The 139,481-nt window shown below is 38.9% G+C and overlaps 13 protein-coding genes and 1 long non-coding RNA gene across 25 annotated transcripts; 7 read left to right on the forward strand and 7 right to left on the reverse strand.

Annotated features, from left to right (window-relative positions):
- Window positions 1-468: 468 nt before the first annotated feature.
- Window positions 469-10,326, reverse strand: LOC105357480 (ATP-dependent RNA helicase DHX15). Its single transcript, XM_023960752.2, has 14 exons — window positions 10,125-10,326; window positions 7,386-7,710; window positions 7,077-7,270; window positions 6,837-6,996; window positions 6,398-6,616; window positions 6,145-6,312; window positions 5,972-6,058; window positions 5,743-5,892; window positions 4,862-4,970; window positions 4,589-4,780; window positions 3,484-3,606; window positions 1,235-1,425; window positions 970-1,139; window positions 469-887 (listed from the first exon to the last, which is right to left on the reverse strand). The coding sequence occupies exons 1-14, from the start codon at window positions 10,187-10,189 to the stop codon at window positions 770-772; spliced, it is 2,271 nt and encodes a 756-aa protein (XP_023816520.1). The 5' UTR covers window positions 10,190-10,326; the 3' UTR covers window positions 469-769.
- Window positions 10,327-13,341: 3,015 nt separating this feature from the next.
- On the forward strand, window positions 13,342-14,822 carry LOC144990234 (extracellular superoxide dismutase [Cu-Zn]-like). Its single transcript, XM_078943273.1, has 2 exons — window positions 13,342-13,499; window positions 13,931-14,822. The coding sequence occupies exons 1-2, from the start codon at window positions 13,486-13,488 to the stop codon at window positions 14,550-14,552; spliced, it is 636 nt and encodes a 211-aa protein (XP_078799399.1). The 5' UTR covers window positions 13,342-13,485; the 3' UTR covers window positions 14,553-14,822.
- LOC144990233 (coiled-coil domain-containing protein 149-like) lies at window positions 14,817-22,285 on the reverse strand. Of its 2 annotated transcripts, XM_078943271.1 has the most exons (13): window positions 22,089-22,276; window positions 19,922-20,083; window positions 19,777-19,815; window positions 19,417-19,524; window positions 19,166-19,282; window positions 18,062-18,234; window positions 17,824-17,896; window positions 17,666-17,750; window positions 17,430-17,577; window positions 17,265-17,341; window positions 17,130-17,165; window positions 16,955-17,020; window positions 14,817-16,839 (listed from the first exon to the last, which is right to left on the reverse strand). In XM_078943271.1, exons 1-13 carry the CDS (start codon window positions 22,137-22,139, stop codon window positions 16,391-16,393), a joined length of 1,584 nt encoding a protein of 527 aa, XP_078799397.1. In that variant the 5' UTR covers window positions 22,140-22,276; the 3' UTR covers window positions 14,817-16,390. The 2 variants fall into 2 exon arrangements, with proteins under 2 accessions (XP_078799397.1, XP_078799398.1); XM_078943272.1 differs by lacking the exon at window positions 17,130-17,165 and having other exon boundaries at window positions 22,089-22,285.
- A 1,908-nt stretch (window positions 22,286-24,193) lies between these two features.
- On the reverse strand, window positions 24,194-30,186 carry LOC144981227 (leucine-rich repeat LGI family member 2-like). Of its 2 annotated transcripts, XM_078943490.1 has the most exons (9): window positions 29,871-30,186; window positions 29,699-29,770; window positions 29,448-29,519; window positions 29,200-29,271; window positions 28,999-29,070; window positions 28,404-28,573; window positions 27,570-27,734; window positions 27,059-27,118; window positions 25,259-26,327 (listed from the first exon to the last, which is right to left on the reverse strand). In XM_078943490.1, the coding sequence occupies exons 1-9, from the start codon at window positions 30,044-30,046 to the stop codon at window positions 25,492-25,494; spliced, it is 1,695 nt and encodes a 564-aa protein (XP_078799616.1). In that variant the 5' UTR covers window positions 30,047-30,186; the 3' UTR covers window positions 25,259-25,491. The 2 variants fall into 2 exon arrangements, with proteins under 2 accessions (XP_078799617.1, XP_078799616.1); XM_078943491.1 differs by lacking the exon at window positions 27,059-27,118 and having other exon boundaries at window positions 24,194-26,327; window positions 29,871-30,185.
- A 9,074-nt stretch (window positions 30,187-39,260) lies between these two features.
- Window positions 39,261-47,555, forward strand: LOC105357479 (uncharacterized protein C4orf54). The gene is made up of 2 exons (XM_011492527.4): window positions 39,261-43,465; window positions 46,385-47,555. Exon 1 carries the CDS (start codon window positions 39,326-39,328, stop codon window positions 43,439-43,441), a length of 4,116 nt encoding a protein of 1,371 aa, XP_011490829.2. The 5' UTR covers window positions 39,261-39,325; the 3' UTR covers window positions 43,442-43,465; window positions 46,385-47,555.
- A 7,565-nt stretch (window positions 47,556-55,120) lies between these two features.
- LOC144990314 (microsomal triglyceride transfer protein-like) lies at window positions 55,121-67,865 on the reverse strand. The gene is made up of 18 exons (XM_078943492.1): window positions 67,529-67,865; window positions 66,750-66,937; window positions 66,090-66,233; window positions 64,471-64,578; window positions 64,217-64,333; window positions 63,986-64,125; window positions 63,619-63,769; window positions 62,893-63,050; window positions 62,576-62,744; window positions 61,785-61,892; window positions 61,461-61,673; window positions 61,173-61,384; window positions 60,947-61,044; window positions 59,498-59,619; window positions 59,180-59,407; window positions 57,824-57,948; window positions 56,167-56,337; window positions 55,121-56,075 (listed from the first exon to the last, which is right to left on the reverse strand). Exons 1-18 carry the CDS (start codon window positions 67,587-67,589, stop codon window positions 55,928-55,930), a joined length of 2,661 nt encoding a protein of 886 aa, XP_078799618.1. The 5' UTR covers window positions 67,590-67,865; the 3' UTR covers window positions 55,121-55,927.
- Window positions 67,866-69,709: 1,844 nt separating this feature from the next.
- LOC101171632 (tetraspanin-5) lies at window positions 69,710-79,454 on the reverse strand. Of its 7 annotated transcripts, XM_004084296.5 has the most exons (12): window positions 79,278-79,454; window positions 79,152-79,187; window positions 78,921-79,076; window positions 77,229-77,279; window positions 75,684-75,830; window positions 75,416-75,586; window positions 75,176-75,301; window positions 74,371-74,418; window positions 73,803-73,919; window positions 73,658-73,719; window positions 71,149-71,202; window positions 69,710-71,056 (listed from the first exon to the last, which is right to left on the reverse strand). In XM_004084296.5, the coding sequence occupies exons 1-11, from the start codon at window positions 79,437-79,439 to the stop codon at window positions 71,190-71,192; spliced, it is 1,089 nt and encodes a 362-aa protein (XP_004084344.3). In that variant the 5' UTR covers window positions 79,440-79,454; the 3' UTR covers window positions 69,710-71,056; window positions 71,149-71,189. The 7 variants fall into 7 exon arrangements, with proteins under 7 accessions (XP_004084344.3, XP_011490812.3, XP_078799620.1 ...); XM_011492510.4 differs by lacking the exon at window positions 79,152-79,187; XM_078943494.1 differs by having other exon boundaries at window positions 78,921-79,187.
- A 5,477-nt stretch (window positions 79,455-84,931) lies between these two features.
- LOC101169165 (snRNA-activating protein complex subunit 3) lies at window positions 84,932-89,827 on the forward strand. The gene is made up of 9 exons (XM_023962164.2): window positions 84,932-85,221; window positions 85,738-85,821; window positions 85,903-85,981; window positions 87,901-88,005; window positions 88,104-88,253; window positions 88,352-88,434; window positions 88,622-88,780; window positions 89,348-89,455; window positions 89,531-89,827. Exons 1-9 carry the CDS (start codon window positions 84,989-84,991, stop codon window positions 89,676-89,678), a joined length of 1,149 nt encoding a protein of 382 aa, XP_023817932.1. The 5' UTR covers window positions 84,932-84,988; the 3' UTR covers window positions 89,679-89,827.
- Window positions 89,828-89,934: 107 nt separating this feature from the next.
- psip1a (PC4 and SFRS1 interacting protein 1a) lies at window positions 89,935-99,165 on the reverse strand. 4 transcript variants are annotated; one of them, XM_023960925.2, is made up of 17 exons: window positions 99,052-99,165; window positions 98,586-98,682; window positions 98,412-98,488; window positions 96,454-96,592; window positions 95,960-96,061; window positions 94,931-95,020; window positions 94,098-94,157; window positions 93,959-94,019; window positions 93,661-93,754; window positions 93,347-93,527; window positions 93,167-93,249; window positions 92,597-92,646; window positions 92,411-92,481; window positions 92,122-92,223; window positions 91,852-92,053; window positions 91,114-91,219; window positions 89,935-90,455 (listed from the first exon to the last, which is right to left on the reverse strand). In XM_023960925.2, the coding sequence occupies exons 1-17, from the start codon at window positions 99,114-99,116 to the stop codon at window positions 90,425-90,427; spliced, it is 1,611 nt and encodes a 536-aa protein (XP_023816693.2). In that variant the 5' UTR covers window positions 99,117-99,165; the 3' UTR covers window positions 89,935-90,424. The 4 variants fall into 4 exon arrangements, with proteins under 4 accessions (XP_023816693.2, XP_078799623.1, XP_078799625.1 ...); XM_078943497.1 differs by having other exon boundaries at window positions 95,960-96,049; window positions 99,052-99,164; XM_078943499.1 differs by lacking the exon at window positions 99,052-99,165 and adding an exon at window positions 98,980-99,025 and having other exon boundaries at window positions 95,960-96,049.
- Window positions 99,166-111,440: 12,275 nt separating this feature from the next.
- On the forward strand, window positions 111,441-114,726 carry LOC105358242 (G2/M phase-specific E3 ubiquitin-protein ligase). Its single transcript, XM_020700823.3, has 6 exons — window positions 111,441-111,818; window positions 112,500-112,819; window positions 112,921-113,102; window positions 113,194-113,366; window positions 113,917-114,131; window positions 114,246-114,726. Exons 1-6 carry the CDS (start codon window positions 111,610-111,612, stop codon window positions 114,500-114,502), a joined length of 1,356 nt encoding a protein of 451 aa, XP_020556482.1. The 5' UTR covers window positions 111,441-111,609; the 3' UTR covers window positions 114,503-114,726.
- A 695-nt stretch (window positions 114,727-115,421) lies between these two features.
- Window positions 115,422-124,046, reverse strand: LOC144990232 (uncharacterized). The gene is made up of 2 exons (XR_013654233.1): window positions 123,174-124,046; window positions 115,422-116,558 (listed from the first exon to the last, which is right to left on the reverse strand). It is a non-coding gene; the product is annotated as an uncharacterized LOC144990232 (long non-coding RNA).
- Window positions 124,047-124,955: 909 nt separating this feature from the next.
- LOC144990316 (uncharacterized) lies at window positions 124,956-125,719 on the forward strand. The gene is made up of 2 exons (XM_078943501.1): window positions 124,956-125,191; window positions 125,287-125,719. Exons 1-2 carry the CDS (start codon window positions 125,102-125,104, stop codon window positions 125,578-125,580), a joined length of 384 nt encoding a protein of 127 aa, XP_078799627.1. The 5' UTR covers window positions 124,956-125,101; the 3' UTR covers window positions 125,581-125,719.
- Window positions 125,342-128,997, forward strand: LOC111947153 (uncharacterized). Its single transcript, XM_078943502.1, has 7 exons — window positions 125,342-125,581; window positions 126,656-126,715; window positions 126,883-126,982; window positions 127,078-127,342; window positions 128,417-128,476; window positions 128,644-128,743; window positions 128,839-128,997. Exons 2-4 carry the CDS (start codon window positions 126,681-126,683, stop codon window positions 127,339-127,341), a joined length of 399 nt encoding a protein of 132 aa, XP_078799628.1. The 5' UTR covers window positions 125,342-125,581; window positions 126,656-126,680; the 3' UTR covers window position 127,342; window positions 128,417-128,476; window positions 128,644-128,743; window positions 128,839-128,997.
- Window positions 128,998-130,536: 1,539 nt separating this feature from the next.
- On the forward strand, window positions 130,537-136,110 carry LOC144990315 (uncharacterized). The gene is made up of 11 exons (XM_078943500.1): window positions 130,537-130,549; window positions 130,645-130,909; window positions 131,984-132,043; window positions 132,211-132,314; window positions 132,406-132,670; window positions 133,742-133,801; window positions 133,969-134,068; window positions 134,164-134,413; window positions 135,518-135,577; window positions 135,744-135,843; window positions 135,939-136,110. The coding sequence occupies exons 3-8, from the start codon at window positions 132,009-132,011 to the stop codon at window positions 134,410-134,412; spliced, it is 813 nt and encodes a 270-aa protein (XP_078799626.1). The 5' UTR covers window positions 130,537-130,549; window positions 130,645-130,909; window positions 131,984-132,008; the 3' UTR covers window position 134,413; window positions 135,518-135,577; window positions 135,744-135,843; window positions 135,939-136,110.
- Window positions 136,111-139,481: the final 3,371 nt, after the last annotated feature.

The raw sequence follows: 139,481 nt of genomic DNA on the forward strand, positions 1-139,481 counted from the left end.
GCTCTTCATGTCATCAGAAGTGGGTTTTAGGTCTCCTTAAATAAAGGTCTAGTATATCTTTAAATTTTAAAAAAAATAGTCAAAAAGTGAACATTTGAGTTTCCCATATGACTTACTTTTTTCTAAAATGGAGTGTTTCTTTGAGAAAATATTGCACCACTGTCAGGAAATCTGAGGGCAGGACTGTAGCACATAGCAGGTTTGGTTGTCACAGTATTATCCAGGAGTCGGTTATGCAGCTAGCAACACTTTTTTGAGACTATCAAAAATTCAAAGTCCATTTTTGTCTGTAAAAAAACAAGAAGATGTAATTCATTTGTCCACATGAGCCTGTGGAGGTTGTTGGTAAAACATCACAAAGGATAATATTAAAAAACAAATCTCAATATGAATATGGATTGATAACAGTCAATACAGTTAAACTGACTGCTGACAACAGCAAATGTTCTCTTTAAGTGCCACACAAAATTTAGGTCAAAGCTCCTTTATTAAAGAAAAGCAAGCACAGGTCTTTGTTATGGCTCCAGATCTCCTAAAAATGAACACAGCCACATCTAAATTTGACATTTTTTTTGAAAATGATCATAGCCAAGATTAACAATAGTTGCTGATATCACTCCTACATAACCGACAACGATGAGGGGGGAAATAAGCAAAATAAGCAGTTATAAAAATCAAAAAGCCAACTTTAAACATCAAGATACAATGATACAGAAAAATCTAAAACTATAGAATGCAGCTGTTTTCCAGGACATGGATGTTCTATTGTTCAGTACTGAGAATATTCTTTGCTCTCCAATTTGGCAATAATTCGCTCCAGTTGCCTCTTAGCTTCACATTGTGGAAAGTTGCTCATATCGTAGTACTGGGGTGCAATCTTCACCAGCCTGCAAAAAAAGACACAAAGACGTACAGTTAGAATCCAAACCACTTTTTTTTTACTTTGAATTTAGAAGCCCGCACACTCACCACTCTGGTTTGATGTCTGTGCACGTTCGGATGTAGTTCTTGGTCGTGAGGACAAACTCATTGTAGAGCACCCACTCTGGCTTGTGGTCCAGGACAGTGGACGGGTGCAGCTGAACCACCTGGTTGTCTTTGACTGTGAGGTAATGTCCTGTGCGTTCCAAATGAGCCACCTGCAGAAGAAGCAGAAGAGCTCTAAACCTTTGCAGGCCAGGAGTAACACCAGCAGACGTACATGCCGGATGAAAGCAGCGTCAGCTCGTCTCACCTGCATGAAGAAGCCAGTGCAGAGAGCACGCCGGATGTTGATGTAGTAATCTCTGCTGGTGAACTCTGTGCTCCGCCTGGGCAGGTTAAAGCGGTCCATAATCCTCGACAGCTGCTGACGCACGTTGTCAGCAGACATCAGTGAGCGGTAGTTGACAAAGTTGTCATAGCACCACTGGTTAGACTCATGGTCTAGAAATAAAGAATAAAAAAAAAAAGATTCAGAAAAATGTGTTTTTCCATACATGCTGACTGGCTCAAAGTTGAATCCACAGTATTGATGAATAGAAAAGGATTTTTTATTCAGTACAGCCAAACCCCTTAGTGTTTTATTGTCTATGTCAGGTGTGTCCAAATTTTGTGCAGAGTTAGAATTTGAATAGTAAAGATATAAACATATCAAAGACTGAACTAACATTGCATAACAGACATTGGAAAATAGGATAAAGTAATCACATACATGCAAATCTACTATGGAAAAGCAATCACAACAAATCTTGATCAACAATCTTGATCCTTTCAGAGAACAACATCTGTGCAGGATGACGTAACTTTGGACATCCTGTTCCTTTCAAACCTCACAATGGTCTGCTTTCTGTAAACATGGAGGTATAGATGGTGGTACCATTAGCTAATAATGTTGCTGTTGTTCTCCATTTGTCTGAGGTAGAAACAGAGCTTCTATCACACGTGCAACATCCCTCAGGGGTCTCATGACTTCCGTCTCCAGTGTTTTGGCACAGGTGTAGTGCCAAAAAATATCAGCTTTTTGGAATAAAATCGACATATACTACCTTAAATCTTAATATTGGACAACTGCCATCAAGTAAAGGAATCTGGATTATCAATTTCTACCTGTCACTTGAAATAATTGGAAAGCAAATTAGATAAAAATCAAATAATTTCAGTAGGACTGGGCACAGCGCTGCTGCCATCTGCTGGCCAAATGTGAAATAGCTTTCTTAGACTTGTGTCTCATCTTTCCATAGTAATGGTGCATCTTGTTCAATAACGTTTTATTGAAAGGGCTGCAGGTCAGAATAAATTTGATGACAGGCCAGACAGCAGACATACCTGGTTTACACAATATTTTTTTTTTTTTTAAACTTGTCCTGTCCAACAGCTAGGCAAACAGATGAGAGCTGAGGGCCTCTTGTGTTTGACATATTTTATTTTAACAAGAGGGGTTATTAATCTTCAGACAAACCAAAGGTATGTCTGAATAAACCCCTTTTGTAATTGAGGCCAAACTTTATTAATTTCAATCATGTTTGAAAATCTTTGGTGTTGGACCGGACGGAAAAGGAAAGAAGGGAAGAAGAGGGAGGGATGTTAGAGAGAGAGGGGGGTAGGAGGGTGATAATAGGAGGGGAAGGGGGATAAGACCATGAAGCAGCATAGAGGAGACAGGTTTACTGGTTGTTTATCATTACGGTACGGTTCAAATGTAGTACAAAAAGGGCGGGGCCTGTTCACACACACTCAAATGTTATAAACACACCTGCTAGCTGCAAAAATGTCCACATGTCAACATGCACACAAAACAGATAGTGTTCACGAACGCATACCTATGCCTTTAAACCAACTAGTGTGAAATATTTCAGTCATTCAATCATGCAAACTATTAGTGCAAAGGTGAGCTAACACCTGTGCTCAAGTGAGTGTTTATGTTCTTCTAAACTGGATGGTGGAATGTGAAAAGAAGGAGGAGGAGCGCCCAGCCACCCCCACACCCAGACCCCTGCCGCAGCAGCAGCGGCAGCCGGAATTCCCCCAACGCCATACGGGAAAAGGCAGGGAACAACCGCCCCCCGGGCGACCAAGACCGCCACCCAGGCCAGGGCCAGCAGGACCGTCGCGAGGCCCCCAGAGCCAGAGAGCAGGGAGGCGCGGAGGGAAAGAGAGCGCCGCCCCAGCCCAGCCAGGAAAGCAGCCCCCCCGCCGCGCCAGAAGAGCCCAACGCAGGGCCCCACCGGAGAGGGACGCCCACAGCCCCAGACGAGCACCCCACCACCACCCAGGAGTTCCGGGCATCCCCCCGCCCCGACCCCAGGTACGAGCCAGGACCCCCCAAGGGAGACCCGCTCCGCACTCCAGGCAGCCACCCACCCGGCCCACGGTTGGTCCAGGTAGGAGCAAGGCAGGGTTTACACAATATTAAGTTGTTAGATGATTTTACGAACTTAGCGTAAGGTAAACAGATAAAAACAAAAGAAGACAACTGCATGCCGAAGCTATTCTGACACTTACTTTGTTTGAAGGCATGGTAGACATTGAGCATCGTCAAGTGGTCTCCATCAATGTGAGCAAACCTCATCTTGGATTCGTCAGCTGCCTTCTTAGCCTCCGTAGGACGGACAAAGCACTGTGGGACTAAACAAGGTTGGTATGGGCCCCAACAAAGCCGCCCATACGGATGAGTCAAACGTTCACAGAAAAATGGAGCAAAGCCTATGATGCTAGGGCACTGGACACAGCGTTGGGACAGGGCAGGACCACACTATCAAAAGGGTAGAGGGGGAGCTGCGGTCTTTTCTCATGGTCATTTCCAACAGTAATGGATTTTAGTGCGGAGAGAGGGGAGTCATTAAGCACATCTGTAAAACAAGAGTTTTCACACAACTACAGTGTTAGGAACACCAGCAACGACTGAACTTTGCAAAACTTCAGGATCTGACTTTGGAATTCCATAAAGACTACAATTATGACAGAAAATGTTAATCTCAAGGTACACAAGACAATTGTAAACAACTAACAATATAGAAACTTATAGTTATTGTAAGTAAAGATTAATACTGGAACTGTGACATAAACCCAAGTGGTGCCTGCCCTATCCACATGTATAAATGATTAAAAAAATATAAACTTAGTCCACCCTTAATTAAAATAACAAAATCGAGAATAAATATCTCAACATTTCTGCACCTAGAAACAAAATTCTGTAAATGTTTAAAGTGAAAGGTAACAAGCTGGCCAAAATGACAGCGTTTGTGTTTATTCTCAAAAACTAAGGAAAGATTTTTATAAAAGATTTGTTTCAAAATAAAAGGCTTGAAAAAGTCAACTCTGCAATTAATTATTTTAACCTGTTTAAAGCATTACAGTTGTTAAACATTAGTCATAATGTAAAATTTATTTTTTAAGTAATCAAGAAGGAACCCAAAAGTCATTTTAAATAGTGCTGCACTCATTTCCTCCTCCTGTTAAATGTACAGTTTTTGGCTGATTTAGTAGCCAAGATCATTTTTCATCAGAAAAGAAACCGTGTTGCAGACGTCTTTACTGACACGTTATCAACCAGATCAGACTTGGCCTACAGCAGGCAAGAAGACGTCAGCCCAGTCCTGGGCATTACCTGACAGCATGGCGGTGATGGAAAGAATTTCGTTGGAGCAGTTAAACTCGCAGCTCGCAATGACCATCTTTGCTAGCTGAGGATCCAGTGGAAACTCCGCCATCATGGAGCCCAGCTCGGTGAGGTCTCCGTCATCGTTGAGAGCGGCCAGATAGTTCAGCAGTTCAAGAGCTCTCATGAGGGTCTCTGGAGCTGCAGGTGGAGGGAGACAGGTGGAGCATTTAGGTAGAGAAATGGAAGTTGGATCGGTCCAAACTCAGAAAAATGACTCACCTGGTGGATCCATGAAGTCAAAGTGAACAAGGTCATCAATGCCCAGCTTTTTCAGCTGCAGCACCACGGAACCCAAATTGGACCGAAGAATCTCGGGGTATGTGTTATCCTGGGGAAAAGGGAATTTATTTAATGACAATTTTATTATCAAAATACAGGTTGTTGCTCAGTTTGTAAATAAGGTTGTTGTCAAGGCAAAGTGTTAAAGCGTGTTTGCAAAATATGCTTCTAGAGATGGTTTGACCCTTTAACACTCGAGATGCTGAATCAGTTGATGTATGTTGAATATTGTAAAGTTTTACATATCAGTGCAAAACTGCTTTTCCCCGCTTCTGCTGGACTTGTGTTTATTGCATAAACATTTTGGAAGGCAAAAGTATGTAAACACTCTGGTATAAGAGGATTAAAATGATATGTTTTTCCTTAAGGTTTCACATTTGTCCAGTTTGTATCCTTAGATCTGTAAAAACTGCTTTTTATAAACTAACTGAATTGGTTAAATGTACTAAAGTATGAATCAAAATGAACTCTAAAGCCAAACAAAATTGAAAAAGGTTTGGATCTAAAAACATTTTTCAATTCACAGGAATTTTCTTTTAACCACTGCAAGGTGATTCATTTCTCTACATTTATTTATTACAAATGGTTTGTCCTTCAGTTTGCTGAGCATCTATGGGTTTGCGAAAGATGCATTTGTACTTGTTAGAAGGATTTCTTAAATAGTCCAACAGTTTTCATTCATGTGAAGCCAGAACCAGAGACTGCTTCCAATACAAAGTATATTATTTCATGCTTTATTATAGAACTATGAAAGACAGTGGGACAGTTTTTTTTAATTCAAAGAGAAAATAGTTTTGGTTTCTGCAGAAAAAGTCACTTGCCTGCATCTCAGTTTTGTAGGCTTTCTCCGTGTAGAGACGGAAGCATTTCCCTGGTCGTGTTCTGCCGGCGCGACCCGCCCTCTGCTGGGCAGAAGCTTTACTGATGGCTGTGACCAGCAAAGACTCCACTCTGATCCGAGGATTGTACACCTTAACACAAATGTCAAATCAGAACAATTTTTATTTTAACTGAAGCCAACATAGGGGAATTTTTTCCTTACTTGTTTACCTTCTGTTTGGCAAATCCAGGATCGATTACAAAAACCACTCCATCAATTGTTAAAGAAGTCTCAGCGATGTTTGTTGACACTACGACCTACAGAGAAAACAGCAGACTTTTGGCTCAACCCAAGTCGGATCACATGAAATGTCAACATTAGGAAGAATTGACCTAAAACGCACCTTTCTGCCAATGGCACCGTTGGGTTTCCTTGGAGGAGGCGGCTCAAAGATCCTTTGCTGCTGCTGAGGAGGCAGCGTGGAATACAGCGGAATGATTTTGATGTCCCCGACTTCAGGACCCAGGTCATCAACCTCACGTTTGATCCTCTTGCAAGCCTCGTCTATTTCCTAGAACAAAACATGAGGTTTCAATTTGTAGTTTTAAGGTAATGCCGTTTGTAACAGACTTTTAAAAAAAAGGAAATTCAGATACCTCTTGACCTGTGAGAAACAAAAGGCAGTCGCCTTCCTCTTCCTCGCACATGTGAATCTGAATGACTGTGCGGATCGCCGCCTCAAGGTAGTCCCGCTCTGGCTCAGGGGTATAAAAGATCTCTACAGGATGTGTGCGTCCAGGAATTGTTAGCAGAGGACAGTTGTCAAAGTATACTTGGAACTTCCCAGCATCCAGAGTGGCGCTCATGACAATCACCTGTGCAGATAAAAAAATTCCATCCATGTGCAAATGCACACTTTTTAGAAACGCGATCACTTTTGGCAAAGTTTGGGAAAAGCAACTTGTGCTTCCTTAGCGATTTGTAGTAATTACACACATTAGCATGCAATTTTGTGTTTGACATTTTCGAAAAAGGAAGTGAAGACTGAACAGAACAGAAATTATTTGATACAAGAAAAGCTTGAAAGAAGAATACCTTCAGGTCAGATCTTTGACGGACCACTTCTTTCAACACTCCCATCAGGATATCTGTAGCTAGAGTTCGCTCGTGGGCCTCGTCCAGAATGATCACACCGTATCGCTCCAGCAGAGGGTCGTTCATAGCTTCTCTCAGTAACATACCGTCTGTCATGTACCTAAAACAGCCGCAGGCATTCGTTAACTTCTTTTGTTTGTTGAAAATACTGCAGTGTTTGATTCAATAAGCAATACTTACTTTAGGATTGTTTTAGCAGAGCTGCAATCCTCAAATCTGATGGAATAGCCGACTTCTTGTCCAAGCATGACATCCATTTCATCTGCCACCCTTTGAGCGACGCTCATGGCAGCCACTCGCCTTGGCTGAGTACAGGCTACAGCTCGCTTGGGACCAGGCAAACCTCTAACCATGTCCACACACCACTGTGGGATCTAGAGTTTGACATGAATGTTGATGTTAGAATTTCATAAACAAAAAATATATATATATTAACAAAGCAAGTTCTGCAAATCCAGTTTGAAAACTGAAAATTTTCGTAAATATTACCTGTGTGGTTTTCCCAGAGCCTGTCTCTCCTACAAGGACAAAGCTTTGCTGACGTGTGATGATGTTGGTGAAGCTCTCCTTATACTCCCACACAGGAAGCTGTAACCTCTTCTTTAAGATCTCATAGAAACGCGGTGTGTGTGGCAGGTTGGTGAAAGGGTTGATCTGCTGATGCATTGGCATCTGCTTAAGAGTGGGTAAGCTGGCCACAGGTGCTGTGCTGTTGGAGACTGCAGCAGAAGGCTTGGAGTCTCTATCCCTGTCTCTGTCCCGGTCCCTATCCCTGGAGCGGTCCTCACGATCCCTGTCCCGATCTCGATCCCTCCTGTGGATTTATATAAATAATTTAAAAGTTATATTAATATTTATTTTTATGACCAAGCTGCCCCTTGAATTTGAATCAAAGCAAAAATAAACAGTAAAAAGAATAACAGCATCCCCTTACAAAATACAGTTAAAAAAGGGTTAAGTGAATCTTAAGTGGGACACCTTTTGTTTACTGAGAGCAATTAAAAAAACAGAAACATTTCTATGCTTAAATATCTTTGATCCGATTAGAATCGAACTGTGTACATGGGTCCAAAAAAACTTATCCAATTATAACAAACCTACGCCACACTTTCGATCAGAAAAAATCATTTGGACAAAAGCAGAACTCTCTAAAACACCGGAAACGACCGTAGAAGAAGAAATATTGAGTTCTGTTGTACACAAAGAAACCTGCAGCATAGAGCGAGACGATCTTCTAAACGTGCTTTTATTATTGTTATGATTATATTAAATGTTTGTTCGCTCAACTTTTTTTTTTCTTGGCTGAAGCTGGAAGAAGGGTTAGGGTTAAGTTAATACGAGCAAAAAACAACATTTAGCAGAGGACACAGTTAAAAAAAATCCACGCGGGAAATCTGCATCTCGACTGAACATAAATATGTGGGAACAACATCAGCCTTATTTTGTTTGGATACGATTGGAAACATAAAGTCATGATTGTTTACACAGTTTCTCACGACTGGGCAGCATTTCTCCGTTCAAAAGCAGCCTCCGTTAGCTAACACGCATCTTAAAGCTGCTCCTCTGCTAGGAGACAGTCCTCCCAGGAACCAGGGTTCTCCTGAGTCCAGCAGCTCAATCACGCGGAGCGGCCGGATGGATGGACTGCGGTCCGAAACCTCCTTCAGAGCGAACACTAGGGCTGCACGATATGAGGAAAACTCGCGATATGCGATATTGGTAATTAATATTGCGATAACGATATAAATTGCGGTATATAAACAAATAGCAAAAAAAACAAAAACATTTTTTCCATTTCACTGCAACAGTTTAAAAATTATACTCCAAATGACCCTTGTCGACGTAGGAGGCAAACATCAAACATAAAAGGGCTCATCTGATTGATCAACAACGTAAACAGGTCCTTCTGATTGGTTAAATGCATAAAGGGATTTATTTCATTTATTCAATATTTCAAGCTGCCATGAGTTTGTTTTAGCACATTTAAGGTAATCATTTATTGCGATTTTTGCCGTCTTTTGCGGTATGCATATTGCACAGCTTGATTTCGCGATAACGATAAATTTGCGGTATATTGTGCAGGCCTAGCGCACACCATAACAAAGCACCCTCCCCTGCCTGCAAACACGAAGCTACGAGTCCAGCACCACCATCGGACCATAAATCGGCATAGTCAACCTATCTCGATCGCAACCAAAGTAATGATCTGAATGAGTATGATCGGGCAGAGTATTACAAACTGCGCGTTTACATGATGCATTTTTACTGCTTTTTGTCTAAATGTAGAATTTCTCCCAAAGGGGTTAAGATGAACTTCACAATGAGTCCTTTCAAGATGATGCTGTAATTATGATGCCCGGTTTCTTGGTTGCTATATATATATATATATATATATATATATATATATATATATATATATATATATATATATATATATATATATATATGAAGACTCTCATTCATCCAGGTTGGTTCCATTGTAGTAGTTTTAGGGGATGTCATCTGGACTTGGTTTTAAAGTTGGAAGACGTTTCACCTCTTGCACCACCCCTGACTACTACAACACATACATATATATACACACACACACACAACTTCTTTAGTAATAGTAGTAATTAAAATGTGGCAATAGTTTTTAATAGGTAGATAGTATAGTAGTTGCAAACCGATTGTCAAATAATAATATCTGCACATTCTAATGCAGAATGCAACAACAAAAATACTCGTGTAATAATATTGTGCAAATTAAGCGACAGCTGTATAGTTATACTTTGAATTCAAGCTTAAATAAATTGCACTAAGTCAACCAACATAAAGAAGCCTGGTCACTGGTGCACAAAAACTATCAGCAGAGGTTTTCTATTCGACATACACCGCTCAAACCAGTACGAGACGACAACTAGCTACTGGCTAATTTTAACATTAGCCACACACGTGTATGATGAATGAAACAGACAGCGTCGATGCTTCGTTTACTAGTGAAGGCCATCACTAGCTAGCTGCCCGGCTACGCTGTTGTTAGCATAACTAACCATTATAACTACGCAAGATAATGACATTCCAATTCTATTGAGGAATTTTGGTTCCTCTACTGTTATGTTGGTAACTACTGGGGCGGAATTGTCTCAACATTGTCCCAGTAGGCTGTTAGCAAACTAAACTAGCGCCAGCTAAAGTTTAGCTCGTTGCTAGCATATAGCGGATACGCCACCATACAGCTTCACATACCCGTCAGACCTCTTCTTATTGGAAGAGTAATCATCGCCCAAGTCCAAGCGATGTCTTTTAGACATCTTCTAAGATGAACACACTCTATCAGTTGTCAATTGACAAAAACAAAAAGCTAAACGCGTAACCAAGTCGTTTTCCTGATTTCGTCTTCTGTAAAATTTTGCTAGCCACAGCTCATTACTGCCACCTTCAGGTCTTCTTCTGGCGGTCGTGATAGAAAGAAACGGCTCACTACCGCCACCTGCTGGAGGGTTGATAGGAATTTTCTTTCCTTCTCTTCCCCCTCTGTCCTCCATAGATTCACTTTTCCAACCTTCCTCATGTTTTTTACCTTCTAATTATTCTCTCTTAAAATAAATAAATTCATGTTTCTTGGTATCAACTTGGTGTCGAACGTTCTTATTATCGACTTTTTCCATAAATTCTGCCATGATGATTACTTGAATTGTTTCCCATTGCTCAAAATCATCCACCCCTATCTAATTTGTCAGCCATTTGTATGCCTCTTTAAAGATTTTACCTTAAATATGATAATCTATAATGCATGCTTAGACCACCTGCAGGTAATTTACCTATTCTTTGTTCTATTGACTGAAAAATTAACTTTTTTATAGTTGGAATTTGCTGGCCAATGTGGAACCTTTCTTTTTTTCTCCCCACATTTTTCACTTTATGTTCTACAACCAGTCCTAAACTCTTTTTCTCATTTTTTCTCTTTGCCCTATTGCAGATTCAAATTTGTTATTTGTATTAAATTCAACTTTGGTCCCACCCTCCACCTCTCAGTAAGACCTGCGAGGAGTTTGCAGTCCACTTTACCACTAAGATAGATGACATCAGATCATCTATCTTATGGGGTGGGATCAACGACTCCCTGTTGGTCTTTCCACCGCACGTCCTCCTATCAGTGAGGAAACGCTTGATCGTTTTGTCTTGATTGATGCTGCAGAGCTCCGACAAGTGATAAGTGATGTCCCAAATGAAAACCAAAACTTGTTCTCTTGATCCCATCCCCACCTGACTTTTTAAATCAGTCTTCACATCCAAAGTTAATAAAAAATTCTATGCTGCTCTCTTCAGACCAGAGTCTTCCCTGCATCCCAAAAGACTGCTATGGTAAGACCCATTCTGAAGAAGAGTGGTTTAGATGACTTCAATCTAAACAGTTACCAGCCGCTATCCAATCTGTCACTTTTAAGTAAAATGTTAGAACAACTTGATTTTACTTAACTGAACGATTTATTTAAGAAAATGACATGATAGAAACGTTTCAGTATGGTTTTAGACCTTAACACTCAACAGAGATAGCCCTTATCAGGGTCTTAAATGATCTCAGGTCCAATGCTGACATAACAAAGTATCTATTTTAGTCTTTACTGGACCTGAGTGCAGCCTTTGACACAGCTGAGCGCTCTATCCTTTTAAACAGACTTCACGACATGATTGGAATTACAGGGAGAGCTTTTAATTGGTTTAAATCCTACCTCACATATAGAGATTTTATTGTTGATTCAAATAATTTTTCTTCTAGAAGGTACAAACTGACATGTGGGGTCCCTCAAGGTTCCATCCTGGGTCACTCACTTTTTAATCTATTCATGTGTTTTTGCTTTGTGACATCATCAGGAGACAAGGCTTTACTTTCATAGCTATGCTGATGAAACTCAATTGCATGTAGCTGTGTCTCCTGATGACACTGGACCCATGAACAACCTTTTAAACTGTATTTCAAAAATTAAAATGTGGATGGGAGAGAACTTTTTGCAGCTCAACCAGGACAAAACAGAAGTCTTGGTTGTTGGTTCTGAAGCTATCTGTCAACCAACTGTATGACTGTTTGTGATACAGTAAGGAACCTCTGTGTGATTCAAGGCGCAGATCTTAGCTTTGACCAACACCTGAATCAGGTAACTAAAACTGCCTTCCATCATCTGAGGAATTACTAATTCATGCTTTTATGTAAAGAAAACCCTTTTTAATTACGTGCAGCTAGTCCAGAACTCTGCTACACTTCACTCCTTTTACCTAAAACCAGGAAGAGGGTGCACATTGCACACATTTTAAAATCTTTGCACTGGCTCCCTGTCAGCTCAAAGATTAACTTTAAATTTCTTTTAAGTGTTCATGGTTTTTCTTTTCTTCTCTTTTTCATTTTTACTGTATCTATTTAGCTGATTTTGATTGTTGATTGGTTGTCTAACTTGTCCAAATGTGAAATAAAGTTTTAGGAGGATAATGGAAAACAACTGTGTTTGCTTGTTTATTTATTTATTTGTTCGTTCATTCATTCATTCTTTCCTTAAAATTAGTTTTTGTTTATTTGTTCATTCTTTCCTTCATCTAGTAATTGATTAATGAATTTAATAGTTTATGTATTGAGCTGTGTTCGGTCATTACAAAAACAGGCCACTCCCTGGTCAGTGGCCACGCCAGTAAATGTGAAGATTAAAAAAAAATTATGTTATTTTTTTTGTCAAATACTGATTGCGCTTACAATTGGTATTACAGAGAGGCAAACTAGCAGGTTTTTTTTTCTAGACATATGTGAACATGTGGCAAAAACACATTTATAGCCGATTTCAACTAGGTTTTATTTTGAAATTGCATATCTGATCTGTCTGAAACTTTTTATGTGACATCACCAGGTGGGACACTATCAGTGAGAAGTCAAATGACTCTCTGAAAACTAGCAGTTTTCTTTACACAAACGTCAATATTAATGTAAGTTCTCCTCAATTCATGATTGTAATTGCGTCTTATTTTGAAATTACACATCAGACATATCCTCATATATCTAGATAGATAGATAGATAGATAGATAGATAGATAGATAGATAGATAGATAGATAGATAGATAGATAGATAGATAGATAGATAGATAGATAGATAGATAGATAGATAGATAGATAGATAGATAGATAGATAGATAGATAGATAGATAGATAGATAGATAGATAGATAGATAGATAGATAGATAGATAGATAGATAGATAGATAGATAGATAGATAGATAGATAGATAGATAGATAGATAGATGCGTGTTTGTATGCACATTTGAATGTAATGACAGTTCATACACTATGCTTTTACTTTAAAAAAAGTCCTTGCTGTTACCGTAATGTACAGAAGAAAGCGGCACACTGTTTTTAAGAGAGGGCTCACTTGACAGCCGTCCGACGAGAGAGGGCTGGCTTTACACCAGTGCCCTGTCGGTGACGCCCACTCACACGCACGAAGTGGAACCTGAGGGACATTTAGCAAACTTTTACTGCTCGATCATTCCGAGGACACGGACTTTACGACCTGTAAACAGCAAATTAATATTTTTTTTCTCTCCTTCGACCAATTTACAGGGACCATGAGTTTGCACAGGTAAGAAAATGTTGCATATTATTTTACCAGATAGATGAGCGCCTGCACATCCATTTGAACTGTTTTGTTTCAATTACTAGATCCTTGTTTTACTTTTTCTTATCACTTTCTTAGAACTTTTTTAAAATAATGCCAGGTTTTATATATAATTTTACAAAAACAATTTTTCAAAATTTATCAAATGGCCTCGATTTTTTTTTGTTAGTTTCTGGGATTTATGCTCATAGCTTTGGATCTATGTGTTTAATTTTTATTGAAGTACTTGGTCAAATCTGTTTTACTTTCGCAGGTGTCGCATTATTAAAAAGGCTGCAGGAATGTTTAAAACATATATTCTGCATTGAAATTTAAGGAATAAATGCATATTTTTTAACTCATGCCTGGTAGACTGTTTTTAAATCAAATGTTTTTGCTATTTCGATTCGTTTCAGGTCAGTAAGAGTCTTGGAAATGGCTTTCCTGGTCTGGCTGGCATGCAGTCAACAATGCTTCTCAACGCACACCGATCATTTGCTCCCACCAGAGTTCTCACAGTACAATGGCACTCTGTATGCCGCCTGCAAAGTGAGCCCCAGCACTTCCCTTCCAGATGACCTGCCTAAAGTGTACGGCCAAGCATTGTTTAAGCAAGATCACGGACAGGGAAAACTCCAAGTCCTTCTGCAGCTCGCTGGCTTTCCTGAAGATGAGTCGCCACAGTCCAGAGCCATTCACATCCACCAGTATGGGGATCTGAGCCAAGGATGCATTTCCACTGGTGGACATTACAACCCATATGGGGTGGATCACCCTAATCATCCGGGAGACTTTGGTAACTTTGTGGCCCACGAGGGGAGAATCAGTGAGCAGATAGAATCTGAAGCAACGCTGTTTGGTGGGCTGTCTGTGCTTGGAAGAGCTGTGGTGGTTCACGAAACGATCGACGATTTAGGCCAAGGTGGAGATGTAGGGAGTCTGCTGCATGGGAATGCAGGAAGAAGGCTTGCCTGCTGTGTTATTGGAATGTCTTCTTCCGATTTATGGGAAGAGCAGCAGAAACTGCAAAGCAGCTGAGGAGAAACTAGTCTAGACAGGAGAGGTATTGGTCTGCTCTAAAATGACCTTTGGGTTCATTCCCTGATGTGATCAACCTGAGAACTGACCTTGGTCTAGAGAGGATCAATGTGTGCTAAAGGTCGAGAGTGGTGTCTCATTGGAAAAGCTGTGATGTGCTTTTGCATGTTTTCTGTATAACTGGACTGCCAATAAAGCAGCAACACCAATCTAGACCTCATTGTTCAATTTGTATTAGTCGCTTGTGAAAATAAAGAAACAAAGTCTAAATAGTCTTTTATTTCTCAGAAATAAAAATGTCGCAACACTCTTTAAATAGTTGACAGCAATAGTACCTTTTTATATTTACACCAAATAAATGTACCTCAGTTTATCACAATAGAATCAGTTGCAGACAAAGTACATTTTAAAGCTGAGCAAATATAGTTTCCAGAAAAGAGTAATAATATAAATATCTGAACTTGACTGAATACTGAAAAGTAGCATTTCTTCCACATCTCACTATTTGGGCTGAGACACTAGCCGCGGTCACATGGGCAGAATATCTTGATCGGATCAATGGTCGGGTTAAAATTCACCCGTGCACATGGGCACAGAAAACCTTTTTCCGATTAGAACAAACGTTCCCATGGCTCATACTCTCGTTCGGAATGAATCATTTGGGCATGCGCAGTAGTGTAAAAATCACCCGGATGCGGATATAGGTCCCGTTGTAAACAAACCGCTGCCACAGACATTTATGCAGCAGCTCGGTAACATACGAGACGATCTTCCAAACGTGCTTTTATTAATGTCATGAATATTATGAATTGCCTGTTTGCTCATCGTTATATTTAATCTGTGTGGTCAGTGCTTTTTTGTGGAAGAATTAAGCTGGACGAAAGCTTAGGACAGACTAACACGGGCTAACATCATTAGCCTGATGGATGGACACAAAATCCAGGACCGTGCGAGAAACGCAGCAATCTGCAGCTTTCTAAGGACTGAGCGACATTTATTTCTGCTCTGAAAGTTCACACAGACCGCCCCAAAGCCACTCTGTGAGCTAGCGGCCTGAGCTCTCTTCGAACACAGCTCCTCCTGAGTCCTGCAGCCGCTAACCCAGAGCGGCGGGACGGCTCGCAGTCTGAATTCTCCCACACATAACAAAACAACAAAACGCACACGTAAAAAAGCCCCCCCCCCGACACAAAATTATTAATCCAGCTGCTCTGCTCACTCGGGTGCCAGTGGACCGAGTGAGCGCTCCTCCTCCTAATCTCCCCCGTGAGGGGTGTAAGAGAGGGGAGAGCCAGCGGGGCGAGAGCGGAGCGGCGCTTTTCACGGGGCGTCCGCAGAGCTGGTCGGTCCCGTATGCGCTCCAAAGCTTTCTCTCAGCGAAACACCGTCTATGCGTGACGTAAACCAGAGCAGCAGTGACACACGATCGGAATGACCGTTTACATGCTCCACGATCGGATAAACGATCGGTATAACCCACCTATCTCGATCGGAAAGAAATTCTGATCCGAATGAGTCTGACCGGGGCAGAGTATTCCGAACGGCGCGTTTACATGACGCATTTTCTTTCCGATCAGGCGTTCATTCCGATTACTTTTGCCCATGTAAACGCGGCTACTGTAGGCTCAGCATACAAATGGTTATGAAATGAAGAGTTGAATTATCACACAATGTGTTGTACAACAAATTAAGTTTTAGCTGACACTGCATGATAGAGCAGAAATAACTTTTAAACTATTTTCAAAAGTATTTGTAGTGTTGTGTTTCACAATATAAGACAGAAAACCAGCTCCTGGAAGACTTTTGTGCCACCTGATCAACTAGAATGAACATCTGTTCTAACTGATGTCCTCCTGCTCTTCAGAAACAACAGAAATGTTTTCGTTTGTTATTAAAGACTCCACAGTTTCCTCTGCTCCTGTGGGATCTGCATGCCCCACTCCCACTGGTTCCGAGTCCTCTGACAGTGGTCTGGTATCTGGTGGTAGATGGGACTCGCTCCCGCTCGAATCACTTTGACGTTCTGTTTTTGTTGCTGAAACCATCAAATCAGTTTTTTCTCGCGATGGGTCATTTTCATGACGGTCTTCACCTTGTGGCACGTCACACGGGGGAGCAGTTGCTTCTTCTTCAGGTGACGACTGCGAAGCTCTCTGGCGTGATACTTCGGTCCTGGTCACGGGTTGTGTGCTAGCCTGAAAAGCTGACTCAGCTTCAGTTTCACAGACATCCTCCAGAGCTTCAGAGCTGTGCTGCGAGGCGGGCTCATCGTTACAAACTTCATCACCTGCAAAGATAGTAAAGACGGCTGGTAATCTCCATAGGGATCATTAAAGTCTGCATCCATCTGGTGTTCAAATACATCAGAAATTCACAGCTTGCAAACTTGTAGAGGTTTTTACCTTTATGTCCAGGAGAAACACATGATTCAACTCTCCCAGAGTTCACGGAGGAGCCATCTCTTCCTCCTATAATCACAAAACATGATTTAAACAAAATAGAGCTACAGAAGAGTGAAAACAAACAGGAAAACCTTAGTTTCATTAGATAAATGACACCATTTTGGGAGAAACATACTTTCACATACTCCTAAAGACACATTATAAGACAGGCCTCCGGGTAGCATTGAGAAAAGCCAGAAAAGCACACAAACCCCAGATTAGTATAATGTAAATGCTGAACATTTTAAAAGCTTAAAAGACTGATTTCCACCTGGAAGTCTCCAAAGCCCAGAAATTTCTATTGTTTTCAGTTTCATCTCCAACTCTGCAACTCGGTTTCCAAGAACCCTGATGACAAAAAAGAAGCAGATGCCAGGGAATTATTGAAATGAACTTGAACCAGGATGAGTAAGTAAAGTCAGCGAAGGATGGTTACTTGTTTATCTGGCGCTGGTGCTGGATCACCATGTTCTTCTCGTGTATCGTTTCCAGGAGAGCTGTGGCCAGAGACTTTAGGTCGGAGATGGACTGAGGAGTCACCGGCAAGCTGCAGCCGTTTTCCTCAGACAGTAACAGTTCCTTCACTGCATTCACATCATAACTGTTAGAAATCACTGCCATCTAAAACTATCAATCACATAATGATTAAAAAAAAGTCAGTCTCCTCCTGACCCTGTTTAGCTGAAAGCACTCCAGTTAAAGCACTGCTGTTTGGCCTGCCATTGATTTTTGAAATCTTCCTGCTCTCCAATGCGCTCTGGAAACAAGTATCAGTATTTTAACATAGTGTTTTATTCAAAAAGTAGAAAAACAAACAAAAGTTTAAGTACCTTGTACTTCGTTAGGTTTGCTTTGAGCAGGTTGACCTCTTCTTGAAACTGATTAATCCTCTCGTGCAAATATCTGGAACAGATTTTAATCACGTTTTTAACAAACAATCGACTTTAAAATCAGATATTTAAAGACAGTGAAAATAATAAGAATAATAAATTCATAGATTCGAAACTGTTCAAACAGCATTTCATCGTATTTGAACTCATGTTCAAATGTTCTAATCAAAAAGCAAACCTGTTCTCCATGCAGAGTGCATCTATGTCCAGGATCCGCACATCGCTGTTTCCCATTATGTGGTTCATTTCCATGTTGAGCCGGTGAGCTTTCTGCTGAAACACGTCCCGCTCGGCTCGAACGTCCTGCAGCTCATCTGTGAGCGACTTCACGCTGTGCTCCAGAACCTCATTCTGCAGAAAACAAGCAGCACCTTTTACACTGCCAGCACATGATATATTGAAGTCTTCCCGCTCAAAGATTCAGGACAGAAACTCAAGGACTCTTTTACCACAGGCACATTTTGTTCTAAAGGCCATTAGAAAGTTTGAGAGATCTCTACCTAAACAGTTTTTTTACTTCAACTTCTACATCAAATCTGAGGATTTAACAATCATCGGGTGTTTCTGTAATCATAAAAGTTTTGTTTTCGTGATAAAAACCAACCATTTGCTTCGTCTGACCTTTGAGCGATATCGATTTTTCATGACCTCAGTGTGTGTTTACAGAGTTTAGAGTAACTTTATGCAGGGTTAAAAAAACATGTTGGGCCTAAAGGAGACCTACTATGTCGCACGTGTTTTCAGTTACATATTTTGCTGTAATGTGATTAATAATAGACAACACTTATAATCTAAGAGTCACACTAACGGGGTTCTGGTGATGTAACTGCAGCAGTCATGCAGGTAAATCATCCATGCCAGCAGTGAATGTGGTAGTTTTGGTAGAAAGGAACATTTGTGTGTTCAGATTAACTACAGGGATAAATCCATGTGCAGGTAAAGAACATTTTGGAGGATAATTGTTCTCCAGCTCAAAACAGTTCTGCATTCACTTAGGCTGAATATGTATCAATTCAACCATTTTAATCTGATTTCTAATAGCAGTTTTTGAGTATTTACTCTAATTTCCGTTTATGTTGTGGTAACTTCACTTCTAACTACTCTTCTCCTTTTTTACTATAACGTTGACTTCTAACCTGCTTGAATCAAACCAAACTCAGTTTAGATGGGTGGCATTGCCAGGTCTGCTCATCTCATCTCACCAAAAATTGAAAGGAAAACATTTCCCACCACATTTGGAGAATGTCAACCTAATCGCTGAGATGAAGATGCCGCTCCTCACCTCCTCTCTGGCTCGTTCCAGCTGTTTAACCAGACCTTCTCTTTCGTGTGCAGGAAAGTGGCGAGTGCCGATCTCCTCGTCCCCCAGCCTCTGTTTGGTGATGGTCATTCTCAGAAGCTGCAGGGCCAGACAGTAACACAATCAGAAGCCTCCACTGCTTTGTTCTGTCTTCCGTTGGTTCCCTCACAGGGGTGTGATGACATTAACAAAGCAGATTTCCAGTGATTGTGCTGGACAGTTTGACATTTTACCTTATTGTCCCCCAGAGCTTCTGCCAGTCGCTGCTTGAGCTCCTTCACCTCCTCAGAAAGCTGCCCACTCTTTTCTCTGGAGTCTCTCAACAGCTGAGCTAGGTTTACCTGGGCAGAAAATGACAAATTGGCTTTAAAAATCATCTGTGGCTTCATTAATTCCCTTCTTCTTGACCTAAAATTACAAACTGAACAGAAAATAATCTCAGCTTTACTGTGTTTTGTTGCAAACAAAAAACACAAACAAACAGGTCCTCCACCTCCAACTGTCATCTGCATCGTCTCATCTTCTAGAAATGCTTTAGTTGTTCCTCCTAAAGACAGGCAAGGTCAACAAGGTCAAACAGTCTGAGGACTTACTTGATTCCTTTTCTCGGGGGGAAGAGACAGATCTCCATCCTGTTGGTCAAACAAAAAGACATTTTTAAGACTTCATTACACAATCAGTGATCGTTGGGATGTTTTTTTGCTCTTCTTTTGGCTCTTTAGTAAAACCTGAGCTCACAATGAGTTCTCTGTACTTCTTCTTGAGTGCCTGGTGCCGTTCCCGCAGCTGGTTGGCCATCAGCTTGTACTGATCCCTCTCCTGCTGACAGGTGTCCAGCTCTTTGGACAGAATCAACAGAGCTTCCTTCTTACTCTCCAGCTTTTGCTTGCAAACTATGAACTGGACACAAGATGTGCAAATGATGGATTAGTATTGCTGTGTTTGCAAACTGACAATCTGACAACCAAGCACTGTTAAATACTGACCTAAATATTCAGGGGAATTCATCTTGTTTGTCTAAGAACTACTAGACTTCTGTGTAGTTGATTCTTTCCTCATTTTGGAAACTGCTCGTTTTTTCTGCCTTATACATTTTACATTTTGAATTAGATCTAAATGTGTATACATATCTCAACGACTCTGTTTTGCTTTTGGGCTGCAATTTGCTTCTATGTAAAAAATTGATTTTCTTTCCAACTAATTTGCAAAAGGGTTAAATAAAAAAATTAACCCTTTTGCAAATTAGTTGGGGGGGGGGAAAAAAATCAATTTTTAACTTTTTGGATGAGACATTTATAATTCCCTCTGCCAATAATTCTAAAAAAAAGTCAAATGTTTCATTAATGTAAGAAATTTAATTAAAACTCCAGATAAGAGAAGAAGAAATATATTTATTTATTTATACACACAGTAGAGCAAAAAGTATTTGGCAGCAATTGTGTTTTAGCCTTAAAAAACCCACAGAGGTCTGTAATGATTGTCATAGAAACATTTTAATTGTAAGAGTGTGAGAGAACGTAAAAAAAAAAAAATCTTTAAAATTACATTTTTTTACTGTAATATGTTGCAGAAACAAGTATTTATCCCCTACAAACAGACAAGAATTCTGTCCCTCACAGATCTCTTACTCTTTCAACAAGTTCTTCTAGCCTCGACTCATTTCCTGTATTATTGTCACCTGTTTGAACTGGTTATCTGCATAAAATACAACTGTTCACACCCTTAAAAATAGTCTGACTGCAACCTCTCCACCAAGACCAAAGAGCTGTCGAATGACATCAGGGACTGGAATGAACCAATCTACAAAACTAGAAAGCAGCTTGATGAGAAGAGATCAACTGTTGGAGCATGAACATGCAAAAAAATACAAGATCCCTGGCAATCTCCCTCCACTTGGTTCTCCATGAAAGATCTCGTGCATGGGGTACAAATGATCTTTGGAACACTGAGGAAACCAACCACAACCCGCTGAATCCATGTCCAGGCCTGTCTGAAGACCAGAGACCATCTGGCTGATCCAGGGGAGGATTAGGAGAATGTACCGCGGTCAGATTTATTTATTTATTGCAAGTTATTCAAGTTATAACTTGGCCAATCAGATGCCCCATGAAAAGCATGCGATCCCCACTTCCCCCCACCTCTATTTTTCAAACTGCTTTCAGCCCTTCCAAAAGCTCACTCCTGAATGGCGACAGTAGTTGCCATAGAAACGTTGACTCAGACCGACTCGGTCCAATCACTATTACTGTTGTCGTCTGGCTCCAAAGAGCACCGTCTGTATCACGGAAAAATTGTGACCGAATTGACTAGATTTTGCTGGTCAATGGTTGCATCCCAAAAACGTGCCTACTGTGAAGCATGGGGGTGGAACCATCATGGTTTGGGGCTGCTTTTCTATAAAAAGGGACAGGACAGCTGATGACAGAATGAATGGTCATATATGGGGAGATTTTGGGCAAAAACCTAATGGAGCATTGAGGATAAGACGTGGCCGGATCTTCTAGCAGGACAACCACCTGAGAAACGAAGGAGGGGCTACAGAAAAAAGGCATTTTGAAAACCGCATTTTAGTTACTATAATTCCAGCAGACAAAATATTGAGTCTAAAAGGGAAATAAATAACACACGAGCAACCAAAGACTGTAATACATGGACACGTAACACGCAGTGCGGGAAATATGCGTGGCTTTTTGTTCACATAAAGAAAATATTTATTTGCTTCCTGGTACAGATTTACAAAATCTGCGTCATCAATGGTTTAATTGCAGGTTTTTATCTTATATTTATCGGCCTTGTCATATATAAATGTGAGACGTTTATTTTCTAAGATAAATGAAACATCACATGATCAGGCAGATAATGAACGTCAGGTGCGTTATTAGCAGCAGCTTTCAGGTCTTCTCACCTCGTTCAGCAGCCCCGGCCAGTCCCCGTCGCTCTTCCCGGTCGGGTCCATCTCTCTGCGGACTCAGAGATTCGCCAAAATCCCGCTGGACTTCTACCTGTTCATCGTTGCGTCGGTTCTGCAGAAGCCCGAGACATTTTTGTGCATCATCACCTAAACGGATTAACAACATCACTTCCGTCAACCCCTCTGACGTCAGAGTAGCGACAAGATGCGTTCAAGAAAACTCGTTAATCAGGTTTGAACTTGGAAATGGTTTATTTCAAGCAATCAATCCGAAAGTAAAACCAAACAAGACAACAACAGAAATATGTACAAAAATATACATCATATATATATATATATATATATATATATATATATATATATATATATATATATATATATATATATATATATCAAACTTAAGATAGTTGGTCCTGAATTCATTGGAAAATGCATACATCCACTTACACTTGTTAATAATTCAATTATAGTAACTCTTAATCATAAATAGAAATGAGATCTTATGCACACATAAGTGTGACAGATTAAAACCATTAAATATTTAGTTTGTCAAAGGAGTCTAATTAATTGCTGGAAAGCGAGTGAGAGGAAGCAAACTTGTATAATTCTACCCCGTTATACTTTACTCAACTTCTTTTTTGTTACATAAATTATAATTATCTGGTTCAGTTATTTATACTTTAACAACAGAAATACAGATCAATAAAAAATTATTACATATTAATAATAACTACGTAAGTAGACCACATTATTTCAGAAATCATTATAAAATACCCAGATTAAGTATCAAAAATAAGTGTTTATTGTCTATTGTTACCACAAAAAAAAGTTACAAAGTAAAAAGTTACAAATTACATTATAGGTAATGATCAGGAATTGTTCATGTAAATCACATGTCAGGTTACCATCAAAAAAAGAGCTTTTTCTCATCTGGTTTGCTGATTCCTCAATGACTTTGAAAGGGTAAAATGTAAAGGGCTTTTATATATTTGACCTTAAATTTCCAGTTTTTTGCTGTACTTGTAAAGACTTTGGTATTTAATTGATTACTTCAACCTTGACTGAATCAGTTTTGCTGTTGAAGTCGATGGCAGAGCTCAGATCAAACCTTGGACTATCAGGTCTGCTAACCTCCTTGTAAATGTCCAGTTACCTCTACTTTAACATCCCCTTATTAGTCAAACTTATCTGATCCAGGTGATCAACAGCAGGCAGGGCAGGGACATTTGAAAACCAGCAGGATGACGCAGCTCTTTTTGTTACGGTAAAATTGTTGACAGGAAACTTTTTTTAACTGTAAATTTAATTGTAAAGGTATTATCTCTGTTTTTTGTCAAAGATTAGACATTTAACCTACACTTTTATCATTTTTTTACTTGTTTTAACCCTTTTCTTAAACATTTTCTTAACATGTTCTTTCTTAGTTTCAGTCATTGTAAATAAAAAAAATTATTCAGCTATTAAATGGTAAACGGCGTAAACGGCGAGCCGAACACTGTTACCAACCTTCCACTAGAAGCAAGGTGGGGTTCAGTGTCTTCCCCTAGGACACTTCGACACATGGGCTGGCAAGGCGGGAATCAAGCCTGCAATATTCCGATCAGGAGTCAACCGCTCTTCCACTGCACCACGGCCGCCCACATATTTAGCTAAATGTTGCATAAAATAATTATTATATAAAAAAAGATGATTTAGAACTCATTAAGGAGCAACCTACTCCAGAAGGGGTTATTGATTTAAAAAAAAGAAAATAATAAAGCCAAATTCAGTTTTTTCTTTGTGATTTTTTTTTTTTTTTTTTTTTTTTTTTTTTTGATCAAACTTAAGTGTTCATGTATATATCATCAGTTTTTGAGTTTTGGATGAGTGTTTTGACATCTTGTTAGGCTTATGCACGAAGTGCTTGTCTATTCTGTGAGTAATTGCTTTTGGCAAAGTGAATAATAAACAGTTTATTCCTAAATCTGTCCACTTTTTTAGAGTCTCGGTGTATTTGCAGCAAGTCAAAACACAGAAAATGTGCTTAAAAAAGTCTAAGTACCTGAAATCTTAAACATTGGTTACATAATCAAATTAACAAAAGAACTGCTAAAGGTACGTTGTCTTATTGCCACTTTTCATTTATTGACAACAGAATGAAATTCAATTTGTTATGGTGCAGTAAAGAGTTTTGATGCAATTATAAAGTATTCTCTTACTGAACACAAAGCAGTAAATGTGTAAAAAGTCACTTCTTCAACATCGCTGTGGTTTTAGTAGTGAAAACATCCAAATTCACAAATACACTTAAGTGAACAGCACACAGTGAGCTGAGTTTTTCAGAGAACATCGCCTAACCTTGACATCATGCTACATCAGCTTAAAAAAAGACTGTTTTACAAATTGTAAATAAATATATAAAAAATATTTGGAAAACAAAACTGCCAAGAAAAAGGTTCACATTTGTGAAAAGGCATTTTTAAGTTTAATCCTACTTTTGCATAGAAATTAATATTTGCTTTTAGCCAGGCAGTCGGTAGCATTTATGCACTAACAAAACACTGACACGTAAGCTCATAGGATACATTGGCTACATTCAGCTGAGTTTCAATAAAAAGGAAAGTCATCTGGGTTTTTTTTTTTGTGTTTTTTTTTTTTTTAAGAATCAGCCTTTCAGTGAAGGTTATTGCGAGGCCATAACCTAAAAATGCCTCAGGACTGATTTTATTGATTTAGTTACAAGTCAAAGCATTCCCTTGCTAAATTCTAAACCATAACGACAAATTGCTGCAACTGAAACCCTTTTGCAGTTCACTAGTAGTCCTTTGGGCTACAAAGCCTTTCCTGTAGTGATGAGGGAAAATGAAAACTCTACATTTCTGTGACTACTTTTCAACTACAATTCAACAAATTCCACACTTCTGAAAGTGTTGTTCATGGGTACAGCATTTGAACTGTAATTGAATTAAATATTTGATTTGTTTTCCCACTGATAAAACAAAAAAAAAAGTTTCAGGACAGTCTGGCAAACAAAATTCAAATTGATTTTGTTTTTAATGTCTGGAACTTGCAACAAATAGTTGGATTGACTCCAGTGCTTAGAGGTTATGCCACAGTCTGACAGTCAGAATTGACACATTAATATGGTTTATTTTAAGGCAAAAGTCAAACCTTTAAAGCCTGATTAGCCATAACATTATTTTCATGCAACATCATCCCAGCGTTTGCTTTTAATAAATATTTTTCAGATTATTGAATAAGTTTTTTTCATTCTTGTATGGACTATTCATCTACAATTGCTTGATATTTTTATAATTTCCTCAAAAGTTCAATGTCAGGACTGGAGTGGAGTTATGTCATTTGTTGCATAACACTGTACAGCATGTGAGATTTCTGACTATGTACTAAGATTAGTCATTTACAAGCTGAGATCTACAAATATATGCTCAAAAACAATAGATTTTCCCTTTAGGCTGGAGGAGAAGACAAAGCTTCTACGATCAGAGGTCACTACAGTGAAGGATCGAGGAGACTGCACATAAATATCCTTAAACTTGTGAAACGTTTTTGTCTCCGTATCCCAGAGGTAGATTTGTGTGAAGGAATAATCACTGCCAAGAGCCAAGTATTGTCTGTCTGCGAAGGTGAAGGGTTGGAGGATCATTGCTCCTCGAGAGGGAAGGGACAGCACCTCCGTGAACTGCTTGTTGGCCCACTTGAGGACTTTCGAGTCCCCTATGTAGCAAGCAAGAGCCAGATACAACTCGCCCTCCACCCTGAATGCCTTTACTGCCACCACATCATCAACATCTGGGATTTCACCGTGGTATATGAACTTTAACGTACTCTTGTTCCACAGGTAGATGACGGGGGGCTGTGAACGACTTGCTAAAATAAGGTAAGATTTCCCATCTACCTCCACAAACTCTGCATCTGTATCGCGAAACCATTCGTGGAGAAACTGGTAGGAATAAAATCCAGTTTCATTACGATCTGGTTGGTCTCTCCACTTGTAGAGGGTGGACATGCCGGCCTTGGAGCTGTCTACAATCAGGAAATATAAGTCACTGTCTATCTGGATGACCTCCATATCATTTGGTTTTGAAATGTTGAAGACCTCTATGGTTTGAAACTTGATGAACTTGTTTTGTTGCTCGTCAAACTTGTAGATGTGTGAGCCACCAAAGAGCTGGGTGACAATTATTAAGACGTGGTTTTCAATCAGGACTGACTTGCATCCAACAACCGATTTTCCTGTGTAGAAAAACAAAAGATAAACAACATGGAATACGAAGCATTCTTGTATTTTTTACAAGATCACAGTCAAACAGTGAGGCCATTGTCTGTAACATGTTTTGATTAGTCTTTTCATTTTTAAAGATAAAGAACTACTGACAGAAAACATGAATACAGTTTCTGCCAAAATAACCTCTAGGTTTGACTATTTCCCAAGCAAACAATTTTCTGGACTATTTTCAAAAGTGTCAAACATAAATGTAATTCCTTTAATGTAAAGTATGATAATATTATGTTGTTTTGGGTATTAAAGACCCTCTTCAATGAAAATTGTGTTTTTGGTGTTTTTCATTTGCACGACAGAGGACACGTATAAAAAAATTAAGTTTAACATTGCAATTCTGAGTATTTTTTATTCAAATCAGCATGGATCAGGAGCAGACAAAAAAAAATACTGTTTGAAAAAGCCTGTAGCTGTGACCCAGTTGATAAAGACGGCGGGCGACTATCTCCCTATTGCGCTCTATTCCGATGCATCCATTTGACGTACATGACTTGATTCATGTACGTCTTTGTTTACATTGTGTGAGCTGACATTTGCACAAAACTGTACAGCTGGATAGCTTCAATATTGCTCGTCTTCGTTCCATGCACCGGTAATGTTAGAATGGGGTGTGAGGGGATGTGAGCTAGTGGCATAGCATTTAAACAAAGAGGTGATGGAAAGTCAGGACAGGGTTGCTTTGCACCTGCAGTCCTTCCCATAATTTGGCAGTATTGAACCTCTGCTGCTCTGCAGAAACCATGTCCTAGAAAACAACACAGGTTTTTTACGTTTTGGCTAAAAACGCCATAATCATAATTAAAAGACCACTGAGAACAGTTTTACAATAGATGTAAAAAGATTATTAGATTGATACTTTAACAATGTATTTACACATATAATTATTATTTTAAATACATCACAATAAAATGACAAACCTATAGGAGATATATAGTTGAAGGCACAGCTTATTCTACTGTCACACTGGCAAGCTCCTCCCACTATGTCCACTTAAGCATGGTGTATTACTGCATTAGTTTACACTGTACTATGTCTTTAGTTCCTATTTTAAAAGATCTAAAAATGGATTTATATTGTGATTTTACGATTTACGATACAAAAAATATCTTTGAATGTTGAATATTCCTTTATTCCAGTGTCCTGATCTTTTTCGACCAAAGTGAAACAAGAGAAATTCAAGGAATGTACTGTCAAACCTGTAATGTTGTCAAATTTTCTGAAATTCATTTCAATGTGATCCCACTCCATGATCACACAGCTGTTGGAGTTTGGGGCAGCCATCGCCACAAAGATGTCTTCTTTAAAAGAGAAGATGTCTCCTGACAGAGACTGAATGGGGATCGACTGATGACGCACAAAGTCTGGGAGAAGCAGGGAAAAACAGGAACAGGTTAATCAAGGATCTCACTGCTTGCATTTCAGTTTAAAACAGGCTGATAAAGTCTGTACCTTTACTGCCATTGCTTTACTACCTATTTTTAAAATTGTAGGGTTTTTCTATTTCACAATCATATTTGAAAAGGGTTTTAATCAGGCTCAGCTCCACACTCTAGAGAGCAAAAGCAGCTCTTTTCACAGTTAGATCCATTCCAATCGGTCTCCCACGACATTTATGTTGTTTAAGTCATCAGTGTAACTCATCCAGTCAGGCATCAATTCATGCTTTTTAAGTTTGGATCGTGTACATTGGAGAATGGAGACAGTTTAGGAATCATGGTTGCTTTTTTCTTTTCTAAGTGACTGTTCCAAAACACTTTAAAACCACTATGTGCTCCATCTAATATGTAATGTTCATTTTTTAAAAAGCTTTTTCTTCAGCTTCCCTTTTTTATGAACCGGACTTATCCAAGTTTGAATTTCTCTTTAGATTTTTCTAATTAAAAGATTAAAAAACAAACATCACCATGCTGTTTGCATGATTATTCTTTATACTTGATCTACAATCATTCTTTTGTACATTTTGTTAAAATCAATTTAATAAATTTGTTTTGGTTTTATTTAAAAAAAGCTTTACTTTGTCTTCCCATTACCTGTAGAAATACATTCACCGGGTGGGATGGGGATGTCATTGAGCCGTTTGCCCTTCATGTCATTGGGGCCTGCACACAGGACATCTGATACTGTAGCGTTAGTGTTTTTCAGCCACGTCATCAGCCACTTGTTCTCACAGCTGCACTGGAAAGAGTTTCCTCGCAGATCTCTGATTTACAACAAGGAAAGATCATTAGCAGAGAAAAATGACGATGAGTGAGAAGCTGCACACGCACAGAGAGATGATATACGATGGATGGATGGATGGATAGATAGATAGATAGATAGATAGATAGATAGATAGATAGACAGACAGACAGACAGACAGACAGACAGACAGACAGACAGACAGACAGACAGACAGACAGACAGACAGACAGACAGACAGACAGACAGACAGACAGACAGACAGACAGACAGACAGACAGACAGATAGATAGATAGATAGATAGTGTCTGAGTCAATACTGTAGGTGCATTATGAAAGCAAAGCACAGCATTACCCTCATACTTTCCAAAGGCAACACACACACCCGCACACACCTACATTCCCACACCCACACACTACCACCAAGCAGTGCAAGTGCTTACTCACAGCTCCATCAATGAGTCCAAATCAAAAAAGAGATCTCTTGGCAAAAACCTCATCCCGTTATTCGCCAGCGAGCTGCAGTGAGACAATAAAAGCACATTTCTGTCTACTCTGAATCTTTTTTCCTGCACACTGCTTTTTTAGTGCTGCAGAGGAAAGACCAGCTTATTTCTTTCTAGGATAAGAAGAGAAAACCAGACTCACAGATAGGTCAAAGCTCGAAGTCCTCGCAAGGCATTTTTGGTGATGGTCTGAATCTTATTTCCTTCAATGAATCTATGGATTAAAATTGTGGACATGGTGAAACTTGTTAGGACTAAAGTACAAAAAAAGTATACACAGGGTACATTTCTTTGAGATGACTATTTATTACAATGGGGTTGATACAGTCAAACTGCAACAATTTTATAGTTTTATAAAATTTAGAAACTTTTTCATTTAATGATACTCACAAATACTCCAGATGTGACAGACCATAGAAGGCATCATCTTTGATCGTGGTCAAAGAGTTGGCATTTACAAGCCTGAAATTAGAAAATAAGAAAAGGAATTCCTTGTTTTGTTTTTTGTTTTTACTTGTTCAGTAAAGGAAATGCAAACAGAAACACATATATTTCATGCTTTTATTACTTTATAAAAGGAAAATAAAAAAAACCTAACCAACGTTTTTCCTAGTATTCAGAAAAAAGAAAAAGACACTTACAGCAGCTGAAGAAAAGGCATCAGTGAAAAGATCCCCTCTGCGATTTCTGCAATGGATCCATTTACAATGCTTCTGTTGGCGGGAGCACATTAAAAACAACTTTAACAGACTCAACATGGGGTCACATTGAAAGCAAATACAGGAGGGTGGATCTATAGCACTTTGCTCTTACAGTGAGGTGATGTCATTCGGTACAGTCCGGGGAATCTGTGAAGTGCCGATGCAGACGATGGTCTCCTTGGAGCAGGAGCAACCTGAAGGACATTTAAAATTCCGTTTGGATGCAGCCTCTCCACAAACGCACCACGAGACAAAGAGGACGGCTAACCACCGCAGAGCAGAAGGCATGTTGCTGCTCAGGCATTAATGACTGCAAATTCAGACGAAGGCTGGGGCGGGCAGTCGGTGTCGTCCGCTGGACAACAACAAAATGCTGCATTACAGAGAAAGCCCTGACACGGACTGACACGGCTGCAGCCTTCCGGAAGGATGGGGAGGGGGGAAACGATCGGCTGTGTCGCAGCAAAAGACTCAAAACAGTTTGTTTTCTGTTATTTAAAAAAACGTTTTTGTTTTTAGTGATCACAATAACCAACGCAGAACACAACAAAATAAAAGAAAAACATGAATCCGCGGAAGCTTTCAGCACCTTGGAGAGCGTTTGAAAATGTTTGATCTTAAACGCTCTGAAATATTTAAATTTTGCGAAACAAAGTCAAATCCTCTTTTAAATCCTGGCAATTTAGGCTAGAACCCATACGAATACAGGGCTCTTTTCTATTCAAAGTCTTTTTGAAAAATTTTAGATTTTTATAAAATGCTGCCAAGAGTAAATAAAACAGCTCAGGGTTTGATTGTTGAAACAGTTTGTGGTTCAGAGACACAAGTGTGTCATGAATAAGTAAATAAACTTAAAAAAAGGTGAAGAAACAAAATGAAATATTACTCAGAAATTTATCACAGTTGTAGTCTCATTTGTTTTGCATCTTTGTTTACCGAACAAGCACTTTAAAAAAGAAAAATGCTTTTTCGTGCCACTTGTTCGTCGTTACAGACTGTCACCAGTAGGGGGCACACAAAACCATATTTAATTAGAAATTTAATTTCCCATTCACTAGATTTGTTTAATATCTGGTAGAAAATCCCCTGAACCTTTATCTTATTTTGTCTTTATTCCATTTAAAGTCATGTCTCCATTTATTTTCATGGTAAGAGTTAAGAGTATTTGTTTGTTCTATCTGTTCTCCTGCTGTTTTAACATGATATGAAAGTATTGTTGAAGATGCCTTGATTGTTTTTAACATCCTTTTATGATTCAATAAACGAAGTAAAATGAAAAGAAAATTGAAAAAGGACAAACGTGTGCAGAATCTTTTGTTCTTTACCTCATAAACCAATTAAAAAAAGATTAATGAATCATATGAAATGACAAATATTGGCTCATGCAATTAACTCTTGAAGGCTCTGAGGAGAGTCCAGCTTTGTCTGGACTGCAAAATAAATATTCTAAAGGCAAGTTTGACTCCGGAAAATTAAACTAGTGAAGCTAAAATATGCTACGTTGTGCAACGATCCACGAGTCATGTTTGCAAATTAATAGGTTGCATTTGCAAAAACATTCTACCGGAGATATTTTCTCTTGCAACTTCTGACTTTTCACTAAAATACAAAAGGTTCTGCTCAAAAGATTTGGAACAAATATAACTCCATGGGAAATATCTGACTGTATGAATTGTATGTGGAAAGTCTGGTATTAGTCTGGACCAAAATCTAATGCAAAAATTCAGAGAAAAATAGAATGATCAAAGTGAGTAAAATAAAAATAAAAACATGCATATCTTTACTTCTGAGTGAAAATGGAAACATAAAACAGTTTCTTTAAAATTAAATCTTCTGACACAATGAACATTTCAACATTATTTTATTTTATTTTATTTTTTTACAGTTTTAGGACTTACATGAATTCTACAATTTAGATTCCATTCCATTTATGTTTTCCTTATAATGACACTGGGGTGGATTCCTATTAAAAATTAGTCACAGTTAAGATCAAAATAATTATATATTTTATTTAAAGTGCCTGTTTTACGTATTTAAAGCCCACAGAATGTCTTCTATGAAAAGATATGTTTAAAAAGCTTTCCTGTCATCAATCAGCTGTTACAGGGTTTTTGTCAGTTGGTCATGATTGCTGAGTTTTCCTCCTTAATAGAAGCTTTCATTCAACAATAGTTTGGTTTGATGTTTCAGCAGGTCATTAAAAGGGTCTGACCTTAACTGGAGGGTCTGTAGTCTATGAGTGAAACCAAATAACCGAAGGGAGCAACCGTACATGTCTGCCATTGCTGGCATAATTCATACAGCTCTGATTCTAGCATAGCTGTTTTTAGTAACACATACGACACATGCAAGATAAAACCAACAAGCATCTCTTGCCTTAGTTCTCTCTAGACAACTGCAGTTTTGTGGTCAACTTTCTAAATGCTCAAGGCTAAAATAACAACAATGAAAAAGACAATCATACATAAATAATTATTTTTTTTTATTTGATAAAATGTTTGCCCACACATTCAGGGACAGTTGCTACAAATAAACTCAGTGGAACATCACATACCACTTTTGATGTGGTGGTTCTTGTAAAATCACACAACAGATGATTTAGTGCAACAATGCAAAAAACATTTTTCGTAAAGTCTTCTAACAGGCTTAATTCAAACTATTTGTCTGCTAAACAAACAGCACAGAAGTTGATGCAAATACGCCATAAATCTTTACAACTATTTGGCAAGCTGGATGCTCAGCACAGTGCTATATTCTACCATAAATAAATCTACACAAATTCACAATAGTTAATAAAAAAAATAACTTAAAAGTTCCTCATTTTTTGTGTTGAATTCTTGCAATCCTAACTGCTCTTGGTTAGACATTTATCCTCCATGATTATCAGTGAGAACAGCCTGATCCCTTACATCCACCAATCTTGCTCACTTGCAACACTTTCTGATTCAAAGTTGACCTTTCACCCTTTAAACCATGTAATAGTTGAAAGATGATGTGTGTGAGTATGCGATGAGAGGAGCGAGAGGGTAACCTGGAGAAGTGTGTCTGTGTGTGTGTGTGTGTGTCTGGCTGTCAGTGACTGCATGAGAGCAGGCGTTACTGATCTCAGACTTCTCTGGTTCTCTGGCTTCTCTGGACTTCTCTGAGCTGCAGAAGGCTCAGCAGCCAAGGTCAGGAAGTCACTGCTGGTTGCTTCAGAAAGCATTGACATGCTGTACCGGCACGCAACATGCAGTGGACTAGTTTGCTTTTGCTAAGAGTTAACACTAATCCTCACATTCATTTTAACGTGGATCAGGGGTGGCAGCTACTTCTCTTCGGTTATAGTTCTTTGATAACGTTAATTTAAACTTTTTAAAATAATATCTTCCTGACCTGGGTTTTTTATAAAGGTTTTGTGAGAGGGTCTATGTAAAGTAGACCTACAACAGACAGAAACTGAAATGTTTCAACCTGTGACAACTTAAATGAAAGAGAATCATGACTTAGCCATTAAATTCCACTTTTAATAATGCATCCCAACATCTGATTTATTAACTGTCTGTGTGATAGTGCTTTTTTGTGTTTAGGCATTGATCATGCTTGCAGAGAAGAGATAATGGAGCACTATGAAGCCTGCAGTCAGATTCAAGGCTATTCAATTAAAAAACATATAAAAATCTATTCAAATCAAATACATACAGTTAGTAGAAACAAAACAAGTTGGGGCTGACTTGGGTGTCCCAGAATTATGTCTTTAGCTATATGCTTGTTTTATCTTAGACTGCTTGGGGTAATTTTAGGACATGTTTGGATTTTTCTCACCTGCTGTACTGTTAACCTTTCCTCTGGGTTCTCTTTTCCTCCTCAATCAATGCATGCATATGTCAGTGTTGCAGTCAATAAATTGTTTATTTTCGCTGGAGGTTTCTTCCATTTTTTCCAAGTTTTCTTTTCAAATTTGTCATATTGCAAGACTCTTAGATGTAATTTGTTGATCCCTTACAGAGGCATGTAAGGCATTTTTGGACAACCACAATCTTGACCTATTATGAATGAATTGGATCACAACAATTTAAAGTAATCTTAAAGGGCCTATATCCTGCTATTCTTAAGCCTTTCAGAGTAAACTATATCCATAGATATAATAATATATCACCTTTGACACACTAAAGAACAATTTTTTGTAAAATAGAAGTTATTTTTGCAGCTAATTTTCCTACACGAAAGTAAGACGACTCGATCTCTGAGGCACCGGCTTTCACTTTGTGTGGATGCCGCACTTTTCATGATGTCAACCTAGAGCTAGCCTGGGCAGTGTGTCTGTGTTTTGTCCACACAACAAACAACATCCAAACATTTGCAAAGATGGATGTGCATTTAAAGCATTTTGCTGATCATTGCTTACTCTGCAGAGAAAGTGGGTATGTATGTTAGCCTCGGGCCTAGCTGGCAGTGCAGACTCTCCCTGGAAGAGTCTGTTCCCCACTTTGTGACATCACAATGAGAGAGCCCACTCATTTTTGTGGATTGGGAGGGGATGGTGCTCAGAGCACAGGTTTTCAGAGGAATACTCAGAAATGTGTTAATGGATCAAAATACCGCAATGGGGTTGTTTTTTCGTGATGAATGAACATTAAAATACACAAAAAAGCTAAAAAAATAATATTGCTAGATATAGGCCAAATTATTTGCTCGGTTTGATGCTTTCCTTGTGCATCACCTTGAGAGCACCTCAGCTGTGAACAGCCACTTTACAAACAAATCTGTGAGGATTTGTTGGGTCATGTTCTCATGGCACTCTGATCTTCAGGGCAACTGGACTTTAAAGGTTGATCAAGAACACTTTTCACTCCGTTTATAAATAACTTGAGCTAACCAAGCCTAGCTGACAAAATTCCCCAACCATTGTCAGAGCAGAAATCAATCCATTAACCCTTGTGCTATCTTAGATGACCCCATTCTTACATTGACGTGTTCTCCCTACCATGACAAAGGTGGATAAAGGTGGAAAGATTTCATGTAATCCATGGACACCAGTGAAGATCACAAATCATTGAAGAAAAAAGGTTCAACGCACTGTCTAGTGGGTCTAGATGACCCAACTCCCAATGTTAAAGTGCCTAGGATAGCACAAGGGATAAAATGTTCAGACTCTCTTGTTTTTTTCAAAATTGCTCATAAGAAAAATGCTTCCCTCTATGTCAGTTCCTTCTGCTTTCTCAAAACAAAAAAACTCATCTGGGATAAAACGAATACCAACAATCTCACCTTGTAGATTTTTTATCATTTAAACATCACTGATTCACTTTCAATAAAAAACAGCTTTTTCCATCTCGTGCTTTCAGTTTCAACCTTTCCAGTATCTGGTTTCTGTGGATTAGGTTGATCTCAAAAGGTCATGAACAGGCTGTTCAAAGAAAATCTGGACAGAGTTTTATCAAAAGTTCTAAACAGCCCACACAGATACACATCAGCTGTCAGACTAACAGCTGCCCCCTCTGAAGATTTGCCACTTTAAAATCAGCACTCGATAATACGTGAGGATTTGCTGTGTTGCTGTTCAACTTATCGTTCCCCATCAAACGGCTATTTTATGAGCAGCTTGCATATTGTGTATCATTTCCCCCCAATTCTTGATCAACATCTGATACGTGAGCAAAAGCATGGGTGGAAGGGGTCTTCACGCTGTCTGATGGTGGTGTTGATTAATGGTGTTCATGATTTAGCACCTGCTGCTTTGATGCAGGCAGTGAGAACCTGTTCTCAACTCGCTCACATGAGCCCTGTCCACAAATTAAATGCTTGCCTCAATTTATCGGCTTTGTGTCTCTTGAGTCCATCTGTGATACGGATATAACTACAATTGCACAGAAAAATTACTTTTTTGAATTATGTTTTTTGTATAAAATTTATTTTTGATTTGTTACTTTAGTTTAGAAAAGTTTTCATTTATAACCACAAAAAGGATGTAACTGTATCTAATGAATATGTGCTTGAGTCATAAAGAAACAGAGATCTTGTTTATATGACACAACTAGGAATATTTTTCAATTTTATTTTACTTCATGTGTCTTTTTACAGACAATTTCCCAAAAATGTAATACTCTTATTATGTAATAATCCATTTGTTTTCTTATATTTGGTCATATTTATCAATGCTGGTCCTCAAGATATTTATGTTTAAAAGAAGCCAGTCGGTTCTCAGGATTTTATTTAATAAGGGTCACACATATAAAAGCTTGGGTGAAGTTTCTTAAGCTGATCAGAAATCTTACATCATGTTTGTTTTTATGTTTAGTCCTAACACAAAAATAACTACAGCTGTTCAGCAAATGCAGAGGAGTGCATTCTTTCCCACTAAAATGCAGTGTAGTATTAGAGGACATAAAGTGATACACATAGAAATACAAACACAAAGTGAAAAAGTTCCAAAAACTGAACTTTGTTTCAAAAAAGTGTTAAAATTGGGTTCTTCTTGTGCTCTTGGGACAGTTTTTTCCCTTTAATGTGTGTTCTTTACTTTGTCGCAGGCAGGAGTAAACGTTGAAAGGGGGACAAAGATTTAGTATTGGCGGCCTCTGTCCTTGATACTGCTGTCGGTGTGCCCTCTACACGCAGCAACTGTTAGCCCACCCCCCGCCGCCTGGCTGCATACCACCAATCTGGGGTCCTGTCCAGGAACAACACTTGTGTCTTAAAAAACCTAGACAGACACCCAACAACTGGATCATCTTTTCGCAGGACACCCTGATTCAGCATTTCTCTCTCTTCAACACCAAACAGTCGCTTACTTTGTGTTCCTCAACTTTTGTTTTAACAGTGGCTGAAGGTTTGATGTGAGCCCAGCATCAAAAAATATGATCAGGACAAACATCTGCAACGGAAGGCATGGCCTTCTTTTGGCTGAGTGGCACTCACTGATGGCGAATACTTCTGTCCATCATGTTGACAGTTGTTTCAGTGAGTGGGAACAGCCCTGAAGGCATGCTTGCATGCGAAATTGTTACAAGCTTCATCGTGGTCAAATGTAGAGAGGCTTAGGCACTTGGTTCAGATTATCCAATGTTATGTGACAATCTATGTTTCCCAAAACTTTTACATTTTAAATAATGATTTTTACTCTCAGCACTGCTCAGAAATGAGCAAGACTCAATGCTGGTTTTTTCTTCCTATTTTGTATATAAGTACTCGGAGATTGTCCATGAGACCAGAGATCAGCTGTAAAACTGACCAAGTCTATATTATGCTGTTGAGTAGTATCATCACAGAAAAATAATCTCTTAAGTATTTTTGGCTGCACTACCCCAAAACCATGTAATTTAAGGTAAAGGAAAGATTTACAACTTATCTTGTAAAACAAATATTTTGCTTTAAAATGTCCTTGTAATGGAGCTCTTATTTCTCTGCCGTGTCCTTAATAATTTTAAACTTTTCAACCATCCAGAAAGAACTGCCTACATTTTTATCAGTATAATTTTTATAAATTACATTTTCACAACAAAATATGGTGTACTCCACATAATTAGTTCCATTCTACAGAGCACCTGTAGGGATATTGAAGAAGAAAAAAACCTTCGTAAAAAAAAAATCTAAGTTAAGAAAAAAAGAAAAAACAAACTAGTTAGTCTACTATGGAGCCCCTAAAGGTACATTTTAGGGCAGGGGTCGGGAACCTATGGCTCGCGAGCCATATATGGCTCTTTTGATGGTCACATGTGGCTCGCAGACAAATCTTTAGTTATACTTTTATTTCATTAGACCAGTCCCTCTCGGGCGCGATGCGATGCAAGAGGCGCGCAGTAGTAGCGGTGCTTGGAGAGAAAAATCTGCGCACTTTCAGTTTACTATTATCTATTATTTCACAGAGTTTGCACCAGCCGGAAACCTGTGAATTGACGTGCCTAAAACTGCGCGCTCCCGTCTCTGAGAAAGAGCGCGCAATTGCGGGGACAGGACGTCTGAGGAAGAAAGCAGAGGGTGGGGCTGAGGTGTTGTGGGGACAGGCAGCAGGTGAATCGCGCAGGGATTGTAAAAACGTAAAACCCGCTTCCCGTCACTCACTGCAGCGTGTCAGTGTGTGTTTGGCTCCGCGTCTGCATGTGATAAGAATGTCTCACATCTACAGAACATTCAGACCTACGATCACGTTTAAAGTCTCAACGCCTGCGTGAAGCAGAAACTCACCACGTATCAACCGGACTAAACCATCAGCAAAACCACCACGAGAAATACTCATCATTTATTAGCAACAGCATAACAATGTTTTTAAAAAGAATCCACAGACTTATTGTACTTTAAAAATGTTGAAATTACATCAAAGCACACATTCACTTGTATAATTAGTTTTAAACAAATTGTCGCGGACTGAGTTTAACTTGGCTGCTGGGCCGCGTTAAAAGTTCTGGAGTTCATTGAACGCATCAAGAAGAGATCTGATTGGCCCTCAGTTCTGTCGCTCAGCCTGTTGTTAGGTAATTTGGACCAATGGGGTTCAGCTACGGGCCGAATAAGGAAAATGGGAGGGCTGGAGCGGGAGCAGGGGAATAAAGTTGGGAGAAGTGCTCTCGTCTCAGCGGGAGAGATTCAGGAGTTGCTGAATTAATTGTACGGCGTTTGTTGCGGTCTGCAGTAACCAGAATAAAAAAACCTTAAAAAAGGGTAGGGTTTCCGTGCCTCAGTGTGGGAAAGGGACACTACATTGTTGTATGGCTCTTTCGAAATTACATTTCAAAAAATGTGGCGTTTATGGCTCTCTCGGCCAAAAAGGTTCCCGACCCCTGTTTTAGGGGAAAAAAAACAATTAAAGTAAAAAAAAAATCTAAGTGGTGCTCACCAGTTAGGTTTTTTTTACCTTGATTGTTTTTTTTATTTAATTTTTTTAAACTTTGATTTTTTTTTCTTCAATGTTCCTTTAAGGGCTCCAAACATTTCCGCTTTTCAACCTAAATCAAAGTACATTAGGATTAGAATATTATTTCGTCCCCAGCAGGGGAGTGATTCCAGATTCTGTGCTCCTGTACTTGGCTGTGGACGTCGTTTTGCGCCCCCAGCCGTCCCCCAACTCCATCTGGATGAAGCTCATCTGCTGGACTATTTAAACGTAGAGTTAGATAAGCTAAATCCTCTGCAGGAAGAGTTCTGGCACATCGCCTGTCTGTCTTGGGGAAGGATCCCTCCTTCATGTTGACACCCCTGATGTTTCTTCTTTTTACCAGAATCCGTTTATTTAGAAGGTTTTCCTTACTGCGAAGGAGGGTCGAAGGACATAATTGTGTCTTTTGTTTCAAAAATAAAAGCGCCCTGAAGTGGAGCTGTTCTTCCAGGAGTGCTGAAAACGTTTATTCAGCAAATCAAAACTTAAAATCCTTTTCTCCATCTTGGTGGACTGTCATTCTCCTCTCTGTGTGTTTATCTCTATCTGCACCCCCACCCACCCCAACACTCAGACATTCACGCAGGACCTCCCCATGCCCACCCCCCACGCCCCCTCCCGGTTTCCCGTCGCCCCCAGCTTGCAGAGTTTTCCGTCCAGTGTCAGAGTAACATCGTAAACGAGGACCACCTGACGGTAATATCCCGGCCTGAATGGAAGCAGCGGAGGAAACTCTCACTTACCGAGATGACACCGGACTTCACGGGAAGCTGCACAAGAAGGGCAATCCGAAAGCCAGGAGCCCCGCCGCCGCCGAGACGAACCGCGCCGAGTCCAACTATGTGGATCTGGACATGAGAGCTGGGGGGCCCACCACGGTTAAAGTCACTTTCACCGGCGAGGGGAACCAGCTGTCCGTTATCAAGTGCCCGAAGCCCGAGGAGAAGAAAGAGATCACCGAGGAGGAGGAGCCGTCAGAGGACAGTCTGGAGCGCGGCCCCGGGACGCAGCCGGTGCTGGAAACTCTGACCAAACTTCCCGATGTGGACTCCGGGAACAACAAGGAGCCAAGCGGGTGCAGCGAGGATCTGCAGTACACCGACATTTATCTGAACAGCAAGACAGATTCGGACGACGCGCTGTCCGAGCATTGCGGCTCCGACGCCGTGGAGGATGAGTCCCACTATATCACGACGCACGAAATCCAGCTGACCGAGCTCGACCACGACGTGGATTACGACTTGGGCAGAGGAGCCTGCTGGGACTTTGAAGACGACAACCTTGTCTATTCTTTTGTGGATTATGCTTCATTTGAAAGCGACGACACCCAGGAGGGAACTTTGGTTCTGGAGGGAAGGAGTCAGGCCAAACAAGTGCTGTCCACTCTGACCGGAACAGTCAGCACCGAGCAGGAGGACAGTGATCTCTGTGACTCGGATAAGTGCATCAGCTCTGATGAAAGTGTGAGCAAAAGCCTGAGGGAAGACACGGGGAAAATTCACCTGTCCATACAAACCTCCTCCAGAGGTGGGAATGACCCCACGGGTGCTTTTGACGACAGAACCCAGGGGTACGCAGCGCACTTTGGAGACAGACGACATTTCTCTTTAGTGAGCTCTGGCGCCAGAGCAGGGCCCCTGTGCGATAGGGGCCAATATTTCATCCCCGCTCCAGGCCGTCAGCACCTTGCAACGAAGCTGAGACGGAACGATATCAATGACTACTCCAGCGGAGCGTCCAGCTCCATCAGTGAACTGGACGACGCTGATAAAGAGGTGCGTAACTTGACAGCAAAGTCTTTCCGAAGCCTGGCGTGTCCCTACTTTGATGCCATTAATTTTAGCACGTCAAGCGAGTCCTCCTTGTCGGAATATGGTCTGAATAAATGGTCAGCTTACGTGGATTGGAATTGTGGAAACATGCGCGCTAAAGAGCGCAGCGTCATTGCGCAAAAGAGCACAACTCTAGAAATGAATAGGACTGTGGAAAATAGGAGACATGATTCTAGGGGCGGAATGGAAGCTCCACAAACCAAAGTGGAGGCCCTGAACAAAAGTACATATTCCAAACAGCCTGCGTCCTCTACTCAGAAGATCCATCTGACAGATCCCCAGCAGGTGCAGCGTGGAGTCACGTTCAATTTCCGCTGTAATGTTGAATCTCCAAACGCACACAGGGACTCCAAATGCTCCGTGAAGGCGCGCTCGGGTTGTGCTTTGCAATATCGAAGCACAGACAGCACGGGGGACACGCACAAAAAGGCAATTTTTGCATCGAGTCTGTTGAAAAACGTAATTTCTAAAAAGATGCAGTTTGAGCAGGAACGCAAGATGGAGAGGGGAGAAATCTGTGATACACACCCAGCAGTCTCCCCTTGTTTGCATATAAAAGACCCAGATCAGCCGAGAGACAAATGCAGATGTGTACACAGGCAAATGTCAGAAACAGGCTCAGCTTTTACTGTAAACTCTCTTGATGAGGGAGGCAGACTCAGCTCCTTTGGGTCTACAGAGGAGACCACAGACAACAAAACTTCCGAAAGGCGAGAAGATGATTTAAAAACAGCTGCAGCCGAAAGCCAAAGTTGTTCGTTTAATGAATATAAAGAAGACGATCCACCGCCTGGAAAAGAGGTTTCTTCTGTGGGTGATGCACAGACAACAGGAAATGAAAGACTGGACTCCAGCAGCATGCTGACCAAACTGCTTTTTGTGCCCAGCTGCCAACTCCTAACAAAGGACAGGGACATCACTGGCGATCTGACACAACACACGTGTGATAAGGGTGCAGTAAATGAGCTCAAAAAGAGAAATGAAGGAAGCCCGCAAGGCAAAGAGGGAAAGGAGAAGAACTCACCTGAAATAAAAATATGCCTTAGGAGTATGAAAGAAGACAAAGGCTGCACACTAAACATTGCACATCTATTGACCCCCCAAATTAGTAGCAATATTAACACCCTTAGGGTTGGAGATGATAATAAATCCCACGTTTTAACTGCAGGCGATAAAGTTCCAAACTTCACTGTAAGAGATATAAGAGACACCAAGTGTAAGTTCCAGACGCCGATCTATCATGTTAGGGATGTGCGGAAATTGGTCAAAAGCTCATATCGCTTCATTTCGTTGGATAAAAGTGACAATAAATGTGAAAAGGTGGAACCGAAGGTCCAAACGGAGCCAGCAAAAAATGGGTTACCCTCTACAATAAGGATCAAATGCAACTCTGTAAAAACAAACATTCAATCAGAGACAAGTCAGGCATCACACAGACAAGAAGCAGACAGGCAACACGAAAAACCCCAAAGTGACAATAACCCTTTGGCTTGTAGCAGTGGCAGACTGCCCACAGCACCAAACAAGCAGGTCAACTTGGATCCATTTGAGTCTAATCCTGAGGTCAAACTGGCAAAACAAAAGCAGGACACGTTTCTTTGTGAGACAGCAGAGAAGAGAAGTGAGGCTCCAGTAAAGCAGGGTGCACTGGAGAAGCTAAAAGCTGCAGTCAAAACAATGGAGCAGCTTTATGTTTTTGATCGAAACGAATGGAAGCGCAAAACTCAAGCCCCGCACCCGGTAACTCGCAGCCACGTTCTGTCAGTTATTACCAGTGAGGAGCCTGAGAATGCTGAAAGAACTCCCCAGTCTTTGATCAATACTACAGAAACAGAAAAGAGAAGTACAAACATCATACATGTTCCATACTATAATGACACATTTAAAACAATTCCCCAGGAAAACAAAACTTTTACAAACAAAAGCATCCTTCATTTTGGAAACAGAACCTCAGTCGGCGTTAACTCAGAAAGTGTTCCCGATCCATCAAGGTCTCCTCTGCAAACACCACCTGCTATTAAAAACTCCAAGACACCAACGGCTCCACTGTCGGTGAAAATAGAGCCGGCGAAACATGGCAAGGTGGAGCAGGGACAGTCCAAAATCAGCCCCAGTAATCCCACTGTCACACAAGGCTGCTCGGACTCTGAGAACTATTTAACCATTCCCGGGCTGGGCCATGCAAATGAAACCAAACTGCTAAATCGAGAGTCTGCTTTGATGGAGGGGTCTTCAGGCCTTGGTTGTGCTGGTGCAGATCCTTTAAAGGGATCTGAGACAAAGAAGTCTCCTTTGTTCTTGGAGCATCCTGCTGCGTCGATCTACCATCGTTCCACAGCAGTGACAAGCCCGCAGAAACAGCACCAGGTGTTATGTTTCACTTCTTCTGCCCTGAACGTCTCCCCCACACCGTCTGCTGGAGACGCAGCCCCGCAGACCCAGAGGAAGATGCTTTTAGATCCCACAACTGGACATTATTACCTGGTGGACACCCCCTTACAGGTCACCACAAAGAAACTGTTTGACCCTGATACGGGCCAGTATGTGGAGGTGCCTATGCCCCACTCACCTGTGGCTCCTGTTACACCCGTGCATCTCTCCTTGTCCCCTTTAGCCCTCAGCCCACCAGCATACACCCCCACTTACATGATCTATCCCGGCTTCATCCCCTCTCCCACCTTAGCAACTCAGGCGATGATGTCACAGTCGCCGTGTCACTCAGAGGAAGCAGCTGGAGAAAATGTCAAAAACTCCAAAGATGCATGGCTGGAGAGTGCCGCTGCAGGGGCAGAAAGCGCATATTATAGTGCAACAAGAGAAGCTCACCAAGGGCCGCTACACTTACCCGTAAGCCTGGGACACATAACAGCCAGAGGAGACGCAGCGAGGTCGGACAGAAAGCCGCTGATCAGCATCACAACGCAACAAGGTCCAAGGATTGTCGCTCCTCCTTCATTTGATGGGAAGACAATGAGCTTTGTAGTCGAGCATCGGTGACCAAGAGACGTTGTCTTCATACATGTAAGTAAATCAACTCTGCAAGATAGTTCAGAGCATATGTTTACTGAATGCTCAGCAGTGTTCCCTCAAGTGACCTTTCTTTTGGATGATGCTCAGAAAAATTTTTCATAGCTATGATGATGATGGCTGTGACAATGATGATAATCTTTTATTTCTGACATATACTTTAAAAAGGAAAATAAGACAAGAAAAAAAATACAAGAAATATTGAAAGGGAGTGAGAAGTTGTAAAATCATAATAAATTCTCTCCCACACAGCCTAACTTATTACCACACACGATATTTATTATAGTCCTTTTCCCTCTCTAATAAGTTCAAATTTAGTTTCAGATACCCATATACACACATAAACTACACATATAGATAAATATACACATGGAAACATCCGGCACTCATTCTGTCATGATGAACACTCATTTTGTTCCATTTAAATATTTTTCCCCAACAAGTGCACCCACACATGATTCAAATTTATATTCACAATTATTTACAGATATATCACAGTTGATTTACGAATTGTGTATGTAAATATTTATTAATCACATATCTATATTTGTTCTTAAACTTATTTATGTTTGGATATTATTTCAACTTTATACTGGTTCTGTTCTACATGTGATGCAGAACAATTTAATCACAGCTGAGCCTTGAGACCTTTCAAAGTATTAATTAGGACTAGAAAAGTACTGAATTATCTTTTTTAGATAATTCGGAAGATAAGTCTTTTTTAGATAATTCCTTTTTTAAAGAAAGAAAGTAAGAAAGAAGAAAGAAAGGGCAAAAAAAGTATTTTTTGTCAACAAATAAAAAAATGTGACAAATGAAAGTAAAAAATCCAACTATGATCATATATTTTCTAAAAAATAAAATCAGCAAGAATTACTTTATTTAGGCAAAAATAAGAAATTGATAGAACCAAAATGAGCTAAATTTGTACATTTTAAAAAATTAGCCATTTTAACAGCAGCATGCCAGGCTAATAGAAATGCAGTAGCTTCTTGACAGGTAATCTGATTCCTCTGAGCTGTTGGGAGATTGGGTTTTCATGCAGTGCTCTGAACTTTTTCTGCTGTTCCCATCTGCGGTGTATTTTACTTGTGTGCAATGTGTTTGTTAACGACACCTTCCTACGTTATAATCAGTTGCTGCTCAGTAGTTTGAAAAGACTGACCTAAAACTTTATACTTCATTATTAATCTACTGCAAGTGTCCATCATAACAGGTGAAGATTCATTCATTCATTCATCTTCTTCACCGTTTATTCCCTTTCGGGGTCACGGGGTTGCCGGAGCCTATCCCGGCCACTTGGGCGTAGGCAAGGGATTCCCTGGACTGGTCGCCAGTCTGTCGCAGGGTAGAATATCTTCAACCACACATCCATTCACTCTCACACTCACACTTATTGGACAATTTAGAGTTGCCAATCAACCTACGAAGCATGTTTTTGGACAGGTGAAGATGTGTTGATTTAATCCAGGGTACACCAATCCCCACTACCACTCAGTTTTTATCTTATTTACAACAAGATTTTACATAATTGTATTGTTTATTATTATTTTTAGGATGCAATATTGTGAGAAAAGATTATGCAAACTGTACAGCCAGAAAAAATATTTGCATTTTAAGATTCTTTCTGCAAAATTGAAGTTTAAAACTTGGAATATACTTCAATATCTCAAATGTTGAAGCATATTATACTAACTAAGATAAAGAAGAAGTAAGATGGATTTGTAAGTTTTTTGAGATAAAAAAAACTTTGGGTGTTAGTGTTGTAGGCACTGTATGGTACACCACTTTGGACTGCAATTACATTTTGTGTGGTACTTTGACTTGTGTTGGCATTCAGGTCAAATGTTTACAGATGAAAATACAACTAATATTTTGCTATTGTTTGGACACTTTAAAATACAAAAACCCTGTAATTGAGAATTTTTTTTAAAGGAATACATTTTGCAAGACATAAATCAACCTATAATGTGGCTCAACAGTTTCATGAACTGATATGACACTATGCTGATTATTGCTAATTCATTCACACACCAACATACTGAGCATGCTTAGAGTCTCGCTATGTTTGCCCCCAGATCTAGTTTCAAATTCATCTGATCAAGCTTTTCCCTGCAAACATCCTCCGTTTTTTGGCTCATTTTGCTACACTGAATTGGCGATAAATAAAAAATCTCTTTCGAATTTAACCATTATTAATATTATCATACTATAATGAGCATAAAATCAAGAAACATTGCACAACTTCAACTTTTATGTAACATCTCCTGCTATATTTCTTTATGCTGCCATATTTTGTCACACTGCTGCATGCTGCAGGCTAACACCCCCCCCCCGGAAATTCAAATCAATTCTCACTTTCTGACGCCATCACATATGTACACGCACACATACACAGAAGTCTGTTTTGAGCTAATGTGTCAGAGCAATAACACAACTGTATAAGCCTGGGGGGGATACATGTCAGCTGGGTGCGTGGTAGGGAGGGGCCTTGTGGGAGCTGAGTAGAGGTGTGAGGGGAACACGGCTTGTGTGTGCGTTCACGGCGATGTGGCGGGTGGAGTGACACGGGGGCATGGCTGGGATAGTGATGCAGGTGGAAAAGGTCAGGCAATGCAAAGTATTTGTTGTGCTGATGCAAAAGCTGGGACAGCTGCTCGGGGAGATCAGATGCGGCTGCAGCTCCAGCTTGGAAGTGAGTCCACCCGACTGTGAGGGGGTCTACTTTTTATAGCCCCCTCCCCCTAGTCCTATTCCATAATGGGAAGAGGGAGGTGGAGTTCACTGCTGACCTCCATAACTTCTGTGTAATCAAATTGAGCAGCAGTTTCTCAACTGTATTTGGATAAAATTAGTTAAAATGTGTTGTCATTTCAAGAGTGTCTGATTTATTTCTTTTTTTTCTGTCTTTAGATATATCTGCTGACGAATATATCCTCACTCACTGTAAGTGCAGTTCACCCCCCCACCCCCCCCATTGGGATCAACTCCCAGGACTGCACCAACCCGCTTTACAGTTTTTTATGACGTTTATCAATGTTTTTTGTGTGCAATGCAATACTTTGAAATAGCAAAATGTCAAGTCCTCCCATTGATATTCTCTGGCTTTGTGACAATTTCCATTCAGGCGCTGTCTGGGTCTCTGATTTCTGTTTCAATGCTATTTCTGCCCTTCAGTCAGTTCAAAAGGAAACAAGGCAGCGTGTTATAGTGAAGTGTTGATATATTTTAGCCAAGCTACCTCTCAATGAGATTATTGTTACCACACATTACAAAACAATCATGTAATTCATCTAAAGCTTTAAATATGATTTAGTATTTCCTAAAAGATGAACACAGTGTTTGAGTAATAAAGCGGTGTAAGTCAAAACACTTCAGTGAATGTCCATTTGTTAGTACATTTACTGACTGATGTTGTAATGATGGATCAACTACCGTTACTATTTACTGTTAAGAGACTTGAGTTATCAGAGAAACATGGATTATTGTGAGAAGCACCTTCTTAATGTTTGTTTCCTGCAACAAACTGTAGCGTTATTCTACGGAAGCATATTGTATTCAATAAAAAAAGGTGTTTTGGTTTTTGTTTTAAAAAGCAGAGAGCTACAAACGGGCTGGCTGCCAACCTCATCTGCTCATGAAAGCCATAAGATGACCTGAAACTTGAAGTCAAAAAGCCACTATGTGTCTGTGTCCTCGACATGATCCGTGTCCGTTTTGTTAATGTGCTCGCCACAATATCGACAGTCTGTTTTGTCCTTCCTAATTACTTCAACCACGAACATTACCGAGAAAAATTTTGGGGAAGCATTAAATACAGAATTCAACTGTATGAACAGTTTATTTTTGTTTAGGGTGATGCTGAAAACGAGTTACAGCCAGAGTTTTTCGATAAATAGGATCTGCTTGTTTAAAGCCGTGAGGTTTGGAGTGATTTGGAAAATGTTCAATGAAATATCTTTAAAAAACAGCAGAATTATTTAAAAAGAAATTAACAAATTATCATGAAAAGAAACATATCAAAAAACAAACAAAAAAAGAATCTCATAAACCAGAAAAAATGATGACAAAAAGTTATAAGAAATATCTTGAAATACAAAAAGATCTAGAAAATCATTGCAAAAATATCTTAAAAAACAGGCTGCATGCTCTGTAATGTTTGTGGATGAAGCAAATAGGAAGAATGAAACAGGCTGGTGATGTCATGACCCACACATAATAAACAAACGGGACACGGATCGCGTCTTACACAGACACTCTGTGGCTTTTAAGCTTTTAAGTCCAGCTCATCTTATATTTTTCATGAACAGATGAGGTTAGTGCCCAGCCGGTTTGTAGTTTTTTGCTTTTGTTGTTCAAAAAAAATAGCTCAAAAAATCATAACAAAAAACACCTGTTTTTTTATTACATGTATTGAATACAATACATGTAGCTTCCATATTATTCTTTCCTGTCCTTTCAAATTGAAATACCAAATTCTAATTTTAGCGTGTGAACACGAATGCAACGGCGAAAAAAAGTAAGCAAAGCTCAATGATGATGTGATTTTTATTTGGTACCATTTCTAATTCATCACTTTAGCATTCCTTTCTGTGGTACAGAGAGCAGCCACATAAAATCCCGTAAAGTCGCACTGGCCTTCTTGTCAATTACTATCAACAGTTTGGTGCATAAGTGTCAATTTGTGCCCGGGTTTATGCTGAGTCTGTATAGTTTGATCAAAGAACAATGAAGACTGTATGCTAGCATAGATTTTGTGTGTTTGTTGTTGTTTTTAATAATATGTTATCAGTTCAGCTTGTTTTGATAGGTAGATGTTGGTGACCTTCAGATATGTAGTGCGTTGATGTGAAAGCTAAAAAAAAATCTGGTTTCATTTTGAAATAGTGCCAACATTTCCAGCAAGACATGTTTGTTTGGGTTCTAAAAAGTCCAGAATGTTATTGTTTCTTTTTTTTAAAATCTGAAATACGATGTGGACATTTGACGGCTTATTCAGATATTTGATGAAGACGTCAAAGAGCACACCCAGAAAACCCTAAAGGGAAGACGTGCCCTATTGCTTCAGGGTCCTTCAATGGAATTGTTTTGTATTTTTCCTTCCCCATGGCAGTGGATGACTGAGGAAATTGAAAACAAGTAGCAAGATCAGTTAGGGATCTGTTTATTTTATAGATTTAAAAGATCATAGATTAGGAGGAACAGAAGAACATTGCCTTTGTTTAAGATTAGATTACGGCATTTTCCATTAAAAACAAAAAAAATAGTGCAAGATCAACTTCGAGATTAGGGTCATGGAGAAAGAAAATTTCTGACTTTTTCTCAGAACTCTGCGATTATAGTCAGAATTTTTTTCTTTCTCCATGGTCCTAATCGTCTTCCGTAGTCAGATGTTACACCACTTTTTTAAAATATGGTTTTAACTTCACAGCACTGATTCAGTTACATATCTAAGCAGAGGGACCATTAGTCTGCAATGCGTGTCAAGTCCTACTAATAAAAAAACTGATGCATTTCAAATGAAAAATTGCAGTAATAAGCACTTAATTAATTAAAAATTAGTTTGAAAAAATGATTTATGTAAGTGAGTAATGGAGCTACATAACATGTGTATCATGTTGCCACGCAAACGTTCACAGTAAGATTTCCATGTCACTCGGTGGCTCAGGTTCTACCTTAAGTAAGCTCTTTGTCGTGACTTGCAAAATGCCACTAATTCCTGCTAAATATTTTGTGGGTTTACACTTTAAAGCACACTCCTTATAAGGGACAGGGGAGAGAGAAAATTAAAATATAAGTGAGCAGTTAGAATACACTGAGTTGATCCTGATCAGTGGTTCATGGCCCATTTAAAGTTGAAGCAAAAAGAAGTGCAGATAACTTCCTCCATTTTTTAATTAAACATGAGCAAATGTGTCCATGGTTGTTTGCGGTGAGCTATGTTCGGCATTCAGGCATTCTGTGAGTACTGTTTGCTGCAAACAGGGTCACAGACTAAACAAGTGTGAAGTGTGACTTTACACACACCACACGGTAATGAAGGTTTTCTAGTCATTAAAGACATTATTTTTTTTGTGTGTCTGAGAAAACAAGGAAATGTCCTGGCTACTAAGACTCCCCCCATTTAAAATAATGTCATTAATGACTTTCCCTTGAACAGATACACATTGTCTGTCCTGTTTCCATTTGAAAATACTGCTGGGCTTTATTTGGCATTTTTGTTTCATTTAGGTTTTTTAAGCTCTCGTGTAGAAATAAAGACTGCAGTTTTACTATTTCTCTAGTGCATGTGAAAACTATAAAGAAAGGTATGTGGAGCTGCTGGTCAGTCTATGTACTTCATGTATATTTAAACACTTTGCCTCAGTGAGAACTTGTTTTACAGAAATGAACTGCTCCAAAAATGATATTTGTTCTGAATCAATAGTCTTGAAAAGACTATTGTTAACAGTTAAATATGTTTTATCCTTCAAGCTAATTCATGTTGCAGTATAAGTAGATAGAGGGCTTTGGTTGTTTAAGAGTTTAAATAAACTCCACTGAAGATAAACTCTTTTATTTTATACTTTTAAAAAATTTGAATTTACAAAAAAACAACCAAAACCAAACAGACATTTTTTTTCTTTTTTTTTCAATATTTTAAGTAGCATAACAATAAATATTACAGTTTTTAACATCTTTTTTTGATGCAGTGTTAGCGTCTTGATGAAAGCACTTAATGTATTTACAGTACCACCGAAGTTAAATCCTGCATATGTAGATAATCGGGGCAATTGATGATTTCTTATAAAAAATGTCATGGATATTTTGCACAGCAGAACAGGTGGTGTTATGTGGTTTAAACCGTCATATAATGCATTATTTATAAATAGCAGACCAGCCCAAGCACATTTCTCATGTTATTTTACAGCATAAAATGACATACGAGATCGTTAGCAATAAAATAAAGCTGATGGCAGGCTGTCATGATATATACAGGTATATAAAATGACAACATTTATGAGCAATGAGTAATTTACATGATATGTCCTAATTCCTTGATGGAATTTTAGGCCAAAAAAACTGATAATAATAGTATTTTTATATTTAAGAGGGCTGAGTTTAGGTAGAATGAATTGGTTAGAGAGAAGTTAGTGTCTTTGGAACATAAGCTCGTGTTTGAATGACGTGTACTGATGGCTATAAATTCATGCACTGGAGAAGTCTGTTTTAATGACACTGTGGACTGTGACACGTGGCTGCCTCGGAAAAAGTAGGAGGTCAGGATGGAAGTGGAGGGAGGACTTGTTATGAGAAGTGAGTGCAGTGTTTGCACAAAAATGGAATGAAAGTAAGAGTTATGGCGAATGCGTGTTATGTAGACTGATAAGCCTACATATCCTTGTAATAAAGATTTATTTAAAATACAAGCAGTGCCTACATTTTTGTCTATGTTAATCAGTTAAAGGCCTTCTTGAAATAAAAACAGATGTTTGTTTTTTTTGTTTAAGACATAGGTGTCGCTTTCATGAAATATGAAGAAATATTATTTTAACAAACTATATTCTTTATATTGGAACCACAAGAGAAGGTAAAATCAGAGAAACAGGTAAAATATTAGGTATCCTTTTTCCAATTAAACTTTAGGTTTTTACTGCAAAATCTATCTATGCTCTGACAGTCAATCAATTGTATTTTTTTCAATCCTATGTCCTAACTTTAAAAAATAATTTATATTCCCATATATTTGTATGGACTGGTACATGGGAAACCAGGGTTCAATTCCCAGGGTGTGCAATGACCATCATCCAGTGTTGGTCCTTGGGCAAGACCCTTTGCGCCACTGCCTGATGTAGCCATAAGGGGACCCAAATCTGGGCCTCCCTGTGCCGGTCCCCAGTCTGAATAAAATACATCGTTGTCGGAGGGGCATCGGCATAAAAAAAATCTCTACCAGACCACCTGTGGAGACCCCTGAAAGTGTGGGTGACATGGCCTATTTTAATAAGCCAAAATATAGTAAATAGTTTCTATTTCATGTTGCGATTGTTTTTAATATTTTTCGAAAAAGAATAAATAGCGAAAAACGCAATATAAACAACGAGGACGGCCGCCGGCTTCACGCATTCCGCCGAATTCGCGCCGCCCTGTTTGTGACGTAACGAAAGGAAGACAAGGCAGACAACATGGCTAGCACCGATAGCGAAGCACAGAGTGATGCTACCGTCTCTATTAGCGATTTATCATCAGATGAACAGAAAGATGAAGAGGAAAGTTGCGGAGATTATCATGATGATGAGTCACTTTTGCAACCGTATCGATTCGAACCCTTTTGCGAAAGTGAGGAGGATATAGCAGAAAGTAGTAGGTCTAGTGATCATGCCGATCATGACGATAGCCAGCATGAAGATTCGGCTAGACTCCAGTAAGTCTAAAAAATGTATAAAATTAAATTACTCCACTTACCCTAAAATATACTCAAAATGTCCCCTTTTGGCCTAATCTAAACAAAGGTAAACACTGGTTTTCAACCCAATTTACAAAATAAATGTCACAAAATAAAAGTTTCCCAGATGGTACTACTCTTTAGTTAACAAAGTCACTGTATACCATTAACAACTGTGGAACATTAACAGTTTTACCCGTTTGAACCCGTTTGAAACCTTTTCTCGTGCGCGCGCGCGCGCTCACACACACACAGTTCAGTTTACTCACGGTACCGGCACCTCAAAAGCAAAAGAAAAAAAACGTTGCAGGCCTGTTGCTTCTCTTGCAAAACATTGAGTGCGTTGAAATACTCCAGTTGGATCCAAGGACAACAGAAAACACGACTACTTCGCCTCAATGTGATCCATCGTGATGCACACTAGCTTAGCAGCCTCCGCTCCCGACTCCAGCGCCGTCCTCTCCGACCCAGAAAACGGCTCGCTCGCTTCCAGCTCACCCGCCTTTCCTCGACTCAGAAGCCAAGATCCTCCTCCCAACTCTCCGTTCAAAATTCTTCGTTTGTGTCCCGGTTTTTGTCCCTTCGAAAACGCAGACTTCTCTCCTGCAGATCTGGAGGGAAAAATCCTTCGCCGTCCACCTTCTTGAACTTTCCCCTTTTCAGCAGCGTTTCTTGTTTGGGAATTTTATACACAGATACACTTTCAGTAGATGTATTGCTACATCCAGCTGCCACACAACGACTTGGCATGTTGATGATTAACAGATTTAAACACGAGAGAAACGAAGACTACCGGTTTTGTTTACATGCTGTCCGAAGCGGAACTGCGAAAATCAACGCCTTTCATGACGTCACAGGTCATATCGGGTTCACTTCCAGCCTGCGCTCTAGCGGCAGATCCAAATCTCTGATTCCTTCGAAAGATGTCTATTATTCATATGCTTCGGATTTTTTTCGACGCGAACTATTGGTATCAATAGAATCAGCGTTTAAAGGGCTTTTTTATTTGACAAAGTTGTTCAAAGCATGGCATCCACACTTGAAAGCAATAAAGTGGAAAGGCAAACGATAGCATTATATAACATAGATTTATTTGTGCACTCAAATGACCTAGCACGCAAAAGCTAGTGTCATTAAAAAGTTAAATGTTGCCCAGGAAAACTTCAAAAAGTTACAGAAATTTAATTTGGTTTGATAATTTTTTGTAAAGGTTTACAGCATTTTGACCCCTCTTGTTGATGGAAACTGTCAAGACTTGGTTGTGAAGGACCCAGATTCAGGAGACTTGCCCACATGACCAGAAAAAAAACCCCCAAAAAAACTAAAACATTACATAACAAAAGAAAATTAAACACGAGCACCAATACTAACAGGAACTGTTCAATTCCAAATAGGACCAAGCTAAAATGTTCAGTCAATTTTCAATAAAAGTATACATATATTTTATACATGAAAAGCTTCATCTTGCCAACTTTATTTCATCTGCTGCATCACATCCATCCCTGCATTCCAGGTCTGCAAAGACTCTGTGCCAACAAAAGTTCCAGTCAGGCATGTGGATGCGTGCAAGGTTAGCTTTCGGGTGACACTGAAACATCACCCAACGAGGCTTAAGTTTAACCTGACAGTTTGCTGCTGTGTTGACTTGGTTGCCATGGTTGCCAGGAGACTGGCAGACACTCGTTTGCCCCCAGCTGTTCTCTGTGCTTTCTAAAGAATCTACATTAGGGCCCAGTTGTTGCGCTCGGATGCCAGCAGGGGCTCTGATGTCACAGTTATGACATGGGAAGAGTCAAGATTTATGGCCTCACCTGGACCAAGAAGCAAGTGTCGTATTTAAGCCGGCGAAGAACATTCGGACCTTCAAGACCTCTATAAACTACCAATGTAAAAGGAACTTATACCTTTCCTTGAGACAGAAGTGGTAATAAAATGTGTACTTTTTGTGCACATTTTAGTATCCTCAATTTTGTTTATATGGTTCAATAACGTAGCAAAAGAGGAAAATTGTCCAGAACATTTTTACTGGGGTGAGCAAATCGGGCCTTAGATTTGTTTTACTAAAATTGCAAATTTTATTTAATGTTAAAAAACATAAATCTGTAATATTGTTGTTCAAAATGTTGCCCCACTTTAACCAATGCACAGAATTGTTTAAAATACAAATGAAACTTTTTAATATTTTGTTTAATTCTGCAATCGTGGATGCAAAAAATTAATTAAAAAAAAAATACCTCACTTGGTTCACACAGTGCTGCATGTAAAAAGCTGACAGTGATTGTTTAATTTAAAATAAAAAAGTGGAACGGGGATCACAATACACAGTACTGCTGCCAAATGCCTGTAGATCGAAACATTCAGGTTTTCAAGCAAAACAGAAGCAATAATCATTTACCACAGGAGGAAACATGAGGATATCCCTTTAAAGATCTACTCTGATGGATATTTTGTTTAGTGTTTTTAACATCGAGGCATTTTTCTGATGATGGAGGACATATATTAAGAAAATTAAGTTTTAAATTGCATTCCTGAGTATATCTTTGCTTGAATGTGAATCGGGAGCTGTTAGACCTTACGATGAGTCCACAGCAGAAGAAAAATAGGATAAATGGTTTACTTGTATAATGCTTTTCTACCTTCCTCGAGGGCCCAAAGCACTTTACAGTCACAGGCCCATTCACTCATTCACACACACATTCACACACTGATGGTGGTTCCACTGCCGAACACTGGCGCCGACCTTCCACCAGAGGCAAGGTGGGGTTCAATGTGTGGGCGGGCAAGGAGGGAATCGAATCTCTTCCGATCAGAGGTTGAGCAGCTTAGGGTTGGAGATGGAATTGTGAGTTAAAAGGGGCCTAGTTTCTAGATGTACATGCTGTTGACTTGTTAGGTACCGCTTTTCTGTTTTTGCAAGGCAAGGATTAGTTTGGGTCATACTCAAAGTTCGAAATATCAATTTGAATTTTCACCAAATTCAGCAAAATGTTTTGCCAACAAATTAGATAAGAATTGTAGATTGAGATATCATCGAGTCCTTTTTTTTCCTCCAATGCCTATCTTCCGATAGTTCCACATTGATTGTAGGTCTTAAGACTTTCCAGAAATTCACACATCCTGTTTCATGAGAAATTTGAGGCTTCCAAGACAATCAGAGTTTGTTTTTTCATTTAAATTATGTCTTTCAAACTAATCCATCTGTTGTAAATTATAGATAGAAAATCTTTATTTAAATGTTATATTTTATTAAGACACAAAAAAGAAGTTTCCAGGGCACATTTATTATCAGGTGATGATAAATATAAAATAAATCTAAAAAGAGGGAAACAAAAATTAATTCACTTCAAAATATCTTAAGACAAAGAGCAATTATGGCTATGTGAAAAGTAGAGCTAATTCATAGGCTTTACCTTTTTAGATTCAAGTTTCCGTTTCACATCTTGAATAAAGTTAAGACAATATCCACCCATATTCTGTACCCAATCCAATAAAAAAGCAGGATTAAACAAATCATACATCATAAAACAAATGTAGGTGATGTCTGCATTTCTGAGGCTCAAGTTAAGGATATAAACAGTGATCCAGTGGCGGAATAGTGTTCCCACTTCTACAAATGTTACAGCTGAAACCACAGGCATGGTGGCAGATCCAGCATTTTTGTTCATTACAACTTTAGTTTATCGTCTCCAGTGTGAGATTTAAGAAACCCGTTTTTGCTGTAACCTCGCTAAGACTAATTACAGTGGTGCTGTTCATGTCCAATACTACACATCAAAATATACATCCTGTATGTGCCCTTTCATAAATACATTTTTTACAGGAACCAATAAAAAGTCAAGGCCAAAAATGTTGAGTTGAAATGACTTAAATACTTGCTGGAATGTAAACATTGCCTGTGTCACATCAAAGAAAATATTTACCACTTTTAATTGGTATTTTTTAACTGCTTGAGTAAAAAAAAATTGTGAATGTGTTGCTTTAGTCCCTGAAAGCAATAAACTTTTTAGTAGAAATAGTTCATGATGTTCTCTCTACCAGCTGGAGTCAAAAACTCTCTTGCACATGTTTGAGTTTTCCTGATGCAGAGGGAATTCAGAGCCAGAGACGATCAGCCTCCTCTGCTTTCGCAGCTGAGAGCTCTTCCCTGAGGACACGTGCTCGTACTTGGTAAGATATTCCCTAAAAGAAAAAAAGAAAAACAAAGAGTTGGAGATTGACAGTTCATTTAGGAGCAATTGGTGAATTTTTTTTTTAAATATTTTAACAGTACCTGACTGGGAAGGTAGCTTTGTCCATCTGCATGCACACCAGAAAAGGGTATTCTGAGAACTGTACAGTGGTGATGAAGTCCAACGAAGCCTCAGTTTCGAAGCTGACCTCCATGCCTGCCCTTAAGAAGTCCATGTCCACAGTCACATTGCCAGTAACCACTAACGCGCCCCTAGAATGGCAACCAAAGAGAACTACTGTCAACACATTTGACAACACTTGAGTCATGCATGTTTGTGTCACCTGTTGTTTTTCCTTTTAAAACTTCAAAACTGGCAATGTGAGGTGATCTATTGGTTCAAACCTACATGGTTACCTCTGGTGCCCAAATAGATCAAATTCCTGTTATTGATAAGTGGGGCAGCAAAGATTTGATCATGTACAAAAAGGAAACAGCAGCCGTTGTGGGATAATATTATATTGTTGTAAAAAATAATGTTATTTAACAAAAATGATGGATGTTTAAACACTTCTGAACAGCAAAACTTTAAAATTCCCAACCTACTTTTTAGAGTATTCAGTTTTCCGAATAATCTTTTTTATTTAAAACCAGGAAAATAAAAAAGCTTGAAATATTATCTTTTGACACGTCAGGTCTTTAGTTGCCATTTTTAATGATCATTTATCTACTCAATTTTTCATGAGACATAGTAAGGTCACTCAGAACAGTCACTCATAATTAGGATTTTTTAAAATCTAATTTGTGACTCAACAGCACCAAAAAGTGCAGTGTAGTTTACCTTACTATGCTACTGAGCTTCTTCTCCATGTTTCAATTGAAAGTGCAGAAAATCTAGCCTCTGTCACTTTGTCCAGAGAAACATGCTTTGGAAAAAATGCCTGTGTGGTTTGTTCTGCCTCTATAGATAGCCCGCTCTACTATTATCAGAGTGGAAGAGGTACAACTGTGCTGAGCCATTCACCTGCTTCTGTCATTCTTCTGCACACAAGCGATCTTAAACTCTAATTTGAAGACATGACAAATGTTTTTCCGCCGTCTAGAAGTTGGAGTAAATGGGTAAGTAAGTCAAAAATGTGTTTGATCTGTTTCTTTAAGGGACTTTCTCTGAATTGACAACATAGTGCAGCTGGATACCTGGGTAATTTCCAAACTTGGAACAAACAATGAGCCCTACCCGCATTATGGATCAGTCTTCTGCAGAAAAACCTCATTTATTTTTTGAATGTGAAAAACCGGCAGCATTACGGCTAAGCCCTGTTTCATTACCAGCTGACATGTGCCGTCTGATTCCAGAATGATGATGTGCTGCAATTTCAACTGCTGCGTGTTGACCGTGACGTATTAAAATAGAGAAAGCAAACACAACTGATGTCACTGTCACACGAGGTGAGGAGGCGTCACTGGAACATCTGAATCAGACGACACTTATAGACCCAGCCGGGTTCCCTTGTCTCCAGCATCAATGATCCTAGCTGGAGCAAAAATAATTTCCCATTTAGTGACTAAGATTATTTTCTGAGAAATATCTGCCCATCAAAAAGACCTTTGACCTGCAAGTATGTTACATCATACAGTACATAGTGTACTTTGGGCAAGATAATCCAACATGTGTGTACATATACATGTTGTCCTGGTTGTTTGTGAAAGCCTTACAGTCACTCACTTAAAATGAATACTGAACGCTTTTGAACCATACCTGTTGTTGACGCTGGTCTTGGACTCCCTGTACCAGAGGCTTATCTCCATCCCTCCAGAAATGTCAATGGCTAACCCTCCTTGAAACTCTGCATTGGCCTTCAGACCAGATTGCAACTGAAGCACCTGCAGAAGGACAGATTGGGAATAAAGCAACACAAACACGTTTTTAAATCATTTTACTTTACAACGGAAAGATAAATGAAATTCAAGAAATGTATTTAGAAAAGTCCTTGTTCAATGTGCACACATTTCCTCCCAGTCATTACTCAACCTGACAACTGCAATGCAAAACAACTGTTGGGGAAACTGCCACAGACAGCAATGGTGTCAATGTCATGTAATACTTGATGCTGCAAATAATCCAACTTTCCCTGGGGAAATGCAGGATGTTTGAATGTCTGGTTCTCTATTCAGTCTGTAACCCAAGTGATCTCTGCTAGTATAACAACTACTCTTTAACTATGTGAAGTCTATTTGTTATAGAAGGAGGCAGCCAAACATATCTTTTTGACTTACTGACCTAACTGCAAAAGATTCAAGAGTCAAGATTTAGTTTTTTGTGGCTTTGGTGTGAAAAAAAGTTAATGAGGTTTATTTGCACATTCCATGTTAAACACAAACAGAAATGGCAAGATACATTTTAAAGTTTTGTGTGTGGAATTTAACTTCTTTTTTTCTTTTTTGTGATTTTTGTTTTCTCAGATATTTTAGATAATTTTATGAAAATTAAGACAGCCTTAAAAATAAAAAATAAATAAAATAAATGTCTCATTTGAAATTATTACTTTATTATTGTAAAATATTGACTGTTGTACTCATAATTCTATAAGTTTATTCTTGTAATAGGTTGACAGTTTTCTTCTTTTATAACTTTATTCTTGTGAATTTTTTACTTTTTCTCAAATTACAACTTCTTGCAAAATTATGACTTTTTTCTCTGAATTTAACTTGTAATTTTTTAACTTTTTAAAATAATATTTCGATTTTATTCTTTTAAGTTTACAACTTTTATTCTCATAATTTTATATCTTTATTCTCATCAAATCCTTTGTTTTTATTTTTATCTTGGCTCTCTTCCTCTGTTGTAATTTTTTTTTCCTATTCTGCTTTGCTGAAAATGGCATAAACATTATCTTGGTAGCTCAGTAAGACTGCCATAAATGTACAGTCAGCTTGTCACTGTTTCGTGTGCAAAAGTCAGATTCAGGTTTAAAAAACAGCAAAACATGAGTGCTTAATGAAAAACAGAACTTTTTCAGTGAACCTGCAAATGTAAAAAACCCTCATATGATGGACAGTTACACATCAACTGTGCTGTCCCGTGTTTTTTACTGTGAGTTAGGTGTTCTGGTACCTCAGAGTGGTCAGTCAGCAGGATCAGTCCCTTCACTACGTTCATGGGATCTCCAGTCATGGAGAACATTTTGGCCATGAGGTCGCTATAACCTTTGAAGAAAGTGACAGGGCGAAGCTGAACATCAAACAGCAGAGCTGACATCCCAGCAAATGACTCCAGGTCTTCCTCTCCTTCATCAGGCGTTGCAGCAATGAGGGACTCCAGACCCTGGGCCTCAATCGCCACCTGAGAAACAGGTTTAACAGCCGATGTTTATTACCTTGTGTTGGTGTGCAATTATGCTGTACATTTTTGAGATTTGAATAGTGTGTATACCTGCAATCCATGAAGCATTGCATCTTTACTAGCACCATAAATATTCATGTTGCTTCTTCTCAGGATCCCAGAGCCTGAATACAGGATGTCCAAACTGTATGTGGAGGTTAAGTCGCCCGATCCTGCAAGAAAAGGACTGATTTAACTAATAAAGCAAGAAAAATATACTATTTTGTGTTTTTTACAAGGAGCAGATTTAGTTGAATTACACTTAAAGCAAACGTTTTTTAAAATAAATGATCTCTTGTAGATTCTGAGAACGAAAAAGCAAAGCCTGCTCTGATTGAACAGTGGATGTAGGCCAAAAACAAAACCGGATTTCATAATACAATTACAGTTTTTACTACTAGGGTCCTGAAAAACACATGCTAATAATAGCCAGCATTATGTTGCATTACAGCACCATAAGTTGCTGGAAGACATAATATTAATAAAAAAACTGAAACAGTCTGCGTTAATTACTTCAAAATGAGACAAATTTGGATGATCAGGAGTCTGCAATAGTTCCAGCAATAAGGAATCTGATTAGATCATTTTAAGGAGTCCTTTGCACAATTGGACAAGAACATTTTAATAAATCTTCGGTAAATATTAATAGATTACTCAGTCTTTTTGTGTGTAGTGAGTGCAGGGGGCAAGTTTTCTGTAGTTTTTAAAAATAATTTAATCATTTTGCATCATGTATGTGAGGTTTGAAGATTTTCTGAATTCAGAGACAGTTTTAATGAAGAAATATTGGAAAAGACTTTGTATATCCTAATTAAAAATAAGAGATGGAAAAGTATGTTGTCAGTCTATTCTTTGCCAGGCATGTATCGAAGGAATCTTTTCACTTTTATTCTTCACTGGTTTGATTTAGTTTCTTTTATGTTCAAGAACTGGCCCCTGTTTTAGGAGAATCATGTTCTAGTAAGAAGCAAACTCCTGTTTCAAGGAGTTCAAGCAATCTGGTTCAAATGAAAATGTAACTGTGTGCTACTGTGAGTTTATCTGAATTAGTATGTACAGTATTCTTTTCCATCTGCATTTGCTTGTATGTGTATGCCAAGACACTTGATTTAAATTTACAAATACATTTACTAAAGTCTAAATTTCAAAATGGCTGGAGGTTATAATTTTGTAAATATATGCAAGTTAGATAAGATCATCTGGACCGGGTATTGGACATTTCAGTCAATGAAGAAGAGTTTATGAGTTTAAATGCAAATTGAAATGATAGTATACAAGATGTTATAAATATTTATATTGCATATTTGAGCATACATTATTTTGTTAAAAGTTATTTATAAGGAATCTACACATAAGGGGACAAAGCTTCATATTTGTATAATTAAACACATGTAGCTTTGCTGTTACCATCTCTGTTTAAAATGTTTCCACATTAGTTGCAGAAAAAATGAAAAACTAATGATGTCTATTAAAAAATATTTGTATTCTTTTTTTACTTACGTGCCATGAATCCTGAAAATGCAGAAGATGACCCAACTTTAGAAAAGCGATCATAGTTATGGGAAACCATGTCCTTCAGAGCTTGTCGTATGACCTTACTGCAAAAACACAATAAAATAATTACATTATTTTATTATTCACAATGGTCACACTATTGCACATTTTCATTTATGTTCAGCTTCATAACAAAGTAGCTTGTGTTAATTGTCTTTTCCCTCTAGCACACCTTGCAGGAAGCTGGAAGCGAAGATTGTCTTGGATTTTTGACAGCATGTATTTGTTCATTTCATGAGGCAAGTTTCCGATGGACAGGAGCAGATTTTTCACCTCCATGTAGGAGGGGTTGCTGCTGAGAATGACATCAGCAGCAGCGACTCTGACGTTTTTCTCATAGATCCTCTGAGTCTGGTGGTAAATCCTGTTGACTGTCCTTTTGACCTGAAAGAGGGTTTTTCCATTTGTCCAGCTGCTTTCATACTAAAATTCCTTAAAAGTTAGCTTTACCGTCACTCACCTCACTGGTTATGAGACTGACGTCATATCTCTGCAGGGCTGTCAGTGCGATGGTGTTGTAAGATCCCACCTCTGACTCAGCATATTTGGTAAAAATTGGAATGGCTTCTGGCAGAAGAGAATTCTTCAGGGCCAGAAGGTAAACCTGGACCTCAGACTCAACTTTTGTGTTGTCCGGCCCCTCTAAGATCATTTTCTTCACCTGTACCACTGTCTGATAGCAAGACATTCAACAGAAAGTCATTTATCTGCTCTTTTCTTGCCAAATTTGGACATGTTATCAGTAAAGGTTGCAAGAAAATTAAAACAGTAATGTGTTCCTCACTGGTAAGTTGCAGCCTCCTTTCAAACAGAGCTTATGGACCAGAGCTCCCATAATGATCACAACGGATTCTTTGATCTCTTCACTGCCAATCTTTCCTTTGGAAATATCCTAAATAAGGGCAGAGAGTAAATCACACATATAAAATCGATAACTAAAAACAATTTAAAAGTAATGCAGTTTAGAATGTGAATACTGTTTTTATGGCAATAAAAACAAAAAAATGCCATGTTAGGGCTTTGAAAGACCCAGTCCAGTCATGTTTTAAACTATATTAAAAGCACTCCCAGTTGTTTTTCAAATTATGATTTGTCAATTTTAGCCGAAAGTTTTCAAAAACTGTTTGTTTTCTGAAAAGTGGCAGTTGTTTATTAGAATTTCGGCTCTCAGTTGTGGGCGGGACATCTGATGCAGAGCAACCCCGCCCCCTTTCACCTCCTTTGTTACTGAGAGCTTGGAGTTTGGAGAGTTTGTGGTCCACTCAGTATATTTTCTATGTCCCAAATAAATTCTTTTTTAAACTGCATTTTTGCGTCTGCTCCTGATTCACAATGATTTAAATAAAGAAATACTCAGAAATACAATTTTAAGCCTAATTTTCTTTGCATGTGTCCTCTATCATCAGAAAAATTCCACTATATCAAATTAAAAAGACGATTTTCACAGCAGTGGGTCTTTAAGAACTGATAAAAAAGTATTTCTAACTTTACCTTGGTTTTTGCATAAAATTTTTAAACTAAGGAAATTACGGTAAATTAAAAGGATTAAAACGCAGCATTTTAACACAAACTCACCAGCAAAGCATGAAGCATCCTCTCATTGGGATGGGAGGCAAAGCCACACGCATAAAGAAATCTCTCCTGCAGAACCAGGCCCTTTGCGTCGGTGAAGTTCAGAAACTCAATCATGGCATCCAGAGACTCTGGAGTTTGGGAGGAGGTCACGGCGTCGACCACCTGGGGTCTGATGTCAGCAGAGAGCAATCAAACAAAACAGCGCAGAGATAACAGCATCCATCAACCTGCAGTCTTCGAAGTTTAAACAATTTCAGCTGACAGCACGATGCCAGTAGAAGAAAACATGATATTGCATGAGGTGAGGGATGGTTTACAGAGAAGTCTTGCTGGCACTCTTCAGCACTTTTAGGATCTCGTCCTTGGACGCCTTCCTAATGCTCTGGATCAGGGCCAGGAAGCTGCGAGGAGCCGACGCTTTGGACAGGCTCGCTGGCTCCAGCTGCTTCTGTTCGGCCTGCCAATGCTCAAAAAGCTAAGGGGGGAAATTAAAATGGGACAGGGAATTGGAGGACATATCATCTTCAGTCAGTAATTAAAATACAAAAATACACAGTATCTGGTTACTAATGTGCAGCTATCAGGAGTAAATTTGTAAATAACTTGAGCAGCTCATCCACACTTTTGTGCAGCCAGTTGGAAATAAGAATGTTTACTGAAGAAAAAATAGCTATTTTATTAGTGCAACTGCTTAAGCTCCTAGTATACTTATAATAATGATTTAAGTTACATTTTTGCTGTTTTGGGGTTTCTAATGAACAGCAATGTCCATAAGATGATCTACTGAAATGCACTTATGAAATGTAGTCTACACTTCAATTAAATAAAAATTTATAGCTTCCAGGATTAAACCTTAAACATGTTTTTTGCTAATCAAAAATTGGTAATTACACAAAAAAATGTGATAGTTTGTGGGGGGGTTTCAGAAATTTTCAACAATTTACTTTGTCTTTTGCATTTTACTTCAGGCTCCCAAGTGTGGGTATATGACCTAATACACAAATCTGTCTAGGAAAGCAAAAGGGTAAAGAATAAATACACACCGTTGGACAGCCTTTGCACTTTGATTTGACTTTCTCCGCCACAATTCCAACAGCAGCGAGTTTGCCATCAACTGACTTCACAACGCTGGCAACATCTTTCCCAGCAACCTCCGGTGGGCCGGCCTCCTTACCAGTCTTGACGAGGGTTTGCCTAGAAAGGTGATAGACATGTATTTAAAAGATTAATAAGGTATTGAAGGATCCATGAATACTCATTTGTGCAAATCCAACAAGAGGAGGGATTTAAACTACTGTGGAAAAATAGCAGTGATGGAAATCTACTTCAATAGGTAATTTCTTAGCTGGTTTAGTGCTTAATGGTGTTCTTTTGATAATTTTTTACTGAAACATCACAAGTTTTCCATACCTGGACACAACTTTGGCTGCAGTGGATCTGCGAGCATTGACAGCCAGTGAGTGCGTTTCTTCAGCCACAGCAGAACGGATAAAACCATCTTCTAGGGTGAACACCGTAACAGAGCTGGACTTCCTGCCCACACCCAACACCTGGAATGGTCATTATAAAAAAACAAAATTAGCAACTTTTCAAACAAAATGAATGTTTAGAATGATACGTTGGTTTTGGTTTTTGACTAACCTTACTATGTGTGGTAAATCCAGTTTCTGAAGTCTTGCATGTGTCCAGGATCTTGGTTCTTGTGATTTGATCTTTAGCTGCCTGGTACTGGACAGTACATCTTCCAGAAATGTCATTCTGTTAAACAACATTACTAGTTTGATTAGTTGCATTCATTAAAACCTTTCTTTTTCTTTTTATCTCTTAGGTGTCTTAAATCAATTGAGTTATTATCATTCTATAATTAAATACAAAAAAAGAAGTATGTAGTTTACCTCAACAACCTTCCCAGTTTGGAGCTGAAATTGCAATAAGCTAGCCAGGCCTCTTTTTAGGTTCTTGATGACTGCAGGTTCTGTCCAGTAAGAGTAAAACGCTTTTGTCTGCAAAGGACATAATCAATAAAAGCAAGTAGTTTAATCCAACAGCCACAGTTTAAATCAATTATATCACCCTATTCTAAAACAGGGGACAATAAAACTTCATTATCAATTCCTTCCTGAATTGCATTGGTTATTATTCTATTGTGTGCAGGAAAACATTATTTTAACAAACTAGCTTTTGAAATACTTCAAGAACAAGAAATGATACGCAAACACTTCAATTCCATCAATGGTTTGGTGTTTTGTTAAAAAGTGAAAAATTAGTTTCCAAAGGAATGAATAGAATCCAAACGTTCTATTATCAAGTAGTTTTTGGGACTAAAGTGATTGAAATAGTAACATTCTCTTGTTTTATTCACTCCACATCAAAATTGGTTAATAAGGCATCCTTAATAGGGTCACGGGACTCCTCTATTACTGCAGTGCAGTCTATGTTTCTAGGTCATTCTACATTTTTAACAACAGTTCCAGTCAAAACAATCATGCATGCAAGTGAAAACAGCCCATGACAATAAAATTCAGTTTTTTGAAACAAATCTGTGGCTCCTAGTTACATTATCAGCCAGGACCAAAACTGAACCTATAAGAGCCTTTTTCCTCAAATTCTAAAACAGAGGAAACCAACGCAGTAACACCAACGGAGACGCAGAGCTTAACGTCACATTGAACCAGACATCAAATCTTTTATAAAATGTCTCCATAAATGATGTTTGAAGTATTTTTTACTGAAAGTAAAAGAAAACCTTGATGCCTCTCCACACATCCAACACCCTTAAAAAACATACATGAAACAACCTGTTGGTGGTTAATAAATACTTAAATTGATAAAAATGTGTGTTTCAAACCATTTACAGTGAAAAATACTGATAAGAAAAGATAAACGTTTTTATGAAAGTAATTTTTGCTTTTGAGGTTGAGGTTAACCCAACATTCAGACACAGTAAAGTAAAATATTAACAAACAATTAATCTGACAAAAGGGTTACCAGGCTATTTATTTTGCTTTGCAAAGCTGCAGGTACACTAAAATGCTTACACAAGCACTAACAAAACTCATTTCCTTCATTTTTAGACTAATAGTCACTTATTTCATTTCTCAAATGCAGGTTTGTCTGTCAGGATGAACTTAATTAATCGAAAAACAGTGTTATGACACTATAGCGAGCAAACGCAGATGCCGCTCCAACCTCCAGTTATTTTTTTACTGCGACTTTTTCAGCTAATAACCCTCTGAACCTTCTGACCTTTGCACAAACACACACATACACAAACATACACATTTCTCTATGGTATTTCCCCTGCCAGCGTCATCACTGCATTAAGAGAAAATAAGTACACTTTCATTATCTGAGCGCTTCTGATAAAACACTCACTTCCCACCATCCCATTATTTTTTAGAGGCTTCATAATGAGAGCTGGTTAAAAAATGCTTATATTTTTGGAAATAATGTATCTTAACTAATCTTTGTGTTCTGATTTTTAATAATCAATTAGAAGTGTTAATGTTCTTACCTTTCCATTTTTCAGATGCACCAGGAAAGGCTTGGTCAGAGCTGCCAGTTTGTTTTTTCCCAAAATGCTTTCAACCGTGGATCCTTGGAGGATGTTTTTCTTCCCTGATCTTGGCGACACGTGATCGATCCTCACGTTTGAGATCTGTTGAGTTGAGCAAAAGTCTTGAATAGCATTGTTTGTGTCTGCATAAATCTCAGCCCTCTAACCAAACATTATGTTTCTTTTAGCATAATCAGTTAGAAAAAGGCAGAGTTGTGATGTAAAGTGGTGTGAGTGCTAATGTAGCGTTTACTCTATTACGTTTTCCAGGCGCAGGTAAAATCATTAGCATCCTTTTAGCATTGTAAGACATTTAACTTTCAGGAGAGTCCTGCCTATAGTTTAGCTTATTTTTAATTATTTATTTTATAAATGAAAATGTTTTAAGCTGCTCAGTGTAAATGAATGGAGACTCTTAAAATCATCCCATTACTTTTTGTTCTTTAAAGAATAAAACCTTCAACAGACTTTCAGCTATAAACTGCAATCAATTTTTTAAAAATACGGCAATAGTTTACTCTGTTTGACCTCAAAAATGTAGTGTTAGATCTATAAACTGTTTCAAAAAAACATTCTAGTTGGCTTTCATCCGTTTTCATTAACTTTCAGCCCACATACAGCCAGTTGAATCAGCTGGTCATCCTTGCTGCTTGGATCCCTCCAGACCAGGTTGATTTTGACCTCAGAGGAGATTTTGTAGCCAGCCCCGCCCTCTTTTGACCCCTTGGCCTTGTCCAGCAGGACCTCGGTGGTGTAGCTGAATTTGTACAGCTGTTTGTTGTGGAGCTGAGGTCCAGCAGCAGCACCTGAAGAAACAAAGGAAAAAGTCCTCTGTTAAAAACAAATGTACCAAACACACATGTGGGCAGAAAAAATCCTTTCAAATGTCATTTTGTTTTGAATTTTATCTCAATTCTATCGACTGATGACAAATTTCTCACCTCTACCAGTTAAATAGGGTCATGAAAAACAAGACATTAGGGCAGAAGTGATTCAATCATGAGCCATTTGCTTTAGTGTTCCAGGTGAGGGAGATAAAAGCCCTTCCTGATAGATGAGAGATTCAGCCGTGAGGAGAGGATGACTGACGTGTCATTTTCTGATTTCATCAGTTTCACGTGTAGCTTCAGCTTGCTTCATTAAACAGCAACATTCAGAATTCTCCATAGATCAAAAAGGTAACTACCGATCAAATCCATTCATTTGAGAATTTGAGCCTTTGAAACTTAAAAGTATGGAAGGTTAGAGAAGTGAAACCAAGTTTTCCTTAACATGTATACCAGTTTTTTGTTGAATTACACACATTTTCTGAAACTTATCAGACATTTCATTTAACCTCCAGCTCTGCTAAATGCTTCCACACAATGTCCACTAACATAAAACAAAAACAAACTTACTTTTGGCAGATGCTGAGAGACAGGAGGCAGCACAAAGCAGGAACAGAACCACAGCAAACATTGTAAGCTCTCCCTGCAGCCAGATTGTTCAAACCACGAGAGAGACTGGCTGGAGGGCTCCAACAAGGCCAAAAAAAAGAGAGGAGCAAAGCGAGTCTGAGCCTCTCCTGTTCCGCTTTATCTGCAGGGAGGGCAGACTCCAAACTCCACGCTCAAGTACTAAGTACGAGATAATGAGCAAATCATTAACGTCCTTCTGCATAGATTTGACCGGAACTGCTGCTATTGATACCGATGACAGTGATTAGTCCGCCTTCAGGTCCTCTTTCTTAAAGGTGAGGGGGCGGCATCTGCGTTTGCTTGCAATAGTGTCATAACAGTGTTTTTTGATTAATTCAGTTCATCCTTTCAGACAAACCGGCATTTGAGGAATGAAATAAGTGACTATTAGTCTGACAAACTCCAATGAGACTTGAGAGAAGCAGTTTTTGATCGTTCAATAATGTATCTAAACGTGTCTTGGAGTTACCAGCAGCTGGCAGAGAGACGTCCTCATGTCACGCACCTTTCACCCACTTTCCTCTCCGGATAAACGGTCGGTCTGTCATGTGCTGATTGGAGGAAATCACTAACATTGTCAAAAATAAATAAAAAAAACTTTCCAGTTCTGTTGTTAAAAAGCATCTTGAATTTTTAACTATTGTTAACAGTGTATCACAAGCAAACACAAACATTTATACTGTACATCTTTGGTTGTGACTTGGTGACCTCTCAACCCCAAATTATTATCTAAATTATTTATTTATTACAAGTACATCACATAATGAAAATACAATAAAGCTTTAAGTTATGACAGTTTAAAAAAACACGTGAATACTATACTATAATATTTTTGCAACCTTATCAAGTAAACATTAATATGAATGGGTGATTAATGATGTTGTCATGCATAGTAGGCATTATTTTAGCACTGCTGTTTATTAAAGAAAACCTGTTTAATATAATTCTACTTTTTTTTAAAGAAATGTTGATTAGTCACAGTTTATTGCATGGAAGAATGTGATCAAACAGCCACTAGGTGTCAGTGTTTGTTTCCTGACCCTCTCATAGAAATCTCATCATCTGATAGAAATTCCCATCAGTTTTTTGTGTGAAGACTTCAGAGAGCTATACCTCCAGCAGCCTGGAAAATACAGTGGATTTCAAAGGGTAGTGAAGACAATGTGAGCTTTTTGGGGCGGCCGTGGGGCAAAGGTAGAGCGGTCGACCTCTGATCGGAAGACTGCAGGTTCGGTTCCCAGTCTGCAATCCGATGAGTCAAGGTGTCCATGGGCAACACACTGAACCCTACATTGCTCCTGGTGGTTATAAGTTAGCGCTAGTGTTCGTCAGTGTGAAAGTGTGTGTGCATGGGTGAATGGGAGTGGGACTGTAAAGAGCTTTGGGCCTTCTGAAAAGTCAGTAAAGCACTATATAAGTATACACCATTTAAAAACAAATTAACCATTTCTCTGATACTTCATACATCTTACATTATGATTAACACAATTAAGATAATTAGAAAGTTTTATTTACAGACATCAGAAAAGCATTTGTGAAAAATTCTTTTTTATGTCTTAACGATTAGCATCAACAATAAAAAAAACTTGCATTTTACAAGCAAATTTGAGGTATTTTAAACTCAGGTACGTCTATTAAGAACTGCCCAAGGATTCATTTTAGTTAATTTGATAATATATTTAATAATTTTCAAAGGGAAATTTTAAATTATCAGCGAACTCTGGAGACAAGTATCAAAGTGTGTGTATAACAATATTTTTATTAACAAGGACGCTATTCTGAATTAAAAAGAAAACACAAAAGCGACTGAGCAAAGGTTGCTTCACAATTTTTCCGATAACGCAGCGTGCACACTGTGTAGATTTCAATTGAAAATTGTCAGTGCATTACAGGAAGAGTGTGTGTTTACGAATAATTTGGAAGTGTTTTCTTTTTCTTAGGGGTAATCTGGACTCCATAAGATAGCACAAGGGTTATTAGAGAACCATGAATTCAAAGCCTGGCTTTATGTCTTAGTTTGCTTTATTGCTACGCATAAATGTAAAAAAAGCTGGATAAACAGTTCATAAAGCCACATTTTTTTAAATCAATTCTTTAAAAAAAAAAAACAGACCAAAAGTATACAAAGCACCAAATTTATTCAGAGTCTGCATATTTACATCTCCAACCAGTTCTTTACAGGAATAACAAGCACATAATACAAAAAGAAGGACTTATAATACTATGTAGGAAATCACAAACTTGGCACTAGATGGAGATAAAGAGTGTAGTAAGTCAACACAATCATGTGAATCTGCTATAGAAAGAGAACATCTGACACAATCTGCCTTGTAGAGCTCACAATTCTAAAGTATTCAACATAAGGAGAAAATCTGTGAAACCTGCTGAGATTTTACCATCCATCTGTGTGAGAAACCAGAAAATACACTGACTGGTAAGGTAAAAATACAAGGAAGAAGCTTCATGATACAGTCTCATGGCAATGTTTGCATCAACAAAAACTGCTGGTGGCAGAGCCGGTGTGCTCTGCTTTCAAGTACTGCATGTAAGAAGGCTTTACATTAACTGTACACTCACTTCAGTGTCATTAAGAGGAGTCAACATGCTGCTGAAAATCACTTGTATCCAGTAACAACTTGCATTTTGAAAGCCAATAAAAGGTACAGATGCAAAAGTTGCTGATATAACCGATAAGGCATGGCACCAGATTCCTTTTTTTACAGAGCTGCTTTTGGTCAAACATGATAAATATTTAGAAATCAAATAATTTTTAGGAGATGCCACCTTCAAAACTGTTTCTGACCATGTAAAATAGCCAGTAATAAGCAAAGATGAATGACCGCTGTGAGGTTTATCTCCTGCTTTTGATTAAAGTGCTTAAGTTGGTATTTTCTGTACATGCAACATCAGTGTATTTGATTTTTTTTTGTTTCTGACAGACCGCCCTTTAAATTCTACATTATAAACAAACGCGTTATTGAATCTTAACTGAATGCTTCATAGCTTTAGGGAAAGCATATTTAAGCAGCCAACAAAGTGCTTATCAGTCAGTTCACTCGAATACATTAAACAAAACCTGTAAAACACTTCATGGAATTCTTTTGAGTGAACCGATGTCTCATCAGTGCACAAAAGGCGTTCAGTGCATTTCCAGAATTTTCTTTGCGTTTGGACACAATCCTTTCATGCAGCTGTTTAAAGTGCAGCTGTGAAGACTTATAAAGCTAACACTCATGTGTAACGCAGCACAACGCCTTCATTCCTCCACACAGCTGCTACCATCAGAGCTGTGGAACTGTGACGAATTGAACTGCATTTGTTTATATTATAACATATCAGAGCTACACTTCATGTTCAGAGGTTGCACTTCTTCAGGAAAATCTCTATAAGTTCTTATTTAATTTCTATATACATATGATTTACTTTTCTTTTTGTCTCTCAATGCTGACATCCAGACTGCACAAAGTTCTGTGGGTAAAAAAAAAACCTTAGCTCACAGATCCAATAAGTTTGCTGGTTGGTTAAAATGCTGGTTGAATATAAGATCTGTTATTTCTTACCTTATTACATCCACTTTGCTGACCAAAGGTTTGTTAAGGTCTTAGGTGTATAAACTGCACAAAGAAAGAGAATGATTAACAATGGGTACCTATAAGGAGCAGAATGGGGCAAAAGAATGTGATCAAATCAGGAATGTGGATTAGATTTTGTTCGGTCATGTGAAATTTATGGACGAGTAAACCATCCAGGCTGCATCATGCCTTTCCCCAACAATGGCTAGGATAGGCACCAGCATCCCTGTGACTCCAATAGGGTTTGGATGGATGGATGGATGGATGGATGGATGGATGGATGGATGGATGGATGGATGGATGGATGGATGGATGGATGGATGGATGGATGGATGGATGGATGGATGGATGGATGGATGGATGGATGGATGGATGGGCAACTGATTCATCACCGCCAATGTGCGTTCAAGCAGCCATTTCCAATAAAAAGGCAATGTACGTGTGTTTAAAAATCCGCGTTTAGGGCTTCCGTGTTTAAAACTCTTGGGTTCACGCTTGACTCCACAAGCTTTTACGTATGTTTTAACAAAACGCATGGCCATTTATTGGGCGTTAAATGTTAAACTAGTTGAACTTTGACCAATCAGGGACTCCAATTTGATAGTGACATATGGATGGCGCCCCCTTTCAAACAAAGATATACTTTTTAACCTCCTGTCTTTTTTTCTTTAGTTAACCAAAAACATTCACGCCTGCCTGTAAAGCTCCAGTAAATTTGCCACCATACTTTGTGTTAAACCCATTATTTTCTTGAATATTAACAAACTAACTGATTTATCTGTCAATGGACTTTGCCCAATAGTAGCTGGCTCTTTGATCCTGAAAGCAACTTAGGGGGACTAAAGATGAATGGATGGATCCGTCAATAGAACCCGTACATTTCTAAATAAGTAATGTATTGGGCTAATAAAATCAGTCATCAGTGGTTGATTCCTAGAAAAGATTTTCTCTTTTTTTATTTGTAGAAACCATTAAGAAGCTTTAAGGATGAAGTAACCTTAATAATCATTATCTCCAAATATCTACCTTATTTTTTACCTTCTCAAGGTCTATTGGCATATTTGTCATTTGGCAGTGTGAAGGTAACGGGACCTCAATGACCTCTCTCTCAAAAAGGATGTTTTAAAACTCAGTATCCTCGCATCCACTTTAAAAGCTGCCAAATCGGATTCATGGGTTTAGAATGAGGAAATCTGCCGGAGCATGAAGTGAAGGGACAGATATGCAGATATATTTTATTTTCCAAGTGTGTAAAACTGCTCCGTTGTACTACTGAAGTCAAACCCATCTTTTTAAAATATTTTTACGGACTTGACTTTTTTCTGAAAACTTTGCTAAAAGCCAGTTAGCTAATCCTTAATGCCATCAGCCGACTGTAGTGACGTGTTCATGGTGTCATCAAGGAAATCATTTCTGATGGTGAATGAGTTTAGCTGCCAGGTTATCTATTCCCACCAACACTCTATAAGTCTGATAACTAATCAAGATTGCACCATGGGTGAGTAATGTGCATCTACCAGAGTTGGATCTGAACTTGGAACCTATGACATCACTATTAGATGCAACCCACAGTGTTTGAATCCACTTTTTTTTTTATTGTGTTACATACCTAATTGCACAGACAGAACAAATGCATAATATTGCGTCGCCTGGATGTTTTCATTTACTTCAGTAGTGAATACTGTGGCCAAAAACCTGGGACTCGGTTTGTAAAACTAACACCCTCTTCACAATGTGTTATTTGGGCTGAACTACAGTTCATTTATTGAGATAATTTGCTTTATGACCAAAGAGAAGTGTGTAAGTTATGTAAATGTATCAAGCAAACCCAAACAACTATTTGCAAAAATCAATCCATCCCAGCTGTCTGTAAAGGCATAACGCAACCTGGATCAACCTCCAGTTCATTACAGATTTAGAAAAGATCTTGTTGAAAAAGGTTGTGCAGGATCGAAGAAAGGCCCTTAGCAGTGCATGATTATTAGCTAGCTGGTTTTCTTAAATCACATTTCCTAAAACAAGCATGGGTTATAAAATGTTTCTAGTCTACCCTGCTCTCGACAGTGCAGTGTAAGAGTCAAAAAATGAAAATATTAGGCGTCATTGGAATTTTCCACACAACAAAAGGGTCTGGCAGACAATTCCAGTGTGAGTTTGGCCAGAAACTAACAACCTGGTCGTAGGCTTAGGCCTAAAGACTTTGTTTAAACTCACAAAAATTAACTTTGGAGTATTTCAAACGACAAGCAAGTTCCTGTTGATCAGTAATCAATTAGGAGCTTTTAAGTTTTTCGCTCGTCACTTTGTAACATTATATCATCATTTGAAAGCAAAAATAAGGCATAGAGGCAGAAAAATAAATTCTGAACTGAAAATAATGCAATTTAATTTTTTTAACAGAACATTCTGATGCTTATGGCATTACAGGGTCACTGATACATTATTGCTTAGTTTCTAAATAAAACAGAGTTTGTGAAAATAAATAATTATCACATACCAACTCTCTCTCACAGCATCAATGTCGCTCACAAGATTCTGTGCCAAACATATGCCGAAGATCTAAAACCAGATAGAAATCAGATATATTAGGGGCATTTTAAGTATTAGAGGAGAAGAAATGCCAGCTAGTACACCAGTATTACCTGTAGTAATGCAATTCCAATAAAGATGCCTGCCACCACGGTCAGGTTGTCCTGAAGCCATTTCTCAAACTGGGGAACACAGCCTTTTATGTAAATGAAGGTCCTCTGCTCCGAGTCCTGACAGAAAAATTCAAGACTTCAACAACCAGTCATGCCTCGCATGTTTAATGAACGCTTCCCTTTTTCACACTGAGGTCTCTTCTAAAGTCATTTGTTGTATGGCCCCATAAAAAAAACTTCATACTTACTGAAAGTGAAGAGTTTGTTCTTACATATGGTACAGTGGAGACTGGCCAAAGAGAATGATGGGGGGAGGGGGTTCAATTAGTGTCACATTGCTGCTGCATGAGCAATCCCAAAGTACCAATGCAGGCAGCTGCTGTGTTTTGGAAAGTGAGGAGCTGGAAACCCCTCTGCAACGGGGGTGTAACGGATGACATCATGCAGTCTAGCCGACAGCCTTATAGGCAAAGTATGCTGAAGTGCGTCAATATGACTCCTTTAGACCCATGGTAACGTGTCTGATGAAAGCCTATCTTGTATTTCTAGAATTGACTTTATCACTCACTGTTTTTGCGCGGATGTCGTATCCACACTGAGTGTTGATGACATCCTCCTGCAAAGGAAACCTTTTCAGAATATGATCATATTAAGTGGAAAATTACACTAAAAAATCAGAAATATGAAATATATCTTTTTTCTTTATTAAAATAAAACCAAGGTGATTTGTTTAAAAAAACAAAGGACTTTAATCTGGTAAATTGGTCAAGAAAACCATTAAAATCTAATGAAATTATGTTGTACACTATAATTTTTAATCAGTTTTGGATTCTGTCACTTGCTAAAAGATTTCATTTCCGTGTAAAAAATCTATTTGAAATGGTTTATATGCAGAAGAAACATAAGCAGCCATAAAATGAAGATTGACATGGTTAGTGTGCGACTTAAACAGTTTTTTTTAATTAAAATATGTTTTTTTCCTTTTTTTTCTGTCAGAGCATGACCTCCGTGGAACAGGATGTTCTCAGCTTATCAGTAGAATTCTCACGGCAACTCTCATTAGAAATAATTGTTTTTCTTCTGAGTTTTACAATGAAAGGCAGTATTTTTTTCTGCCAAAACATTTTCTTCAGGGTCTTTTCCCTTCCGCCTTCAGGCTTTGCTGTGCTGGCAGAGTAAAGGAGGACTAAACACTGAAAACTCTGCGTCTTGGACGCCAGCCGTGACAGTTGACAACGTCAGGCTGCCTTTTGGAGATAAGAAGGATATCTGTCACCAGAAAGACAACGTCCTGTGCAGCTAGCAGCGCTCTGGAAATGTAGCAACTCAGCAAGTTAGTAGAAATGGGCCTCCAGTGCAGCACAAAGGCGTACCGCTGGATCTTTGGTGCAGCAGGAAAACGGCACTCCGCATTTCTCACGGCTTGGATTTGAGTCGGTGCAGTTAAAGTAGATGTTCAAATTCCAGTCATCAGCTCCGAAAGCCCCACAGCACTCCCACTGCAACGTCGAAGAGAAACTTGCATGTAAATCAGTACATGCGGAATACCAAACAGAAGAAACCTGCAAATATTAGACTTAAATCAACCAAAAGAATGAAGAAACTGCTCTCACGTATTCCTGGGTGAAGTCAATAAGGTTTTGCAAATCAATGTCGTCTCTGTAAGCTCGGATGTTGTTGTTGATGAAAAAGTTCAGCTGATCCTTGATCCAGTCTTTGAAAACAAAAGCAAGGACTCCAGCAGTCAGCTCCAGAAAGAAGATGATACCCAAGAAGACGGAGAACTAAAAAAAAAAAATAATAAAATACCAGAAATATCAGAAATCTACAGTTTCCATCAGAAAACATTGCCGAAAAATATGAAACCAGAGAGGAACATACAAACTTGAGCAGAAATGAGTTTTCCCGTAACGCTCCTATACAACCGGCAAAACCGAGGATGAACATGACACCACCCACCACGAGGAAGAGCCAGACGGGGTCGAAGCCCCCCAGATCAGTAATGGAAGAGATGTTAGAGAGAACACCCTGGTAAGGAAGGGAAGAAAAAAGGCTAAAGTGGTTAAAAAGTAATGACATGCTATAAAATTCCACTGTTGTTTTTTCACAGTATGCAGCTGTGGGTGTCTGAGGTTCCTCTGAGGTTTGTGTTGGTCCCTTCTTTGAAAATTCTACCACTGTCCTAAATCTGATAAAACTGATGTCTTCAATTCATGAGTTACCTCCTCCTACAATCGTTTTGTATCCTAGTGGTTGCAAAAAGAAATTAGTCATTAGAATGTTGCTTTAAACTGAACAGACAGAGGAATCAGAGAGAAAAAGTAACATTTTTTAATAAATTGTTATAAAGTAAATAAAACAAAGTTTCCTGCACTTCCCTCCAATCCAAATACTATGCTGAGTTATGTTCTGACGTTTTTAAACAGTCAAAAGAGTGTTGGCTGCAGTTAAACAATGTGTGTGTTGATGAGTGTATAGTACAACTTGGAGAAATTGGGGAGGGGGGGTGTGTTGTGGTTGAAGAAAGGGGATCATATTTTCTATCATTTTAATTCTGGCATCAGTTTGAGGAATTTAGGTTCAAATGACTGACAAATAATTAAAATAAACTATTTTTTTAACCTCTTCTGGAGTTACAGCAAGTCTCAACATGGTTCAAATAAATCTTAATAGTTCTCAGACGAGGAAAACAAAGATGTACATGGATCTATTTGTCTGCAAGTCGATGCATCAGAATAGTGTGGAGCAGGGAGCTTGTGGCCTGCTAGTTATAGATTTTACATAATAACTACAAGCTTTTTCAAACAGCACTTTTTTTTGTCTGGTCCTGATAACCAACAATTTAAATAAAGAAATACTCAGAACACACAATTTTTATCTTAAAATGTTGCAAGAACATGTTGAAATCACCAACAAACATGAAGGAATTTTGTGTCTCTTTACAAAATCAGAAAAGCAAAATATCTGATTCCCCTTTTGTCCAAAAATTAAAACACAAAAAGATATAATTATCAGGATAAAAAATTGGAATTACCAAAAAAGCTAAGATATCTATGTTTTTGAATTAATATTATTTATTTATTTTTTGCAAGAAAGACATCAATAGCTGACTAAAGTTTTCACAACATTCATGATCACATCTGTAAGAAATAAGATCATTTTTAAAATTGGTAAAGTTCAGTAAAGTCTGAGTCCTGTTATGAGACAGCAAATGAATGCATGAACGGTGTCACATACGCTTAGAGTCCATTGTTTCCACGGAAAACATGACATTCCTGTCTGACTCTGGAAAGGCTCTCTGGCATTCAACGAAGACGGACATGCATGAATTAGAAGGAACCCTACGGCAGGAACCCTACGGCATGCTGGTTAAGTGCAGGTGTGAAAGAGAAGACAACTAAACAACAACAGATGTGCCCTGCCCACCTTTTCACTCCATGCCCACAATCCAATGCCAAGGAACGCCACACCGAGGAACTGACAGAGAAGAAGAGACAAGGACAGCCGCGTTATTATGCAGCATGAATTCATCCCACCATAACATATGGGGAACAGCCTCAAAGTTTCCAGGCAATGCTCCATATTTCCTGTCTATTAGCAGAACATGGAGGACTCTAAAACATGAGAAAGCATTTTCAAATAATTACAGAAACCGGAACAACCACTCCCAGCAATTAATAAAGGCTTCCAATACCTAAAATTATCTATCTATCTATCTATCTATCTATCTATCTATCTATCTATCTATCTATCTATCTATCTATCTATCTATATAATCTTATTCAAATCTACTTAAGTTTTTCTCCGTAAATGCTTCGAGACAGCTAAGCTCATTTACAATTTATCACTTTTTTTTTGTATGTTAAGAAACTTTCAATTTCTAAGGCGCGAATATTTTTACATGAAAAAGAAAATGTATGTATTAAAGGTGTAAGAATCCATTTTAACAACAATTTGATTTATATCATCATTAGTTGGTTTCCGATACAATTCATAGTTCATAATTATTCATTTTGAATGATCCGATTGACTGACCTAAAATGGACTCAGGACATATTTAGCTAAAACCTCAGTCAGTGTGACTCAGAAAAAAATACCTGGGTACTGAACAGTGCAGGTGAAGTTTTCCCACATTTCGTGGAAGATATTTAGCTTTAAATTAAATATGGGTACAAGTAACCCTTGTGCTATCTTAGATGACCCCCCCCCACCCCTTACTTTGACGTGTTCTCCCTACCGTGTACATGGACACCAGTGAAGATAACAAATCATTTAAGAAAAAAGGTTCAGCGCACTGTATAGTGGGTCTAGATGACCCAACTCCCAATGTTAAAGTGCCTAGGATAGCACAAGGGTTAAGCAAGAATTAATGGCAAATCCATTCACATTTTAGTTTCCTGAAGTTCAATCCACTTGTTTTTCCACACCCAAACAGAACAGAATTTGAACATTCAAAGTGTTTCCACACATTGGACTGGAATGATGGCTTGATCAGTTTTTGCTGTCATCACGTGTGTTGTCTACTGTGATTTTTAAAGTTACAGTAAAATAAACCTATGTGTCTCAATCTAAATGGTATTTTCTAGTATCGATTAATTTCAATTTTAAAAGCATTTCTGATGGTTTAGGTCGATTTAGTTATTAAATTGTTTTAGACAGATCGATCTGATTGGATCGTAGGAATATAAATAATATCCTCAACTCTGTTTATTTGACAGGCCTTCTTCCATTTACCAAAAGAAGGGGGGGAAGCTATGAATGGAATGATGACTGAAGCAGAAACGCTGATCAGCTAAAACAACACGCCGCCAGGTGGGTTTAAAGCTGCTGACAGCTGAAGGCCCCGCAGTGAAACGCTCCCCACGCACGACAGGACAGGAGGCGTTTGTTTTCCTTCGCAGGTTTCCCACGAACGATCAAATCCAATGACAGCCGTTTTCTCCGGCCTGCTCCCACAACAAAAGCCGAGGAGTGTCATTGTGGATGGATGGATGTTGGGTGGATTAGGAAAAATGACCATTAGGAAAACAAAAACCCATTGATTTAAGAAAAAGAAAAAGAAAGTAACGTCGAGTTTATGCTTAACGAGGCCCCGAAGACCCAAAACAAGAGACTTACCCAGAATATAATGTTGAATCCGAAGATGAAGTACTTGATGCAGCAGCTCACCTCGTGAGCCTTGAAATGCTTTCCCGAGATCATCTGGAAGGATCTGCTCTGGTCCTCGCGCCAGGAACGGATCACATCGAAGCCTCGGTATTGTTTGACAGGTCTCTGGAGGAAACACCCTTTAGTGTAATGATGATGATGATGATGATGATGATGATGATGGTCAGCAAAGAAACGCACTGTCAGTTCATTTAGCGCCTCGATGGGAGCATTGCGCTGATCCCGCAGAAAAAAGGGGGGGGGGGGCACAGTCAGAGCCCGTAGCTGGCCAGAAGAGACCCGCAGTTCTCTCGCGGAGGTTCTTACCGTGACATGAATCCACCCCGTGATCCAAACCCACGGACTTCCATCTGACCCGCAGTTTCCACAACAGACATGGCCGATGTTAAAGCGACATTTGCTGCAGCCAATCAGAGTCTTTCTCAGTCTGAGTGGGCGGGACTTCCTCTCTCTTCTGTGCGTTAGCATTGAAATAGATCACAAATGTGTTTAAAATGAAAAACAGGTGCAAAAAATAAACATATAGCTCTAAGGAAAAATAAAAAAAGACCTTTCGTTATTTCATAACATATATTTTCTGTTTTAACAAAGAAGACATTTTTCTTTAAAAGAAATCTAAAATTTGAAGTGTATTTATCAACTCAATAGACTTCTAAAGAGACAGTAATTCTTTTTTTTAACACATTCGGCCAAAAAACAAAAATGCAAATGACAAAAAACGTATGTATTTAGGGACATCTCCAGGTGGGACACAATCAGTGAGAAGTGAAATGACTGTGGAAACTAGGAGTTTTCTTTGTACACATATGGCAATCACCCATTTAGACCTGATTTCAATTGGATTTTATTTTGACTTTCCAAATAATCAGATCTGTCTGAAACTTATTTTGTGCCTTTTATGGCAGCTGTTGCACCTCAGTCCTCTCTCTCTCAATATCCATGTTATTTGTTTTAACCCATAGTTGTAGGGTGCTGTTGAGCGAAGAAATTCCATTTTTTTTTTCTTTACTGCTTTGCAAGCCCATCGCTAAAAAAAAATGAAGTATGCTGATTAGTGGGTGTCGTTCTCTCAGCATCTTCAGAACTGAATCAAGGTGGGCCCAGATGACGACAGGGTCATGCCTTCTTGGGGGTGATATGGAGCAGAAGATGAGTGGTGGTTGTTCACCAAGCATGGGCTTGTGAACCGCCAAAATGCAGATTGTATAGCTTCACTGAACTTGCATGAGTAATTTTTGCTAAAATCTAAATGCAAGAGGGACTCGTTTTACGTCAAGCTGCAACTGAGCTTCCTGTAGGCATCAAACTGCCACTTCATGTTGGAAACATGACAGCTAAAATGGAGTAGCCTCTCTTGGAAATCTGTGTTGAAGTCATACTCTGTAGTTGTCTCCCTTTTCACTGTGATACTACCCAAAAGGGTTTGAGACGGCAAAAAGAGGTGTATGAAATGTTGCTTATCTCATATATAAATTCTTCATTGTATCAGTAAGCAACCTTTACTGATATAAACTGTTATTGTTATACAATGTCAGTAGGAGCTGTTGTAATGTGACATTATCAGCTTGTTGCAATAAACTATCAAAATGTCCTTCCTGTCCTGAACCATGTCCACCCTGTTATAAGGCTTGCTGACAGGGTGGACACTGACAGGGTGGGACATTTTTGGTTAATGTTAGCATTTATTGAGTACATTGTGGATCTTCACTTAGCTACATGATTCAGTTCGCAAGCAGACTGTGTACTGTTTCCCTCATATTTTGAATTCAGGAAAGGCTTTTTTATTAAAAGATATTTCAACATAACAGGGTGGATATGTTAAGCTTGACAACATCTGACTACACACCTATGGTAATATGATTAAAATTACTAAACAAAAGTGTAAATATTTACTCTGCAAATAGCCACTGGTTTAGTCTCCAGTGAAGAAAGACAAAATGCTGGTTGTGATGTATATTAAAACATTAGCAGGTTTTTTAAAGAGACTGTTATCCCAAAATGACACAGTGGACAGCAATGTCAGGGACTATGGAGTCCTATTTTGTTCTTAATTAAATAAATAAATATGAACTCATGCAGATACACAATCAACCAAAAAATCTCTCATAAATATATAAAAAGATCATGAAATTGTGAAAAACCTGCACACAGATTTTAAATTAGCCATTATATTGTTCAATATATTTCATTTTGCTTTAAAAACCTGTTCATTGCTTTAAAACAGCATTTTAAAATAATCATTTTTTTAGAAGCTCAGATTTCAAAATCAATATTTTCCAAAGTATCTTTGTTTTTATTTCACATTGCTGTTTTTCAGAATGACTTATTTATTTCATGGAGATCTTTTTCATCAGAATAAGTCTGTCTATCAATCAGTGAAAGTGGGCGGGATCTATCGCACATTGGCTGATCCCTGGAAATCGACTCATATTCCTAGATACCTGCTCAGCGATGTGCCAGTCAGAGAGATAACATACTTCAGAGATATCCACATGGCTTTGCTGACATTTGAGGATCAAATGGAGACAAACTATTTGTATGCTGCAGAAGATGCAAACATGGACGACTCTGTTTTTTGTAGTTTGAGTCAGGAGTCTCCTGACTCTTGTTCTCACGCGATTCAGAGCTCTTCTCTGCTCAGCAGCTAACACAGCTCTGCTTTTTTTTCTAATCAACTTTATTGCACATTATGCCATTTTACAAGGATGTACTTTTAGGTATGCAATAAAAAACACAACTGCAAATATCAAATACACATCTGTAACAACACAGCTCTGCTGTCTGTGCGCACAGATCTATTCTGACGTCACATCGTGCCTTACACTGCGTCGGCATATGAATATGAGTCGACTGACAGACAGACCAGGCAGCTGCGGAAAGCGGAACAAGCCTGCTCGGGCCTCCTGAACCTTCTGATGTTTGTTTCTCTTTCAGCTTTTCCCATCAGGGGTCGCCACAGCGAACGAGTCGCATGGTAAACTTGGCAATGCCCTTCCTGACACAACCCTCTTAAAGCAACCAGGCTTGGGACCGGCACAGAAGTAGAGAAGGGAACAGGGAGCAGCCCGGATTCGAACCCTGGTTTCACGGACGGAAGGCGCCGCACGAGCTAAACTTGCTATTTGTGTAACACAGATGGTATGGTGTCGGGTTTCAAGCAAACAGTCTGGGCTCTTTTCTAAATGTGTTTCCACAAATGTTTTGAACATAGCCAGACTGTATTGCTAGTTGGTACCACAGTGATCCATCTGGGTTAGCTCTTTTGATAGTGTAGGAAATAATCTGTCGCTTTGAGATTACTTTCCTTGCGTGTTCAAAAAAGTCGAGAAGAAGAAACCACGGGATACGACCGGATTAAGTTTAACAAATTTATTCCCTAACAATATTTCTAAAAACAGAGTAAAACAAAATAAAACAGACATCTGGGTTCTCAAAGTTTCAGAGCTTGTACAGCGCAAAATTACCAACGTCTTAACATGCCAGCCTGTTGAGAACAAAGGAAAGTTCCTTGAGTGCAGACTTTTAAACAGGTGGTCAGAATCTCCTCCTCTGGAAGGAAGATGGGCACTGTATCTCCGCCTCTGGCCGCTCGGATTAGCCGGCAGGGAGCCTGCAAACTTCCTTAGTCCATACCTTGAGTCAGCATCTGTTTCCCGCGTCTGCTGTCCAGGAGGTCTCCTCACAGACTGACATGGTCCCGCAACCAAATGGCTCCCCAGGTGGTCCCTAACAGGTGACCGGAACTTCCTATCAGCCAGTAGACAATAAACCTTTGTTCCCCACACGTGAGCAGATGTCTGAAGCAGTTCCCAGGGATTGAATCAGTCTCAGAGATGATTGATTTATGATCCATGTCAGACCTACAGCCAAGCCTTTCAGATGGTCTTAGAAGATCATAGGCTACGTTCACACTGCAGGCTGAAACGACCCAATTCCAAATTTTTTGCCCCTAAGGGGCCCAAGTCCAATCTTTTCATGTCAGTCTGAATGACACAGATCCGATCTTTTCAATTGCGACCCAGGCCACTTGGGTTTGCCGTCCTGAATCCGAAACGTAGCCGATCTTTTCAATTGTGACCGCCTTCTGACCGGCCAGGCCACCTAAATCCGAATCGTACGTCATTGATACGCAACAAACGTCATCATTCTGCGTTGAAATAGGTGGGAACGAGACCACAGCGGACGATGCTGCAGAGACCCGTCAGTGGAAGGGAAGCGAAGTCACGGATTGGATTAATATTTGGGGTTACAGCTCTATTCAGGCCAAACTCCAGGGCTCATATCGCAACCGGGCGGTCTTTGAAAAAAATTAACAGCTAAATTTGACGTTAAGACGTTGAACATTTCTCGCGAGTACTTTTTTTTCTTTCTCCCCTTCCCGACCGTGGTCAGAAGCGCGGGGGACCCAAGGCGGATCCTCCTCCTCATCCCTGTTCTGACCCTTAGATTCTCCAGGATTCTCCGGAATGGGTTAATAAAGAGTCCATAGCATTTATTCTGGGGGAAACCTTCTTTTATTACCGTTGTCCTTCCTCCGTAACACACAACATGAATACGCGCACACACTGCCGCCCCCCCATTCTCTCCCGCTGCACGCGCTCTTTTCCTGTCCCTTACACAAACGCGCGCGTGCGTGGGCCCAATACATTCCACAACAGTGGTTACAGACGATCCCGGCTCCAATGCCTTCTTAAAAATGGGAAGATTGTTATTGTGCTGGCTCCTTTGGGAAAATAAATTTATTAATGAAAAAAGAGCTCCGCTGTTGACAACACTTGTTGACATCCATGTTAACGTAAGCTACTTCCGCAAACAACGAGTGACGTCATTCGACGTTGAGTACTCTTCTGCGCATGCGGGTCAACTCTGGGTCGTTTCACGGTCACACTGTAGATCACAAAAGTTCGGATTTACTTGGAAATGTGAACGGTCTAGCAAATAATTCGGATTTTTTCAAAAAATCGGAATTGAGCATTAAGCCCTGCAGTGTGAACGTAGCCAAAGACTGTTTCTGCTGAAGGAAGATGAGTTTGGAGCTCCAGCCCTAAAACCTCTTTACATATGCAATGTTCAGGAAGCCCCTTTGAAATTCAAAGTACGGGAACCACACACAGTAAACCTGAAAGAGAACCTTCAATGAAATAAAGATAAGATAAAAAGCCTAAGAGAAATAAAGACCAAAAAAATATAAATTCCTTCAATAGCTAAGGTCCACTTTTTCCTTAAGTCTGAATCCATTGGAAACCTGCAAGAAAAATTCAGTCACTGAGTCAGAAATGTATAAATCTATATTACTATAATAGCCTAGTATGCTGTATATACAGGTTTAGCAAAATAAAATGTACATTTATTTCGACAGCAAATTATCCGTACATCATGCAGCATGTTGATAACAGCCCTGCAGCATCATGCATGTCAACATGTGTATGATTAATGAAGCCCCTGCAGCATTATAAGAAAAAAATGATAGTCCTTACCTGTGAAATGATATACCTTCCTCCTTCATGGACTCAGTTCTCTGATTTTGGCAGTTGAAACCCGCACAATGAACTGGTATTATGCAAAAAATGTGTTCACATGCATGCACTGCAGTAGTAACTCGACCTCACCAAGATGGCGGTGCTCTCCTCCCATGAGGAACCACGTGATGTCTCCTCTAGTGATATAACTCATTGGGATTAACATATTTGAGTTGACTGTCAGGCTCTTGCTTACACAGCCTACGGGCATTAAAGACAGGAAAATCCACAAAGAAAAAGTTAAAAAAAAGAATTTGAGTAATGTGGCTTAAATTCATTGAGAGGCTACATACTTTTAAATGTTGCTAATTTTCATGGGAGCTGTGTGGAAGTTAATGACAATATGAAAAACACATATTTTCAGAACCCGAAAGGATTCGTTTTATGCAAATAGTTTTGACATATAAATAAGTGAGATTATCCTACATTACCCATAATGCCTATCACACGGAAGAGTCCTCTTCTTCTACGTTTTTTTCCGTCCTCTTGTTTAGAAACATGGCGGCGTCCGAGCAGTCGTCGGTTCCAGACACAGACATCCCTGACTATGAATACATTGGCGTTAACACCAAACCGTTTCGCATCGGCTCAGTGCGAGACGGATGGCTGACAAGACTGAGGCCCAAGGATTATTCATACCAACAAGAAGACAAAGACACATTTGAAGCTAACTTTGCAGAGGCGATGGGGATCAGTGAGGAGACCATGGCTGAGCTCAGATCCGTCTGCAGGTAGACACAGCTACCTTGTTGTAAAGTATTTAGTGTGATTTTTGTAAAAAGTAAAAAAAAATTTTTTTTTAATAAGTATTAAACTTGTACCTCTTAAAATAATCCAAGTTGCAGCAGTTAAAGAAAGCGAGTTGCGTTGCTAACAAACGTTAAGCTAACAAAGAGGAAGTGAATTACAAAAATGTCCTTTCAACTTAAAATTCATATTTTTAACATAATTTTACTCCAAATCAAGCAGCTAAATATTTAAGAGTTATTCATTTAAAAAACACTTGTGCATTCACGTTTGGATGAATAAAGACAATTATTTGTAACACATCATGAGTAATGTTAAAAAAATACCTTTTACAAATTGTTTTAATTGATAATTTTTTAAACTTTGCCTTCTGTTGGAATTTTCTCCACAATCAAACAGGAAGTAGATTGACTTCTATCGAAAAGCTAATAAGCTTGAGGACATTCTCTTACTTTTGACGACTCTATCCCCAATCAGATGTCACACTTTTTTTTTTCCAGCCTGGATTCCCTTCGTTGCCATGCTGAAGATGAGCTGCCTGATACAGAAGTTGTTCCTCCAGACTCAACACTGAAAACTCTGATGTAAAAACATCTCACTAAGAGTTCTGCTGTTTTAAGCTCCAATGCTGCTTGATGAAGTATCTGTTCTCTTTCCTCTAACAGACAAAGAAAAAAAAGGCAAGATCACAAAGCTTCTCTAAAGGTCAACAAGAACCGACATGATCTCTATGCTGATGAGCTGGTGGGTTACTTTAAAGTCATTCAATCTAACTTGATGTTAGGGGATGAGAAAATTCACTTTTGTCCTTCTCTGTACTCCGATTTCCGATGGGTACGGTTGTTGATTGACTTGCATGTGAAATTGATCTTAACCCCCATTTTAATCTGCCTCTACAAAAGCCTGAGATCCTGCCAGTTTCTGCTGTGAAGGAAGGTAGACTGCTGGACTGTCCTCCAGTGTAGCAAATGTCAGACTTTCTATCAGTGAAATGGTCATTTTGGTAGGTTTTTTGGCGGGGAGAAAGAATAGGTAAAGAATGCCAGTTTCCAATTTCTGCAGGGGTAAGTCATACGTCGTAAGCAACAAAAACATTTGGAACAAAAACCCACTATTTAGCATTAGAAAAACAACCACAAAGCTGAGAATGCAACATTTGCAGTAGCTGCGTTTACATGGGCAAAAGTAATCGAAAGACCGCCTGATCAGAAGAAAAATGCGTCATGTAAACACGCTGTTCGGAATACTCTGCCCCGATCAGACTTGTTCGAATCAAAATTTCTTTCCGATCCATCGAGATAGGTGGGTTATGCCGATTGTTTATCCAATCCTGTGTCACTACTGCTCTGGTTTAATGTCATGCATAGGCGATGTTTCGCTCCAGAGAAAGCTTTGGAGCTCAAACAGGACCGACCAGCTGCTCTGCAGAGGCCCGGTGTGAAGTGCCGCTCCGCTCTCGCCCCGCTGGCTATTCGCCTCTCCCCTCTTAAACCCTGCGAGGGGGTTAAGAGGGGAGGTGCGCTTTGTGCCTCGTGACGTCTGAACCCTGCCCGGTCTGGGCTCGGGTGCCGGTGGACCGAGCGAACTGTATCTCTGAGCAGAGCAGCTGGATTAGTAACTTTGTGTTTGAGGGAAAGGGAGGATGCTTTGCTGCGTGTGCGTTTTATTGTTCTGTTATGTCTGGAATAATTCGGACTGCAATCTGGGTTAGCGGCTGCCGGACTCAGGATAACCGTGTGTCCAAGCAGAGGTCGGAGTCGGACCGCCAGCTCACACACAGCGGCTTTGGGGCGGTGTGCGAACTTTTTAAAGCAGAAATGTCACTCAGTCCTTAGAAGCCGTTCAAACAGTCACGTGGATTTGTGTTTCCGTCGTGTCCTGACAAAATAAAGGCTGATGATATTCCCAAATATTTACGTGCAGCCAAGATGCATATTGCAGCGTTTCCCGCATGGATTTTGTGTTCATCAAACAAGGCTAATTTTGTTAGCGCGTGTGTTAGCCTCTCGTGGGAGCTGGAAGAACCCTGGGTTCCTCCAGTTCCTCCATCTTCCACAAGAAAAGCACTGACCACAAGGATTAAAAATAAAATGTTGACCGAACAGGCGCTTCATAATATCATAACATTAATAAAAGCAGGTTTAGAAGATCATCTGGAATATTACCGAGCTGCCAGTTGTCTACTGTGGCAGTTTGTTTACAACGGGACTCATTTCCCCTTTTCGGGTATTTTCAACACTACTACGCATGCCCAAATGATTTATTCCGACCAAAAGCGTGACCATGTGAACGTTCATTCTAATCGGAAAAAGGGTTTCTGGGCCCGTGTACATGGTTGAATTCTAATCTGACCATTGATCCAGTCAAGATATTTTGCCCATGTAACCGCGGCTAGTGATCAGGCTACGACTAAAGCAGGAAGAAGCAGAGGTACAGTCAGCGTCTCTTGATCTTATGGCAGTGAAGTGAGCAAAGCTACAATGAGGAAACTTGGAGTGTTTGTGGAATACAAGTCATTTTTAAAAAACCTGCAGAAATTGGAATCAGCAGATCAGCCTTGTTCTAGGGTGAAGACATGTTTAAAAAAAATGTTAGTCCCATTTGTGCAAAGTGTGTTATTTGAGAAGAGTAACCTAAGACTCTTTTGTCTGTGTGAAAACCAGGAGCGTCTAATTGTTGGCCGGACACCAAAAACAGAGAGTGACCGGATTCCTGAAGGGGAAATCATTCTGACCATCAACGTCTACTACCCTGCTGTTTTTGAGAAGGTACATTTTAGTCGTCTCTGACTTACAGTCTGACAAGAAAAAAAACATTTTGTTTGGATTCCTGAGAAGCAGATCAACCATTAGTTCATCTTCCACAGTTTAATTACATCAGACCCCACATGACTCTGCTGATGACGGGCTCCCACAACCTCACCGAGCTCAGAGACGCTATCTGCTGCATCAGCGACTTGCAAGTGTGCGGCGAGTTCAGCAGGACACCAGACATGGCTCCAGATTTCCTCTGCAAGGTGACTCGGATCTGACTTTACACCAAACTGCTGCAGTGATTGTGATACTTGAAAAGAAGCTTAACCTGAAGGTAATACTTTGTCATATTCTGTTTCAGGATCATTTCAAGTCTGCCTTTTTTTTCTTTGAGGGAGTTTTCTACAATGACATGAGATTCCCAGAGTGCCAAGACATCAGCATGTATGTGTTGTCGTCACACATAACAACAAAACAAACTTTTTTTTAAATTTATTTTAAAATGAATTAAAAAGCAATAAAGTCCCTTAGAGGAAATGCTCCCAAAAATGTTGAACCAAACCTCAAAATGCAGAAGTACATCATATTTAAAGCAGTTCTGTTGGTGAACTTTCTATTTATTGTGGTGCAGAACTACTATAAATTGGGCCAAATCCCATAACTTCCCACCATTCACACAAGCCAAGATGGAGGACACGCTGCTCCAGGATCTGAAGCTGAAGGTGGGCTTCCCGTACCTGTACTGCCATCAGGGGGACTGTGAACATCTGGTCATCATCACAGACGTCAGGTCGGTGCTTCCAGTGTGCTCAGCAGCCGCTTTCACTTCAAGAAGGCTCCACCTCTTTTCATTAGTAGAAGTGGCATTTCACTGCAGCTCCAGCTGATGCCAATAACTGACGCCGGATGCCCTTCCTGACACAATGCCTCTCTGGACATGCCTTACCTCACTCAGGTTAAGTAGGGCTGGACCAGGTTAGTCCTAAAAAGCAGACAATCTAGGACCACCACATGCAGTAAGTTACTGAGACCACATGGGGGCACTCTCACATGGTTCCATGAGCCAGGGGGTTGAGTCAGGAAGTGCATCCGCTCTCCAACTGAAGCCCAATCACAAGAGTGAATTCTGGTGTGATTGATGGTGACAAACCCCTGAAGGAAGGCGCTTAAAGAAAACCCAGTAAACAGTAAACTGTTGAGTTTTGGCTCACTGGCTTGGTTTGCTTTGTTGGTTGTGGCGTAAATGAGCAAAAGCTGAAGTGAAGCTGCCTTGCATTCATCTAACCACAGCTGAAAGCAGCTCTTGGAATCGTGGAAGTGAACACCTCAAAATCCTAACTTTCTTGACTCATTACAGGCTGGTCCACAAATACGATTGCTTGGATAAGAAGCTGTACCCTATGCTCACACACAAACACAAAGTCCTCACACAGAAGTGTGCCGTCTGCCATCTCTTTATTGCCAGGTTTGGAAAAACAAACATTCCCAGTAATATTAGTCTTTTCTTAAACTAATAATTCCATCTTTTTGACACTTCTAGATGGTACACCACTAGTGACCAGTTTGCTCCAAGCGACCCGTGTCTCTTTTGTGACAAATGCTTCCGGATGCTGCATTACGATGCTGACGGCAACAAACTGGGAGAGTTTTCAGCTTATCCTTATGTGGATCGAGGTGCTTTAAACTAAAGCTTTTCTGTGCTGAAGCCTCAAGGAATTATGTTTGACTGTTGAGCAGTAAAATCTTCTTTATTTCTGAAGGAAATGTTTGTTTTTGTCTTCTAACAGGCTGTAAATTTGTTCTGAGTAACATTTTTCCAATAAAGTTATTTTGTTTCCAGACTTGTTTTTCTGTAACATTAATAAACATCAGCAAAAACGTCTTTGTTGTTTTGGGGTCACCTTAGGTTAAAATTTTAATTTAGGGATTTACTGTGAGGCAAAATAAGAAGAATGTTATGACTTTATTTCAGAAGGACACAAACACAAGTCTTAAGTACATCTACGTTGAAAAGAAAACTTTAACATGGTTTAAAAAAATAGCTTTGACTTTGGCAGTTCCATAGTTAGTTGTACATCCATCAAAGTGCTCATCCAGCAAGCGTTCAGACATTCTCATGAATTCCAGATCATGTGAACTGAAGGCCAGAGCAGATTCAGCAGGAAAAACCATGCATCCAAAACAGGAAGTGCACAGCTCAAACAGACCAATCAGGTTCCTGATCGCAAACATTCACTCATTTCTGCTGTGGGTTAACTATGTAAGTAGCATAATAAGGTGTCTACAAGTTTATTTCCAACAAATATGCAGTCAGTCATTGGGGGGTTGCTGGTTCATGTAGTGACGCCTCAGAGCAGCAACTCTTTATCTGGAACCCAGTTCTAGAAAAGGTGGTGTCAGCACAGCAGCCAACCTCTGCAGGTGAGCCAGATGCTCAGGTGGCCTCTTCTTGAGCCTTTGGACCTCTAGAGTAAAAAAAAAAAACAAGATCCAAAAATATATCCTATATTACCAAACGTATTTGCTCACGTGCCTTTACTCCCATATGAACTAAAGTGCCACCCCATTCCTAGCCCCCTATTACACCTTCATCTCTTGAGGTCACACACTGATGTGAGGTCACACACTGATGTTGGTGGAGAAGGCCTGGCTCTCAGTCTTGGCTCTACGAACTGTTCCCATAAGGTTGAGAGCATGGAACTGTCCAAAATGTTTTGGTATCCTGAAGCATTCAGAGTTCAGTTCACCAGAACTAAGAGGCCAAGCCCAAGTCCTGAAAAACAGGCCCACACCATAATTCCTTCTCCACCAAGATTTCTCACTGGGATTTGTTGCACAGGTGGAGTCCTATGACAGTTCCACGCTGGAATACACAGAGCTCCTGAGAGCGGCCCATTCTTTCACAGGTGTTTGTAAAAACAGTCTGCATGCCAAAGTGTTTGATTTTATGCACCTGTGGCTGGACAAAGTGATTAGAAAACTGATTCTGATCATTTGGATGGCTAGGCCAATACTTTGGTAATATAGTGTAGGCACTAATGGAAAAAAGAGGATAAGCCTAAAACAAATGTCCTTTAACATTTAGGATCCATTTATTTAACACTGAAGTTTTCCATCAAACACCTGTGGTTTTCTGCAGCTGCTGAGTCTTCCAGGAACTTCTCCTGCTCCATCTCTTCCTTCTTTTCTGCAGGACTCATCTCACCGTTGGTCACCTTGTCAGTAGAGTCTGAAACAATCACCACTTCAGTCTTGATGAAATGTCATTTCACAATTCCAACTACCACAGAAAGAAAAGCATGTGATAACACATGCAGCACTCCAGACTTCCATTCAATTGAAGGATTTTACACCAATTAGCTAAACTTTGAACCCAAAAACCAAGACCTTTGACTAAACTATGGACCCGTGTTGGAAAAACTGAACTCCAGCAAGGATGTGGCTGGAAATCTTTGAACCGGTTCTGTCTGCAAACCACAGAGACCTTCTGATCTCCCCTGGAAGAGGACAGGAAACTGCATGAGGCGCTTTAAGGTTTCTGGTCTTTGGCTGGTTTAGATGTGACTTACTGCTCATTATTGATTTGTCACTAAAGAACATCCTTTTTTCTATAAAAACATTTGTATCCAAAGTTTGTTTTGGCACAAATAAACTTCTAAAAAAACATTTGTTTGATGAAATGTCACAATTTTTTTTAACTTTGGTTTTCTGCATTGTTTTGTTAAGAAAAAACTTCTCCTGTCCTCCTGTTATAATCAGACAGCAACAACAAAGAAGAAACTGAGATTCAGATTGATATTTCTAAACTCACAGAAGTATTTGAATGTACCAAAAAGAAAACAGTAAATCTATATTTTGTACCTGCAGCGTTTTCTTTGACTTGCTCAGCTTTTTTGAGCGCCCCTTTCTTTGCTTCCTCGTATTGCCGCTGTTCAGCTAAAGACTTGTTGAGCACTTGGCTGAGCACACAGTCCCCTTCTCCAACCAGGAACATGCTCTTGAACTTGTTATACAGCATGGTGGCTTTGTCCATTATGTCTTGGCTAGCTTTAAATCGGCGGATCTAAAACACAAATCCCGTTTTTTGTCAGCAGTGGGATGAGATTTAAAACATTTTCTTTAGAGGTTTACCTTTTTGAGTGTGGAAATGAGATCACTGTGTTTCTGAAGATGCTGAGTCGTGACCTGAAGAGAGCTGATCTCATCTAAAGCATCCAAGCATTTCTTCACATCCTGGTAGGGGGAAAGGCAGGAACCAACATCAGACCAATGAAAGTGCATTTCAGGTCAACATAAAGAAAAGGAAATGTGGTTAAGCTGTAAGGAAACAGCACAAGATGCTGTCCTTCATTCCAGGGTAACACTCTGGTTTGAAAAGATCAAAGGAGTTTTAGCATGTGATATAGATTCAACAGATTACCGGGTTGTCTATTTTCAGGGACATTTTGATCTGCGTGTGGAGCCTCTGGAGCTTCATGTCAGTAGACATCTCTGAGTAGACGAAAGAAACCAGACAAATTACTTAGAAAAACCAAATTTACTGACTTCAGACGACAGACGCTTAGGTTCTGAACTGAAATGCCAAAAAGATTAAACTCCTGCACACCTTTTTTCTTGACCCCTGCCTCAGTTTTCTTTGCGCCGTCTTTGTTTGGTCTGAAAATCAAAAAGAATCTCTCATAATCCAGAGTTTATAGGTGGAAGTGCAAAAGATAAGACACTAGTTGTCTCATTATTGGAGAAAATGTGTTTCATTTCTCATTTCTGCTTTTTCAATAACCGTCACCTCTGCAGCCTCATCTAAGTCTTTGAATTGTATGAAATAGCCATTTGCGACCTTTATGTAATCCTAGTTCTAGCACAGACTCAGAATGCAGAATTTACATTCTAGTTTTACAAACAACTGATTTTTACTCTTTACCTAAAAGGAAAAAAACTATAAAAAATAGAGCAAATCACAATATTAAATCAAATTTGATTGAATTAGAACGCTATTCAACTAAAGACCTGATTGCTTTTGCATCAAGCAGTTTAGTAACTAAGTCCAAGTGGAACTATCAATAACTGTCACAAAGAAATGAATTATCAGCCATTGTGAACTCACTACTTCTGCTTGGACTACAAAGTAAAAACACGGGGGCTTTTAGATTTCACTGAATATTCTTCACATACTTACTCTTTCCCTTCATCAGCTTTCTGCCGACGCCCATCTTTGTCCATTTCGGAGTTTTGTTGTTTTTTATTATTACCTTTGTTTTCCTAAGATAAAAATAAAATGGATGGCAGGAGAATATTAACTGAGAATGTCTTCATGTGATGAGCATAAGTCATCGTGTGTGTGATCATGCTGAGTTGCCTCGTCATCGTCAGAGCCAGACGAGCCGTCGTCTTTGGTCTGCCTCTTCTTCTTGGCTTCCGGCTCTTTCCATTCCAACTCCTTGCCTTTACTACCGTCCCTCTTCTTCCTCCTTTCTTCTTCACAGTGGGTCTTGTCCTCCGATGCCCTCTTCCTCTTTTTCTCTGGTTCTGCTGTTTCCCTAAGAAAAGATGCAAAGCTTTACTGACCAATAGAAGGACAGCAGTTGTACACTTGTGTTTGTCTGCATCATTTGAACATTAGATATGGAAGTTTGTTGGAAATGCAGCACTTCTTTTTTGGGAGGTACTGACATTTCACTTCCTGATCCGTGATGGTCTTGTTGCTGAAGCAAATGCAACTTCTCACTTTTGGGCTTCCTGCCTCGTCGTTTAAGAGGATCTCCACCTAAAAACACCAAGAAACACATTCAGAAAATACTTCCACTTTATGGATAACTGCAATAATTCTGAGACATTTTCATTGAAATCTGCTTTGAGTTTTTAGTGTTTGTTATTCCATTCTCCTGCAGCAGATCTAAACTATTGTGCTGTGCACTTCAATGGGTCTTTTTAACACCGGGAAGATGTCAGCATTGCACATCACACTTACCAGATGGACTGACAGGACTTGCAGGGGCTTCATCTTTTTCATTTTCTTGTTCTGATTCACTCTGCAAAGTAGTTAACGTTCTCCTTAGAAAGATTTCCAACTCTTTCATAGACAAAATGTAGAAATGTTCATGACCAACCTTTTTCTTTCTTCCTCTCTTGGCTTTTGAAGCATCTGTTAATTCTTTCTGAGATGATCCCTGAAAATGGAGATGATTAAATTGTCTTCTTACCGTCTGTTCCTTGTGAGCTACTGCCCTGCATGCTTTGCAGCTAACCCCGCTGCATTTATAACTGGTCACCTGGATCAGGTGAGCTCAGTCACGCAGAAACTGGGAACTCTCAATCCAGCTCATCAGCATTTGCTGAAGCAGGGTTAGCTGCAGAACAAGCAGGGCATCAGCTCACAAGGAACAGGACTGGAGAAGCCTGAGACTGATTACAGATCAACAACGCCCTCTGGTGTTTAGCTGATGCATAACAGTGGAGCTGTATCCCATCATGCATCACACATATCCCATACGTGGCATGTACCAACTAGCCTTCTGATGTAAAATGACTGCTAAGGAGTATAATGCTTTTGTAGAGCTTTTTAAAATGTATAAATCTGATCTCTAAACATCATCCGTGTCTTCCATGCAATGTAATGAGACACAGATAGAAATGTGAAGGTGTCTGCTGTAAATATAACTATTGCTCACATCCGTGTTTATGTATGACTAATTATTTCACTCACACAAACTAATTATTGTGTGGGAACAAGATATTTATTATTTTACCCATGTCAGGTCACAGGCTCCTTAGCAAGACAATAAAAAGAACTATTTTTAAAAAAATACCAAAAGCCTAAACAACCCATGTATACAATACAAGCTTTGATAAAGAAAAGACACCAAGGCTAGAAACAGACAGTTCTTTGTGGCTGCCAGCAATAACTGACTTATTATGCTATCCCAGCATGCAAAGCACGTACATCCTGACTCTGAGACTCAGATATCAGACACCTCCCCTCTTCGTCATCCTCCTGCTCTTCATTCTCATGCTCAGCCTCACTTCCTGGAACCTGCATGCAGAGACACAGCATGGGATGGTGGGATTAATGAAGTCATCAAAGGGAGAACAGTTAGCAACTTTTGTTCAGCATCATCCAAACTTACATGACATTCATTCTAATGCAGAATAATGGTCCCATTTCTACTAAGGCTGGGTTGATAAAAATCAATCTGAATCGATCCAAGATTAACAGATCAATAATCGATCCGTAAAAGTAGAGATCGATCTTTTCTGCCTTTCCTTTTACGGTGACCTAACAGCAGTAAAGCCAAAGCCTTCTAGCTTGATAACGTATAATGGAACTTCCCATTGGACGGCTAACGCTCAGTCTTCCTAAACATACATTTGCTGACTAAATGAACAGCTTTATATACTCACAGGCATACATTTTCCAAACTTTTAATGAAATGTTTTTTTAAGTAACGTTTTGTGGTCTAAAGCACAGTTTTTGTCCAATCTTCTGGAATAAACCATAATGCTAAAGAGCGAGCTCCATCTACCTATTGGCCAATCAGAAACAGGAGAGACATCCAGAAGAGGCAGAACATTTATTATTGTAATCTGTTAATGATCTGTACATTTTTGTTGGAGCTTCTCCATTTGAGAAATCCTGTAACACTGTATGGAGTTAATAATCTCATTGTTTTTATTATTGTTTTACATTTATACAGGATGTAAACTGTATTAGGTCAATAGAAAAACATATGTAGATTATTAATGTATTTCTATACAAATATGACTAAATGAGTCAAAATTGAATCCAATCAATCCAGGCTCTGGTGAATCGCTTTTGAATCGATTCTGGAAATTATTGATTCTATTAATTATAGCCCTAATTCCTACAGCATGTCAGCTAGTTCCTGCTGTCATATGGAATTCATTTGGATGTAAAAATCACATTTAAATAAGCTCTGAGGGGGAAAAAGTGAGATGAATTTCTAAACCTTACTTTGGATTGGACTTCTTGGTCACCTGCATCCTCCTCTGCCTCTGGACTGCTGTCTGAATCCTTTTCCATAAAAGAGTGGGGGGGAACCGGCTGAAAAACAAACTGGAGTTTGATCAATGTTAACTACAAGCAAACCAGCTTTTCTTAGAGAAATTCATGTGAAATAATTTTATGCATTGATTTGATTTTCACAGACAGAAGACATTTTAGAAAACTCAGTTTTGTTCAAATGCCGTATTTGTTTACAAACTAAATTCATGTTTTTTTTAAAGTATTTATTTACAAAAATATACCCATTAATTGGCAGAATGGTAAAAACATAAGCATGCTGTAGGTTTTAAAGTGCCTCACAGCCAAGAAAAGAAAACATTTCTGTTAGCAAAACTATGATTGTGTTCATTTACATGAATAATTAAACTAGAACTGTTAAACTCTTTCATTTACAGTCAAAGCCTCCTTAAATCTTAAAGCAAGAATTAGTGCAAAAGAAACACCTTGGGTGCTGTAAGCTCAACTTTTGGGTTATTCTCAATCTCCCACAATCCTTCATTGAAGCCTTTTCTTTTGTTGGGCTTTGCATACTTCTCTTTGTTGAGCAAATAAGGGAAGATGTCTTTTGGACCAAGAAACGCTCTGTAAAATAGAAAATATCAGGTATGAAAACACTGTCAGTAGTTTCAGCCTCATCACATAGATGTGTGCGTTTGTGCATGTAAAAATGTTCAGTTTAGCGAGAAGACGGTCATTTCTTAGCAGATAAAGGTTAAGTAAACGAACAACACAGCCAGTTCGTATCTGTTGTAAGACATTGAATTTGAAGGAAATATTTGCATGTCCTGTTTGCTTCCACATTAAGTATTTATTACTTTTCTAATAATAAATAATGAGATGCATTGGATACACAAAAAGAGTTTCCTGAGAGTTTTGTTTTTGTATTTTAGTGCATGGAAAATCCAGGTAAACAGTGCATGACAGAACAAAAAAAACAAAGAACAGGACACATCTCAAAGATCACTTTCTAATGAATGCAGCTTAGCATCATGTTGTTACTAATACTACATTGTTATGACCTAGTATCACTTTGATAGCAAATCAAAGTTATGTCTTGGTTAGCCTGGTAATTATGTCCAGATCTCCCCACAGAAACTGTAAGATAATATTTCTAAAGTGTCACCTAATGGAAAGAGTCAAAGTATCATGCAGTGAGTCATGCAGTGAACAAATCAAAATCTATTTGACCATGTCATATTATGCACATGTTATATTGCTCTTTGGTTTGACCTCATTTTACATATTGTATTGAAGTGTGGGAAATACATATGAAACTAATAGAATGGCCTTAATTTATTACACAAGAGAGCTAGTCCAAGTATTCACAAAGCTAAAGTTAGAGATCACACAAATGAACTTTTCACTAAACCAGGTATATTGAAACTTAAAAATGTAATTGAATTGCAGAAACAGAGATTTAACAGAAGACTTACACAAGCTTTTTAGTTTTACAACAGCGGATGAAAATCATAGCAGAAAATTTGATTTCAAACCACAGTTTGCTCGAACAAAACTAAAGCAAAAGTGTTTGTCTAAAGCAGGGGTAAAACTCCCAGGAGATTCAGTTAAAAGATGGTTAAATCATTATTCAATTTAAACGGATGTATAAAAATAAACAAATTAGATTGTACAAACTTGATAGTTGAATGGCATGTTCGGAATGTATGTAGTAAATGAATGGAATGTATTTACTGTGTTTATTTGAACTGTACATGTTGATGTGTGAGAAATGTAAATATGATGCAATGTTTAAAAGGGAACAGACAATTATAAGAATTGTATTCTTCAATTCTGCTCCTTTCCAATCATGAAAACTTTCAATATTGTACAACAAACATGTAACCATTTTGAACAATCAATATTTTCATTTTTTTTTCATTAAACCTTTGTGCTATCTTAGATGACCCCACCTTACATTGACATGTTCTCCCTACCATGACATAGGTGGATAAAGGTGGAAAGATTTCATGTAATCCATGGACAACAGTGAAGATCACAAATCATTGAAGAAAAAAGGTTCAGAGCACTGTCTAGTGGGTCTAGATGACCCAACTCCCAACGTTAAAGTGCCTAGGATAGCACAAGGGTTACTAAGAAATAAATAAAGGAATGAAATGAAAATGAGTTGTAACGAGTGAAAGTGTGTTTCTAAAGCTCATTTGTGAAAAGAACATCTGTGTCCGAACTTCATTACAATTGTGCAACAAAGTTTGAGTTTTTGCATTTTCACTTGAACAGAATAAGATTAAACATGAACTGTTCTGAAGTAAAATCGTTTTTTCTTCCTTTGAGCATTATTAGCAATATTTTGTAGTCAATTAAAAGCCAACTCATAAACAAGATAAATGTACACTGCTCTACATCAATTAATGCAAAACCATCAAAAGGGCGTTTCACCTACGTTTCATGGGTGCCAAAGAAAAATATGGGGTACTTGATGTTGGATGGCTTTACAGCCCCATCCGGGACCTCATCGATCTGGAAAGACAACAGTTGATATTCCACACACCGGCGTTTTGCTTCGTTATAAATGAAAGAAAAGCGTTGAGTTGTTTTATATTTGCTTAAGACTTACTCTTGCAGGCCAGTGAGGATACCCCTTCATTTTAGCAAAAATAAGGTCCCCTGGTTTCCAGTCTCGAGCCATGCTGGAGTCTTGACGTGATGAGAAGCTGGAAAAATAAACACGCAAAAATGCGATTAAATTCTGCTTCGTTAATGGTTTGACACGAACGCGTAGACCGTGTGGCAGCGATGTTCACAACAGAAAATTTAAACGTGCAATATTAGGTGTCGCAAACACCGTCCTTGAATCGTAAAGACAATTTACACCAGTTAGTTAAGAAATCCCCATGCTGCTGCAGACAAGCTAGCTGGCTCCTAGCTGTTCATTGCTGATAAAGCCACCGTAACAACCCTTTTATTGCACCTTAATGTATTTAAGAAATGTTTAAGCATTTAAGCTTTACCGACAGTACGGCAGGTTCTTCAAAAATGTATATGTGTATGTATATCTTGTGTGAAAATGCACCGCTACCTACCTCTTCCTTTCTCCGCCGGATGCACGTTTTCCGCTCCCGCGCGGAACCTCAACAGACTGTACCATCACATGGTTTAAATCAGGGGTGTTTTAATGGTCCATTGCTGAAAGCGCTCAAATGCACAAACATTTAGCAAAAACAAGTAGAACAAAAATAATTATTTTTCATAAAATAAATGTCAGGAACATTTCTCAAAAAAATTGCATTTATTTTCTACATTACAGAAGTAGATGTTAACAAAAAGACCACCAGACTAACACAGTTAGGACCAACTGTTGAAACATGTTTGTAATCTAATTTCTGATACAGTCTCATCAACACAAAAATAACTTTTGAAATTTACATTGCATTAACACTTAACTTAAACAGAATGAAAGGCGAGTCAGATAAGAACCTGGACTATAATTGAGATCAGGGCCAAATTTGTAATTATAAAGCCAAGACTCATCCTGTAATATAAAAATCAGAAATACTTTGTGGTTCCCACACGTGGGAAACGTGTTCGTTACCGTAGCAGTAAAAGAAGAATAAGAGACATGCATTGACGACACTGAAGTTTTTTTTAAGACAAAAGTTTATTAACCCTTGTGCTATCTTAGATGACCCCACCCGTACATTGACGTGTTCTCTATGGAGAGAAATTAGACTCAGTCGGATTTGTGCGTGCGTAATTCTTGATTTGTGCGTAAATTAGGATTTGTGTATGCATTTTCCTTTAAAGTTTTTTTTAAGCCCTGCTACACCCACTGAAGGAAATACGTTTAGAAGGGAAGGCTGATAGGAAAACTCTAATGACCGAGCATTCCACTGGTATTTAAACGCAGCATTTACGGACGACTTGAGTAAGCCCTGGCTGCAGCCTGCAGAACTGGTCAACATAGAGGAATGCTGGAATGCTGAGGAATGTGAACATGCTGTGGAATGTTAACCCCGCCCACACTGAGCCCGTGCATTTGATTCACCTTCATCAGTGCAGTTGTGATTGCAGCAAAGGGGAAGAATCAGTGGAGCACATTTTGTGTCATTGGTAATTGTATGAGGAAGAAAGAGAACAGAGGGGAGGAAAATTTGAATGGTGCAATGTTTTTTTTATGTATCACTCAAAAAAAATGATTCAAGCCCCTCTTTCATGCAACACAATAAAATTCTGTTTGTTTTATTTAAAATTATTTATTTTAAAATAATGTATCTACATTTAATTGACCTAACACAAAATGTATTAATATTTTCCCCTATAACTCCAGTAATCCAAAGTAATTGAGTTCAAGTAAGGGGCATGCTGTTCAATGCTGTTTTCCTGTTTCTCTTTATGCTTTTTGCCGTCTCACGGCTACAATTTTTCACCTATTTTAACCATTCAACTATTAAAATGTTCAACTCCTTCGTCTAATGTAATGCCTGGTATGACTATTAGTCCTTCAAATCCTTCGACTTTTCAATAGTGAAAACTTTCGTTCGTTTTTTCCACGTAAAAAACGAAACTGTGGCATGAAATCGTTTCAACTCGGCTTCTCCCAATAAGACGATACATGACGATTTATACCGGCGGCCTTGTATTGTCACAGGAGTGTTAGCTCAGTGGTTAGGTGCTGGGTTTATCATGCAGAGGTTCCGTGTTCGAAGCTGCTAGTAGACTTTTGTTGCACGATTTTTTTTTTTCTTTGCCTCTCTTGATAAACTTAGTTCAAATAACTCAATTATATTTCGTTACATGGAAGAATTTTCTTTGAGGTGGGGTTACTCATATTTATTGGATGGAAATCCTGCCCACAATTAAATTGAGTTCATCCAATGAGTTATTTTTTTGAGTCTGTGAGGCCAGACAAAATTTATTAACTCCCTAATACATGCACATGGAAACTTGTAAAAGGCATAAGAAGACAGCAATCACTGTATAAATTATTTAATTCAATTAAATATTTTTTTTTATTTAGCGCAAAAATTCAATTAAATTTTTATTTTATTTAGTGCAATGAAAAACAATGAAAAAGGGATCATGAATACAAAGAATGAATTAGGAAAATACTAAACTTTAACAAAACAGACTAAACTAAACTGATATTCCTGTTTTTAGACCCCCCCTTCACTGTGAGGAAAAACTCCTTAAAAACCGGTAGGTGGCAATATTGCACATGGAAACTTGTTAAACCAAAGAAGAAGACTATGTTGTGCAGTTCTGCAGGCTGCAGCCAGGGGTAGTTGGACGACTTTGTGAGACGTGAAAACAGTCTCACGGTAGATCCGTGCGTAACTTTGGCTTCGTGTGTGCGTAACAAGGGATTCGTGCATGTTTTCTAAAGATGTGTGTGTGTGTGTGTGTAAGTAGTTTCAAGTTGTTGTAATCTTAATTTGTGCATACGCAAATTGCATTTTGTATTTTTTTTTCATTTTATATATTTTTAACTTTTACACAAAACGTGTTATGTGAATAACAAATCACGCACAAATCCAAATTTATGCACAAATCCTAATTTACGCACGCACAAAGCAAGAATATGCATACACAAATCCTAATTTACGCACAAATCAAGAATTGCGCACGCACAAATCCGACTGAGTCTAATTTCTCTCCATAGTTCTCCCTACCATGACAAAGGTGGAAAGATTTCATATAATCCATGGACACCAGTGAAGATCACAAATCATTGAAGAAAAAAGGTTCAGCGCACTGTCTAGTGCAGTGATTGCCTAAAAAGGTCGTGCAACAAAATGTTAAGTTATGGGTACCATCCTTTTTGTCCATGTGAGCAGGTGGGACAAATTGCATGATTGGATGGTTTTTGCATGTTGTGTTTTTTCACCCCTTGCATGCTGCATGTGGACACGCCCCTTAATTAGAAGCACCTGCTCTTAATTGATAGACTATATAGTAGTGGAGCAGAGAAACAGACGCGCTCCAGAATGTAGCAGACTCTGGAAAAGTTCCTGCCCGGCCAGGAGGGCGCATATCCCAGGGGCGCTTGGTTCTGCGCACCCTGGGAGCATGGCATACACGACGGGAACCACCGGGCCTGTATGCACAGGGGACGCATTTGGACCGCCAGACCACTCATCAGATGCACCAATGGAGTGAGGAGGGCGCACGCACCGGGGGCAATTGGACCGCTGGGACCACCAGTTCTGCCATGCCGTCGACACGCAGGGGCAGGGCAGGGACCCTGCCTGTGTTGTAAGTAGCCCGACTTGACTTAGCAGACTGGTAGAAACACACAAGAAGGCTGGGTCCAGCCGGGATGTTGGAGTACCTTTGGTGCTGCCGCTTGTGTTTCCACGCAGGAGTCCCAGCGCGCCGGAAGGCCAGCCAGAAGCGACACGACACGGGGAGGAGTGTGTGAGGCTGAATACGTGCAGAGGCAGAGGGGAACTGTGCCTGGTCTATATGTTTGCCTGGAGGTCCTGGTGCGTGTGACCCGAGGACTTCCCTGGTCATGGAGAAAGGACATCATGGGTCAAGTCTGGCAGGTAGAGGACGTCCCCTGGATTCTGGATCTGCTGTCTCCCAAAGCTGCTTTTGTTGGCTGTCCCCCGGACTTTAAATATAGCTTTTTACTAGTTTTTTACCCTGTTTCTTCATCTTATTGTATTTTATACTTTTTGGTGCTGTTTTATGTATTAGTGTTTTTTACCATCTTATTGGGCAGTCAGGTTTTTAGGATTAATAAATTATTGTTGTGGCCAAAAATACTTGGTTCCTCTTTGGTGGCTCGTGTGTTCTCACCCAGATCATCCCTATAACCTGCAATAATTCAATTACATCTTTTCATTCCATCTCCAAATTTCTTGCTGCCTTTCATCATCAACCACCCCCTAATATCCAAAAAATTAGGGCCACCAAAAAAAAGTAAAATTACGAGATTTTATCTGGTAAATTTAGGTGATAAAAAATCTTAAATTTAGGAGAAAAAAACTCTTAACGTTGATAACGTTCCAAATGTCTGGAAGCAAATTTGTTTTTACGATTCATTTAAGTTTTATTTATTTATGGTTGGTTTCCAGGATCTCTGCAGCTCGATGAAGCCATCAGGTGTCCCTGAAGCTGTTTGCTTGAATCCTTTAGTTTCTTCCTCCACCAAAGACAAGATCTCTACGTATGTGTGACGCTTCCGTCACACAAAAGGAGGAGCACTTTTTTTTGGCATTTTCAACGTTCTAAAGCTAAAATTAAAGACTATTTTCATTCCTCTTTGTTTTATACTGAAACGGGACATTTCATCTGGAGGAGGGGGCGTATGTAACACTGTTTACCTCCGCATTGGTGTTCGGATGACAGGTTCATGATGTAATGAGACAAATGAACTTCAGGTTATGTGAATGAAAAGGAGAATAAAGGCTGCAGCGATCATCTACACTCAAACGTGTCTCTGAGCTCCTTATTTTACAGATGAAACTATGCTTTACTGACACCGAACCCCGGAAAGACAGCTAGACAGAAAATAATCTGATTTTGAGTCGCCAAAAGGTTCAGAATGTCTTTGTTTTAAACCTATAATCCGTAAATAAAGCTTCTCAAAAGCCTCCACATATTTAATCTTCAAGCTAGGTTCCGATAAACGGACAACTTCGGTGTTTTCTCCTTAATCTACGAATTTTTTTCTCGGAAATATGAGATTTTAAGTCGTAAATTTATGAGATAAAAAGTCGTAAATTTACGAGTTATTTCCTAAATTTACGATGTCTCATAATTCAACTTTTTTTTGAACTTTTCTTTTTTTTTGGTGGGCCTAGTAATACTCCATCCAGCCCTATTTCATTAGTTTTTGTTTTTTAATAATTCTGCTAATCAACTCAAAAGTAATGGCTGATTTTGATTATTTAAATTTCAATACATTTTTATTTGTTACTTTTGTATGGTGTCAATAGTGTCTAAAGAAATGCGCTCCTTAAAAACCGGTAGGTGGAAATATTGCACATGGAAACTTGTAAAACCAAAGAAGACGGGCTCAGCATGGGCGGGGTTAACATTCCACAGCGTGTTCACATTCCTCAGCGTTTCAGCATTCCACTATGTTGTGCAATTCTGCAGGTTGCAGCCAGGGGTAGTTGGATTTGTTTTCTCGCCATTCTGAAATCCTGTTTTTGAGTTGCAGCTTTATTTTGAAATCGTCTTTTTGAGTTGCGCTTTAATTTTTTGAGTTGCGCTTTTATTTTTTGCGGTTTTGATTCTAAAACCTGTCCACATGTAAAAACAGTGTCATGTCACAGGAGAACATTGGTGGTAGTTTTTCATGCAACGTCTAACTTTCTAACATCTTTTTTCACTAGCAGCTACTGGTGGAGCTCCTCATCTGACTGTGCTGGCGTCCTCTGATTAAATAAAGTACAATTTGATAGTTTAATATAGTAAAAGTTTTTTAAAACATGAAAAACTTACCGGCACATTCTAGAATGGTCTGTTGACGTAAGACTCGGTGTTATTCGTTAGCCAATTAGCTTCTGGATGTCAGGGATGTCCCGCCTCCCCTCCTATTGACTGACATGACACTGTTTTTACGTGTGGACAGGTTTTAGTATGAAAGCGATTCTGTAGCATAAATAAAAAGCAAAGTCAAAACCAGAAATGCTTTTTCATTTTCAAAATGAAGCTGCATTTTTTGACTCAAAAATAAAATGAAAAAGCAATCCACCTAAATGCGTTTTCTTTTCCTTCCTCAACACAGCTTATTCTGTCACTTAATTAAAATTAAAATGAAAATGGTATTTGACATTTCATTTTCAAGACGTTTTCTGGTAAATGTGTAGCATAATTCATTTAGAAATGTCTAATTTGACATTTAAAATGGATTAATAGAAATGCTTTTTAATTTTCAAAATGAAGCTGCATCAAATGCTTCAAAATTCAAATGAAAAAGCAATATTTCAAAATGCTTTTTGATTTTATAATTAAATCCGCTTATTCTGTGTCATAATTAAAACAAAAATGCAAAGAGGGGATGGCATTTGCATTTTCACATCCACCCTGTGAAACTTGTCACAATAATCATTTCTTACCCTCTATGGCATGGCGTTGCCCTCAGGCAACAAACCACTATTTTGGCCCACACTCCACCCCTTTAATTTTTTTAAATCAAAACACTACACTGAAAGTCTGCTGATATATCTGTGACCAATGAAATTTGAGCTGGGTGTGGCTTTGACCTTCGTCTTGGGGTGAAACAGTCCTTTTTGGGACCACAGCCAACTTGGACACACTGCTAGCAGAAGGTAAGATAAATTTCACTTTTTAACATGTTTACATTTAAATTACTTTGTATAAAAAATATCTATGATGTGCATGAATAAGTAGATAACCATATTTGATTGAGTAAAGATACTTTTTGTCTTCATTTATACACTAAAATGGCAGTTTTTCATTCGTTGCCTCAGGGCAACATTGTGCAGTTAGATCACTTTTGTGTGAACTATAACATGCTAATGGATGGAGATGTGCAGGGATGCATAGTTATCAACATAATCATTTTTTTTTCTGTACTATCTACTATTATTCACAGGAAATGGGTGCACAAACATTTTATCAGTGAGGACAGTGAGCTCGAGGAGATTGACAGTGAGGAAGAGTGGACTCCAGAATCAGGTTTGAGGGAGAGTTAGGAGATCAGGATTCAGTCAGCAGAGTAATATACTGTATGGAATGAACATATGTGTGCGTGTGTGTGTGCGCGTGTGTGTATTTGTGCGTTTAGAGAGGTATATTTGACTTATTCTTATTTTATGCTTACTAGTTTCTTTTGAAAACATATAGCTGGCATGCCTGATGACAATGAGTCACTGGAGGAAGAGGAAAATGAGGATGAAGCATCACAGGAAGATGTTCCACGCTTACCCCGTTGGAGAACACCCCACAATGCCAACATCACTAATTACCCAGAATGGCAGGCCAGCCTTCCAAAATCAGACAATATCAAGTCCCCCTACGAATACTTCAAGATATTTTTTTCTGAAAACATTCTGGAAGTAGTTGTAGAGCAGGCAAATTTATATGCCATTCAGTGTAACACCAACAAGCCCCTTAACCTCACGACTAAAGAGCTGGAGCAATTCATGGGTACAGCAGTGTACATGTCATTGTTTGGATTACCAGGCACCCGGATGTTTTGGAACAAAGCCACCCGAGTTTCCCAGGTAGCCGACACCATGTCACTGAACAGATGGGAGTTCATCAAAAAATGTCTGCACTTCAACAACAATGAAGTGAGACAAGGAGAAAATGTTGATTCTCTCCACAAAATCAGACCACTGGTCACTCATCTCACCTCAAAGCTGCAGACAATCCCAATGGGTGAGAAGTTGGCTGTAGATGAGCAGATGGTCCCTTTCAAGGGAAGAAACAGACTCAAGCAATACCTGCCAGCAAAACCAAAAAAATGGGGCTACAAGATACTTGTCTTGGCTGGCTCTGATGGTGTCCCGCACAATTTTGAGATCTATACAGGGAGAGTTGTGCAACCCCCTGAGCTGCCAGATGTAGGAGCAAGTGGCAACGTTTTCCTCCGCCTGGCCCAGCCAATACCTAAACACCAGAAACATAAGCTTTTCATTGACAGCTGGTTCACGAGTGTTCCTCTCATTCTCACACTTGCTCAGCAGGGAATTGACTGTGCTGGCACTGTCCGTAGCAACAGACTACCAGGTGTGAGCATGATGTGTGATGCTGAGTTGAAGAGAACTGGACGTGGATCTTTTGACCAGAAGACAGCCATGGTTGGAGAAACCACCTTGCATGCTGTAAAGTGGTATGATAACCGTTCAGTTAGTCTTCTCAGTGATTACATTGGAGCACACCCAGTCACTGATGTTGATAGGTGGGATGGCAGGCAAAAAAAAGTGTTCCCTGTCCTGCTGTGGTGAGAGAGTACAACAAGAATATGGGTGGAGTGGATCTGCTGGACTCTCTCATTGCACTGTACCGCACCAAAATCAGGTCGAAGAAGTGGTACCACCGACTTATGTTCCACTTTATTGACATGACCACCGTGACTGCCTGGCTGCTCTACAAGAGAGACTGCAGCAGCACTGGTATGAGTAAAGAGGAACAGATCAGGCTTTATACGTTCAAGTCATATATTGGAGAAAGCTTATGCAAAAGTGGCAAGAATCTGGAGCATAAAAGAGGTCGTCCCAGTTCCACAATTGCTGGGGAGTACAAAGAAAAGAGGAGAAGAGGACCCGCTACCCCTATTCCAGTCGCTGATGTGCGTCTGGATGCCACAGCCCACTGGATGGTCATGGATGAAAAGAAAGGGAGATGCAAGGTACCAGGATGCAAAGGTACACCAAAAGCCAAGTGCCAAAAATGTGACATCAGCCTCTGTTTCACATCCACCAGCAACTGCTTCCTGAGGTTGCATACAGAATAATGCAGACTGTGTTTTGCCAAAAATCAGTACCCCACAGGAACACACGTTCATAAACATAAACACACACTGCAGCTAATCTCTAATGTACTCATTGATAAACCGTTTGTGGCAGTTTGTTGAAAGAAAACTTTGAAATTGTTGTTGAAAGAAACTTTTTCAAATTGTTGTTACTGAAAGAAAACTTCTGAAATTGTTGTTGTTGAAAAAAAAACTTCTTGTAATGTATTCAATGCTTGTTTGTTCCTCATTCCACCTATTAATTAATATAGAAAACCTTGGCGTTTTAGTACCTTCATAGCATCTTGTTGCTCTGAGGCAACAAACCAAAATCTGGTGGGGGGGCTGTGGGGGGGGGGCACATTTTCTGATTGATATATTACAAGGACCCCCCCAAGGTCCCAAAACTGGGGTGAAATATTTTTTTCTTCATAAAATTCATTCATGCCATAGAGCAGGTGTCGGGAACCTATGGCTCGCGAGCCATATATGGCTCTTTTGATGGTCACATGTGGCTTGCAGACAAATCTTTAATTATACTTTTTTTTTTCTTTTTTTCATTAGACCAGTCCTTCTCGGGCGTGATGCGATGCCAGAGGCGCGCAGTAGTAGCGGTGCTTGGAGAGAAAACTATCAGTTTACTGTTATCTATTATTTCACAGAGTTTGTACCACCCGGAAACCTGTGAACTGCAGTGCCTAAAATTGCGCGCTCCCGTCTCTGAGAAAGAGCGCGCAGTTGCGGGGACGGGATGTGTGAGGAAGAAACCAGAGGGTGGCGGTGGAGTTGTGGGCACAGGTAGCAGGTGAATCGCGCAGGGATTGTAATAACGTATGGGAACGTGTGGGAAAGGGACACAACATTATTGTATGGCTCTTTTGAAATTACATTTCAAAATATGTGGCGTTTATGGCTCTCTTGGCCAAAAAGGTTCCCGACCCCTGCCATAGAGCAGTGTTTTTCAACCAGTGTGCCGCGGCACACTAGTGTGCCGTGGGAGATGGTCAAGTGTGCCGTGGGAAATTGCCCTCATTAACTGATATAAAAACATTTCCCATCTCCAGGATTTCAGCTCTCTGTTCATCCAAACAGGCCCTGATAAAACACTGAGGAGTTAGGAATATAAAAGATCGTAAAATACTTTTTCTTTGCGTTTATTTTATTTTATTAAAGACATTTTGATAAGAATGACGTACCGCGATTCAGCTGCAGCTCCGGCTGTATTTAGGAAAAGTCCCACCCCTTTAACTGTCTCCACCAATCATTCTTGGGGAGCTTAATCACATGTCATCAGTCTGACCAATCGGAAGTGGTTAAAGTCTTCAGTTCCTTGTCCCGATTTAGCTCGTAAAGTTGCTCAGTTCTAACAAAAATACCAGCTAAAGCTCGTCTTTAGCGGTGTAGCTTTCCACAGAATCCGGTATCAGACCGTGGAACAAGTGAATAAAACAATGAAGCTCCGAAAAGCGATCTCCGCCGGCCGTTTAATGCACTACATCTCCCATGATGCATTGGGTTGTGAGAGTGACAGCGCACAAGGAGATCTGTTGTTAAACGTCTCGAAACCAACGAACACACATCTAACTTTACTTTTGTTGCATCTTTTAGAAAAAAACAGCTGCAGTTTCCAGCTTTTTCTGCAACAATTATCTCAAAAATTCATTTGCAATTGTGGAGTATGGATTTCCTATACTGTTCATAATTAAATAAATAAATATTTAATTCAATAAATAAATATGACGTCATGCAAATACACAATCAACCAATAAATATCTCATAAATATATAATAAGATCATGAAATTGTGAAAAACCTGCACACTGATTTTAAATTAGCCATTGTATTATTCAATATATTTCATTTTGCTTTAAAAACATGTTCATTATTTTAAAACAGCATTTTAAAATATTCATTTTAATCATGTGGAATATTATTATAATTTTTCGTCTTTTTTCAGAACCTCGGATTTCAAAATCAATATTTTCCAAAGTAGCTTTGTTTTTATTTCATGTTGCTGTTTTTCACAATGGCGTATTTATTTCATGAAGAGCTTTTTCAGGAGAATGTCTCTGTCTGTCAATCAAACTAGACAAGGCGGAGACACTTTTGTGATTGGCTACTCCTTTACCCAGACATGAGCAGCAGCACCCTGACTACATCGATCGAAGATGCTTCAGCAAACGTGATGGCGCAATGCACACCCCTCAACACTAGGGGGAGTATGCACCTCAACACATCCACAGTGTTACACGAAATTGGGCAGTTTTGGTTCTAAATAAGCTTCTATGAACTGGAGTTTCCATGAACGCACCATGCCGCGTGTGGGAGGGGCTACAAGCTAATGTTTTTAGCCTTATAGCCACATGGAGCGGTTGCTTGTGCTTATCTCAGTAACAATGCATGGATGTACAATGTACATGGAGAGTGTTAAGATGTCAGAAACGTCATCGCAGGAAAGGTTCAACATTTTCCTTGAGAGAGAAAAATAAAACCAGAGGACCTGATTATAATCATTGTCTCATTGAAAATAGAAAAATATCATAAGGTTCAGGAGGCCCGAGCAGGCTTGTCCCGCTTTGCACAGCTGCCTGGTTTCACTCTCTGTTGGTCCGCCAGCTCGCCTCCTGCGAGCCGACATAAGGCACGATGCGAGCTCTGAGTGAATGGCGTAAGAATGTGGAGTGTTTCAACCGGGGACTGAAAGATGTTGACGACCGGAGCTCCTTTGTGGTTTGGTCCACACAAACCCTCAAACTACAAAAACAGAGTTGTCGATATTTGCATCTCCTGCAGCAGACAGATTGTTTCACTCTATTTGATCTCTAATGTCAGCAAAGCCGCACGGATATCGCTGAAATATGTCATCTCTCTGACTGGCACACCGCTGAGCGGGTATCAAGGAAAATGAGTCGATTTCCATGGATGAGCCAATGAGCGTTTAGATCCCGCCCACTTTCACTGATTGACAGAAAGACCCATTCTGCTGAAAAAGCTCTTCATGAAATAAATACGTCATTGTGAAAAACAGCAACATGAAATAAAAACAAAGCTACTTTGGAAAATATTGATTTTGAAATATGAGCTTCTGAAAAAAGACAGAATTATAATAAAATTCAACATGATTAAAAGTGAATATTTTAAAATGCTGTTTTAAAATAATGAACATGTTTTTAAAGCAAAATGAAATATATTGAATAAAATAATGGCTAATTTAAAATCAGTGTGCAGGTTTTTCACAATTTCATGATCGTTTTATATATTTATGAGAGATTTATTGGTTGATTGTGTATTTGCATGGGGTCATATATATTTATTGAATTAAATATTTATTTATTTAATTATGAACAGTATAGGACTCCATAGTGGAGAGGGCTGTAGATCAATACGGACTATGAGTTTCTCCTTTTTTTTTTTTGGATCCTGGTGTGCCGCAGGATTTTTTTTAAGATTAAAGTGTGCCGTGACTCAGAAAAGGTTGAAAAACACTGCCATAGAGGGTTAAAAGCATTAGCAGAGGGGAGGCGGGCCGATGACGTCACTGCTTTCTCCGTGTGTCCGGCTGCTGACACTGATGAAGATTTGGTAATTAATACTCAAAATTAAGTAAAACATTTGAACCAAGAGCTATATTGAAATGGACTATAATTTGTACATGTTAAATTAAAACTAAGAGTAGCAGGATCAAATAAGACCCCTTTACCCATAGAAGGTTGTCACACATGGGAACATCTTTCTTTCAGGATCCATATTACAGCTTGAAGCAAAAAAAGCATTTCGAAAGTGTAAGAACAGTTTTCCAGAGATGCCTCCTTTTAAAAGCTCTATTTTAGAAAAAGTTTTGGCAACCCAGGCAGTTATAGACAAAGCAGTGTCTGGATTGGTCATGTGACTTTTTCTTAAGACTGATGCATCAACGCTGTGGTTAATTGTGTTGCTTTTTAGACAAAAGTAAACTGAATAGAAAAAAATAATCTTTTCAGATGTTTTGATTTATTTCTGTTTCCCTTTAAAATAAAGTAAATAATGTTTTCTTTTAAAGGAGGATGAAACAGGCTGCAGCAGTGAGGATGACAAAGATGCTGAAAGCACATTTTCCCCAAGGGATCTGAACTCGTCTTCTCAAGGCCAACCCTCAAATCCAACTTGGGACAGTTTTAGTAGTTTGGCGGCTGCCTTTACACAAGATTGTACCACTGTGGTACAATCAGATGTACAATCAGATGTCCCCAGTCAACACTGTTTCCTTACCGGCAAGCTGTATTTCCAATGCTCGGCTTTCTACCTGCTCTTCAGAAGGAACATCTGGACCGTCGGCTAATTACAGTAGTTACCTGACAGTGGTTGCTGGTCTATCTGATGTATCTTCTGATGACGAAGAACTAAATAAAGCCATTCTAGCAAGCCTGCAAACTGAAAGGTGAGTACAAAATTTGTGTTATCTAGGAGAAAATTCTAAAAATGTCATTTTTTTATTGGTAGTTATATACATGTATATTCAGAATACAATAATTGCTCATTCAAACTGTAGAATTAGCTGTGCCATTACTGTTATTTCAGTTTTAGAACAGTCATGACATTGTGTCTCTGCTTTGGACACATCAGTGTTGGTGATGTCTTTTTCATTTAGATACATTTTTGTTAATTTACCCATAACAGGGGTCTGCAACCTGAGGCTCGGTAGCCAGATGTGGCTCCTTTACCCCTCCATTGGGGCTCTCTGATTTGAGAAAAAATTCAGTTTACAATTTAAAAGAGAAATTAAATAAAATTTTGGTCTGTTTTTGATTTTGAACTACAGACTTTCCTATTAAAACTACAGCTTAGAAAGTATTTCCTAAAAATGAAATCTATTTGAATACATGAGAAACTCTGCTCTGTTTGTTTACCAAGGATGAAAAAGAGCTATTTTTATTTTGATATTCTCTCAAAAGTGTCAGAGCAAAATTCTAATTTATCTGATTTAATTTTCAAAGTGAAATTGTAGGATTTGAAACATTTTTTCTGATATTTTTCTTTTAAATGACAAATTTTACAGTTGTCAACAATCACAAGGCTCTTAATCTTTGTGCTAACTGTTAACTTTTTTCATTTGTTTCAGCTGTCCCCCTACATGTTCTGTTCCAGTAAAAGATCTTCTGCAAGACTTGGCGAAACAGATAAACCATCTTAAGAATTCTAAGTTCAATATTAACCGAAACACAGTGCTTGATGGAGCCATCAGAGGTTTTAAAAGAGGAACATACGATCCATGTAACACCATATCTGTCAGGTTCTCTGATGATATGGGTGTACACGAAGAGGCTGTTGACCTAGGAGGTCCAAGAAGAGAATTTCTAAGACTTTTAATAGAAGCTCTGCCCCAATCTCAAATGTTTGAAGGAGAAGAAGGTAGAATGAACTTGGCTCTTAACAGCACTGGTAAGTCTGCACTGTAATCTGAGGCTCACAATATTTTTCCCTATTTTTGTTAGTTTCAACATTTTAAATATATTGATTGTGTGATTTCTTTTTTTTTTAAGCTATGAGAGAAGACAGATACTTCATTGCAGGCAGAACCATTGCAGTGAGCCTGGTACACGGAGGCCCCCCTGCTGGTTTTCTGTCTCCAACTCTTTTTGCTAGCCTTGTTCATGGCCCAGAATGTTCCAAGCCAACTTTGGAGGATGTTGCAGATAGAGACTTGCAAGCAAAGATTAAAAAGGTAGTATATTCATTTTACTTTAAAACTGCCAAAAGAGTCTGTGTGAAAGTTAATTTTGACTTCTTTTTGTTTCCCTTGTTGTCTGATGAAGATTGCAGAGTGTCAAACAGTAGAAGATCTACTCAAAGCAAGTGATCAACTGGAAGATTACTTGGCCAATGCTGGTTGCCTGAGACACCTACAGAGGTTGGAGGACAAGGATCTGCTTCTTGCGGACATTTTGATGTTCCAGGTGGTACACAGGGTTCGTAGACCCTTTGAGAGGTACGTGTTCTCTTGCTGGTCTTCATGAGATTATCAAATCTCATTAACAAAACTTTCAATTGGAATGAATTTAAGTTAATAATAATAATAATAATAATAAAACTATCGGAACACAGCTGAAAAGTCCACAATTTGCAGAAGAGATCCATGTTTTAATTTTTAAAATAGTAAGTATGCAGAAGTTACAAATGCAAACATTTTGGAGTTGGAAAAAAAGGCTTCCCTATTCACATCCAATGCAATAATTTGGATAAAAGCCATAAGTTACAGAATGAATTTTAAGAGAGCTGAACATTTTGATAATTGAATGGCAAAAATCCCATTTAGTATGCAGGAGATATGTATAGCCGTAAAAAAGGAAAAGAAGAGGAATAAGACAAATTAAAATGAAGAACAGTAGTTTGCTTGCATGCTGCAATTAAACTAAAAATAAGTAAACTAATTTTTTGAGTTTTTTCTTATCTACATGTCCTACCAAAAATGCAGGTAAATAAAGACAAATACAATGTTGACAATTTCTTTTCTCTGTCTTTTCGAAAACATTACACAGATTCCGGGATGGGCTGAAAACACTTGGTGTCTTGGAAAAAATCCAGTCCTACCCTGACAGTTTTCTTCCAATTCTGTGTTGGTCACCAACAACCTTCACTGCGGACATTGTTGAGAGCCTGTTCACAATCAAACTGTCTCCTGTTGGGAGTAGTAAAAGGCATGCAGAGGAAGTAGTTATTCCTTTTTGGAGGGACTACTTGGCTGATGCAGTAGGTAAATGGAAAGGCAACTCAGAAACTCGCAGAAAAATTTACCAATGTGAAGAAGAGAATGTAGTTTAGTTGCTTAATGTAATGTGTAACCAGCTCTTTTCTCTTATGTATTTAGACCAAGAGGGAACACATAAACTAGGAACCATTCTTTCCTTCGCCACAGGAGCCAGTTCCATTCCACCAATTGGTTTTAACCCACACCCGTTCATTGAATTTCTCCATGACAAAAATGAGTCAGGAGTCCCTCATCGATTCCCCATTGCAAATACCTGCATAAACTGCTTGAAATTACCACTGCATACAACATACACAACATTTCAGGAAGATATGGACTTTGCATTTGGCAACACCCATGGGTTTGGTATGGCTTAGTTTGCATGCTAGCCCTAAAGTGCATTATGTTTTTTTTCCTAAATTAGTTGATCTTATTGTTCTTGGCAAGACAGTTAAGATGTAAGTGTTGAAATTTTGCAATGAATGGTTTTAAATTAGCCCTGAAGTTACCTTTTTACCATGATCCGTTTAAATGCTGCTATTGTTACGGATCATTGTGAATAATATCTAGTAAAGAAAAATTAAAGATTCTCCACTTTTTTTTCCAATAATTAAGATTTTTTTTTATTCTAAATTTGCATGAATTTTTTTTTTTCATGTTTTTTCTTTTCCAGAACCTCCAAAATGGAGCTTATCTCTGGCCTCTTGTGCCCAATCAGGGCAATAGTTGCTTCTCCACACCCAGAGAGTGGATAGTCGATCAAGTCAATGCAGAAGCGCATTGTAGAGAGACTTGATCTTCTCTCTCCATTCTTCGGGTGTGGTGGAGAACATGGCGCTGCCTGCTATCACCATGATGGGGGACCAGAATTGGGTTAGGGCTCTATTCTGGAGGTGCTGTCAGGGATAGCATTGGTGAGGGGCAGTGTGTTTTAAATTACTATTGACTGATGATAATAAAAAAACAACTTTAAGTTAAGTTTAAGATCAAATCTGGTGAAACAAAGTTTTCCACCATACTTTCTCCTGTTGTATTCTTGTTTTGTTTTTTTGCACTTCATGATATAATTTGTATGATAAAAAGGTACCTTATCTTCAGCATTCTACTCTAAACAATTTAATGCAAGTTTATTGGGATGGGAACTCATGAGAAATTCAGTCTGTTCTTACCAGGTTATATTTTAAAAGATATGGTTTTTTTTTTGGAAAAGTTACCTTTATTCTTAACAATTTTCCCGTGCTCTAAAGTCAAAACTGGAATTTTTTTGTGCATGCTGCAAAAATAACAGAATCTGCATTTTTCTTTTAGACAGCACATTATGTTTAATGTTCAAAAACAATAACACAGAGCTGGAGTAACTAAAAAGAACAAGTGGGGTAGTTTTCCTGAAAGACTACATTTGGACACCCCAGTTGTATTTATGCATTAAACCCATTTTGTTAAAGTGATTTAGTTGTTTCATGGGTGTAACATTTGAACATGTCTGCGTTCTTAAAAACAAAACAAAAAACTCAATAAAAAAATGTATTGAATAAGTTGCAGAGTCCTTAATATTTTAAGTATACCATGGCACAAAAAATAAGTGATTTCTTAAGCAATACACCGACATTTTTGAAGAAAAATGGAAGCACCAATATGAACTTAAAAGAAATGACTCAAGATTGTCTACCCTCTAGAAAACTCACAAGGCTGGAAAACAGATCTATGCCATGGTTTTCATCATCTGCAAATGGATCAAAGGTCTGATGAAGATAAGCCATTGTTGTGTCATTTATATTGCTAATAACTGATGGAACAACAACATTGTTATTTGTTTGTAACTGGGCAACAGGCATGCTATCATCAATGATGAGCTCACTATCTACATCACAAATACCATTAAGACTTGGGTTATGACTTCCGGCATTGTTCACTATGCCTCGTTGCCATAGCTGAAGAGGGGTTAACCCTCTCTCTGTTGAAAGACCATGATTATTCCACTGATCTCGGAATTCTCTGACAGCCCTCTGAATTCTTGGTAAGTAAATGAAATGAAGGCAAAACAAATGCAACTCATTCAGTGAATCTAGTACACCGTGCTCCTCCATAAAGTTGAAAAGATTAACATAATGAAATGAAACTACTCTATTCAGCTCTGCCCACAATCTCTCAATTCGCTGGTTGTGCACCGACCTGCCAGTGATAACACTATGCCTGTTTAGTCCTCTTCTGTAAAGCATAAAACGTGCAACACCAGTGTTTTCCATTCCGTGATCACATCTGACTCTTGATGGTATTCCAAAGTTCTGAGTTCCAGAACGGAATAAGTACAAAACGCTGGAAGCTCTGTTATTGTCTAGACATGCCAGGTAGACGATGGTCCTACTGAAGCCGTCAACGCAGCCGTGGAACACCATTCGCCATCTGACGAGCTTGTGGTTTCCATCTATGTGCCTAGAAGTAATCAAGCATAACAAATGTTAATACACTGATTTGGTAAGATGAAACATAAATATACAACAGTAAGATATCAGGTTTCTATGACATTTTTTTTTTAAGCGTTCTGTAAATGTATTAAATAATGAACCTGACTTCCGGTTATGGCGGCCATGTGAAAAGTCGTGTTTTCTGCCGCTCTGCAGCTCGTGCTATACCAGGAACTTTACTTGCTGCTATCCAAAACTAAATTACAAGAGGAATGAAGGCATAATGCCTAAAAAACCTAAAACTGGAAAAGAAACAACTGAAAATTCTAAGCAACCCAAGTTAACGGAGTTTCGTCTTCGAGGGGAAGCGCAGAAGGCTAACGCTGCCACTGTCCAAATGGCGGAGACGCGCGAGGAGGAAAGCAGCAAGGTGGATAAAATACTGTCTGTTGTGACCTCCATGAAGACAGACTTTTCTACAAGATTTGACAAACTTTTATTGGCAGTCGAAGACATAAAACGGGAACTGAATGATTGCGCTGAACGAGTGACACAAACGGAGGTGCGCATTTCCAACACGGAGGACGACATCAGCGTTTTGCAGGCCAAGGTGAGCGCACTGGAAGCAAAAGGAAAAGTTCTGGAGGACAAAGTCTTAGATTTGGAATCAAGATCAAGGCGGAACAATTTAAGACTTGTCAATTTGCCAGAAGGAGCTGAAGGACAGGACCCGTGCCTGTTCTTGGAAAAGTGGCTTCCAGAGGCGCTCGGCACCGAAATGCTTCAGACTCCGCTGACCATAGAAAGAGCGCACCGAATCGGACCGCGGAGAGACGGCAACGCTCCACCTCGCACTCTCATCATGAGATTCCTTAACTATAAGGATAAGCTGGCTGTTGTCTCTGCGGCGCGGGCCAAAAAGGATCTTCGCTACAAGGAGCAGCGGATCCGATTCTACCCGGACCTCGCGGCGGGAGTGCACCAGCTTCAGAAAAAGTTCGACTCGGTTCGAGAGGATCTGCGCAGATTGGGGATAAAGCACGGAGTGATCCACCCAGCAAAGTTACTGGTGACCTACGAGGGGAAGACGCACGCCTTTAAAACACCGACAGAGGGTCGAGAGTTTCTCAAGAAGATCCAGAAGAACTCCGAGTGAAAGTGATTCTGATCTGACATACTATTCTCTCAACAGTTGTGAGAAACAGGTAACGGGACGGTAAAATTGACATTCCAATATGGAAACATCTGAGTGACTCTTTTTTCTTCTAACCTTATTTTTCTTTTTCTTAATTAATAATATTTTTTGAAACAATTTCTACAACTGTATACATTATGTGAAAATTAGCAGCGTAGTAAAAATATTTTGGTCAAGGCACGACCAGCAGTGGCGTTAATGTTCGATTTGAGCGACATGGGCAGACTGCTCCTCCCAGAGAGAGGATCAGGCACGTGCCATGGCGGGAGACACAATGTGGGGGGAGGGAAACCCATTCAGTTGGGTAAATGGGGTAACGGGTGTTCAAGTTTGGTGTTTTGGATATGTTCTCTTATATCCAGGTTAGTTAGGCTTCTCTTTAAAAAAATGTTCATTGTATTATGTGAAAGTTTCACAGCAGCTGAAAAGAAATACAGATCTCTTTTTTTTCAAGAGATAATTTACTCTAAATGCAAATAAGTACTTTGATCTGTCCAAATCAATGCAAGGAGTAGATCTAAACTTTGTAACATGGAATTGCAGGGGATTGCAACGTTTCAAAAAGGTCAAAAAAGTAATAAACAAAATAAAAGATATGGGGTCCAAAATAGTCTTTCTTCAGGAGACCCATCTTCTAGAGGAAGACGAAAAAAGAATTAGAAGAAGGTGGCGAGGGAGCATATTTGCTTCAGCATTTTCTTCCAGAGCAAGAGGAGTGATGACCCTTATTCATGAATCTGTACCATTCCATGTCAGTAATGTGATTAAAGACAAGAGGGGTAGATATTTAATAATACAAGGATCATTATTGTTGGAAACATTAAATTTGGTTAATATTTACGGTCCTAATTCTGATGATTTTAAGTTTTACGAAGACCTGTTCCTTACACTTTCAGCGCTGCCCGGGCAATTTATAATAGCTGGGGACTTTAACTGTACCTTAAATCCAAGCCAGGATAGATCCACAGGAACTGACCAAACTCATAACAACTGTAGACTGAGTATTCTGAGATCAATGAAAGAACTAAAACTGCTAGATATTTGGAGGGAATTAAATCAGCAAACCAAGGCCTATTCATGCTATTCTGCAACATTTCAAACCTACTCACGTATAGATTATTTCCTAATTTCTTCTGAATTGATGTCCAAAATCCAAAAATGTACATATGATAATATTGTAATTTCGGACCATGCTCCATGTTGCCTAGTATACAGGGATGAAAAAATATCCAGCGATCCTCCTAGATGGCGATTCCAACACAAATGGCTGCAGGACGGAGAGTTTGTTAAATACATAGGAAAACAAATTGATGACTTTTTCTACTTCAACACAAATCAAACTTCAGCCTGCATTAGATGGGATGCCTTTAAGGCATTTCTCAGAGGCAAAATAATTAGTTACACAAGCTATAAAAATAAGAAAGACAAACAAAATTTTGCACAACTAGAGAACAAAATAAAACACACACAACAAAAAATATATGAAAATGGGGATCTGGAAGCAAAAAAAGAGTTATTACTCCTAAGAGCAGAATATGACAAACAGTCCAGTAACAGGGCTGCATCAAGCCTTTTAAGGTTAAAACAAACATTTTATGAACAAGGTGACAAGGCTGGAAAATTATTGGCATGGCAAATAAAACAACTGGAAACTAAAACCTCTATCACATGTATCACAAAAAATGAACAAAACTTAGTCAATCCAAAAGATATCAACGACGCCTTTAGAGAGTATTACCAGAAACTGTATGACGCTCAAGGGAACTGCAATCCTACTGACATTAATAGTTTCCTAAATAGGCTGAATATTCCAGTTATCTCAAATGAGAATAAGATCAATTTGAATTTAAAGTTTAATAACATAGAAGTCGCACAAACTATTGAAAACATGAAATCAGGAAAAAGTCCAGGTCCAGATGGTATTCCGATTGAAATATATAAAAAATTTAAGGATAAATTGCTAACACCCCTACTGGAAATGTTTACTGAGGCATTTGAAAAAGAATGTCTTCCACTCTCCATGAATCAAGCCCTTATCACATTACTGCCAAAACCAGGTAAACCACCTAACAAATGCGAGAATATGAGGCCTATTAGTTTACTGAATTCTGATCTTAAAATTATTTGCAAATTGTTAGCAAGGCGTCTCCAAAACGTTCTGCCACATATAATAAATAGAGATCAGAATGGCTTTGTTGCTGGAAGACTAGGATCTCATAATGTGAGAAGAGTTTTAAATATCATTCATCATAAAAAAGAAAACAGAGATACTGCTCTCCTGTCATTAGATGCAGAAAAAGCATTTGATAGGGTTGAGTGGCCCTATCTTTTCAGTATCTTGGAAAGATTTGGATGCGGATCCAACTTTATAAAATGGATCAAGATTTTGTATAAAGACCCGACAGCGGAAGTTTTAACAAATAGAAATTTCTCTAAGCCAATTAAAATTAAGAGAGGATGTCGGCAAGGATGTCCTCTCTCTCCTTTGCTTTTTACTTTAGCAATAGAACCATTTGCAGCAGCGATTCGTGCACATACACAGATAACTGGAATCACAATAGGACCCACTGAACACAAAATTTCTTTGTTTGCAGACGATGTCATTTTATATTTGAGTAACCTTACTTCATCAATCCCAGCAGTGCTGGAAGTGATTCAAATATTTGGAAGTATTTCAGGATATAAAGTGAATAATGCAAAATCCTCAATTTTAATGCTAAATTCTATGGAAAGGCAAAACCCCACTTCCAAAACATCTCACTTTAAAGTAGTTGAACATTTTGAATACTTAGGAGTGGTAATTGTACCAAAGCTGGATCAAGTTGTCCAACGTAACTATGATTACTTAAAAGAAAAAATCAAAGATTCAATAGACAGATGGATGAAGCTGCCCATAACTATAATGGGAAGAATAAATATCCTAAAAATGAACGTATTGCCAAAACTGCTATACTTGTTCCAAAATATCCCTCTGGCACCCCCTCTAGAATTATTTGCTTGGTTAAAGAAAATCACAGTAGCCTTTATATGGAACAACAGAAAACCTAAACTCCGTCTTACTTTACTATACTTACCATTTGATAGAGGGGGGCTAAAATGCCCTAATTTTAAGCATTACTTCTGGGCTACACATCTGCGCTCCATTATGTTTTACTTCTCTAATGAGAATAATCCACATTGGGTGGAAATGGAGTCCCACAATTTAAAAATACCTTTACCGTCGTTCTTATACTCCGAAAAAATAAGAAAGTTACAAAGACAAATCAAAAATCCTTTCTTGAAACATATGATAAAGGTCTGGTTTGAGGTCAAAAACTATTTAAAAGAAGTAAATTCTTTATCACAATTCAGCCCAATCTGGGGTAACCAGTTTTTTTTACCAGGAAGAATGGATACAACGTTTAAAACGTGGGCATCCAAAGGACTTAGAACAATTAGAGATTTGTACCCCCCACAGTCTGATACCTTTATGTCCTTTGAGGAGCTAAAATCTATGTACGACCTGGATAAAAAACACTACTTTAAATATCTTCAGTTAAGAAGCTTTGTGAATGCAAACCAAAAGAGTCTTAACAAAATTCCTTTTTCACAGCTGGAAACCCAGATGATGAAAAACAAATTAAGAAAAGGCATAATTTCAGACCTCTATAACTTATTGACATCTAATATATCAGAGAACTCAAATGGTAAATTAAAATCATGGAATGATGACTTATCACTCAATATTAATGAAAATGATTGGACAAGGGCATGTTGTAAGATTCATTCTATGTCTATTAACAGTCGACTGAGAATACTACAATTTAAATGGTTAATGCGTTTATATACAACACCAGTGCAACTAAATAAATATAATAAGAACATACCAGATGTTTGTGCAAAATGTGGATTTAAAGGCACATTGAAGCATTGCATGTGGGAATGTCACCAAATACAAATCTTTTTGGAAGAAGTTAAAATTACAATAGAAAAAATAATCTCAAAACAACTTACATTGAGCCCTACCCTATTTCTTTTGAATATATATCCAGTGAAACATAATTTTAGTAATACAGAGAGTACATTTATTGATATCAGTTTCTTAACGGCTAAAAGGTGTATTGCACAGGCTTGGAAAAACATGAGCAGACCTAGCATAAATCAGTGGCTAAAACAAATGTTGTATTGCCTTCCTTTGGAAAGAATAATGTATATCCATAAAAGCAAACAACACCTATTTGAGGAAATTTGGGGACCCTTTATTAATTATATTCAAAAATTAGAACTAATAGATGATTCAACAGATTTTTGATCTCAACTGCACAGAATTTTGCAACCACAGTTTAAAAGCTTTTGAAAAGGAGAGCTGTGATGGTGTCATGTAAGAGAAGCAATGTTCGTTGTTAAGTTTTGTTTTATGTAATTATTTTTATTTGTTTGAGTGCAGATATTTGTTTTGAGTGAAATGTCATACAATACAGTTTAGTTTTTTTATTTTTATTTTTTTTTATTATTTTATTTCCTTTTTGCTTTTTGTCTTTTTATAAGGAAAACGTAACTGGTATTATTGAAGTTGCTGTGTTGTTATGACTAATTCTTTAAATAAAAAGTTGTGGAAAAAAAAAAAAAAATAATGAACCTACATTTACGTTTAAATCTTCCACATTTTTTTTTAATCATCTCATTTGATTTGTGTATTTTCCCCCTTTTTTTGTTTTGTTTATTTAGGAGTGTTTCCTCACAAAAAGGAGGGTCTAAGGCAACCTGAGGCTCCGGCGCACATGCTGCTCTTTTACCCCTTTTACCCCTCCATTGTGGCTCTTTAGCTTTAAGAAAAGCGCCAACAATTTTAATAAATATTAGTTCAGTTAGCTTACTTCTAGTTGTTCTCATAATGAAAGAAAATATCATGTCTGACTTGGTTTTCTTGAATTTTTCATTCAAAATCTGCTGCAGCAGCAAGATCTTATTTAACAGACAGCGTATTTTATTTTGAAAGGAACTTTTATTTGCTGCTGTCAAAATTAAAGATGTTAAAATTGTTATTTGTATAAAAAATTAAAACCTTTTCTTAATTCAGTTATTGTAAATATTCCAAAGCTACATTTTCTAAAAGAATAGCTAAATGACCACTTAAAAAATGAAGTGTATTTTCTAAAATATAAAGTAAGATTTCGCTGGGTTGGTCTGTCACCAAATGGCTCTTTTGATATTAAAGGTGGCAGAACCTTAGTCTAAGGGCAAGGATGCCAAGCTAACTTAGTTATTTTAGTTTAGCAACCAGCTATTTTTTATATTTTTTGACTGACTTCATGTCTTTGTACAGTTACCTGTGACTCTGACAATTGCATCGTTATATTGGGCTATAAATAAAACTCAACTGAAATTGAATTGAATATGATTCTGCTGGACAGTAAATTTATAGGTTAAATGAAATATAACCTTAAAATCAGGTACAAATGTTCTCACCATAATTGATTTGATGTTGAAACATGGTAAATCCTTCGACGTATCGCATGCCGCCTCCTGAAGGATCGACCAATAGGGTCAATTTCTTGTAGACATTGCCTGACATGCCATCTTTGAATACGTAAACCACGTGACCTCAAGCTTCCATGGACATATCGTTCACCAGCATTTGTTGTTGATTAAAGAACTTCATGGACAATTTGACTTAGACTGTCATTTGAAAGAGATGAATAAGTCAGGGGTTGAATCCCGAGCCGTTGTCTGTGCCTGTAGAGAGTGCGACTGGTCACTCCAAGGCTACTTGCAATGTTTTGCCAGTTCATACCAAGGGATGCCAAATAAGAAATTTGCTCTCTTGATATGCTGTACTGAGGCCTGCCTTGATGTCCAGTCATCACGAGTGGAGGGAAAAAGACTTCACTGTTCTCTGATCTCATTCTCTGTCTAGTTTCAAATGTTGCCATTAAAATTTGAAGACATCTGCAAAAAAGACTCCAAAGTGTTGAATGTTTGTGTGTTTCTTGAATCTTCCACAAATCTTGAAATTGACAAAAATCGAGATAAAGTAAAAATATGATCACGTAGTTGTCTGTGGAGCCTCTCATCAAAGAAAGAATCAGCACTGCCTCTTGGTAATTGTTCGAGACATCCTAACACACTTCTAAAAAAAGCTCTAATGTCACTTTCATTTCTCCTTACACCTCCATTGAAAAATAGCACCACAAATAAAGACGTCAGTATTATAGAAGGATTCATCCTGTTGTGTAATACCATACACAAACCAAGATCTTAAAATATGCTGTAGATTAAAGTCACTCCACTGTAACACTCACTTCCCGTATCCACCTTATTCCTAGCCCCCATGAGCCTTTGGGTGAATTATGGGTGACACTTCCTGTAGACGCCGGAACAAGCATTTACATTAAAACAAATTCCTCTTGTTTTCGATCCATGAGGTGACAGGATGTTGTCTGATGAGAAAATGATGGAAAAAAAATTTTAATTGAACTTTAAACAAACACATTAACATAGTAAAAATACAAAGAAGAGTGAAAAAACAAATGAAAAAAATGGAATTGTAGTTTACAATACAAGGGATTGTCATACAGTATGTAATTTTCAATGAAAATACACAGTTTTATTTAGAGATTGAAAATATAAATTGAACTCTTTATGAAATGTATTAATGGTTTGGTTTTTAGGAAACTGCACTTATGAATGAAAAATTTCCCAGATATTAATGAGGTATTGAACGTCAAATCAAATAGATTATCACCAGAAACTACTCCAAACAATATAATATACTTTTGTAATTGAATAGAGATAGGAAAGGGAAACTTTGAGGAGCACCAAGAAATCCTACCGAAAACTGTAAAAATACATACATTCAAAAAAAAGATTATCAAGTGTTTTAATATTTATGTCACAGAAAGAACAGTTATTTTTAGGAAAACCAAAACATATGTGTAGCAGTTCCTTGCATGGATAGACTGCATTCATTATTTTAAAATGGATTTCTTTGTATCTTGGGAAAATTGGATATTTAAAACTGAGATCTTAACTTGCTTATTTCCTCTCTTGTGTAACGCAGTGATATAGAAAGATTTTTGTAAGATGTTGGAAACAATTATCTAACAAACAAAAATGGTATAAATGAGCTTCAAAGACAATTTAATCATCTCCATTTTCAGGGATCATCTCAGAAAGAATCAACGGATGTTTCAAAAGCCAAGAGAGGAAGAAAGAAAAAGGTTGGTCATGAACATTTTTACTTATTTTACTTACTCCTGGTGAGGCTTCTGGCGCTCGTCAGATCGCCGAGAGCAAAGGCCCGCCTAATCCGGATTTATGGCCCCCTGTGAACGGATTTGGGGGGCGTGGTTAAAGAAAAATGTTCTAAGTCATTTTTGTTTGATAGTTTTCAGCCAATGCTCAACAAGTCTTTAGCTGAACAGCGGCAATACGAGGAAGCAAAGAAAGGGGCGCTGAAGAAAGCTGAGCAAGTCAAAGAAAACGCAGTAGGTACAAAATATAGATTTACTGTTTTCTTTTTGTTACATTCAAATACAATTAGAAAAAAAAATGTCTGTTTTTAATTAACAAAACAATGCAGAACACCAAAGTGAAAGAAATTGTGAGAGAGGCCGGTGGCGGAGGGGCCGGTGGGGCAGAGGCCGGTGGCTCAAGGACCGGCGGCTCAAAGGCCGGCAGCGCAAAGACCAGCGGCGCAAAGACCAGCGGCGCAAAGACCAGCGGCTCAAAGACCGGCGGCTCAAAGGCCGGCAGCGCAAAGACCAGCGGCGCAAAGACCAGCGGCGCAAAGACCAGCAACGCAGAGACCACCACTCCAATCGCAAAGTGCCACGAATCGAGCCAGGGACGACCGGAGGCAGGCTGCGGCAAATAGAGTGAGTTATAAGTCTTTGCTCCAAAACATGACGTTTCTCTTTAACCAAAGTACATTTTAAGAACGATGCATTCGTTATAACATACTCAGTATACTGTATTAAGTTTCAATACTTTTTGAGTGTTTCTCAATTAAAATGCTTTTCATCAGTGCATCCTTTCCACATTCGACACACCGCATTTCTCCACAATATATATTTTTTCAAAGTACAATTTATAGTTACAAACACTCTTTTAAAATTGATTTCAAATAAAAACAGACACTTGCAATTTAGCCTTTTTACAGTAATCATCATTAAACTGTAAATGCTTAGTATAGGCACAAAGTTTAAAATTTCACGTCATTTTCTTAAAACAATTTTATACACAGATTGTTTGCAGTTTTTCCTAGTGAAGTCAAATGTATTCTGTTGTCAGGTTCTCCTGGTGAGGCTTCTGGCGCTCGTCAGATCGCCGAGAGCAAAGGCCCGCCTAGTCCGGATTTATGGCCCCCTGTGACAGATTTGGGGGGGTGGTTAAAGAAAAATGTTCTAAGTCATTTTTGTTTGATATGACTTCAATAAAATGTTATCTTTAAATTAGTTTACATACTATAGTACAATGAATAGAGAAGAGAACAAAGAGTGTTGCTGATGTGTTTTTTTCTTTTTTTCATTTTGCATTTCATATTTTTTTCTCCATTAGGTAAATTTTGAAGAAAATTTTAAAAATCTTTTACACAACACAAAATCACCAACCAACTGTCCGTTAGGGACATCCCTGGTAGGGGGTATTGGGCCCTTGGCAACGGTATTTGCAAAGTTCTACTGGCCTCTTTATGCATCTGAGTGTCCACAATCCCCAGATCTTGCGCCCGATACAATTAACTTTCCACGTGTCGCTGACGAGGATGCTGAAGTTCTAGGGAAACCCATCACTATGGCAGAAGTCTCTGAGGCCATTGCTGGTTAGCTGGATTGAGTGTTCCCAGTTTCTGCCTGACTGAGCTCACCTGATCCAGGTGGCCAGTTATAAATGCAGCGGGGTTAGCTGCAAAGCAGACTGTAAGAAGACAATTTAATCATCTCCATTTTCAGGGATCATCTCAGAAAGAATCAACAGATGTTTCAAAAGCCAAGAGAGGAAGAAAGAAAAAGGTTGGTCATGAACATTTTTACTTATTTTACTTACTCCTGGTGAGGCTTCTGGCGCTCGTCAGATCGCCGAGAGCAAAGGCCCGCCTAATCCAGATTTATGGCCCCCTGTGAACGGATTTGGGGGGCGTGGTTAAAGAAAAATGTTCTAAGTCATTTTTGTTTGATAGTTTTCAGCCAATGCTCAACAAGTCTTTAGCTGAACAGCGGCAATACGAGGAAGCAAAGAAAGGGGCGCTGAAGAAAGCTGAGCAAGTCAAAGAAAACGCAGTAGGTACAAAATATAGATTTACTTTTTTCTTTTTGTTACATTCAAATACAATTAAAAAAAAAAATGTCTGTTTTTAATTAACAAAACAATGCAGAACACCAAAGTGAAAGAAATTGTGAGAGAGGCCGGTGGCGGAGGGGCCGGTGGGGCAGAGGCCGGTGGCTCAAGGACCGGTTGCTCAAGGACTGGCGGCGCAAAGACCAGCGGCTCAAAGACCGGCGGCTCAAAGGCCGGCAGCACAAAGACAAGCGGCGCAAAGACCAGCGGCGCAAAGACCAGCAGCGCAGAGACCACCACTCCAATCGCAAAGTGCCACGAATCGAGCCAGGGACGACCGGAGGCAGGCTGCGGCAAATAGAGTGAGTTATAAGTCTTTGCTCCAAAACATGACGTTTCTCTTTAACCAAAGTACATTTTAAGAACGATGCATTCGTTATAACATACTCAGTATACTGTATTAAGTTTCAATACTTTTTGAGTGTTTCTCAATTAAAATGCTTTTCATCAGTGCATCCTTTCCACATTCGACACACCGCATTTCTCCACAATATATATTTTTTCAAAGTACAATTTATAGTTACAAACACTCTTTTAAAATTGATTTCAAATAAAAACAGACACTTGCAATTTAGCCTTTTTAGAGTAATCATCATTAAACTGTAAATGCTTAGTATAGGCACAAAGTTTAAAATTTCACGTCATTTTCTTAAAACAATTTTATACACAGATTGTTTGCAGTTTTTCCTAGTGAAGTCAAATGTATTCTGTTGTCAGGTTCTCCTGGTGAGGCTTCTGGCGCTCGTCAGATCGCCAAGAGCAAAGGCCCGCCTAATCAGGATTTATGGCCCCCTGTGACGGATTTGGGGGGGTGGTTAAAGAAAAATGTTCTAAGTCATTTTTGTTTGATATGACTTCAATAAAATGTTATCTTTAAATTAGTTTATATACTATAGTACAATGAATAGAGAAGAGAACAAAGAGTGTTGCTGATGTGTTTTTTTCTTTTTTTCCTTTTGCATTTCATATTTTTTTCTCCATTAGGTAAATTTTGAAGAAAATTTTAAAAATCTTTTACACAACACAAAATCACCAACCAACTGTCCGTAAGGGACATCCCTGGTAGGGGGTATTGGGCCCTTGGCAACGGTATTTGCAAAGTTCTACTGGCCTCTTTATGCATCTGAGTGTCCACAATCCCCAGATCTTGCGCCCGATACAATTAACTTTCCACGTGTCGCTGACGAGGATGCTGAAGTTCTAGGGAAACCCATCACTATGGCAGAAGTCTCTGAGGCCATTGCTGGTTAGCTGGATTGAGTGTTCCCAGTTTCTGCCTGACTGAGCTCACCTGATCCAGGTGGCCAGTTATAAATGCAGCGGGGTTAGCTGCAAAGCAGACTGTAAGAAGACAATTTAATCATCTCCATTTTCAGGGATCATCTCAGAAAGAATCAACAGATGTTTCAAAAGCCAAGAGAGGAAGAAAGAAAAAGGTTGGTCATGAACATTTTTACTTATTTTACTTACTCCTGGTGAGGCTTCTGGCGCTCGTCAGATCGCCGAGAGCAAAGGCCCGCCTAATCCGGATTTATGGCCCCCTGTGAACGGATTTGGGGGGCGTGGTTAAAGAAAAATGTTCTAAGTCATTTTTGTTTGATAGTTTTCAGCCAATGCTCAACAAGTCTTTAGCTGAACAGCGGCAATACGAGGAAGCAAAGAAAGGGGTGCTGAAGAAAGCTGAGCAAGTCAAAGAAAACGCAGTAGGTACAAAATATAGATTTACTGTTTTCTTTTTGTTACATTCAAATACAATTAGAAAAAAAAATGTCTGTTTTTAATTAACAAAACAATGCAGAACACCAAAGTGAAAGAAATTGTGAGAGAGGCCGGTGGCGGAGGGGCCGGTGGGGCAGAGGCCGGTGGCTCAAGGACCGGTGGCTCAAGGACTGGCGGCGCAAAGACCAGCGGCTCAAAGACCGGCGGCTCAAAGGCCGGCAGCGCAAAGACCAGCGGCGCAAAGACCAGCGGCGCAAAGACCAGCAGCGCAAAGACCAGCGGCGCAAAGACCAGCAGCGCAAAGACCAGCAGCGCAGAGACCACCACTCCAATCGCAAAGTGCCACGAATCGAGCCAGGGACGACCGGAGGCAGGCTGCGGCAAATAGAGTGAGTTATAAGTCTTTGCTCCAAAACATGACGTTTCTCTTTAACCAAAGTACATTTTAAGAACGATGCATTCGTTATAACATACTCAGTATACTGTATTAAGTTTCAATACTTTTTGAGTGTTTCTCAATTAAAATGCTTTTCATCAGTGCATCCTTTCCACATTCGACACACCGCATTTCTCCACAATATATATTTTTTCAAAGTACAATTTATAGTTACAAACACTCTTTTAAAATTGATTTCAAATAAAAACAGACACTTGCAATTTAGCCTTTTTAGAGTAATCATCATTAAACTGTAAATGCTTAGTATAGGCACAAAGTTTAAAATTTCACGTCATTTTCTTAAAACAATTTTATACACAGATTGTTTGCAGTTTTTCCTAGTGAAGTCAAATGTATTCTGTTGTCAGGTTCTCCTGGTGAGGCTTCTGGCGCTCGTCAGATCGCCAAGAGCAAAGGCCCGCCTAATCAGGATTTATGGCCCCCTGTGACGGATTTGGGGGGGTGGTTAAAGAAAAATGTTCTAAGTCATTTTTGTTTGATATGACTTCAATAAAATGTTATCTTTAAATTAGTTTATATACTATAGTACAATGAATAGAGAAGAGAACAAAGAGTGTTGCTGATGTGTTTTTTTCTTTTTTTCCTTTTGCATTTCATATTTTTTTCTCCATTAGGTAAATTTTGAAGAAAATTTTAAAAATCTTTTACACAACACAAAATCACCAACCAACTGTCCGTAAGGGACATCCCTGGTAGGGGGTATTGGGCCCTTGGCAACGGTATTTGCAAAGTTCTACTGGCCTCTTTATGCATCTGAGTGTCCACAATCCCCAGATCTTGCGCCCGATACAATTAACTTTCCACGTGTCGCTGACGAGGATGCTGAAGTTCTAGGGAAACCCATCACTATGGCAGAAGTCTCTGAGGCCATTGCTGGTTAGCTGGATTGAGTGTTCCCAGTTTCTGCCTGACTGAGCTCACCTGATCCAGGTGGCCAGTTATAAATGCAGCGGGGTTAGCTGCAAAGCAGACTGTAAGAAGACAATTTAATCATCTCCATTTTCAGGGATCATCTCAGAAAGAATCAACAGATGTTTCAAAAGCCAAGAGAGGAAGAAAGAAAAAGGTTGGTCATGAACATTTTTACTTATTTTACTTACTCCTGGTGAGGCTTCTGGCGCTCGTCAGATCGCCGAGAGCAAAGGCCCGCCTAATCCGGATTTATGGCCCCCTGTGAAAGGATTTGGGGGGCGTGGTTAAAGAAAAATGTTCTAAGTCATTTTTGTTTGATAGTTTTCAGCCAATGCTCAACAAGTCTTTAGCTGAACAGCGGCAATACGAGGAAGCAAAGAAAGGGGCGCTGAAGAAAGCTGAGCAAGTCAAAGAAAACGCAGTAGGTACAAAATATAGATTTACTGTTTTCTTTTTGTTACATTCAAATACAATTAGAAAAAAAAATGTCTGTTTTTAATTAACAAAACAATGCAGAACACCAAAGTGAAAGAAATTGTGAGAGAGGCCGGTGGCGGAGGGGCCGGTGGGGCAGAGGCCGGTGGCTCAAGGACCGGTGGCTCAAGGACTGGCGGCGCAAAGACCAGCGGCTCAAAGACCGGCGGCTCAAAGGCCGGCAGCGCAAAGACCAGCGGCGCAAAGACCAGCGGCGCAAAGACCAGCAGCGCAGAGACCACCACTCCAATCGCAAAGTGCCACGAATCGAGCCAGGGACGACCGGAGGCAGGCTGCGGCAAATAGAGTGAGTTATAAGTCTTTGCTCCAAAACATGACGTTTCTCTTTAACCAAAGTACATTTTAAGAACGATGCATTCGTTATAACATACTCAGTATACTGTATTAAGTTTCAATACTTTTTGAGTGTTTCTCAATTAAAATGCTTTTCATCAGTGCATCCTTTCCACATTCGACACACCGCATTTCTCCACAATATATATTTTTTCAAAGTACAATTTATAGTTACAAACACTCTTTTAAAATTGATTTCAAATAAAAACAGACACTTGCAATTTAGCCTTTTTAGAGTAATCATCATTAAACTGTAAATGCTTAGTATAGGCACAAAGTTTAAAATTTCACGTCATTTTCTTAAAACAATTTTATACACAGATTGTTTGCAGTTTTTCCTAGTGAAGTCAAATGTATTCTGTTGTCAGGTTTTCCTGGTGAGGCTTCTGGCGCTCGTCAGATCGCCAAGAGCAAAGGCCCGCCTAATCAGGATTTATGGCCCCCTGTGACGGATTTGGGGGGGTGGTTAAAGAAAAATGTTCTAAGTCATTTTTGTTTGATATGACTTCAATAAAATGTTATCTTTAAATTAGTTTATATACTATAGTACAATGAATAGAGAAGAGAACAAAGAGTGTTGCTGATGTGTTTTTTTCTTTTTTTCATTTTGCATTTCATATTTTTTTCTCCATTAGGTAAATTTTGAAGAAAATTTTAAAAATCTTTTACACAACACAAAATCACCAACCAACTGTCCGTTAGGGACATCCCTGGTAGGGGGTATTGGGCCCTTGGCAACGGTATTTGCAAAGTTCTACTGGCCTCTTTATGCATCTGAGTGTCCACAATCCCCAGATCTTGCGCCCGATACAATTAACTTTCCACGTGTCGCTGACGAGGATGCTGAAGTTCTAGGGAAACCCATCACTATGGCAGAAGTCTCTGAGGCCATTGCTGGTTAGCTGGATTGAGTGTTCCCAGTTTCTGCCTGACTGAGCTCACCTGATCCAGGTGGCCAGTTATAAATGCAGCGGGGTTAGCTGCAAAGCAGACTGTAAGAAGACAATTTAATCATCTCCATTTTCAGGGATCATCTCAGAAAGAATCAACAGATGTTTCAAAAGCCAAGAGAGGAAGAAAGAAAAAGGTTGGTCATGAACATTTTTACTTATTTTACTTACTCCTGGTGAGGCTTCTGGCGCTCGTCAGATCGCCGAGAGCAAAGGCCCGCCTAATCCGGATTTATGGCCCCCTGTGAACGGATTTGGGGGGCGTGGTTAAAGAAAAATGTTCTAAGTCATTTTTGTTTGATAGTTTTCAGCCAATGCTCAACAAGTCTTTAGCTGAACAGCGGCAATACGAGGAAGCAAAGAAAGGGGCGCTGAAGAAAGCTGAGCAAGTCAAAGAAAACGCAGTAGGTACAAAATATAGATTTACTGTTTTCTTTTTGTTACATTCAAATACAATTAGAAAAAAAAATGTCTGTTTTTAATTAACAAAACAATGCAGAACACCAAAGTGAAAGAAATTGTGAGAGAGGCCGGTGGCGGAGGGGCCGGTGGGGCAGAGGCCGGTGGCTCAAGGACCGGTGGCTCAAGGACTGGCGGCGCAAAGACCAGCGGCTCAAAGACCGGCGGCTCAAAGGCCGGCAGCACAAAGACCAGCGGCGCAAAGACCAGCGGCGCAAAGACCAGCAGCGCAGAGACCACCACTCCAATCGCAAAGTGCCACGAATCGAGCCAGGGACGACCGGAGGCAGGCTGCGGCAAATAGAGTGAGTTATAAGTCTTTGCTCCAAAACATGACGTTTCTCTTTAACCAAAGTACATTTTAAGAACGATGCATTCGTTATAACATACTCAGTATACTGTATTAAGTTTCAATACTTTTTGAGTGTTTCTCAATTAAAATGCTTTTCATCAGTGCATCCTTTCCACATTCGACACACCGCATTTCTCCACAATATATATTTTTTCAAAGTACAATTTATAGTTACAAACACTCTTTTAAAATTGATTTCAAATAAAAACAGACACTTGCAATTTAGCCTTTTTAGAGTAATCATCATTAAACTGTAAATGCTTAGTATAGGCACAAAGTTTAAAATTTCACGTCATTTTCTTAAAACAATTTTATACACAGATTGTTTGCAGTTTTTCCTAGTGAAGTCAAATGTATTCTGTTGTCAGGTTCTCCTGGTGAGGCTTCTGGCGCTCGTCAGATCGCCAAGAGCAAAGGCCCGCCTAATCAGGATTTATGGCCCCCTGTGACGGATTTGGGGGGGTGGTTAAAGAAAAATGTTCTAAGTCATTTTTGTTTGATATGACTTCAATAAAATGTTATCTTTAAATTAGTTTATATACTATAGTACAATGAATAGAGAAGAGAACAAAGAGTGTTGCTGATGTGTTTTTTTCTTTTTTTCATTTTGCATTTCATATTTTTTTCTCCATTAGGTAAATTTTGAAGAAAATTTTAAAAATCTTTTACACAACACAAAATCACCAACCAACTGTCCGTTAGGGACATCCCTGGTAGGGGGTATTGGGCCCTTGGCAACGGTATTTGCAAAGTTCTACTGGCCTCTTTATGCATCTGAGTGTCCACAATCCCCAGATCTTGCGCCCGATACAATTAACTTTCCACGTGTCGCTGACGAGGATGCTGAAGTTCTAGGGAAACCCATCACTATGGCAGAAGTCTCTGAGGCCATTGCTGGTTAGCTGGATTGAGTGTTCCCAGTTTCTGCCTGACTGAGCTCACCTGATCCAGGTGGCCAGTTATAAATGCAGCGGGGTTAGCTGCAAAGCAGACTGTAAGACAATTTTATCATCTCCATTTTCAGGGATCATCTCAGAAAGAATCAACAGATGTTTCAAAAGCCAAGAGAGGAAGAAAGAAAAAGGTTGGTCATGAACATTTTTACTTATTTTACTTACTCCTGGTGAGGCTTCTGGCGCTCGTCAGATCGCCGAGAGCAAAGGCCCGCCTAATCCGGATTTATGGCCCCCTGTGAACGGATTTGGGGGGCGTGGTTAAAGAAAAATGTTCTAAGTCATTTTTGTTTGATAGTTTTCAGCCAATGCTCAACAAGTCTTTAGCTGAACAGCGGCAATACGAGGAAGCAAAGAAAGGGGCGCTGAAGAAAGCTGAGCAAGTCAAAGAAAACGCAGTAGGTACAAAATATAGATTTACTGTTTTCTTTTTGTTACATTCAAATACAATTAGAAAAAAAAATGTCTGTTTTTAATTAACAAAACAATGCAGAACACCAAAGTGAAAGAAATTGTGAGAGAGGCCGGTGGCGGAGGGGCCGGTGGGGCAGAGGCCGGTGGCTCAAGGACCGGTGGCTCAAGGACTGGCGGCGCAAAGACCAGCGGCTCAAGGACCGGTGGTTCAAAGGCCGGCAGCGCAAAGACCAGCGGCGCAAAGACCAGCAGCGCAGAGACCACCACTCCAATCGCAAAGTGCCACGAATCGAGCCAGGGACGACCGGAGGCAGGCTGCGGCAAATAGAGTGAGTTATAAGTCTTTGCTCCAAAACATGACGTTTCTCTTTAACCAAAGTACATTTTAAGAACGATACATTCGTTATAACATACTCAGTATACTGTATTAAGTTTCAATACTTTTTGAGTGTTTCTCAATTAAAATGCTTTTCATCAGTGCATCCTTTCCACATTCGACACACCGCATTTCTCCACAATATATATTTTTTCAAAGTACAATTTATAGTTACAAACACTCTTTTAAAATTGATTTCAAATAAAAAAAGACACTTGCAATTTAGCCTTTTTAGAGTAATCATCATTAAACTGTTTGTTTTCCATCTAGCACACTGACTTATGTAAATGCTTAGTATAGGCACAAAGTTTAAAATTTCACGTCATTTTCTTAAAACAATTTTATACACAGATTGTTTGCAGTTTTTCCTAGTGAAGTCAAATGTATTCTGTTGTCAGGTTCTCCTGGTGAGGCTTCTGGCGCTCGTCAGATCGCCAAGAGCAAAGGCCCGCCTAATCAGGATTTATGGCCCCCTGTGACGGATTTGGGGGGGTGGTTAAAGAAAAATGTTCTAAGTCATTTTTGTTTGATATGACTTCAATAAAATGTTATCTTTAAATTAGTTTATATACTATAGTACAATGAATAGAGAAGAGAACAAAGAGTGTTGCTGATGTGTTTTTTTCTTTTTTTCATTTTGCATTTCATATTTTTTTCTCCATTAGGTAAATTTTGAAGAAAATTTTAAAAATCTTTTACACAACACAAAATCACCAACCAACTGTCCGTTAGGGACATCCCTGGTAGGGGGTATTGGGCCCTTGGCAACGGTATTTGCAAAGTTCTACTGGCCTCTTTATGCATCTGAGTGTCCACAATCCCCAGATCTTGCGCCCGATACAATTAACTTTCCACGTGTCGCTGACGAGGATGCTGAAGTTCTAGGGAAACCCATCACTATGGCAGAAGTCTCTGAGGCCATTGCTGGTTAGCTGGATTGAGTGTTCCCAGTTTCTGCCTGACTGAGCTCACCTGATCCAGGTGGCCAGTTATAAATGCAGCGGGGTTAGCTGCAAAGCAGACTGTAAGAAGACAATTTAATCATCTCCATTTTCAGGGATCATCTCAGAAAGAATCAACAGATGTTTCAAAAGCCAAGAGAGGAAGAAAGAAAAAGGTTGGTCATGAACATTTTTACTTATTTTACTTACTCCTGGTGAGGCTTCTGGCGCTCGTCAGATCGCCGAGAGCAAAGGCCCGCCTAATCCGGATTTATGGCCCCCTGTGAACGGATTTGGGGGGCGTGGTTAAAGAAAATGTTCTAAGTCATTTTTGTTTGATAGTTTTCAGCCAATGCTCAACAAGTCTTTAGCTGAACAGCGGCAATACGAGGAAGCAAAGAAAGGGGCGCTGAAGAAAGCTGAGCAAGTCAAAGAAAACGCAGTAGGTACAAAATATAGATTTACTTTTTTCTTTTTGTTACATTCAAATACAATTAGAAAAAAAAATGTCTGTTTTTAATTAACAAAACAATGCAGAACACCAAAGTGAAAGAAATTGTGAGAGAGGCCGGTGGCGGAGGGGCCGGTGGGGCAGAGGCCGGTGGCTCAAGGACCGGTGGCTCAAGGACTGGCGGCGCAAAGACCAGCGGCTCAAAGACCGGCGGCTCAAAGGCCGGCAGCGCAAAGACCAGCGGCGCAAAGACCAGCGGCGCAAAGACCAGCAACGCAGAGACCACCACTCCAATCGCAAAGTGCCACGAATCGAGCCAGGGACGACCGGAGGCAGGCTGCGGCAAATAGAGTGAGTTATAAGTCTTTGCTCCAAAACATGACGTTTCTCTTTAACCAAAGTACATTTTAAGAACGATGCATTCGTTATAACATACTCAGTATACTGTATTAAGTTTCAATACTTTTTGAGTGTTTCTCAATTAAAATGCTTTTCATCAGTGCATCCTTTCCACATTCGACACACCGCATTTCTCCACAATATATATTTTTTCAAAGTACAATTTATAGTTACAAACACTCTTTTAAAATTGATTTCAAATAAAAACAGACACTTGCAATTTAGCCTTTTTAGAGTAATCATCATTAAACTGTTTGTTTTCCATCTAGCACACTGACTTATGTAAATGCTTAGTATAGGCACAAAGTTTAAAATTTCACGTCATTTTCTTAAAACAATTTTATACACAGATTGTTTGCAGTTTTTCCTAGTGAAGTCAAATGTATTCTGTTGTCAGGTTCTCCTGGTGAGGCTTCTGGCGCTCGTCAGATCGCCAAGAGCAAAGGCCCGCCTAATCAGGATTTATGGCCCCCTGTGACGGATTTGGGGGGGTGGTTAAAGAAAAATGTTCTAAGTCATTTTTGTTTGATATGACTTCAATAAAATGTTATCTTGTGCAAAGGCCCGCCTATATGTTTATATACTATAGTACAATGAATAGAGAAGAGAACAAAGAGTGTTGCTGATGTGTTTTTTTCTTTTTTTCATTTTGCATTTCATATTTTTTTCTCCATTAGGTAAATTTTGAAGAAAATTTTAAAAATCTTTTACACAACACAAAATCACCAACCAACTGTCCGTAAGGGACATCCCTGGTAGGGGGTATTGGGCCCTTGGCAACGGTATTTGCAAAGTTCTACTGGCCTCTTTATGCATCTGAGTGTCCACAATCCCCAGATCTTGCGCCCGATACATTTAACTTTCCACGTGTCACTGACGAGGATGCTGAAGTTCTAGGGAAACCCATCACTATGGCAGAAGTCTCTGAGGCCATTGCTGGTTAGCTGGATTGAGTGTTCCCAGTTTCTTTACCCTTACTAATGAAGTACTTTGGATAGGAGTCTTCCTTGTTACCCCTTCTTAGAATAGTATTAGGTATGGCCCATGTTCTTTTTACATTACTTTTGTTTTCCTCTAAAAGCTGTCCATAATATTCCTTCTTGCATGTTCTTATGATCTGCATTAACTTATTTTTGTATTTTTTGTATTTAATTTCTGCCTCTTTTGTTCTCTTTTTTAAGTAGTTTTTATAAAGAGTATTCTTTTCTTACATGCATTCTGCTATCCTTTTGTAATCCATGGACAATGGAAATACTTAATATTTTCCTTGAACATGGTAATAATAAATTCTTCAACTGTTATTTATCCGCTTTTCTTTAGGTAACGTGCTTGTTTAGCTATATCTGTTTTGAACACAATGCTGATATATATGTATGTATATATGTATATATATGGATATACACATATGTACATATATGTATATAGTTTTAATGATTTAATGATTTTGTGATTTACTTTTAAATTCCAGACCCACAAAATGGTTTTGAATTAAAAAATGGTATGTTTATCCAACATATATATATATATATATATATATATATATATATATATATATATATATATATATATATATATATATATTATATATGTAAACTGCCAGACAATTAGATTAGACTAAATTTTTCTTTATTCTTTTAATGCTGTTTTATTATAAAACAATATTCTGTGAATAATGCACATTAAAGTTGAATACTGACTTCTTAGTGTCATTAAGGTTTATGTGTAATTCTAAAATGAATAAATAAAATTTGACTTAGAAGCAAATTGTTAATTAGTTTACTAATTAATTACATTTACAAATTGTTTAATTAGGTTACTAATTAGGTGTGAGTGTTGTGAGTGTGAGAGTGAATGGGTGTGTCATTGTGGACATTCTACCCTGCGACAGACTGGCCACCTGTCCAGGGTGTCCCCTGCCTTTGCCCACAAGTGGCCGGGATAGGCTCCAGCGCCCCGTGACCCCGAAAAGGAAAAACGGAATAGAAAATGGATGGATGGATGAACAATAAAATGGAATATTTATGTGATAACAAATTTAAATGCTGAAATAATTTAAGGATGTGATTTTTTTTTGTGATTTCAGGGAGAAGAATGCTGTTGGTTGCAGCTGCTTCTGCCAACAACCATAAGGTTCTTGGTTTATGTTCACAATACTTACGATATTGATTTGCATTCAGAGCTTAGCTTAGAGAGTATGGCAGCTGCCAATGTCCTACTTAAGAGAAAATCAAAAAGATTTGACTGTTGTGAGTTACTGTCAACGGCAGCCTCATTGCAAAAAAATAAATAAATAAATAAAAGCAGAGGATGAAGATTCCCCTGTTACCTACAATAAATGCTTTGAAAGAACTGTAGCTCTTATGAATTTGTAACCCTGTAAAAGTCCTCAACCGATTAGCAATATATATGTATATATATATAAATATATGTTTGTGCATATATATATATATATATATATATATATATATATATATATATATATATATATATATATATATATATATATATATATATATATATATATATATATGTGCTTATATATGCACAAACATATATTTATATATAAGTAGTATTCTTTTTTATTTTGGACTAGTGTAAAATAACAAAATAAGACAAAAACGGGACAAATTTTATAAAAAAGAACAAAAAACAAAAAAAGACAAGTAAATTATGTAAAACAAAACAAGACAAAATCATATAAACACAAGTCCAAAAGGGAGTGAGAAGAAGAAAAATCCTATAAACTCTCACCCCCTTTACCTTAAATCCTTACTTTCCCAACTAAACCCAGTACTCCCACCATCAAAGTCCAGTCCCCTACCCAAGTGAATATGTACATATATTCATGTAATTTTCATTTGTAAACAACATGCAAATGAATAACAAAAAATAATGTCAAAGTATCCAGATTTATAAATGCTGACATTCTGAATTTTTTGTATTTGTACATATTTATCCATGATCTTATTTCTGTATCTATATTTAAAATTTTTATGTTTGAACATTGTTTCAAGCATTTACTGGTTCTGTTCCACAACTTCACTGCACAAATTGAATCACAGAATCTCTTTTTATTTGTACGTGCTTTATGTACGACAAATTTATCTTTTTCCCTAAAATTGTATTTTTCCTCTCTTTTAATAAATAACCTTTGGTCATTCGTCTGTAATAAATTGTTTTCGGCCTTGAATATTATTTGAGCGGTACAATACTCTACTAGATCGTAAAAT

The sequence above is a fragment of the Oryzias latipes genome (genome assembly GCF_053564925.1).
Source record: "Oryzias latipes strain Hd-rR chromosome 1 unlocalized genomic scaffold, Olatipes_Hd-rR_3.1 chr1_Y".
Taxonomy (NCBI): Eukaryota; Metazoa; Chordata; class Actinopteri; order Beloniformes; family Adrianichthyidae; genus Oryzias; species Oryzias latipes.

What these genes read in the sequence shown, in the direction of transcription:
- LOC144990316 (XM_078943501.1), top strand. Translation starts at nt 125,102, where the DNA reads ATGCTCAACAAGTCTTTAGCTGAACAGCGGCAATACGAGGAAGCAAAG. An exon ending in AGCAAGTCAAAGAAAACGCA is followed by an intron (nt 125,192 to 125,286) that starts GTAGGTACAAAA and finishes AAAACAATGCAG; the next exon opens with AACACCAAAGTGAAAGAAAT.
- LOC105358242 (XM_020700823.3), top strand. Translation starts at nt 111,610, where the DNA reads ATGTACAATCAGATGTCCCCAGTCAACACTGTTTCCTTACCGGCAAGC. An exon ending in GCAAGCCTGCAAACTGAAAG is followed by an intron (nt 111,819 to 112,499) that starts GTGAGTACAAAA and finishes CATTTGTTTCAG; the next exon opens with CTGTCCCCCTACATGTTCTG. An exon ending in CTTGGCTCTTAACAGCACTG is followed by an intron (nt 112,820 to 112,920) that starts GTAAGTCTGCAC and finishes TTTTTTTTTAAG; the next exon opens with CTATGAGAGAAGACAGATAC.
- LOC144990314 (XM_078943492.1), bottom strand. Translation starts at nt 67,589, where the DNA reads ATGTTTGCTGTGGTTCTGTTCCTGCTTTGTGCTGCCTCCTGTCTCTCA. An exon ending in TCTCTCAGCATCTGCCAAAA is followed by an intron (nt 66,938 to 67,528) that starts GTAAGTTTGTTT and finishes TTGTTTCTTCAG; the next exon opens with GTGCTGCTGCTGGACCTCAG. An exon ending in CAATGCTTCATGGATTGCAG is followed by an intron (nt 59,408 to 59,497) that starts GTATACACACTA and finishes CCTGTTTCTCAG; the next exon opens with GTGGCGATTGAGGCCCAGGG.
- LOC144990233 (XM_078943271.1), bottom strand. Translation starts at nt 22,139, where the DNA reads ATGGACCCGACCGGGAAGAGCGACGGGGACTGGCCGGGGCTGCTGAAC. An exon ending in TGGAACGAGCCAGAGAGGAG is followed by an intron (nt 18,235 to 19,165) that starts GTGAGGAGCGGC and finishes TGTTTTCTGCAG; the next exon opens with AATGAGGTTCTGGAGCACAG. An exon ending in CAAACCTAACGAAGTACAAG is followed by an intron (nt 17,751 to 17,823) that starts GTACTTAAACTT and finishes ACTTGTTTCCAG; the next exon opens with AGCGCATTGGAGAGCAGGAA.
- LOC111947153 (XM_078943502.1), top strand. Translation starts at nt 126,681, where the DNA reads ATGTTTCAAAAGCCAAGAGAGGAAGAAAGAAAAAG. An exon ending in AGAGAGGAAGAAAGAAAAAG is followed by an intron (nt 126,716 to 126,882) that starts GTTGGTCATGAA and finishes TTTGTTTGATAG; the next exon opens with TTTTCAGCCAATGCTCAACA. An exon ending in AGCAAGTCAAAGAAAACGCA is followed by an intron (nt 126,983 to 127,077) that starts GTAGGTACAAAA and finishes AAAACAATGCAG; the next exon opens with AACACCAAAGTGAAAGAAAT.
- LOC144990315 (XM_078943500.1), top strand. Translation starts at nt 132,009, where the DNA reads ATGTTTCAAAAGCCAAGAGAGGAAGAAAGAAAAAG. An exon ending in AGAGAGGAAGAAAGAAAAAG is followed by an intron (nt 132,044 to 132,210) that starts GTTGGTCATGAA and finishes TTTGTTTGATAG; the next exon opens with TTTTCAGCCAATGCTCAACA. An exon ending in AGCAAGTCAAAGAAAACGCA is followed by an intron (nt 134,069 to 134,163) that starts GTAGGTACAAAA and finishes AAAACAATGCAG; the next exon opens with AACACCAAAGTGAAAGAAAT.
- LOC101171632 (XM_078943493.1), bottom strand. Translation starts at nt 79,439, where the DNA reads ATGCTAACGCACAGAAGAGAGAGGAAGTCCCGCCCACTCAGACTGAGA. An exon ending in TGTGGGCATGGAGTGAAAAG is followed by an intron (nt 75,831 to 77,228) that starts GTGGGCAGGGCA and finishes CTTCCTTACCAG; the next exon opens with GGTGTTCTCTCTAACATCTC. An exon ending in GCTGCACCAAAGATCCAGCG is followed by an intron (nt 74,419 to 75,175) that starts GTACGCCTTTGT and finishes TTTCCTTTGCAG; the next exon opens with GAGGATGTCATCAACACTCA.
- psip1a (XM_023960925.2), bottom strand. Translation starts at nt 99,116, where the DNA reads ATGGTACAGTCTGTTGAGGTTCCGCGCGGGAGCGGAAAACGTGCATCC. An exon ending in GGCAGGGGTCAAGAAAAAAG is followed by an intron (nt 92,482 to 92,596) that starts GTGTGCAGGAGT and finishes TCGTCTACTCAG; the next exon opens with AGATGTCTACTGACATGAAG. An exon ending in CCCTGAAAATAGACAACCCG is followed by an intron (nt 92,224 to 92,410) that starts GTAATCTGTTGA and finishes TCCCCCTACCAG; the next exon opens with GATGTGAAGAAATGCTTGGA.
- LOC144981227 (XM_078943490.1), bottom strand. Translation starts at nt 30,046, where the DNA reads ATGCCTTCTGCTCTGCGGTGGTTAGCCGTCCTCTTTGTCTCGTGGTGC. An exon ending in CTGTCACATCTGGAGTATTT is followed by an intron (nt 29,272 to 29,447) that starts GTGAGTATCATT and finishes TTTAATCCATAG; the next exon opens with ATTCATTGAAGGAAATAAGA. An exon ending in CTTCGAGCTTTGACCTATCT is followed by an intron (nt 29,071 to 29,199) that starts GTGAGTCTGGTT and finishes GTCTCACTGCAG; the next exon opens with CTCGCTGGCGAATAACGGGA.
- LOC101169165 (XM_023962164.2), top strand. Translation starts at nt 84,989, where the DNA reads ATGGCGGCGTCCGAGCAGTCGTCGGTTCCAGACACAGACATCCCTGAC. An exon ending in CTCCAGATTTCCTCTGCAAG is followed by an intron (nt 88,254 to 88,351) that starts GTGACTCGGATC and finishes ATTCTGTTTCAG; the next exon opens with GATCATTTCAAGTCTGCCTT. An exon ending in GAGTGCCAAGACATCAGCAT is followed by an intron (nt 88,435 to 88,621) that starts GTATGTGTTGTC and finishes ATTGTGGTGCAG; the next exon opens with AACTACTATAAATTGGGCCA.
- LOC105357479 (XM_011492527.4), top strand. Translation starts at nt 39,326, where the DNA reads ATGGAAGCAGCGGAGGAAACTCTCACTTACCGAGATGACACCGGACTT.
- LOC105357480 (XM_023960752.2), bottom strand. Translation starts at nt 10,189, where the DNA reads ATGTCTAAAAGACATCGCTTGGACTTGGGCGATGATTACTCTTCCAAT. An exon ending in TCTGCTAAAACAATCCTAAA is followed by an intron (nt 6,997 to 7,076) that starts GTAAGTATTGCT and finishes CGGCTGTTTTAG; the next exon opens with GTACATGACAGACGGTATGT. An exon ending in ACGGTGCCATTGGCAGAAAG is followed by an intron (nt 6,059 to 6,144) that starts GTGCGTTTTAGG and finishes TTTTCTCTGTAG; the next exon opens with GTCGTAGTGTCAACAAACAT.